The sequence below is a fragment of the Canis lupus genome, chromosome 4, assembly GCF_011100685.1.
Source record: "Canis lupus familiaris isolate Mischka breed German Shepherd chromosome 4, alternate assembly UU_Cfam_GSD_1.0, whole genome shotgun sequence".
In the NCBI taxonomy this organism is placed as follows: Eukaryota; Metazoa; Chordata; class Mammalia; order Carnivora; family Canidae; genus Canis; species Canis lupus.
The window spans coordinates 21,753,409-21,867,097 of record NC_049225.1 but is presented as its reverse complement, the minus strand read 5'-3'; the positions used below and the strand labels follow the sequence as shown (position 1 = coordinate 21,867,097).

General features: G+C 48.6%; 4 protein-coding genes and 1 long non-coding RNA gene across 15 annotated transcripts; 4 read left to right on the top strand and 1 right to left on the bottom strand.

Moving 5' to 3' along the window:
* Positions 1-436: 436 nt before the first annotated feature.
* SAR1A (secretion associated Ras related GTPase 1A) lies at positions 437-16,735 on the top strand. Of its 2 annotated transcripts, none has more exons than XM_038534199.1 (7): positions 437-549; positions 5,047-5,120; positions 5,239-5,358; positions 5,795-5,860; positions 8,876-8,979; positions 11,930-12,061; positions 14,318-16,735. In XM_038534199.1, the coding sequence occupies exons 2-7, from the start codon at positions 5,063-5,065 to the stop codon at positions 14,432-14,434; spliced, it is 597 nt and encodes a 198-aa protein (XP_038390127.1). In that variant the 5' UTR covers positions 437-549; positions 5,047-5,062; the 3' UTR covers positions 14,435-16,735. The 2 variants fall into 2 exon arrangements, with proteins under 2 accessions (XP_038390127.1, XP_038390128.1); XM_038534200.1 differs by lacking the exon at positions 437-549 and adding an exon at positions 1,174-1,359.
* Positions 16,736-19,700: 2,965 nt separating this feature from the next.
* TYSND1 (trypsin like peroxisomal matrix peptidase 1) lies at positions 19,701-29,436 on the top strand. The gene is made up of 5 exons (XM_038534198.1): positions 19,701-20,294; positions 20,331-20,917; positions 22,776-22,906; positions 23,953-24,138; positions 26,393-29,436. The coding sequence occupies exons 1-5, from the start codon at positions 19,716-19,718 to the stop codon at positions 26,608-26,610; spliced, it is 1,701 nt and encodes a 566-aa protein (XP_038390126.1). The 5' UTR covers positions 19,701-19,715; the 3' UTR covers positions 26,611-29,436.
* Positions 29,437-33,521: 4,085 nt separating this feature from the next.
* AIFM2 (apoptosis inducing factor mitochondria associated 2) lies at positions 33,522-50,977 on the top strand. Of its 10 annotated transcripts, none has more exons than XM_038534193.1 (10): positions 33,522-33,691; positions 40,952-41,142; positions 41,514-41,629; positions 42,915-43,034; positions 43,711-43,803; positions 45,812-45,920; positions 46,775-46,927; positions 48,158-48,358; positions 48,979-49,031; positions 50,140-50,398. In XM_038534193.1, the coding sequence occupies exons 2-10, from the start codon at positions 40,965-40,967 to the stop codon at positions 50,275-50,277; spliced, it is 1,161 nt and encodes a 386-aa protein (XP_038390121.1). In that variant the 5' UTR covers positions 33,522-33,691; positions 40,952-40,964; the 3' UTR covers positions 50,278-50,398. The 10 variants fall into 10 exon arrangements, 7 of the variants coding, with proteins under 7 accessions (XP_038390121.1, XP_038390120.1, XP_038390122.1 ...); XM_038534192.1 differs by having other exon boundaries at positions 40,949-41,142; XM_038534194.1 differs by lacking the exon at positions 33,522-33,691 and adding an exon at positions 33,720-33,860 and having other exon boundaries at positions 40,949-41,142.
* Positions 50,470-105,580, bottom strand: MACROH2A2 (macroH2A.2 histone). Its single transcript, XM_038534197.1, has 9 exons — positions 105,474-105,580; positions 79,581-79,811; positions 63,892-63,998; positions 62,430-62,627; positions 61,253-61,363; positions 59,693-59,792; positions 55,129-55,218; positions 53,021-53,195; positions 50,470-51,190 (listed from the first exon to the last, which is right to left on the bottom strand). The coding sequence occupies exons 2-9, from the start codon at positions 79,750-79,752 to the stop codon at positions 51,025-51,027; spliced, it is 1,119 nt and encodes a 372-aa protein (XP_038390125.1). The 5' UTR covers positions 79,753-79,811; positions 105,474-105,580; the 3' UTR covers positions 50,470-51,024.
* On the top strand, positions 79,312-99,897 carry LOC119873933. Its single transcript, XR_005357927.1, has 3 exons — positions 79,312-79,827; positions 93,191-93,406; positions 99,700-99,897. It is a non-coding gene; the product is annotated as an uncharacterized LOC119873933 (long non-coding RNA).
* Positions 105,581-113,689: the final 8,109 nt, after the last annotated feature.

The following is a 113,689-nucleotide window of genomic DNA, read 5'->3' as shown; positions in this document are numbered from 1 at the left end:
TAAGCGCTCAGAATATTAGCCGTTCCTCCCAAACAACAGGCTATCCCAGAGAACCGCGACGGAAAGGACGGGCTTTCTGGGACCCACCCAGGGTGGAGGGCTGTCGGGGAAACGCTTCTTTCCGAGAACCGACCAAGCCGCCGGTCGCCGGCCCCCCGCCCCCCCGCCCCGACTCCGTCCGACGGCAGCGGGACTCGAACCCGCGACCCCGAGCGAGCCCCCGCCCCCCCCGGCTCCCGCCCCGCCCCCGGGGCCGCGGCGCTGCCACGTCTCGCGCGTCCGGCTCTGCGTGCGGGAGGGGGCGTGGCCAAATGCGGGCCCGCCCCGGGATCGCCGTGCGGCCCCGGCGTGGCGGAGCGCCGTGACGCCACGAGGGGGCGGGGTCGAGACGCGCCCGGAAGTCCCCGGGGAGGGGCGTGTTGCGTATATCCGGCGAGTAGCTGGCGGTCCCGGGTGCTGCTGGGCTGTGTGCTGTGAGGGAGGGTCGACGCCGCCCGCCGCCCGCCGCCCGCCGCCCGCCGCCGCCGGAGGAGCAGCCCCGCCTCGGCCGTGAGCAGGGGGGCTGCTGCAGGGGAGGGAGCCGAGGGCCGGCGGGGCTGCCGCGGACGGCGGGGAGGGTCGGGGCGGAGGCCGGCGCGGGCGGAGTTGGGGGGGGAAGTGACACGCAGGCGGTTCTGCGGGGCCGCGGGGCCGGTTCTGGGCGGGGATGGGCCGCCCCGGCCGGGCCGCCGCGTTCCGATAGCGCCCGGGGTGCGGGCCGGTCGGCCTTACTCGGGGTCCCGCAGCCGCCGGGCGGGTGACCGTTGTGTGTCCCGTGCGCCCGGGTTTGCGGAGCGGTGGCCCGGCCCGGCCCGGCCCGGAGAGCCCCTAGCCTGGGCGGGCGTCCTGATGACTGTGCGTGGCCTGAGCCCGAGGGGGAATCGCGAGGCCCCGGAGGCTGTGCCTTGGCCGCGGCCCCGCGGGTCGCAGGAGGAGCTCGGGGGGTCGCTCCGGGGCGCGCCCGGCCTCCCCGCCTTCGGCCCTGAGTTCTCGTCCGCGAGGCCCGGGTCGAGCCGGTATTTCCTCCCCCCACCTTCCTCTTTTCTGCCCTCTCCGGTGCGTGGGAAAATTCCTCCGCGCGTTTGTAGAAGTCCGCGCTGGCCGGGGTCGTAGCCGAGGCCAGGAGCGCGCTTGCGAGGGTTGGCGCCCCGCGGCCCTCGGCGGGAGTCTCCCCCTTGCTCTCGTCCCTCCTCCGTCGGCCTAGGCCGGGACTGGGGGCTTGACCTTTACTAGCTACCCTGCAGCTCGGCACAGCTTCTTAGCCGAAAACCTGCTGTCCCTCCCGGGTCGGCCTGGAGCGGTGTTTCAGAGCCGTGACGAGTACGTGTAGGAAGTGGGAGCGTGTGCAGAAAGGAACGTACACACTGTTAGTGGCTGATGGTCGGTGTTGCCTGGTGCCCCTCTTTTTTTTTTTTTTTAAAGATTTTTATTTATTTATTCTTGAGAGACACACAGAGGCAGAGACACAGGCAGAGGGAGAAGCAGGCTCCTCGCAGGGAGCCCGACGCGGGACTCGATCTCGGGTCTCCAGGTCCACACCCTGGGCCCAAGGCCCGCGCCCAACCGCTGAGCCACCCGGGGATCCCCTCCTCTTCTTTATCTACTTCAGTCCTGAAAATTTGCGAATTTTAATTTGGGGTACATTGGCAGTGCTTCTGTGGTAGTTTAGAGTTCTTAAGTTTTAGAGTATGCTGATTTGCCATAAGATGCCATGAAGTGCCTTAAGGTGATAGAGTGGATCAAGGACAGGGAATAAATAGAGTGCTAATTATCAAAATACCATCCATGGGACACCTGGGTGGCTGCATGGAGCCTGCTTCCCCCTCTGCCTGTGTCTCTGCCTCTCTCTCTGTGTGTGTCTCTCATGAATAAATAAATACATCTTTAAGAAAAAAAAAGTGTAAAACTACTCACGAGGGGTACAAATCCTAAGGTCTCAAGGATGGAGGAGCCTCAAAGCCATTTCTCTGACTTTGAGGGGCAATACAACGCAACGCTTTGGGTCCAATAGTTTTTATGATTTTGTTAGCATCACCTGAAGAGTTTCTTCAAGCACTTTTCCATAGATCGTTTTGGAGGGAAGAAATATAGGACTTTTATTTATTTATTTTACATATTTTATTTATTTATTCATTCATGGGAGACACAGAGAGGCAGAGGGAGAAGCAGGCTCCCTGTGGGGAGCCCGATGTGGGACTCGATCCCAGGACCCCGGGATCACGACCTGGGCAGAAGGTAGATGCTCAACTGCTGAACCACCCAGGCGCCCCGAATTATAGGACTTTAAAGCAGAAGTGTCAAGGGAAGATAAATTGGAAAATCAGACCAGCTCAGTTCCCGTGAAAAATTCCTCAAAGGAGGGTTTTCCCGGGCAGCCCCGGGTGGCTCAGCAGTTTAGCGCCGCCTTCAGTCCAGGCCTTGATCCTGGAGACCCGGGATCAAGTCCCACATCGGGCTCCCTGCATGGAGCCTGCTTCTCCCTCTGCCTGTGTCTCTGCCTCTCCCTCTCTCTGTCTCTCTCATGAATAAATAAATAAAATCTTTTTTTTTTTTTTTTTAAAGGAGAGTTTTCCCATTGTCACCCTTGGAGAATTCATTGGGTTTGGAAGAATTCTAAAATGATGTGGTAAAACTTTACGGTATCGACCACAAACCAGTGTAGTACAAGTAAATATGTAACAATGGGTTTTAAAGGAGTGCCCGGAGTGGGAGTGATCTTAATCAGACAGAGGTCTCTGTAAAGATGAGCCACGTTTCTCCAAGTTGTAGACTGAGAAAAGTAGGGAAAGATGCCTGGTTTGGGAGAATTGTAGAGAAGAGGCACATTGTTCCTTTACTTACCTACAGTGGGAATTTAAAAGCAGGAGCTTTCTACGTGTATTTAAGTCATTAAACTTTTTAAAGTGCTAAGTTTCAAGACAAATTATCTAACATGCTAAATTGGTTTCTGCCAAAATATATCTTAATGTTACTGAAAAAAGCAAAAAAAAAAAACAAAAAAAAAAACCCCACGACCCCATAGTATCTTTTTATGAAAGCTTTTGCCTTAGACTCTCACCCAAACTCCCAAGCCTCATTTGGTCTTCTGTGATAAGAGCCGTAGAAAATAAGCATTAAACAGTCCCAAAAGCCAATAGGTCAGGCTTGATTTAAAAAAAAAAAAACAATCAAAACCCAGTAATTGGACAGAAAAAAAAAAATATATATATATATATATTTAGGTTTATTTCAGTGGTCTTTACCCTTAATGTGGGGTGCAAACTCCTGATCCCAAGATCAAGAGTCACAAGTTCCTCTGAGTCAGCCAAGAGCCCCCGAATTAACATATATTGTCCCTACTTTTCAACTTCTTTATCTAGCATTCTTTGAATGAAGAATATAGGTGGGTTTTTGTGGATAACCCTGTTAAAGTCACTACTAAGAGTAACAAAAGTAAATGTTTGTTTACCCCCTTTTTTTTTTTTAAGATTTTATTTATTCATGAGAGACACAGAGACAGGCAGAGACATGGGCAGAGGGAGAAGCAGGTTCCCCACAGAGAGCTATGCGGGACTCCATACCAGGACCACAGGACCACAGCCTGAACCAAAGGCAGACACTGAACCACTGCGCCACCCAGCCCCCCCCAAAAAAACAAAAGTTCATGAAAATTGTATTTGATAGCAGTTGATCGCATTTAGTGTAGCCTTGTGCTCACATGCTCTTGCTGATGGAGAGGAGTGAAAGTGGGGGATCTTTTTTTTCTGTGCCAAATGAGATATTTAGGTAAAAGTTCAGTGACCAGAAAATGCTGACCCTGAGAACTTTGACACCACCACTGGCTTTAGATGTTACCCTTTTCTTTCAGAGATCTTGCTTATCGCCAATATATGTATGTAGATCTTTTAGTAGCTTTGAGGCATCTCTTGTTTTGTCTAGGTTTATGGAAAACAGTAGGAAAAGTGGTCTTAATATTAGTACTAATTAAGGTGTGTACTTGGCTAGGAATCTACTTCTACGCCCTGAGCAAGTATTCTTATTTTAAGAGAATCCCTCTTTGTAAAATGGGTTAGATCTTGATTACTCACTTTATGAAAGGATTCTCTTATTTCTTCATGGTTCTCCAAAATAGCAGTATCATTTCTTTTTATAAGTTAAGACACAAATCTGCAAGAGGGATTAAATACTGTTTAAGAAAGAGCATTGGCAGGGTGCCTGGGTGGCACAGTCAATTAAGTGTCCCACTCTTGGTTCAATTCAGGGTCGTGAGCTCCAGGGTCTGTGCTCAGTGGGGCATATGCTTGAATTCTCTCTCAAATAAATAAATAGATCTTAAAAGAAATAGCAATCATTGGTAAGTGGAGCAGGGCAAATTATTGTCAGCCATTAGGATTTTGGTGACTTTTTTAGAGCTGTTTATAAGGAAAGGTTAATATACTTTTCATTCAGGTTAATGTGCTTTTTCACTCTTATTTTCTGGTGTATCAGTGTGACATTTTTTAAAAAAAGATTTTATTTATTTATTTGAGAGAGCACAGAGGGAGAGTAAGAAGGAGCAGACTCCCCGCTGAGCAGAGACACACACACACACCCCCCAGGACCCCAAGATCATGATTTGAGCTGAAGACAGATGCTTAACCGACTGAACCACCCTGGCACCTCCAGTGTGACATTTTTATCTAGATTATTGATGTGACTGATTTCTTAGAGGTGTTGCTAACTGGTTGACAGAGTATCCAGGGGATGTAGATGATCAGCTGCTTGGAGGAGTACACAGTAAAAGAGGAAAGTATAGCTTTAACTCCTATCCTTAGAGTATCATAGATTGAAAATTGTTAGAAAACCAGGAGTTTGTGCAGATCTGAGGACCCCAGAGACTTCCCTTCAGAGTACAAAATCCTTTATTTTCTTATGCTTGAAAATATGGGACAGTAAACATGCATCAGGGTTACAGAATAAGAGTTAACTTCTCCAGAACTGTATTAACATTCAGAAAGCTAATGTTTGCTGCTTTCATATTTTATACAGGTAGTAACCGTTAATAATGTCTTTCATCTTTGAGTGGATCTACAATGGCTTCAGCAGTGTGCTCCAGTTCCTAGGTAAAACCATTTCCTTGAAATATATCATAGGTTTCAAACTTTGTACATTTCAATAAAAATACAAGCAGCCTTTGGTAAGTAGAAAACAAAATTATGTTAAAATTTTTTTCTTTTTTAGGACTCTACAAGAAATCTGGAAAACTTGTATTTTTGGGTTTGGACAATGCGGGCAAAACCACTCTTCTACACATGCTCAAAGATGACCGATTGGGCCAACATGTTCCGACATTACATCCAAGTAAGTTTGAGAATACCAGGTGACCTTTTGATATTTGAAGGTCGATGTCATGGTTTGGGGATGAATCCTCAGTTGATGCAGTTCTTGTATTAACTGAAGTCCCAAAAGATAGCTCACTTGAAAAAATTCCCTGTAGGACACACTCAGGTCACATGCCCCTAAATCTAACCCTCTAGGACTCTGTCAGTATCTATTCTCACTAGTTCTGTAAGGGGACACATTTCCCATATCTACTTCCAAGAAGTAGCAGGCATATTGGAGAAAAAGAAACTTGACTTTTCAGAATAATTTAAGAATGTTTTCACCCTTGTATCCTTTTCTTTATAAGGTAAAAGCTTCATTAAGTTTTGCATTTATATTGGCTTACAGTATTGGGAGTTGGGTCTTTTTTGCTTGGAGGAATTTATTTCTTTTTTCTATTTTGACAATTTTTCAGCATCAGAAGAGCTGACAATTGCTGGAATGACTTTTACAACTTTTGATCTTGGTGGGCATGAGCAAGGTAAGAGGACAATTCAGTGGAAGAATGGTATTGACTTATGGTTCTTTTATACCCTCTTATTTTTTTTTAAAGTAGTGTGACATTTTTACCTTTTAAATTATTGAGATCTTAAAGTTGTTTTATTTACTTCTTGTTTTTAAGTACTTTCAAACTTGTCCAAAGTTGCATAAATACAGAGAACTCCACTCCTTTATCCCTTTTGCCCCAATTTATTAGTCTCCTTCTCTATGTAACACATACTAATATTTATGTTATCAAACCTAGGAAGTTTTATTTTTTATCTACTCTGTAGTATGTATTTCTCTTTTTGTTGATTGCCTCCATAATCTTCTTTATAGCATTTTTCTTTTGGAACAAGATCTAGTACAGTATCAAATTTAATCTTATCTCTTTTATATCATTTATTCAGTGGAGTATAAGTGGGTAGAATATTTTATTATTTGTACCTAATTCAAATATGTTAAAAGTTGCAAAAATAATACAGTGATATACATGTGACCACTCTGATCTGTTTTGTGTACTCTATCCACGTGGGGCAGTTGGTAGAAGATTACCTTCTATCTTATTGTTCTCATAGTACTTTCTGTCTTATGCAGGTCATCTCCATTTGGTTCTTAGACTCCTGTCGGGTATCTTGTGTGGGTTTTGGAGATATGTATAATGGGGCATCTTTTTCTTTATTTATTAAAAGATTTTATTTATTCATGAGAGACACAGAAAGAGGCAGAGGGAGAAGTAGACTCCATGCAGAGAGCCTCACGTGGGACTTGATCCTGGATCCCGGGATCAGGCCCTGAGCCGGAGGCAGACGGTCAACTGCTAAGCCACACAGCATCCCGGGGCACCTTTTTCTGATGGACACTTTACATTTGGCAAGATTCTAGGCTTAGGAGTAAAACATTTAAGATGTGGGAATATTGTGGAAAGTAGAAAATAGAAACTATTAAAAGGCTTTATTTATTCATGAGAGAGACAAAGGGAAAGGGAGAAGCAGTCTGTCTCCCTGTGGGGAGCCTGATGAGCCTGATGTGGGACTCAATCCCAGGACCCTGGGATCACCGCCTGAGCCAAAAGCAGATGCTCCACCACTGAGCCACCCAGATGCTCCCTATTATAGCTTTTTAAAATAGGTAAAAGAATAGAATATTGATAGCTTTTATTTTTTAGCTAAGTAACTTTATTTTATTTATTTTTTAAATATTTTATTTATTTATTTGTGTGAGAGAGAGAGAGAAGCAGAGACACACACAGGCAGAGGGAGAAGTAGGCTCCATGCAGGGAGCTCGATGTGGGACTCAATCCTGGGACTTCAGGATCATGCCCTGGGCTGAAGGCAGGTGCTAAACTGCTGATCCCCTAGCTAAGTAATTTTAACCAAAAATCTAAGGAGTGATCCAAATGATTTTATAGTCAGTGATTTCATTAACATATAATTACATTTGTTTTAGTCACGTAATATTTATATCCCATAAAATCATATGTAGTGTGGTCATAATCACATAAAATAACTACAGAAAAAAGATTGGCAGAATATATACAAAACCAGCAGTAGGTGTGTTTCAGTGGAGGATTTTAGATGGATGATCTTGCATCCTTTTTTCTATAATGAGCTTGTATTGTTTTCATTTGGGTAAGAATGGGTGTATGGTGGCTTTTCCGCTTCTTTCATAAGGATTTGTAACTGCTTACAAATTTAAATTCAGAGATAATACTATTATGAGAGTTGAACGGAGACCATCTGGAGAATGCAGGAATAGAGGTTTTTAGACCTCTGAAAGGAGACTTACGTGTTATTTGGTGTGATAAATTTAGCTTTCAGGTTTTGATAGATTATAAGGGAGAATGTGTTATATGTAGTTTTGTTTTGTTTGAGGAAAGTTTATTTCATAGAAATACTTTATTATAATAACTTAGTCACCATTTTACAGAAGTTGCTAAAATACTATATATTTGAAGATTGTCTTTTTAAAAAAAACTTTAAAAATCTAGCCTATTAAAGTAGGCCAGGATCAGGGTACCTGGCTGGCTCAGTCAGAAAAACATGGGACTCTTGGTATCAGGATTGTGAGTTCGAGTCCCATGTTGGGTACAGAGATAACTTAAAAAAAAAAACAAAAAACAAAATAAAACCCCATTGGTTCAGGGTCCATGTAACAAAGTGAGTACACACTCAGCATATAAATATGGAAGGTAAAAGTAGAAGTTCCCCCAGCCTCTCCTTCCCCATCCCACTTTTCAGAGGTAACCATTATTAATTGTTTGATGTAGAGATTCTTTGTTTATTCATCCATTGAAAGTGCCAGAAATGAATGGCTTAGAAATTATAATTAAAGCATCACTTCCCAAACCATTATCAGTTCATGTCATAAACAAACAAACAAAAATTTATAAGTCTTCCTGGGTTAAATATGGCAGACTGGGGTAATTGCCCGGGACTTCAACCAGCTGTGAAGCCCAATCCCCTGAAAATGGATGGAGCTAGTTAGTGTGTTGTACACAGACATACTGATTAGTTAGGATTTAACTTAGGATGGATGGTATATGGACAGGTCTTTTGCATCCTGATGAATTTAACTCAGGTTGCAAATGGCTTCAGGGTTGAGGTAAGTCATTCAATTGAGTAAAAGTGACTAGGTGTCCGTAGGGAGTGGTGGAAACTGCCAAATGGTAGAGTCCAGACCTCTTCTAAAGGGGTGGACACCATTCAGTTCCAGCTGATGAGTGATGTGTGGGTAGGTATGTGTAGGGTTGCCAGATGTTACAGTTTTTCCTAAAATCAGGCAGAAAACCTTGATGTTTTAATTTGAAAAAATCAGATTCAATTCATGGATCATCAGTGTATATACCCTTTGTTCTGATTTAATACTTATTAGGGCTTAGAGAATCCACATGGAGTTGAATCCTATTGAAACTGAGCCAAGGTATGCCCATTTTAGGGCAAAAAATAGATCTATTTTTCAAAATACTTTTTTTTTTTTTTTAAACTTTAATGCAACTACAAACTTTGTCTTTTAGCACGCCGGGTTTGGAAAAATTACCTCCCAGCAATTAATGGGATTGTCTTTCTGGTGGACTGTGCAGATCATCCTCGCCTCATGGAATCCAAAGTTGAGCTAAATGTATGATTATATTTTTTCCTTTTTTGGCCTCTATTTCTTTTAAGGAATACAGGTCAGTAGTGCTAGTACTTCAGCATTCCAGTTAACATTTGATGAAACTCCTAGTTACAGGAAGAAAGTGTTTTAAAATCTAAGACCCTGCTTTTCAGTGTCCTGAGCAAACTCAGCTTGAACTGGTGTAAGTTAACTTTGTTTGTATTTATCATAGGGTGACTGTCCAGTTTGTTCAGATACTCCCCAGTGTGCGCCTGTTGCCCTAGCATTATAATCGCCTTCTCCCTTCAGGGATCATGGATGGTCGCGAAGCATTGGCGGAGTGAAACCCTAAGAGAGATTAAGGGTTCTTTATGTGTTTGAATGTGGGTTCTCACTTGTGCCTGCCCACTCTCTCACTGAATGACTTCACAGACCTTCACTGTCTGTTCTCAGCCTTCAGTTTTGGTCATGGGCAGCATTTGATACTGTTGAATTTTCTCCTTTCTCAACATTGCTTCTTGGCTTCTCAGTTTCTCTGTAATGTTGCCTTTGTTAATCCTACCCTTTGTTGACCCATACTGGGTCACCCTGCACCTCTTATTTAATTTGTAACTGTCTCTCTACATTCTTGTTCCTGGCAATTTGAACCTGTTACACATTTATTTGTAAGTATGCTTCTTGAATCTATAGCTCTGGTCTATGTAGAGTGGCTTATAGGGCATTCCTTCCCTTATTTGACCTCTTGGCATTGGCATTCTCTTATTTCTTTGAACTCCCATTTGCATTCTTGGTTTTGGTGTGTTCTCTCTGGCTAATACGTCTCAGATTCTTTCACAATCACCCATTCTGCTTAACCCTTAAATCTTGGCGTCCCCCAGATTCTGTACTTTCTCCCAGACACTGGTCCTCCCACATGCCGATGACTCCCATATGGATTTCTCTTGTATGAACCTCTCTAGCTCTAGCCTCATACAGAATGTTACCTACTAGAAAACTCCACCTACCAATTCTGGTCTCCCAGAATGGAACTCTTCCCCATCGTCTACCTGGATATGTGGTCCAGAGCCTGTGAATGACTGTAGATTTTGCTACCACCCTGCCACATTTTATAATGCTAGAAGGAACGTTTTTAGATCTATCATTGGCTTATTTAATATTCTTCAATAGATATCATCTTTGGGCTAAAGTCTGGAAATCCTTTGCATAGCACATAACATCTTTCCTGATCTCTCCTCTGTTTATTTCTCCAGCTTTTTTTTCTCTTTATTGCTTACCTTGAACTACATTCCAAACATAAAGAACAACTTGTCCTCCTTTCAGTATGCACAAGTGGCTGTCCCTGCCTGACTTTCTCGTCTGACCCCCACCCACTTTCACTAGTAAATTTAAAAACGTCCTTTAAGAGATCCCAGAGTTCAGCCATGACCTCTTCTAGGAAGCTTTCCCTGACCTCTTGGTCTTACTCTCCACCTTATCAGAGTCTATGATCTTTACTGGTTTTCTTGTAGGTCTCTATCAGATCGTGAACTTAGGAGGGACCTAGTTTTGTTTGTGAAACCCTTGCACCTAGCAAAGCATCAGACATATAGTAGGTATCTGGTTACTATTCAGTCAATGAATGACATCTTTATTCTGATTTTGTCTAGCATTTCTGGGAACCTAAAATGGTCAAAAGTATATTTCCCTTTATCCCTTCAGTTCTACTTCTTTCCAAGCTTTTCCTGTCAATGGGCACTGGATTCCCAGGCTTAAAAATCTGTGCTGGCTCAGGTCCCTCTTCTCTGTCTTATCATCTAGACATCAGTCTCTTATCTTCTTTCTCCACAGTCCCTGCTGCACTATTCCTTGGACTCTGCTATCTTAGGTCAAGTCAGTGTCTCTTATCTAAGGACACATAGGTGCTTTGTATGAATTCATTGTGTTTCTTTACACACACATTCCTTTTTTTTTTTTTTTTTTTTAAGATCTTACTTATTTGAGAGAGAGGCAGAGGGAGAAGGAGAAGGAGGGAGCCTGATGTGGGCCTGGATCCCAGGACCCCGAGGTTGTGACCCGAGCTGAAGGCAGACACTTCATCAACTGAGCCACCAGGTGCCCCTTTACACACAGATTCTATCCAGTAATTTCTGGATTTGGAGTCTTTAGGATCTATTGCAGCTAGCTTCTTAGACTGGCACCATAATGTTGATCATGCTTCCCATTCTGTTTTATGATGTTTCAACATAAAGACAGGGAGTTGTCCATGTGGCTTTCTGAATTCTTTTCCTACTGTAAAGCCATTGCTTAAATTATCCCTTCTCCTTTCCCTCTATCCAAATCCTGTCCATCTTTGAGAGCTTAGTTTGTATTCTGCAACTTTGCTAACACGTTCCTTAAGCTCACCATTTTCCTTGCCATTTGATTTCCCCAAATGTCTTTCAGTATTTATATTCTGTCCCTATTCATTGTGACACTTAATCATCCACTTGTCTTACTTAGTTGACAGATGTAAAAACACGGAGTGAGGATTTCTTGAAGCCAGGGATATGTCTTGCCTTTCTTTTTGTATTCCTCTTAGTGCCTGAGATAATGATTTGCGTGCGTTGGGCACTCAGTGAATACTTGGGGACTTCGTGTAGCCATCTTGGAGATTCTGTAGCCAGAGCATTCAGTCTTCTAGGACTGCTCGGTGGATAGCCTGAGGATGCTCTGTGGCTGAGTGATTTATCTGTGAGTTAAGGTTGTAAATAGACACAGCCTTAAGTTGCGGTTTTGAGGCTGGTTATTTTTACCTATCGTCAAGGTAGTTTTTAGGGCTTACCTAATGTTAAGAATGTTTTATAATGTCAAGACTTTTAGTTCATCACTTAGGTAATAAAAATGATCAGATTTCACTTTACATTTGATACTTTATAGACAAGTGAAAGTCTGGGTTGTTTTCGTATCTGGTGGGCATTCGTAGATTCCTTACCTACTTCTGTTTTGTTGTCTTTAGGCTCTAATGACTGATGAGACAATATCCAATGTGCCAATCCTGATCTTGGGTAACAAGATAGACAGAACAGATGCAATCAGTGAAGAAAAACTCCGGGAGATATTTGGGCTTTATGGACAGACCACAGGAAAGGTAAGAGAAAAATCTTCAGGGCACATATTAAGGAAATATGAATTAATTGGTACATATGAATGGAAATATGAATTCATACAAATTTCACAGTTTTGGGGGGGGCATTCATGTTTTGCTATCTAGATTTTTTTTTTTTTTTTTTTTTAATTTATGATAGTCACACAGGGAGAGAGAGAGAGGCAGAGACACAGGCAGAGGGAGAAGCAGGCTCCATGCACCAGGAGCCCGACGTGGGACTCGATCCCGGGTCTCCAGGATCGCGCCCTGGGCCAAAGGCAGGCGCTAAACCGCTGCGCCACCCAGGGATCCTTGCTATCTAGATTTTACTTGTCTTTCAGAAATTTAACTGGGCCTAGGGTTTACCATAGGTGATTTATAGTCCCTCTGAAGGCAGGAGCCTGTTCTTTCACTGTTTTCCAATGAGGTTTTCTTCAGGTATATGAGGATGAAGAAATTGGTAGGAAAGGCATACTTATCGGGGATCCCTGGGTGGCGCAGCGGTTTGGCGCCTGCCTTTGGCCCAGGGCGCGATCCTGGAGACCCGGGATCGAATCCCATGTTGGGCTCCCTGTGCATGGAGCCTGCTTCTCCCTCTGCCTGTGTCTCTGCCTCTCTCTCTCTCTCTCTGTATGACTATCATAAATAAATAAAAAAATTAAAAAAAATAAAAAATAAATAAAAAAAAAAAGGAAAGGCATACTTATCAATTTAAGAATTTTTTACTCTTTCAAATCTAATTCAGAGAAATCTTTTTTTCTTTTTTTTTCTTTTTAATTTTTAAAAAATTTTTATTTATTTATGATAGTCACAGAGAGAGAGAGAGAGAGAGAGAGAGGAGAGACACAGGCAGAGGGAGAAGCAGGCTCCATGCACCAGGAGCCCGACGTGGGATTCGATCCCGGGTCTCCAGGATTGCGCCCTGGGCCAAAGGCAGGCGCCAAACCGCTGCGCCACCCAGGGATCCCTTTTTTCTTTTTTTTTAAAGATTTTATTCATGAGAGACAGAGAGAGGGGCAGAGACATAGGCAGAGGGAGAAGCAGGCTCCTCGCAGGAAGCCCAATTCGGGACTTGATCCCAGGACCCTGGGATCACGCCCTGAGCCGAAGGCAGACAGTCAACTGCTGAATCACCTAGGCGTCCCTGAATGCTTATGTTAATGAGAATGTCCTTTTTAAAAAGACTATTTCTTTATTTGAGAGAGAGAGCACGAGTGAGGGGAGTGAGGGGAGTGGCAGAGGCAGAGGCAGAGGGAGAAACACTCTCAACCAAGCAGGGAGTCCCAGGAGGGGTTTGATCCCAGGACCCTGAGATCGTTACCTGAGCCTAATGCAGATGCCTAACCGACTAAGCCACCTATGAGCCCCTCTTTTTTTGGTGTCGTGTCGTGTCGTGTCGTGTCGTGTCGTGTCGTGTCCTTTCCTTTCCTTTCCTTTCCTTTCCTTTCCTTTCCTTTCCTTTCCTTTCCTTTCCTTTCCTTTCCTTTCCTTTCCTTTCCTTTCCTTTCCTTTCCTTTCCTTTCCTTTCCTTTCCTTTCCTTTCCTTTCCTTTCCTTTCCTTTCCTTTCCTTTCCTTTCCTTTCCTTCTTTTTTTTTTTTTTTTTTAAGATTTTTTATTTACTCAGAGAATGAGAGGCAGAGACACAGGCAGAGGGAGAAGCAGGCCCCATGCAGAGAGCCCGATGCGGGACTCATCCAGGGTCTCCAGGATCACGCCCTAGGCTGCAGGCGGCGCTAAACCGCTGGGCCACCTGGGCCACCGGGGCTGCCCTGTTGTTGTTTTTTCAAAGATCTTTTTGTTTCTTAGAGAACATGCATGATGGTGGAAGGGGCAGAAGGAGAGAACCAAGCAGGCTCCCCACTGAGTGAGGAGCCCCATACGAAGCTTAATCTTATGACCCTGAAATCATGACTTGAGCTGAAACCAAGAGTCGGACGCTTAACTGAGCTACCCAGGCCCCCCAAGAATGTCCTTATTTCCAAAGAGTCTTAGACCTCTGCCCATTAAGGAGCATGCTGATTCTGTGGGTCTTTTTCCTGGTTAGCTGCCATAACTTGCCAGATGCTAGTGTGTTCAAAGAAAAGGCTCTTTACAAAGAGAGTTTGGGGAAGTCATCTTTATGGCCTGGACCACATTTCTATAGTGAATTCCTACTTCCATTTGCTTTTGAGGAATGAAGAAAGTGATTGGTGATCACTCTTTCAAGCTTTTCTGCCACAGAAATGCTAACAGGCCTTTCTTGGTTTTGCCTCCCTTAGGGGAACGTGACCCTGAAAGAGCTGAACGCGCGCCCCATGGAAGTGTTCATGTGCAGTGTGCTCAAGAGGCAAGGCTACGGCGAGGGCTTCCGCTGGCTTTCCCAGTATATTGACTGATGTTTGGACAGTGAAAATAAAAGAGTTTTCCTTCTCTGGACTGATCCTATTCACAGCTTCCTCATGAACTTTTCTAATAGAACAAGGAAAGCTCTTCAACCGTGTCTGGCGTTGAGAAGCCAAGAATCTCTGTCAGTCAGCTCTCTCATTGCCCAGTGGTGATACGTGCTCTTCTCCACACTGTTGGGAGGTGACGCTGCCCCACGTGCCGGCGCAGGTCAGCATCCCGGGTCTTGGAAGCTGGCAGGATTTGCTGAGTAAAGCTGTGTGCCAACATGGGGCACCTGAAAAGAAAAACACGTCTCACCACTGTGGTTGATTTCAAAAGAAAGTGATTCTATTTTTTAAAGAAAGTGTTGTTAATGTAATTGGTGTCCCTCCTAACTTTTTGAGTTAAAAATTTCCTTGGTCCAGAGTTTTCTATTCCTTTTTTTTTTTTTTTTTTTTTTTTTTGGATCTAGTGAATGGCATTTAGATACTTCATAATATTATGCACAGAAACACATCGGAGGCCAGAACTCCCGTGAAATGAACCTACTCCTGTTGCATTAGCAGGTCAGTGAGAGAAGTTCCCCTGTGTCTGGCTGCCCGGCAGTAGGTGGCCCCACTTTGTGCAGCGAGGAGCCAGGAAGGGCAGGGCCTGGCCTGGCACTTGTAGCAGGTTTCCACCACGGAAGCCAGGATCATTCCTCATTGTGGTATGTAGAGCAGATTGTTCACTGTGGAGGACTTCTTTAGAGAGGGGTTATTTTATTATTTTTACTTCTAAAGTTACAAATTTCAGCTAGTCTTTGCTTTTATACTGTTGGGAAACTTCGTTTCTCTCCATAGCACCTTTTTCATTTTCAGTTTCATAAATGACTCTTGCCTCATGAAAGAGAACATCTCCCATGTTGTCCTACACTGCAGGTGTGTGTCTGTTACTTTTGCACAGATTCTAGGGGAAAATTTTTTGAAGAGGTGAGTCCCACAGGACAGTTAACAGCCGACGGGCTTTTAATTCTATGAGTTGAGAACTTAAAAATCTGGTATTTGTAGCATTTGCTTGGATCCAGGAAAGATTTATTTAGTGGGCTTTATTATATGTGCTGCTGAAGTGAGCACTACTTAGTGGGCTTTAAAATTCTCACTTGCAGGATTTGGTCTCTTTATGGGACTGTTCATGGCTCTTTTTATCGGTTACCTTTTTTTTGGTATGGAATTGCCTTTCACCATTCCAGAAGTAAGCTGGGAAAACTCTAATCTAATCTAATAGCTTTGTGTAGTGCTATTCCTTTTGAGCCAGCACATCACTTGTCAGTAAGAGCTCAGTATAAAAAGCCTCAGCATGCCCAGTAGTGTGATGAGGATCATTTTTATAGCATTCGTTTTTCTTGGTGCCACGAGTAAAATTGGGTTTTCATGATTTTGACCAATATTAGATCCTTTCTTAAGATGAGTGGATATCTTCATTTTTCTTTAATGAGAGATTAAAAGTAGTTTCCTCAAAACAAAATTGTGATGATGATGCTTTATTTGCAAAGGATTGAACTAAATTCAGTGGATTCTTGTGTCTAATGTGAGGGTAAGGAAAGTGTGGATAACATACTCCAGAGGTGAGAGTATTGTTCTTTAATGGATTTCTCGTTGTTAGTCTTCAGTACTGACCTATTAGAAAAGCATATGTTCTCACTGCCAGGTACCAAATGCAGAGGCTCAGTAAAGGATAAATCTGGGAAGAGCATGCCTTTTCTTTATTAGCAGGCATAGCTGGATTAAAACAAAATTGTGGGTTTGGAAAGAGGTGAAAGCCTTAAATGAACAAATCTAGCTAATGGTGAATGAACTAGGTAGTTAACTTGCATACTTTTAATTCCTTTGGCTAAAGGTAACCCATACTTCGTTATCCAGAGACATGAGAAGTATGATTGCAGTGCTAGTTTTCTTGTTTTCGTTTTTTTCCCATTTGTCCCTAATCACTTTGTAGCAAGCTAGAAAACTGTGGATTCTACACAGCTCAGCTCTTTGTGAAAGTGGTTGACCACTGGAGAAAGAGGGGATTGAAAAGTCAGTTGGCATCCGTCTATTTCTTGCTCCACAGAAAACACTGTTCCTATAATAAGATCGCAAAAGAAGCCGCTGTGAGGAGCTTGACTCTTAACAGTAAGGATCAGAGCTTTGTACAGGAATTCCCATAAATTGAGACTTTTCATTCTGTTTTATCAGAGTGCATATATGTCCTATTTCAGGAAAAGTTAAAATGGTCATTTGCAAAAGAAAGTCAGTCTGTATCTAAGCATTTTAATAAAAAGTTAAAACAAACTTGCTATCTTGTTCCATTTATTTTTTTCATGTATTTGCATTGGTTTGTTCTGAGTTTGAACATCCGCTGACGTTTGTTGTGTGTGTGGTGGGGGTGGGGAAGCAAAAGTTATTTCCTACTTATGAGAAGTAAGAGGATAAGAAAGACTTTGCTACTAGGAGGAAAAAAAACCTAGGCCAATTCACACATTTTATTCAAAGTGATAAATTTAGTACCATTTGAGAAGCTTTGAACATGTGATGATCCCAGGATTGGGGGTATGCTTTTTTTTTTGGGGGGGGGGAGGGATATACTTTTTAACAAAATCTCATACTAACATACTAGCAAGGACTGGGTCCAGTTTAGCTATTTACCATTTTATACAGAATTGGAGAGATTCATCTGAATGCTACATTTGGTAAAGTAGGAGAAGGAATGAAGCGTGTGCTTGTGCATTTACTAGGCTTGTAGGAAGCCTTGTTTTTAGAAAACCCAAATGAGATTCTAAAACTAAGGTAATAGGACAAATAGAATGGGAAGCAAAATGCAACAGGTCCTTTTTGATCGAGTATTAAAAAGTGTTAGAGGCTGAAACTAATGTCCCTGTTACTAAGATGATGCCATGGGTTCTATGTTTATATGCATTGTCTGCGTCGTTTGAGTTAGAGTGGAACGTGAGAAGTACAGACTCAGGGAGCCCAGCACTCAGGGGGTCTCACCTCGGCTGTTGGCTGTGACTTGGAACTCTATACTCTGATGCTGTAAACAGAAAAACCTGACGCAAAACAGTTCAGGCTGGAGGCTTGAGCGTCATTAAGGGAGAATCCTGGGACTCTAGAGAGAAAGAAACTCTTAATTGCCAGGAAGTTGGGATAGTTTTTCCTGCGATCGAGGCATTGTCTGTGTCACAGAACCAAAAGAAGACAGATGGGAAGACTGCTAATTTCTGTCCCATCTCAAACTATGATGCGTTGTCATCTAACTCAAACAGCTTTGTGTCACTGGGGGCATTGCAAACATTACCCTGTGTCATGCTGGGGAATACCCTGAGCAGCATTCGTTTTATTCAGAAACTGAGGCAGCAAGGTTATGTGATTTAAGTACTGACTGAATAATTTTTGTTAATGCTGACAGAAAAATGTACCAAAATAATCTGGGCTGCTGCCTGTTTTTGTATGGCCTGTGAGGGAAAAGAAAGAATGCTGTCTTGTGACAAAACTCAAATTTCAGGGCAGCCCAGGTGGCTCAGCAGTTTAGCGCCGCCTTCAGCCCAGGGCCTGATCCTGGAGACCCAGGATAGAGTCCCACGTCGGGCTCCCTGCATGGGGCCTGCTTCTCCCTCTGCCTGTGTCTCTGCCTCTCTCTATCTGTGTCTCTCATGACTAAATAAGTAAATCTTAAAAAAAAATAAAAATAGGGCAGCCCGGGTGGCTCAGTGGTTTAGCCCCTGCCTTTGGCCCAGGGCCTGATCCTGGAAACCCAGGATCGAGTCCCACGTCGGGCTCCCTGCATGGAGCCTGCTTCTCCCTCTCCCAGTCTCTCTCTCTCTCTTTCATGAATAAATAAAATCTTTAAAAAAAATTCAAATTTCAGTGTCCATAAGGAAAGTTTTACAGGAACACAGCCACCCATTTATTTTTTTAAAAAAGCTCAGGATCTTGTGATCTTTTTTCCAAAATATTTTAATTAGTGCACAAGCAGGGAAGCAGCTGGCAGAGGGAGAGAATGAAACAGGCTCCCCGCTGAGCAAGGAGCTCAGGATCAGGACCTGAACCAAGGCAGATGCCTAACTGACTGAGCCACCTGGCCACCCGTTCCTTTAGCTTTTGCCTACTTCAAATAAACACTTGGTATTTGAGAGTTTATGGCCCGCAAAACCTGAAGTACTGACGCTCTGGCCCTTTACTGAAAAAGAGTTTGGCCCTTGATAAATCCCTAGGTGGTGGTTCTAAATCTTAGAGGAAATGGGCACGCTGCAAAAATACAGGGGTATGTAATTAAAATTTTTGACTTCAGTTCCTGTTCATCATAGTTTTATTTCCAGAGTTTATTTATCCATGAGAGACAAACTGCGGGGAGCCCGATAGGGGACTGGAGCCCGGGACCCTGGGGGTTACACCCTGAGCTGAAGGCAGACAGACGCTCAACCACTGAGCCACCCAGGCGCCCCTGTTCATCATAGTTTATTTTTATTTTTTTTAAAGATTTTATTTATTCATAGAAACAGAGAGAGAGAGAGAGAGAGACAGAGGGAGAAGCAGGCTCCATGCAGGGAGCCCGACGTGGGACTCGATCGCAGGTCTCCAGGATCAGGCCCTGGGCCAAAGGCAGGCGTCAAACCACTGCGCCACCAGGGCTGCCCCATCATAGTTTTTAAAGGGCAATTTTATTTTTGCGCAAACCCAGTTTTCACGAGTTGTGTCTTGGGCTTTGGCCTCAGAGGGCCCTAGGTGTGGCCCTGCGAGCCGCGTGCCACCTGGTGGAGGGCTGTAGGGTTTATTTACAAAATCTCAACTGAGGCGGCCAAGCGGCCCAGGATTTCCTTGCTCTTCTCATCCCAGGGGTCAGAGGCCGACGGCTCAGGGTCCCGCCCCGGTCTGGGCAAGTCCAGCCGCACCGTTTCTATTCCTCCCCCGCCGGGCGGCACCGCGCGCCGCTCGCTGTCCCTGAGCTCGTCGCCCTCCGCCCCCGCAGCGCCCGGGTGTGTCGAGCCCACGGGGGCGGGGCGGGGCGGGGCGGGGCGGGGGCGGGGCCAGCCCGGGCAGCCAATCAGGGCTCGGCCCCCGGCGCAGCCCTTGGGGCGGGCGAGTTGCGGCTTAGCCAATCGGGCCCGACGAGGAAGACCTGAGTCAGCGTTCGCGCCTGCGGCCGGCAGCTTCGGGGGGCGCTGCCCGGGGCCGGCGCTGCCCGGGGCCGGCGGGGCCCGGCGGGGCGCTCGCTCGCTGCTCGCTCGCTGCTCCCGCGTTCCCCCGGAGGCCCGTGCGCAGCGTCGCGGCGGACATGGCGCGGCAGTGGGGGCCCTCCCTGAGGGCGGCCGAGAAGGCCGGCTGCGTGGTGAGCGCCTCCCGGGCCGGGCAGCCCGCGGCGGGCTCGTGGAGCTGCAGCGGGGTGATCGTGAGCCGCGGCCCGGACCTGGTGCTGTGCCACGGGGGCATCCTCACCCCCTTCCTGCGGGCCGGCAGCGCGGCGCTCACGGCGGCCGGCGCCGCCTTCCTGCGCGGCGACAGTTGCGGCGACGACCTGCGCCTGCACGTGCAGTGGGGCCCGGCGGCCGCGAGCCCCGCGGGCGGCGCGGAGCGGGGCCGGGCCGGGCTGTGCACGCCCCAGTGCTCGGCCCCCGAGCCCGGCCCGCCGGCCCGCCCCCGCGGGCGCCCCCTGCAGCCGCCGAGGCCCGCCGAGCTGCTGCTGCTGCTGAGCTGCCCCGCCTTCCGGGCCCACTTCGCGCGCCTCTTCGGGGGCGAGGCGGCCGAGCAGTGGCGCTTCGCGAGCGCGGCGCCGGACGACCAGGTGTCGGAGGAGGAGGAGGAGGACCAGCTGAGGGCGCTGGGCTGGTTCGCGCTGCTGCGGGTGCGGCGGGGCGCGGCGGCGGCGGCGGCGGCCGAGCAGGAGCAGGAGCAGGAGCAGGAGCCGGCGGAGCGCGGGCCGGCCGTGGCCGTGGCGCCCCTCGGGGCCGTGCCCAAGGGCGCGCCGCTGCTGGCCTGCGGCTCCCCGTTCGGCGCCTTCTGCCCGGACATCTTCCTCAACACGCTCAGCCGCGGGGTGCTCAGCAACGCCGCGGGCCCGCTGCTGCTCACCGACGCGCGCTGCCTGCCGGGCACCGAGGGCGGCGGCGTGTTCGCGGCGCGGCCCGCGGGGGCGCTCGTGGCGCTGGTGGCCGCGCCGCTCTGCTGGAAGGCCCGCGAGTGGGTGGGCCTGACGCTGCTGTGCGCCGCCGCCCCCCTGCTCCGCGCCGCGCGGGCCGCGCTCGGCCGCCCGGGCCCCGGCGCCCCGGGCCTGGCCGCCCTCCTGCCGCCGGAGGTGGGCGCCCCGTGGGGCCTGCCCCTCCGGGCGCCCGGGCCCCCGTGGGCAGCCGCGGCCGTGCTGGTGGAGTGCGGCGCCGTCTGGGGCTCCGGAGTGGCCGTGGCGCCCCGCCTCGTGGTGACCTGCCGGCACGTGGCCCCCCGGGAGGCGGCCAGGGTCCTGGTGCGCGCCACGCCCCCCAAGTAAGGCCCGCGGGGTTGCCCCAACCTGCCCCCGCCCCAGGTCCCGACGGTCGCGGGCTGCTCTGCGGGTGGAGGGCGGATAGAGACCCGAGCGCCCCCGCCCTTCCCTGGCGCCCGGGCCTAGAGTTGGGGGCGAATGGGGCTTGGGCAAGACGCCCGGCAGCTCTGGGTTGGGGGACCGTGGGGGAGCCCCGGCATCCCCGACTCGGCATCTTGGAGGCACCCCCCCCTCCCCCGCCCCCGCAGCCTGCATTAGCTTCTGAATTCTGGCTGCTGGGTCTCCCAGCCCCGCACGCCCGCACCACTGGGCCCCTTGAAAGCCGACTCCCCGCCCCGCTTTCTCCCCTAGAAGCGGCAGTGAAGCCCCAGAGGCCCAGGGTGCTGCCTTCCTGGGCTCATGACGCGGGCCTCTTACTTGATTGCTCTCTTAGGTCTTAAACGGAACTTCCCATCGGGCTAAAGATGACAAGTGTGGGGCTCCACCTAATTAGAATGGGAGTGGGGCCCAGCACACTGGTGTATTTGAACAATCTTCGGGTGATCCTGGCAGCCAGGTTCTAGGTTGGGGCTTCCTCCTTTGTTCCCCCTCTGCAGGGAAGAGCACTCTTGGCGTCCTTGGCTTCCATTTGTTGGGCAGTAGGGACAGCGGCCGTGGCTTCCTGGCTCGGGTTTCTAGTACCTGTTGGGTTTCTGCTGTAGTCCCAGGTCCTCCACACAGGAGCAGAGCAGTGTAGCACCTTGGTGTTCATGCCTGAGGTTCTGTACCTGGCTCAGCCTAGCCCCGCAGCCCAGGCCTTTCCACATCCCTCTACTGAATTTCCAGTGTCAACCCAGCCCGGCCTTGACATAGGGTTTCCCTGCTGGTGTCCAACAGGGCAGGAAGACTGATAATGAAGAGTTCCCCGTACGTGAGATGCCCAATCCCCCGGCCCTGCCAACACACACGCTGGCTTCTAGGGAGCCCACTAGGTCTGCTGGAAGCCATGCCTGCAGAGTGCAGCGGGAAGCCCCTGTGTGATCCCAGGCCGGTCTGTAGGCTGCCTCCCCCTGGGATGACCTGTGAAGTCTTGGAACAGAGCCTGGCCCCCTGTAAGAGCCATAGAAGTGCTAGTGCTTATGTATGTAGTTAGGGACACAGGATCGAAATGGTGTGTCTGCCTCACCAGCTGGCAGGATTGTTTGCTGAGATGAGGCAATGAAGGAAAACATTGGGAATGTGTGCCCTGGCTTCTGCCGCTTAGTGTGTGACCTTGAGGAAGTTACTCAACCTCTCCGGCCCTCAAATATACCATTTAAAATGGTGATAACACCAGTGCCTAGTTCTCTTTTCTTTTCTTTTTCTTTTTTTTTTAAAGATTTTATTTATTTTTTCATGAGAGATACAGAGAGGCAGAAACAGGCAGAGGGAGAAGCAGGCTTCCTGAGGGGAACCCAATGCAGGACTCGACCTCAGGACCCCGGGATCACGACCTAAGCCAAAGGCAGATGCTCAACCACTGAGCCACCCAGGTGGCCCTCCAGTGCCTAGTTGTTAGGGCTTCATGAGAACTAAATACCAAAATGAAATGGTGTTCACAGAGCATCAACACCAGCCCTGGCCCATAGTGCTCACCGGGTGTTAGGAGTGTGGGAAGGCACAGGGAGCTTATGTAGAAGTCTGCTATAGTCGGCGAAGCATGTCTGGAAATGTACCACAGGGTGGCTGAGGCCCAGATGCCTGCCTGGTACGTGGCAGGGCTGGTGCCAGACCCGTTAACCCCCAGGTCTGTGACTTCTACTGTCACTCTCATTCCCTGGCATCCTCCCTGCACTAAAGGGTCAGAAAGCTAGCCCATCACTTTGTTTCCCTTGCCCCTAGGAGTGCTATGATCTGGGGACATGTGGTGTTTGCCACCCAGGAGACCTCTCCCTATGACATAGCGGTCGTGAGCCTGGAGGAGGACTTACAGGGGATCCCCCTGCCTGTGCCAACTGAGCACTTCCACGAAGGTAAAGGACAAAGTTGGTCCTCTGGTCTGGGGAAGACCTCAGGGAGTGAAGTCAGCGCTGGGCACTCTGACCCTCTAGATTGGGGGGCCAATGCCCTAGGCGGGTTCCCTGCCCACCCCCTGCTGGGGTAATGAGTCGGGACAGCGTGAAGCTGCAGTGAAGCATCCTGGTGCATCGGCTGGGATTGCTCTTGGAGGCTTCTCTGCTTGTGGCCAGCATGCTCCAGGGTGGGGGGCAGGGGAGGAGGCGCAGATGGAATCCCTAGCAAAGCCCTGCAGCAGTGTAACGTGGAGGGGCTGAGAAGGGGGGTTCCTCAGAACACTGCGGGCTGGCCAGGGTGGTGGTCCCCTGTTGAGGCTCCGATGGCACGGCATGCTGCCTTGGATACCTGAAGTGTCACCGTGCGGGTGCAGTGTGATGGACAGATGACACCTCTAAGTGGCCATCTCTTCTGCCACTTGCTAGCCCTGTGTCCTTGGACAGGCAACTCCATATTCTTTGCCTCAGTTTCCACATCTGTAAAATGGGGATATGCTCCCTGTTCCTGGGCATTGTGAGGAGAGAGTGAGACGTTGCCTATAAAGCACTTAGATGCATGCTCTGTGTGTTCAAAGCACTTGGGAAAGGAAGTTGGCAGGCAGTTGGTCGTCATCATCACCACTTTTTTTCACCAAGAGACTTCTTAATCCAAGGAGAGATGGGTGTTAATGTCACAAACATTTATTGAGCGCAGGGCTGGGTGCCAGGGACCCTGAAGAGTGACTCCCTCATCCAGCAGGGAAATGAGGGCTGGAGAACAGCCTGGGGCTGAGAACAAGGGGTGAGCAGGTGCTGGGAGCTCAGTGGACGTCCCAGCCTCTTCCCGAGAGGGACCTGGGGCAGACTCCCTCCCTGGAGGCAGGAGTATCTGAGCAGCAGCCTGAAGGGCAGAGAAGGTTTGGAACTTTGGAGAGGACAGGGAGCAGACTGGGGAGCGTGTGTGAGTTGTGTCAGACAGAGGCAACTCCCCACCTTCACCTTCTTCACCCTCCTTTCTTTCCGGGCAGGTGAAGCTGTCAGTGTGGTGGGCTTTGGCGTCTTTGGCCAGGCTTGCGGGCCCTCGGTGACCTCAGGCATCCTGTCAGCCGTGGTGCGGGTGGATGACACACCGGTGATGCTACAGACCACATGTGCTGTGCACGGCGGCTCCAGCGGGGGACCCCTCTTCTCCACCTGCACAGGAGACCTCCTGGGTAACCAGCTCCTTGGCCCTCACCCAGCCTTCCCCTTGCCAGAGTCTCAGTCCCATTTAATGAGTGCTGGGCACCCTGTCCTGGGAGCCACCCACGGCCTCGGGAGATGGCAGGCCTTATGGCCAAGAGGTAGTTAGCCAAGGTTTTCGGGCACTTGTGCTTGTGAGAGTGGAGAGGGACAGATGCTGAGCAGCAAGGTGGAAAGAGATCTGAGTCGGGTTCTTTCTCTGCCACTAAGCCACTGTACCACCTTAGGTAAGTCACCTGATCTCATTGGGTCTGTGAAACTAGGAGTTGGATTAGTCCAGGAGTCACAGGTCAAGTGAATAAATGAGGGAGTGAAAACAGCAGGGAGTAGAGGGTTAAGGGTGACTGGGGGGAGCACCACTCTGCTCCAGCACCCTGCTGCCTCATCCCATAGGACTCTGAGGCTAACATTGCCTGATTCTGTAGTTGTTCACTAGCAGCAATGGACTCATTTTTCCCCCCTCTAAATATGTGGTTGTTAAACCTTTTGATTTAAACATTATGGTAACTAATTCTGGTTAAAAACAAAACAAAACAGTCTGTACATTAAAAAAAAGCCAACCTTGAGTGCATGTGGTTACCTCCAGCTGTATGCCTGCACCAGGTCATGTGATGCTTCCCCTTCCCTTACTTCTGACCTAGTGAGAAACCTTGCCTTGCTCACGCTAGCTGGAATGGATTTCCTTAGTTCTTCAACTGTAGGACACAAAGTACATGCAGAATCTATACGTCACACCCCTGCATGAAATAGATCTACCATCTAGAGTACAGCGTTCAAGTGCACAGAGTTCTTTTTGCCTTTAGCCCTAACATGTCCTGGCAAAACACTGTTTTCCCTCATTTCTTAGGTCAACTCCTGTCTTCCGCTTCCCCTTTAGCACAGTTAATGATTCACTGGTGATACACTTAGAGCTAGTTGTCACAGTCTGCATTTATTCCCTCCATAGACTGGCGGACTTTTAGAAATACATACACAAAGAAGTGGAGGTAGTGATAATATCAATGTGTGTGTGTAGGCATGAGTTAGTGCATATCTATCTATCTATATCTATATCTAGCTTTGTCCGCTGAGAGCGTTAGAAGCAGTGACACCCCAGTTGCAGTGAGCACACCAAAAGCCCAGATCTTGGCTTCTCTGAATAAATATTAAGACAGAGACCAGTGGCAGCGCTTCCTTACAGAAGAATTCCAATTACTAAATGCAGAAGAAACTAGGGAAGTAGAAAACCGCTGTTAGGAGACCATAGAAGAAATTGCTGCACACAGGACCCACCAATGAATGGAAAGTAGAAATGAGATATTTGCATGATCCTAAATGATTTCGTACTTACAAGAGGGAAAACAGTAAGCCTACGTGAGAGAATCCTACAGATAGCACCTTCGCCAAGTGATCAAGATTAGCTGGCATCACAGGACATGCCACCTCCCGATAGGCCGCATTGAGAAGGGCACGGGGCGCTAGTCTCAATCGCACACTTACCACTAGATAACATCAGGGGACCTCACACTGAGGGACGTTCTACAGAACAACTGACCTGTGCTGTTCCAAGTGTCCAGGCCATGAGAGAGGGAAAGACTGGACTTGGCCCAGACTGGAGAGGACTTGGGGACATGATAGCAAGAGGCTTCTGGGACCCTGGATTGGATGGATCCTGGAACAGAAAAAGTGCTTATAGAATCTGACTGGTGACATCCACACACGTGACTGTATCTCAGTCAATAGTGTTGTTCCAAGGTTGCTTTCCTGGTTTTGATCAGTGTTTCACGGTGACAGGAGGAGGAGCTGAAGGGCATAGAAGGACTCTCCTATTTTGGCAATGCTGCTGTAAATCTGCCTAAAAAAGCACATCCCCATGCACACACTTGCACACACACATGCACTCCCACAAGGCGCAACTCCTCTATTTGTTCAGCCCGCACGTTCCTGTTGATGCCCCCTGGGTCAGGCACCAATCTGTAGGTGTGAGGCCCGTGCGTGTGGAGAGCCCACAGAGCAGACACTAGCTGGAGAGAAAGGTCACAAAGTAAGTGAGACATTGTGTGTTAGGTCCTGACAGTGTTGAGGGGAAAGTCGGTCTGGGAAGGGGCCCTGGGGCATGGGGGGCCCGAGGCCAGGAAGGAGGCTTCAAGCTCCCAGCAGTCCTAGGGCCCCCGGGCTGGAGATGGGGGTCCGACCGTCCTTTGGGCCACAGGCTCACACCCTGCTTCCTCTTTGACTCCTGCACAGGCATCGTGGCCAGCAACACCAGAGACAATAACACAGGGGCCACGTACCCCCACCTGAACTTCAGCGTTCCCGTCACCGTGCTGCAGCCGGCCCTGCAGCGGTACAGGCAGACAGGTGACCTGGGTGGCCTCCGGGAGCTGGATGGGGCCATGGAGCCAGTGAAGGTGGTGTGGCGGCTGCAGCGGCCCCTGACCAAGGCGCCCCGCAGCAAGCTCTGACGCCTGGCAGCCCTCTGGTCGGAAGAGCCACTGCCTTACGCCCCAGGCGCGCCGAGGGAGCAGCCCCGGGATCCCCGCACAGGGCACACCCCAGCTGGGCCGCTGCCCCATCACCACCTCTCGTTCAGCTCTGAAATCTGGTCCATGCTTTCCTTCGGCCCCATGGGTCTCCAGCCGGGCAGCCTGTTTGGGGGTGCTTTTTTGAGCCCTCACCTCCGTCTGGCCCCTGGCACTAGATTCAGCTGTACTGTTTGGCCTTCTGAGGGGCCCCGTGCAAGTGCACAGCCATCCTGGTCCTGACACGCGGGTGCTGGCTGGAGGGCCGGCCCAGCCCTGGTTTGCACCTGTTCACTGTCTGCTGATGGCCACTGGCCGCCGGAGCAGCGGCTTCACTGGGGCAGGGGCTTCCTCGGAAACCCTTGGCGGAGCGGCGCGCTCTGAAGACCAAAGACAAAGGGAGAGAACGGCTTTCTGTTCTGCTACATCTCTAGGTGGAGTCCCTGAAAGTTGTGGGTCTTCATAAGTTGGGTGTCGCTGACCTCCAGGGGCACTCTGACACAGTGCCTTTACTTTCCAGCCCATAAAATGGGCCTCAGGGATCTTGTGGGGTAGAATGTGTCTGGTTGGTGGTGGGGAATAAAGAGGGTGTTATCCAAGAACTCTACTTCTGTACGTCAGGTTCTGGTTTTTTTTTTTTTTTTTGTCTCAGAAGTTGAATTGGGAATGGGAAACCACCAGGCACAGAAACACACCTTTTCTGTCCTGCTTTCTTGGTGGTGTGTCCTCATGGGCTGCTCTCATTCCAGACTTGGCCTGGACTCTGGTCACAGTGCCAGACAGCACTAGGTGGGGCTTGCAGATCCCAGGGGGTGGTGGTCCTGACCTGGCAGCAGGGACTCGCAGAGTGTCGCAGGCTGTCTCCAGGCCTGTACTGGGTTGGGGAGTTCAGAGGTATGGATGAGGCCAAGGCTACCCCAAGGAGCTGAGACTAACCCTGCAAGTCAAGAACATGCACTGTGTACCCAGGGCCCTACCCATGTCGACCCTCAAGAAATGACTATGACGTCATTGGCAGGCCGAATGCCACTGGGGGGTGCCTGGGGTACTAATTCTAAGCCAAAAGAATCCGGGAGTACTTTGTTTCCAGCATCTGTCTGTTGAGCGCCAACTGGGCAACCAAGAACTGTGATGATTGTTCTCCCCTGTACAGCTCAGGAATGGTCCCAAGGGCCAAGCTAGCCTGAGAGAAACCCCACAGTAGATTAATGGATGTAGAGGGGGCGAAGGCTGAGGTCTGACTTAGTTGGCAGTGGAAGGGGAACATTTCTTCCAGTGGGTACCAAGGAGCTCGGTACTCTGGGGAGACCAGAGTGTCAGCCCTTTAGTGCGACGAGCAGGGCAGCTCTGTCCGCTTCGATGGAAGGCTGTGTCCTGGGGCCTTGGGAGGGGTTCAGGCAAGGCCTCATCAAGGTGTCTCAGGAGCTGAAGCCTGAAAAAGAAGTAGGGATTTACTGAACAGACTGGAAACAGGGAGGGTGTTCCAGGTGGAAAGCAGCAGGAGCTGGGACGAGAACGTGAGAAAGCTTGTGTGTTCTGGCAAGTGCCAGGTGGAGGGCAAGTGGGAAGGGGTAGGATTGAGCCTCGGGAGCCAGCTCCACTGGGGGGGGGGGCACGTGGGGGGAGAAGACAGCTGGAGCAGGACTGGTAGACGTGGAGAAGACCATGTGAGGGCACAGGAGCAGGGGCAACGCCGAGGTGGAGAGAGAGAGAGAGAGAGCGCCAGCACAAGTGTGGGGGGTGGGGGAGAGGCAGAGGGAGAAGCAGACCCCCCATTGAGCAGGGAGCCCAACATAGGGCTTGATCCCAGGAGCCTGAGATCATGACCTGAGCTGAAGGCCATTGCTTAACCAACTGAGCCACCCAGGCGCCCCGATTCCTGCTTCTTTTTAAAAAATTATTTTGGAACCATTTTAAACATGGAGAAAAGTGGATGAGTCTGATGTCCTTGACCCTCCTGAAGGTAACAGAGGATGCGCCTTAGCCTCGGTTTGTCCAAGCTTCCTCCTGATTTGATTCAGGATATGCTCTGGTGGTGATGTCACATTAGTGCTGTCATCTTCTTATGTGTCCACTGGGTGGCCCGTGATGTTTATTGGTCCTATTACAGGTGATAATGTTGATCATCTGAGTAAGGTGGCGCCTGCGAGGTTTCTCTGCTGTAAAGTTTTTTTTCCTCCTTTGTAATTAATAACTATTTTGTGTGGAATCACTATGAAACAATGTAAATACACGGTTCTGTATCCCACTTTCACCATGATGTTCACCACCTGTTTATGCCTCTTGGCTGAGTAGCTTTAATCATTGCAAAATGGTCATTTCTTTATTTTCATTATTTCTGCTACATGTATTAGTTGGCATTCTATTATAATAGCTTTCCCCTCAATCTGTTTAGTTGTATCTGTGTGGGCTCATGGATTCGTATTTTTTTCAGTGAATTATAATCTATTATTGTCATTTATTTTAAGGCCCAAACTATTGGCTGGTGAGAGCGCCTTCAAACTAGCTTCTGTGTTCCTTCTTTTTGGCATCTCCCCATCGTTCTCTGAGGCCTGCCTTCAAAACAAAATGTTCTGGGCTTGCCTTGTACTTTCCCTGGAACCAGACATTTCTCCAGGATTCTGTTTACTGGAGAATGGTGTTTAGAAGCCAACATCTAGGTATAAGGGGTGCTTATTGTTCCGAGCTGTTGCTGCTCCTGGACTCTCTCTCAGTAGATCCTACATGTATATTTATTTCTGTCTCTGAATATGATGAACCTGGAGTTACCACCAGTAGTGCCGACTTGTATTTAATGCCACGAGGTTCATTCGGGCTCTCCCCTCTTCCTATTTGTTCTCCCTCCTGTCAGTGAGAAACACGTTACATTATCCCTAGTTTATTTTCCTGTTTGCTCCATCCCCTGCATGTGGCCAACCTTCTGACCCCTTTGGCCTGCCTCTGTCACCATGCTCTGAGGCTATTCTCACACAGGCCACAATTACCACTCCCCCACAAGCCTGCCTATTGTGATTTTTTTTTTTCGAGGGAAGGAAGTCACCCTTGCTTCTTCACTGCTTCACACCAGAAGTGTTGCATATCCCTTCTGTTCACGTACCTTCAGGAGAACTTGGCTCCACCCAGAAGCAAGTGGCAGGGTGGGAAATGTCTCTAGCTAGACAGATGCTTCCCAGCAGGACCCTCACAGCTTAGAATGACTGTGGAAGAGCTGGCTGACCCTGCCAAGCTGGATCTCATTTTAGTGCCACTTTAGGAACAAAGATTCATTTCTGTAACCTAAATAAAAATAGGGCTAGTGTTCAGAACCTCCTGGACGGGTGTCAGAAACCTCCTTGACTCAGGGGGGCTCAAGGGCCACTAGGTATGCTCCAGGTGTATGCACATCCTCTCTGCTTTGTTCCCCCTCTTCTGGCCTTCTCTGCATGCAGGGTCTCTCCTTCCTTGTAAGCATGGTTTGCATTTGGCCATCCAGACCTTTCTGGCCCTCTGTCCATGCCCTTTAACCTCTAGCTCTCCTTATCACATGCCCTGTTTTCAAATTCCCTCAATAAATGCCCAAGAGAGCAGATGTCTGATTGGGCCCATCGTCTTCTTATGCCCTGCTATGACTGGGGCTGCGTCAGGGTGGGTTCTTTTGGCCTGGAAGAAGCCCCTCACAACCATCTGCATTGCGCATGAGGCTGGGTGCTTCCAGCTGACACTGGGGATGTGGGTGCAGTGAAGGGCCTGGGGCCAGTAGTGTTACAGGAGAGAAGCAGAGCAGGAGTCTGCCAGGGGGCCAAGGAGAGACAAGCAGAGGCATAGGAAGAGAACCAGGGAGACTGAGACCTAGCTTACCAGCATCCCTCTTCCCCCTGGGTATATGCTAGACTTCACGGTGGCCACTTTCAGGGTGGCTGTGCCCATGAGTTCCAGCTCATGAAATTAGAGCAGAAAGGAGGTGCACCACTTCCAGGCCTGGCTGTAACCACCTGTGTGCTCTCCCCACCTCCCCTTGATGGGAATGGAGGCGACCATTTGAGACTTTGAGACTTTGGAAGCCACTTGTTTTTATTTATTTTTTTTAAAAGATTTTTATTTATTCATGAGAGACAGAGAGGCAGAGACATAGGCAGAGGGAGAAGCAGGCTCCATGCAGAGAATCCAATATGGGACTTGATTCTGGAATCCTGGGATCACGCCCTGAGCCGAGGGCAGATGCTCAACCAAGGAGCCACCCAGGTGTCCCTAGATTTGGGTTTCTATTTGTCTCAGCAGTAGAACCTACCCTTGAGAAATAAAGTCTTTCCCTAGCTGGAAGCACCATAACCAAACCACATTGTGGGGAGAGAAGAAGAAACAGGGAGATTTCCTGTGTCCTCTGAAGCTTATAAATTTAGCTGGAAGTTCAAGTGGAAAAGGAAAGTATTTCTCAGGCTTGCCAGGGTTAAGGGTTTCCTCTTCCTCAAGTGGGGGTACTGGCTCTGTCTCTCCTGGCCCCTGAATGGACCCCAGTACCTTGGAGCTCCTCCCAGCCCTGGGACCCGGCAGGCAGCAAAGCCACCTGTTGTCTTTCAGGAGATGTGAACTCGTCATGGCTGAGAGCCAACAATGCTTCCTTCTCTTAGGTTCTGTGATGTCAAACAATCTGCCCACCATTCCTACTAATCATTAAAGTCCCATACAACTGCCAGCGTTTCGGCATCCAAACCATACCTTCCTACTATCTCTGGAACTTGCAAATTCAAAGACAAAAGTCTTTCGTTAGGTAGGGAGCCTTGATTTTCAGTTCCATGCCTCTGGGCCCTGCTGGGTGGGAAGAGAGGAGTGGTGTGGGGTAAATGGCCTAGGGAATTGAGTATGAGGTTTCTTTTTGGAATGATGAAATGTCCTGGAGTTAGATGGTGGTGATGGTGGAACAGTGTGACACCAACAACTTAGACACTTTAAAAGAGTAAATTTTATGGTATGTGAATTCTACCTTATTTTTAAAAAAATAATTCATTTCCACAAACATTACTAAACTCCTAGGGAACTGGGTACTGGGGTCGATGCCAGAGACCAGGGACCCATAGTCCAGCAAAGCAAGGTCTCTGCCCACAAAAGCGGGTCAGATGTACTTGTACCCTCCTTGGTGTCAGAGTTTAGCTTCAGCCCTACTTTTATCTAGGGGTGTCAGGAGAGAAAAGAGGAGATAAAAGCTCCTTGGAAGTTTGCAAAGCCCAGGACAAATGCAAGGCTTGGGGCGTCCAAGCTGTGGCTCTCTGATGGTCCCTCAAGGGCCAGCATTAGGACCAGCAGGGTCTTGAGCACTCTGTGTGGTTGCTTTTCTGTGGTCCCAGGGGCTGAGAGAAGGAGGTAGAGACTCCCCTACCTCTGACTGAATCCCCTTCTTAAGCCCAAATTCAGGGGGCAGGGTGTCAGCCAGCACCTAGGAGAAGAGCAAGGATTCCAAAGAAGTAGAAGGGGCCGCCTGGGCCGTATGGGATAATATGTGAGTAGGGCGCTCACAGGAGGACACCAGCTTCCCCCCATCTCAGGAATGTTCTGGGCACCAAGGTCTTCTAGTTGGAACTGATGACAATCCTCCCCATACCAGGGGTATACCAGGGGATACAGGGTCCTTGGCCACAGCTTTTGGTAAAAGTCCAGAACAGTTTACACTGCTAGTGTGAATATTCATGAAAACCGGGAAGACGAAGGGCGGTATTCAAAAGAGCATTGGGCTGGGAGCTCGGGAGTTGCCAACATACTATGTAGCCTTGGGCAGGCTAATCTGCCCACATAAAACACCTGTAAGAAATGTCTGCTGTGTGCCAGGCTTCAAGTTAAAACACTTCACAGAGATGATCTCATTGGATCTTTTCCACAATTCCTAGGGTGGGCGCTAATATTTGCGTTAAATAGACGAGGATGGCTCATCCATCACCAAATTGGCTACATCTTACCGCCGGGTGGGAGCTTGCGGCAGGGCGGCCTGTTTCCAGATCCCAGTCAAGCGCCTTTGTCTCCAGGACCCCCCTCCAACCCCCCCAATTTCAGGCAGCCCTGCCACTCCCCCATCCTTCCGCCACAGAAGGGAAGTCACATCTGTCACCCTCCCGCTTAAAACCTCGCAGGGGCGCAGGGCGTCCCAGTGCCCCGGGGTGACGCGGCCAGCCCCCAGGCCCGGAGGTCTGCGCGCCCGCCCGCGCTGCGCCCGCTGTCCCGGGCCGCCCCTGCGAGCCCCCGCTTTCAGCTCTGCGTCCTGCTACCGGGTCCTTGCACACCCAGGGCACAGCCGCCCCTGTCCTCCCCTGCCCGCCCCTTCTCATCCTGGGAGAGGCCGCGGCCCGCTTCCCTGCCCCCAGGCTTCCGTACTGCGGGGGGTTGGCCAGGCAGCACTTGTGCAGCGGAAGGGGAGCATCGCGCCGTTGGGCTCGCCGCCCGCCGGCGCCCGCAGGCCACGGGGCGGGCTGAGGGCGGCTGCCCGGCGCGGTCCGCCCGGTCGGGATTTCCAGGCGAGCCGCGGGAGGCAGGTGGCCGCGGGGACGCTCGGGGCGGTCGTCCCGCCGCCGTGCCGGGGCCGCCCTCTGGGGCCGGGGGCGGGGAAGTGCCGGGGGCGCCCTCTGGGGCGGGGGCGGGGCCGGGGCGGGGCGGGGGCGGGGGCGGGCCTGGGCGGGCCGGGGGCGGGGCCGGGGCCGGGCCGGGGCGGGGCCGGGGGCGGGCCCACGCCGAGCGAGCCCCGCCCACCCCCGCCGGGAGGAGCCCGGAGCGCGCGGCGACCGCGGAGCGGCCCGGGGGTGGCGCGCGGGGCGGGCTCTCGGGCCCCCCACACGCCCCGAGGGCTCGCGGGGCCGGGAGGACGCGGCGGTCGGCGTGGAGGTCGGTGCGCGGGCGCGGGGCCCGGCGCGGGAGGGCGGCCGTGCGGGGTCGCGGGGCGCACGCCTGCCCGCTCCCAGGTGCCCCAGGACACGGAAAGCGGGAAGTCCAGCCCCGGCCGGGGTAGGGCAAGCTCGCCCCTCCCTCCCCGTCCGCCCTCGAGGCTTCTGCGGAGTCTTCCCAGGTCAGGCGGGCGCTGCCCTCCCCGAGGCCCCGGGGTCACCGTCGGGGGGAAGGCAGCGTTCGGGGCGGGAGGAGAGGCTCGGTCGCCAAGGAGGGCAGTGGCCGAGGGCCTGCTCGGGTGCGCTAGGGGCCCGCTCCCCCCCGCGGCCCCAGGTTCCGCGGGGACAAAGGTCAGTGGTCCGGAACGTCTGGGGGACTGGGGAAGGCCGGGCCGTCCGAAATCCTCCCGGAGCTGCTTTTAGTGGGTGATGGTGGGCGCTTTCCCTCCCACAGCACCCGCTAAACACCGGCCTTTCCCTCCAGGAGGAGTCCCTGTGACGCTTGGATGCGCAGTCGGGGGTGGGGGGGAGGCCCTTGGAAGCCGGTGATCCCACAGGGGGACGGGCACAGGGCAGAGGGCCCGACCGCTGGGAAGGGGCTCTCAGGCGGCCCGCGGGCTCCTACCGTGTGCTCCAAGGCCAGTATGTACAGTAGGTAAATATGTAAAATATCGGGGAAGCCTGCCCAGGTTGGTGTATACAGGCGCAGGACCACCTAGGGCCCCAAGCTCTCGGACCCCCCTGCCCTCTCCCTTGTGCCTGGCCTTGTTCAGGGCCACTTCGGGTTAGGGGTGGAGCTGGGCTGAGCCGGTGTCCTCGTGGGCCAGCCTGGCCTCTGGTGGTGAAATGTGGAAATCGGGGTCCAGAGGCAGGCGCAGGCGGTGAGCAGATAGTTGGTCTGGGTGTTGGGGGAGCCACGGAGTGACTTGCTCCCAGGATGGTGTACAAGTTCCATGGCCTCGGTTTTCCCTGAGTGTATATGTGACACCTGGATGAGCCTTTCTGCCCAGAGCTACCCTCTCCTGGGGCAAGAAAGGACAACTCCCTCTTCAGAAAGCTGTCTTTTTTGGGTTATATTCAGTGTGCCTCCCCTGGGGGCCTGGCCACGGAATGCCAGCACTCAGCCTGCACCCCTCTTCCCTGACCTGTGAGGAAGGCTGCCTGCCCCTCCCCCCACCCAGGCTGGGAGAGAGGATGGTCAGGGTGAGTCCCACTCTAGTGGCCCCCTCATTCAGATGGTCACTTGGAAGCATGGCTCTGGAAATCCACTCTTGGTGTAACTGTGCTGACTCAAAAAACGAGTGTATGTTATTTGTAATCTCTCTGAAGTAATGCTGGGGCAATGTCCTTGCTTGGATCAGAGTTCACATGGTTCTTATGTCTTCAGAGGCACAACCTCTTAGCAGCTTTGGCATAAATAGAACTTCTTCACTTTTCAGGAGATTCATTCCTAACAGCCCCTTGTTTGTATTGTTAGAGAAGAATCCTCCTGGGGCCAGGCTGGTGTCCTTGGCAGAGAAAACAGGATTTACTGAGAAAATACAAGTGTGAACCAGATTGTGCGTGTATGTGTGTGTGTGTGTGTGTGTGTGTATTGGGGGCAGGAATGGGTGGGTGGTAAAGGTAAAATTCCATAGGATTTGTTGGACAATTAGGATTTGTTTTCTTGGACCTTCTTTTATGCGAACATTCCTGAGTCTAGGCTGATGTAGTTAAGATTCTCTGGGGTCACCCTCTCCCTTGGCTTGATGTTCAGTTCAAAATCAGATGGTGGGGCTGGAAGTTCCTGAAAAAATTAAATCAAAAGTTACCATGTGACCTAGCAATCTCATGCCTAGGTATATATACTCGAGAATTAGAGACAAAAGTCCACACAAAAACTTGTACACGAATGTTTCTAGCAACATTACTCTAACAGCCCAAAGGTAGGAACGACACAAATGTCCATCAGCTGACAGATGGATAAATAAAATGTGGTATTTCCATACAGTGGAACGTTAGCCATTAGAAGGAAAGAAGTACTGATATATCCTGCGGTTTGGATGAATCTTGAAAACGTTATGCTAAGTGAAGGAAGCCAGACACAAAAGGCAGGAAACAGGGGAATCTATAGAGACAGACACATGAATGGTTGCCAGGGGCTGGAGGGAGAAAGGCATGGGGAGTGACTGCTAATGGATAAGAGGTCATTTTGAGGAGTGATGAAAATATGTTCCAGGATTAGATTGTGGTGATGGTTGCACAACTTTATGAATGTACTAGAAACCACCAAATTGTATACTTTAAACTTGTATAACATATGAGTATTTCAACTTAAAAAAATAGATGGTAGGAAGCCTGCCCTGGTTTTCAACCTTTATTATTTCTATAAAAATGGCATACTCAGTTAGAAATGTTCAGGCAATACAAAAAAACAAAAACAAAAAAAAAACAAGCAAGCTCAAAGAAGAAAGTAAAAATATCACTTAGTGACCACTTTTGGTAGTTTGGTTTGGAGCGTGGTTCTGGTCAGAGTGTTGAGGATGGAACTTGGACAAATTATTGAACTGGTTTCCCAGATGGGGACAGAACCCCACGCCTGTTCAGTACAGAGGTGTGTGTGAAAGTACAATGGATGCTAGCAGATAGAATGGTGACTTGTCTGTGTGTATGGGGCTGGGTATCTATCTGATTGTACTCAGTGGGATTAGACTTTATATGCTGTTTCCGGGCTTTCTCATGGACTTTTTTTTTCTTTTTTTATAAAAATATTTATTTATTCATGAGAGACAGAGAGAGAGGCAGAGACATAGACAGAGGGAGAAGCAGACTCCTCGCTGGGAGTCCGAAGTGGGACTCGATCCCAGAATCCTGGGATTATGACCTGTGCCAAAAGCAGACGCTCAACCACGGAGCCACCCAGGTGCCCTCATGGACAACCTTTTTTTCCCTCCCTAGGACTTTATGTTTTTAGAGTAGTTTTAGGTTCACAGCAAAAGTAGAGGGGAAGGTACAGAGATTTCCCATATGCCTCCTGCCCTTGCGCCTTCCATTGCTTTTCCCATTATCAGCATCGCTTACCAGACTGGTACATTTGTTACAGTTGATAAGCCTACATGGACACAATCACCCAAAGACCATAGTTTGTGTATTTATTTATTTATAAAAATATTTTATTTATTTATTCATGAGAGACACAGAGAGAGAGAGGCAGAGACATAGGCAGAGGGAGAAGCAGGCCCCTGGTGGGGAGCCTGATACGGGATTTGATCCCAGGACCCCAGGATTACGCCTGGAGCTGAAGGCAGATGCTCAACCATTGAGCCACAAAGGCGTCCCAAAACCATAGTTTGTTTGTTTATTTATTTATTTAAAGATTTTTTTTTTTTAATTTTTATTTATTTATGATAGTCACACAGAGAGAGAGAGAGAGGCAGAGACACAGGCAGAGGGAGAAGCAGGCTCCATGCTGGGAGCCCGACGTGGGATTCGATCCCGGGTCTCCAGGATCACGCCCTGGGCCAAAGGCAGGCGCCAAACCGCTGCGCCACCCAGGGATCCCTGTTTATTTATTTATTTATTTATTAAATATTTTATTTATTTATCTATGAGAGACACAGAGATGCAGAGAGAGAGGCAGAGACACAGGCAGAGGGAGAAGCAGGCTCCATGCAGGGAGCCTGACGTGGGACTCGATCCCAGGTCTCCAGGATCACGCCCCGGGCCGAAGGCAGCACCAAACCGCTAGGCCACCGGGGCTGCCCAAGACCATAGTTTATATTAGGGTTCAATCTTGGTCTTGTACGTTCTATGGGTGTGGAGTAGTCATGGACAAAGTTTTCATGTAAAATATCATCCATTCTGGAAACACATGACTCCAGAACATTCCATTGTATGGGTGTTTAATAGAGTAGTCTGCCCTTTATGGAGGTTTCGATTGCTTGTGGCATCTCCCATCGATTGAGGCTGTTGGCATAGCACTACTGCTACGTTAGAGCATGGGACTCAATTGCACACATGCTTTTTGACCTCCTTAGGGTAGTTAGGAACACAGAGGTCTGTGGCTTAAGCCCACGGATTCGGTGTCCTGAGTAAGTCATGGCAGCAGGGTCTAGCTGTCCTTGGGGCCAGGCAAGAATTGGCACTGGAAGAGCCGAGGGAGGGTTGGGGTGTCCAAGAGTGTGGGGTAGGGGAGGCTGCTGAGCAGGAAGGGTGGAATGTCAGAGGGATGACACTCCCAAGAGTGTCAGAGGCTAGTAGGGGAGAGAGGCACAGATTCCTGGAGAGGCCTCCCGCAGTGTGAAAGCACTTCCCCTCCCCTGGCCTAGCTACGGCGGCCCCTCAGGCCCCACACCTTCCCCTGGGAGTGCAGAGAAGCGGTTTGCTTTCATGGAGGGTTAGCCCTTTGGGGAAGCCAGCTGATGATCCTTGGGGACTGAGGGAGCAGGGATTCAACTCCTTTGGCCAACCCACCATCTGCCAGGCCTATGCTGGGGTCGCGGGGCTTTCTTCCCTGGGATGGAGACCCTGGTGATTACAGCCTGGGGGTAGGCCTGAGTGATGCCGTGGCAGCATGACATGTGTCTGCTGGCCCTGTCACCTGCCCTCCTGGCCTCCCCACATTGTTTCCTGAACTCCCACCCCTTCCCTTCCTGCCACTGGACTTTGGGTCCTAAGCTTTGCTTTCGGTGGTGAAGGCCCACGGCCCCTTGATTTTCAAGGCTCCTCCTGAGCCGGCCTGGGTGGTCCCATGTGACCGGACCTGTGGTGGACCCCGTCTCCCCAGTGAGCTGTGTATCCTTTCTATGTGCCTGGGCCAGCCAAGTTGGAAGCAGTTCTCTGGTTCTCCCCAGACTCCTTGCTGGCTGCTAGCCTCAGGGGCAGGCTGGCGCGAGGGGCTGCGTGGAAGGGGACAGGTGAAATGCACCCCTTCCATAGCCCGCCTCATTGTCTGCCACATTCATGGGCTCTGCTGTGTTCCTGGGATCCTCTCCTGACCTCTGGCTGGGTCCCTGGGCCCTCTTGGGTCCTGGCCCCAGGAAGTATTCTCCTTCTGGCCCAATTGGCAGATTCAGTCTGTTGAACACTCAGGGGACAAGCTCTGGACCAGCTTTTTAAAGGCGTGGAGCAGTGAGAGCAGCACTGCCTCTGGGGACTTGTCTTGGTCAGAGCCCTGCTGAGGACTCAGTTTCCTCATCTGTAAAACAGGTGGAATGTACAAACCTCCATGCATTGAGGACTATTTGGCTAATGGGAAACAAAGTTAGATCCCTTCTAATCTGTGCTACCCCCACCATTCCCAGCTTCTCTCCCGCAGGGGAGAAATGAGGCAGTGCGCATCTGAGTACCAATGAGATCAGTGCCTGTGGGTCCATAAGCTGCCTCTATAACCATGGAAGGCTCTGGGGGCCATCCTGGGGGGGGGGTCACTATGTCCTGGAAATATGTGCCAGAACATCTCACAGTGTCCCCTCCCACTGCAGGGGGTAAACGGCGGCCCCAAGAGAGGGGAAGGGCTGTGCCCGAGGCCACACAGACGATGCAGACTGGAGTAGTGGCCTTCCCCTTCTGTACTGCTGCCTGGAAGGGCCTGGATGGCTTGAAACATGCTTCCCCAGTGAGCCCGGCAGCTTGCTTGTGTCCTTCAAGGTTGACCTGAGTGCAGTTTCTTACTTCCTTGACCTCCCCTTCTCCCCTCCCCGTGAACACCCCCTCCCTGAAGCCCACCAGAGCTGCCGCCTTCTCTGCCTACCCTGTGCAGGGTAAGCTTTGTTGCTTTCCTTAGCGTTGCCCTCCGGCAGCCTGGCTTACTCCTGCCTCTCCTTGGAGCCTGCATGGGCCAGGAGGATCGATTGCCTGCCGCCCTTGAGCCAGCATCTCCCGACAGGATGCTCTTGGGATCTCAGCTCCTCAGACAGCTGGCTGCCCACCCTAGTGAGCCCCAAGGCCTACAGCACTAGCGCCTTTCTCTGGGGCTATGCTGGGCTGGGGACAGGGCTCCTCGCCGCAGCCCCAGGCCGGCCCCTCGGCCCTCCGTGGAGGCAGACTCTGGGACGCACCAGTTGGGCCAGGCCCGTGGGAGGATGGGCCTGGGGGGCCGTCTCCCAGGCTGGCTCGGAGAGCCCAGGCAAACTGCTACTTTCCTTTTCCTTTGTGCTCAGCGGTTCAGTGTCTAGTGGGCCAGCCCGGCACTGCCCTCCGCCTCCGATGTCCTCCACCATCCGGTTCGGTGCCGAGCATTGGTTCTCAAATTTTAGCTCCTTAGGGATTCAGCCAAAGTTGGTTCTCGGTTTGCTGGGAACTGGTCACGCTGCCCCAGTCCATGTGTGAGCGTGAGCCTGGCGCACACTTGGCCTACAGGTCTGGCTTCTGCCCTCTGCAGGTGCTCTCACAGATGACCACTCCCCTGTCCTAGGCATCCAGCACCAAGCACCACCTCTGACCAGAGCCTGCATGATCAGTGCTTCTCCCTGACCCTGTGTCTTACCAGCAGACATTTCTTCCCATCCCGTCTCCTGGGGGATGTTGCTCAGCAGTCTTGGGCACATCCGCCATCCCAGGAATGCTCAGGGGAGTGACTTGCCCATCGCAGGCCCCCTTTCCCCACCCATGACCAACCATGATGGTATCACATCCTGTTTTGGAGATTGCTCTGCATAAACCTGCTAACTGATCTCCTTAGACCCGGGGCTCAGGGTGGTGGCCTGGGAGCTGCACAGAATCCGGCGTCTGCCCAGTGCAGCACGGAAGGAATTGTAGCTACTTCCTTTAACGTGGTCTGTGCTTGCCAGTTGCCCACTGCTGTGCACCTGCCCAGCTCCCCTCATCGACCTCCTCCACCCTGCCCTTTGAGTCTGCGAGGCCTGCCTTAAAAGGACAGAGACCGTATCTGTGTGTGTGTGTGTGTGTGTGTGTGTGTGTGTGTGTGATTATGGCGTCCATAGCACAGAGCACACCAAAAAGCGGGAAGCTGGTTACTGCATGTTGAGTGAACAAATTATATATGGAGTGAAAAAATGCACAACAACTTGTTTAATGTGTGCAAAAAGTAATATTGGAGGTGCACAGAATATCTCTGGTAATGGGGGCAGAATGCCTTGGAGAAGGGAACTGGGTGATTGGGGAATGGGATAGTTAGGGTACACCTTGTTCCTTTGCAATTTAGTTCCGATGTTACAGAATTGGAATTTCATTAATAGATAGTCACATAATTTAAAAAGATCCAAGTCATGGGGTACTTGGCTGGCTCAGGCAGTAGAGCACCTGACTCCTGACCTTGGGGTTGTGAGAGTTTGAGCCCCACTTTGGATGTAGAGTTTACAAAAGAATAAAAATAAATAATAAATAATAAATGAGAAAAGATCAAGTCTTGGCATCTGAGGCCTTTCTTGCTGCGGGCCCCCTGACCCTGCCAGCTCTTGAGCCCCCTGACCCTGATGCAGTCTCTCCTCCTACCCCAGCAGTGCCTGGTTCAAGATGGGGTCCCAGGTCTCTGTGGACATGGGAGCCGTGCGCGTGGTGATCGTGGGTGGCGGCTTCGGTGGGATCGCTGCTGCCAGCCAGCTGCAGACTCTGAACATCCCCTTCATGCTGGTGGACATGAAGGACTCCTTTCACCACAACGTGGCAGCCCTCCGGGCCTCCGTGGAAAGTGGTAATGGACTCTTTTCTGGGGCTTTCTTTGTGAGAGTGGTCTTGTCACCACTGTGGGGCCTGGGGGTGGTTTTCTCCACTTAGGGCAAGGCCTAAGTGCCACCTTTAGAGAAGTTCTGGAGAGCCTTAAGGCTACTGGCCTTATGCAGCTACCATCTCAAGGCCGTAGAAGTAGAAGTAAGAGCTGGGCTTCCCTGAGGACCTGGTGAGGCTCAGGCTGGTGCTCTCGGGGGAGGGGGGGCGGTAATTCCCAGAATACCATTGGCTCGGCTGTTTGGCCAAGGATACACCTCAGGAAAGGTTTCGAGTCATTCTGGCTTCCTGCGGAGAGCCCAGGTTTACTCTGTGATCTCCTCTGTGCCCATTCCCCAGGCTTTGCAAAAAAGACATTCATTTCCTACTCGGTGACCTTTAAGGAGAACTTCCGGCAGGGGCTAGTCGTAGAGATCGACGTGCAGAATCAGATGGTGCTGCTGGAGGATGGTGAGGTGAGCGTGGCGGGGGCTGAGCCGACCCTCAGCTGGCTTCGAGAGGCCCCCAGGAAGCCGCAGCTGCTGGTAGGAGGAGACCTGGGTGGTCTCAAGGGTGCAGACCCCTCTGTGGCCCCTACATGGTGCCGGCTGGATGGCACATTCCTCACACGCAGAGGCCTGGCCACAGCAGCCACGGGAGTGTGGTGGCAGCCTCTCCTGCGCCTTTCCTGTACGCCAGGCACTGTGTTAAGCTTACTTAATCTCATGTCATGCCCTCCATGACTCCGTGAGGGAGGTGGTATAGCCTTGCTTTATGGAGAGGCTCAGTGGCTTGTCCAAGATCCCACAGCTGGTAGGAGACTCAGCCAGGATTTGAACCCAGGCAGTTTCACCCCAGAGAGTCTATGCTCTGAAAGCTGGTGTCTCAGAACAGGCCCGGCCTGGCTGGCCTGTAGAGGCCCTCTTGGCTGTGTAGGTACACACATGATCCCACATCCCCTGGATTGGGAGGTCCCTGGGGCAGAGGCCTTCACTCATCTCTGCATTTCCCAGCCCCAAGTAGAGCCCGGAGCCCGGCACATACCCGCAGTGACGGGGGATCCATCCGTGAGCCACCATATGTCGTGCTGCCAGTCACCTCCAGCCTGGCCCTCCACTCTATTCAGAGTTAAGGGGCAATTGGAGAGAGGGGACACAATTGTTTTCCTCGGTGACTTTGTGAGAATCAGTCTTCCTTGAATTAATTTTAGGGCTGAGGAATCTCTTGGCTGGAAAGGTGACTGAGTCTCCTTGTCCTGTGGTTTAGGCCATGCTTCTCAGGGCCCTAGAAGGGACCGTGAGGGCATCTTGGGTCTCCACGGGGTTGGGGCAGAGAGAGAGACAGCCACACCGTGCCCCCTTCCACCAGAGCAGCTCTGATTTTGTCCACTTCATGCATTTGGGCTCCAAACAGAATTTCTCTCCCTCCCTTCCTTTCTTTGTGGGAGCAGAGGAAGTACCTAGGAGATTCCAGACCAACTCCACACTGGCAGCTGGAGTCTGCTTGTCTGCACAGTATCTCCTGTGCCCTGCTCGCTCACTCACCCGCCACCCATCCCTGTGTGTGTTGGCCCCAGCAGGAGCGTGATGCGCTCCCTCAGCTGTCTCCCGGGTTCCAGGGCCACCCCTTGGCCTGGTCAGTGGCGGGTTTGCTGCTTTCAGAGGAGGGCGGCCTCGGTGTGCTCCCTGCCCGGCGGGCCTGATCGCACCTCTTTTCCTTTGCGCAGGCCTGCCCTCACCTCTTTTCCTTTGCTCCTCCCAGGCCCTGCCCTTCTCCCATCTTATCCTGGCCACCGGCAGCACCGGGCTCTTCCCGGGCAAGTTTAACCAGGTTTCCAGCCGGGAGCTGGCTATCCAGGCCTACGAGGACATGGTGAAGCAGGTGAGCTGTCTGTTGGCAGGGCCCCAAGAGAGGAACCACTGGGGGGACATGGGAGGCACAGCCATGAAGATGGAGGGTTAGCGGGAAGAGACTCCCTGGCGAGGACCTTTGTCCCCATCATCAAAGTCTGGCTGGGAGCACCCCAGACCTCACGTAGTGACTGCTCTGTGTCCCTGACTTAGGTCTCTTGGAGTCTCGTGTGCACAAGGCTCTGTGTTTTAGAGAGCAGGCTTGAATCCATGATCTCAGGCGGTTTTCACCAAGGGGTGGCCAGGGTCTGGCCCCACTGAAAGATGGGGAGTAGAGCCCCTGAGAAGGATCCCCCAGCCAGTGCTACCACGGGACCATGGCCGGGTCCTGCCCTCTCTGCCAAGCTTCTGAGAAGCCTGGAGAACCTCTTGCACCATCATGAACAGATGTGAGTGCAGAGGTGAGGATCCTGGCCGTGAACCCAGACAGACCTGGGCCGGGGTCACCTAAGTGGCAGCTCTCAGGGCTAAGCGAGGCCCGAGTGAGAAGATGCAGGGAGATGCCCAGAATGACCCGGCCCCGAGGAAGCCCATCCGGACCCAGATTTGGGAAGGGTTCTTTTCTCCCCTTTGGCCAAGGAGCCGGCACCCTCGCTGAGCCCCGGGCACGCTGGGGCTAAGGGTGTTTCTGCTTCCTTCCACCCCAGGTCCAGCGCTCACAGTCGGTGGTGGTGGTGGGAGGCGGCTCTGCCGGCGTGGAGATGGCAGCGGAGGTTAAGACCGAATTCCCCGAGAAAGAGGTGGGCATGCGGCCTTGCCTTTGGGCTCCCAGAGCCCAGCGTCTCTGCGTCATCTAGGGAGCACGGGGATTGGCCCGGCTCTGCCATGGGGAGTCCCCGAATGTCCTCTGTTCTGCCGGTGGTTTTTCCCAGAGAGCCAGGCTGTGTCCGCATTCAGTGAGGGGTCCTGCGCTCCGGTCCCACCAGGGGCACTGAGCCTGGGAGAGCTGCCTTGCAGAAGGTGAGCTCTCCTGTCCCCGCGGTGTTCCCACCCCTTGAGATAGAAATGTAGGGTGGGGCACCCTGGTGGCTCAGTGGTTGAGTGTCTGCCTTCGGCTCAGGGCGTGATCCCAGGGTCCTGGGATCAAGTCCTCATTGGGCTCCCCACAGGGAGCCTGCTTCTCCCTCTGCCTGTGTCTCTTCCTCTCTCTCTGTGTGTCTCTCATGAAGAAATAAATAAAATCTTAAGGAAGGAAGGAAGGAAGGAAGGAAGGAAGGAAGGAAAGAAAGAAAGAAAGAAAGAAAGAAAGAAAGAAAGAAAGAAAGAAAGAAAGAAAGAAAGAAAGAAAGAAAGAAAGAAAAGGAAGGAAGGAAGGAAGGAAAGAAAGAAAGAATCGTAAGCTTGACTCCCTCTTTTTGCTGGCAGCTGGCCTGGTCAAAGACACCTGCAGTTGGTGTTTGGTCTGTGGGGAGCAGCAGCTGTTTGGTCGTCAGGAGATTGTCGCCCTTGCCCTGAGTGGCCACATGGGTGCCAACAGAGCAGGCCCCTCAATGCCCGTGCTGGGGAAGGACTGGCCAGCACCCATGGCAAGGTGACCCTGCTCCCTTTTAATGATGGAAGGAGGGAGAACCTGCCTGGAACTCTGGAGAGAAAGAGACCGTCCTCGCAGGATGTAGAGGCTCAGCTGAGGGCTGCGTGATGAGTGGGGATATGGGTCCTTGAGGTGAGAGCTTGCTTGCAGCTGATGCCAGACCAGCTCCCGAGAGCCCCGTGAACCCTGTGGTTCGTGCTTTTCTCCCAGAGAAAGGCAGGTCGGTTGTGAAAAGATCAGCATGGGCTAATTTAATTATATGGCTGTTCTCTGACAAATTATTGGAAATTATTATGCGTGATGGATATAAAAGTTTTTGAAGTTTGATTTATGGGGCAAAGACCAGTCTGAAGTAGGAAGTCACTCAGTATGACTTCCACATGTTTATGATTGGTGAACAGATCCCAGTAATGGTGTCCACCCTTTACGAAGGACTCAGTATGTGCTGAGTTATGTACTTTGTACATGTTTTCTTTCTTTTTTTTTTTTAAGATTTTATTGAGAGAGAGAGCATGCGTGCATAGGCGCGGGTGGTAGGGGGAGGGGCAGGGGCAGAGGGAGAAGAAGACTCCCCACTGAGCAGGGATCCCAAGGCGGGGCTCGATCCCAGGACCCCAGGATCACGACCTGAGCCAGTGGCAGACGCTCAACCACTGAGCCACCCAGGTGCCCCTGTACATGTTTTCTCAGTTCATCATCACAAATTTCCTGTGAGTGAGACGATCCCTTTTTGACGGACTCTTTGGGAAGTGTCCGAGTGAGTATCTGAGATGACACTTCAACTCAGGGAGTCTGACTGTAAAGCCCAAGCTTCGAACGTCATTCCAGGCTGCCCCCTGCTTCCCTGTGCTTGCCTGTCAGACAGCAAGTAGATGTGCCTGGAAGAGCCAGTTTTAGAACCAACTTTAATGTAAACGTCAGCCTGATTTACAGCTGGAGTGTCAATGGCTTATATAGAGACTACAATTATCCGTGCCCAAGGACGCTTGAAAAGAATTTCCACATGGCTCTGGGGTGGGGGTGTGGAGGGTGTGGAGCCCTGGTGCTTTCTGAAAGAGTCTCAGACTAGATGTGGGCTCCAGCCCAGCTGGCGTTACCTGGTTCCGGCATTGGGCGGATTACTTCTCTGGGACCTCGCTGACCTGGGGAGGAGCGAAGGGAGACAGACTCGTGTGTTTCTAAGCCTCTCTTTCTCTGCCCTGTGGTCATTTGTCCAGGTCACTCTCATCCACTCCCAAGTGGCCCTTGCTGACAAAGAGCTCCTGCCCTGTGTCCGGCAGGAAGCGAAGGAGATCCTGCTCCAGAAAGGCGTGCAGCTGCTGCTGAGTGCGTGCAGGTTCCCTTCCCGCCCTGCCCCTCTCCCTCCCAGAGGCTTCTCACTGTCCCAGCTGGAGGGCCCTCTGTGTCTTGGGGTTGAGCAGCTGAGCCCCACTTTCCAGCTTGACTGGTACTCACAGGATGCCCACGCCATGCAGGCAGCACTGTGCTGGCTGTTGCTTTGGACACAGTGGAGGTGGTGCCCCTTTGCTGAATGATTTAAAAAAATCACCTAAAGGGATTGTGGTAGACAGAGTGGGTACTTTTGTAGTCAGAGGGTAATGAGTGAGGAGTGTGACCTTTGTTGAGAGCAGGAGGAGAGAACACCTCCCAGCTTGTTTGAAGACTGAGGCCCTAACCCAGTGCCGTGACCACCACACTTCATGGGGCTCAGCCCCTGCGGTTTTCACAGGGAGGGGTGACATTTCTGCTCTCGACAGACCCTTCCCGGCTCTTGGTCTCCATGTACCTGGCTGTGCGGTACTGCGACCACCTTTACTTTGAGGCTGGGGGAAGAGTATCGTAGAGCGTAGAGTATTGGCCAGCGTCTGGACCTTTCTTGCTTTCACCTTGGTCAATGGTGTGCCTGGTTAGGACAGCGTGGCTGACATTGTGGGAGGTGTGGCTGATGTTGTCCTCAAATAGCTTTTCCCAGAACTTCTTGGGAAACTCAGCTTCACTTTCCCGCACTGCTTCTGGGAACTTTCCTCCCTTTGGATCCTCTGTGGTGGCCGGATGTCCACATCGTGCTTCTTGGGGCAGCAGGGTGGACTGGCAGGGGGCAGGGAGGAAGCAGGAGCAGAACGGTCACTTAGTGGGGCCCACACCCTGCTGGCCTCCGGCTCACGGATCTCACCTGACAGGTGAGCGGGTGAGCAACCTGGAGGACCTGCCTCTTAACGAGTATCGAGAGCGCATCCAAGTGCACACAGACAAAGGCACGGAGGTGGCCACCAACTTGGTGATCGTCTGCAACGGCATTAAAGTCAACAGCTCTGCCTACCACAGTGCATTTGGTAAGTGGCCCACTACCCAGGCCGCTTCCTCACCCTCCGGCCTCTGCAGGCTTGTGGGCCTCTCCCCCAGGAATCAGCATCGCCCTGCCTTCCTCCCCCCACTCCCAGCAGCTCAGGGCTCTTCTGAATGGTGACATCAAGCTTTAAATTCAGGTCTGGGTCCACTCTTGCAGTGCCTTCCTCCTTGTGGCCATGATTTAGCCCAGGGTGGCCCAGGTGACCAGTCTTTCAAAATCTGAGCCCGCCCCCTCGTGGTGAGAGCGGGGAACAGGTTTCAGAGCGAAGGAAGGATCCATTGGTTCACTTTCTTTGAACACGGAAGGGAGGAAATGCCTGGGGTCAGGCCCAGGAATTTCATTCCCAGGTGTGCTGTTCTCCCCAGACCCTGATCCAAACGTATGGCCACTGAGCTTGGAATGACCACTTGGGGAGGAGAGGAAATAATGTGGCCTCAAGTTCAATATGGAAGTCAGCTAAGTGGGGGCTGCAGGAGGTGGAGTCATGCTTCCCCCCACCGCCTAGCATGAGCTGGAGACTCTGTGACTCTTCCTCACTCCCCATGATTGGTGTGTCCCCAGGTCCCCGTCATTTACTCCGTAGCACCCTTCCTGGACATGGAGCTCCTTCCAGGACATGGAGCTCCTGTTTGGGTCCTGCCTGAAAGAACTGGCCAATCCTAGGAGGAGGAGGCTAGTCCAGGCCATGCGTGGGGCTGGGAGTGAGTGCTTGTAATGGACGGAGATCCCAGAATTTTATACCCACTTGTCTTAATGTTATATTTTTAAAAAATAATTCCTTTAAGTCCCTTAAAAAGAAAAGTTTATCATTTACTAGAGCCCTGCCTTATTTAAAAAATCTGATCCCCCCCCCCCCACAAAAAAAAATAAAATAAAAAATCTGATCCATGTTCAATGGGAAATTCAAGACTTGGCTAAGTTACAACCTAGTCATTGTTAAGTTAATCATTGTTGATGGAGGTAACTTACAGAGTCATACACATCGTATAGAGTGGCACATGCTGTCTTTCTGACCAGTTTCCGTCCCGGAACAGTAACCTTAACTTTGCAGTAAGAGTTCAGAGGTGGGGACTTCAGGCAGAAATAAATTAGGTGGGATGTTTGGCCCTTGAGGATATGCTTTTGGAAGATGGTTCAGCCAACACCAGAGGGTCATCTTCTCCATGTTCCAGTGGCCACTTAACAGGATTTCAGGGTTGACTTTGCCCGACAGATGGTCACCTGGCCAGCAATGGCGCTCTGAGAGTGAACGAGTACCTCCAGGTGGAGGGCTACAGTCACATCTATGCCATTGGCGACTGTGCGGACGTGAAGGAGCCCAAGATGGCCTATCACGCTGGCCTCCATGCCAGCGTCGCCGTGGCCAACATTGTCAACTCCAGGAAACAGAGGCCCCTCAAGGCCTATAAGCCAGGTAAGGAAGCCCCTTGTACTCCAGTTTTAAGAGAGCTGGGCTAGACATGGCGAAGCATTTGGGGGCTCTAAGATGAGTGGCTGCGAGAACAAGCTCTCAGAGCTGGTGATGGAAAATATCCCTCTGGAACTCTTTATTTTTATTTTATTTTTAATTTTTTAAAAATTTTTATTTATTCATGAGAGAGACACACACACAGAGAGGCAGAGACACAGGCAGAGGGAGAAGCAGGCTCCATGCAGGGAGCCCGATGTGGGACTCGATCCCGAGCCTCCAGGATCACGCCCTGGGCCGAAAGCAGGCACCAAACCGCTGAGCACCTGGGGATCCCCCTCTGGAACTCTTTAAAAATAAATCAGGGACTCACCCATCTTCCTAAAAGTCTTAAGCGTTTCCCTGTCCTCACACCGAAGGTCCCGGGTGAGTTTGTGCTCGGGGAATTGTAGGCCCACGAATGGGGAGCGGGAGTCTGGTTTGTGCGCATGTGTCTGCTCCACAGGTGCGCTGACGTTCCTCCTGGCCATGGGGAGAAATGACGGCGTGGGCCAGATCAGTGGCTTCTATGTGGGGCGGCTCATGGTGCGGCTGGCCAAGAGCCGAGACCTGTTTGTCTCCTCCAGCTGGAAGACCATGCGACAGTCTCCACCTTGAAGCGGAGCTGGGCGGGAGACAGGTACTGCCTCTAGTGCACTGAGATTGCTTGACAGGCAGGCCCCACCCCAGGAATGCCCAAGGGCAAACGTCCTCTTCCTGGACTGAGATGCCAGCCAGGGATGTACTGATCAGAAACACAACTTGCAGAAAACCAAAACTGGGAGAGGGAGAGAGCCATTGCACGATGACCCCCTCTAGAGGATTCTTTCTGGGTTTGGAGAGGTCTGCCTGCTGGGGAGGGAATAGCCCGCCTTCTCTCCCCCAGGGTCCTCATGCGTGTGCACGTGTGCGTGTGTGTGCACACGTGTCGGCATTCAGGAGAGCAGGAGAGGGCAGGGTCTCCTGGTGGCTGGTGTCCTGTCAGGGCAGGAGGGGGAGCCTGCATGGTGAGACCAGCTAAAGATGGGGAGCTGGGACAGAGATGACCTGCACCCCGAGCCTCTCCCATCACGTCATGGGCGGGGAAGCCCATGCATTCCGCAACACTCAGGTGTTAGTTGGAGCCTGATTTCAAACTGTTAGTCCCTCCAGTCTTTCATGTTCAGGACGCTTTCTGTATTTCCATTTCTAGGTCCTGATTAATACACCACAGGTTACATTTAAGAAGAAAGAGTTAGGTAAACTCCCCACCCAGTTAGCCCGTCCTAACAGACAGTGAGGTTTTACAAAGCTATCAGGTTAAGCCTGCAGCCTGGCCTACCAGCCGCTGGAGATGTTCAGGAGAGGCAGCTGAGCTAATGTGACCCTTGGGGGGGGGTTGCCATTGGGCTCCCATTGAGGGAGCAGAGTGGGCTCAGCAGGTGAAGCCCTGTGTGCTTCTAGGCTGACACTTCGTGCAGCAATGCCTGCCTCTGGCCGTGTGAAGGTACATAAGCGACTCCTCTATCTGGGAGAGCACCTCAATCGGAGGGAGTCTGTTTTGGAAGACAGCTTAAACCTCCCTAGTGGAAGTGGTTGGTGATTTCGTCTGAGTAAATGCAGGCCCTGCTCACCTTTGATGATGGCCCCTGGGTACGTGGCCAGAGTCCTGGGGACACCAGCCTCTCTGGGCTGCTGTCTGGGCTGTGGCCCAGGTTGATTCCATTTGTTCCCTGGGCCTATGTGAGACCTGTGCCTCTCCCCCATAGGATGGCTGCCCCACTGGAGGCCTCACCCAGGACTCCCTTCCTGTGGACCAAGGCCAACCAGGCTCCCCTTCTGGAAACAGGACCTGCTGCCACCCGAGAGGCGCAGGCCATTCCATGCTGTCTGACCTTGGGGCCTAGCAGGGTAGGAGGCTCAGCCCATTGTTCTGTTTGTAACGTTTTACAAGCGTCCATCCATGGGGACACAGTTCTCCAAACTGAGGAAAATGTTGCAATAAAAGACTATATTGTAAGAAAGACACTGGATCTTCTGTTTTTTTTTTTTTCTTTCATTTTCTTTTTCTTTAAAAAAAACAAAACAAAACAAAAGCCTGAAGTGAAATCTTTTTAGGGGTAGATACAGATGCCATGGGGTAGGGGTGGGGGCAGTAAAACAGGAAAGGAAAGCACCAGTGAGACACCTTTCTCGGTTTCTTCTCTCCGCCACTGAACACAGACAGCCAACAAAGCCCAAGTCACTTTTACGCCCTCTTCCCTCGCAAGAAGGAGAAACAAGGTATTAAGAATTTCGAAAGGATTTTTTGTGTGTGTGTGTAAAAGTCAATGCTATAAATCTAAAACGAAGTCTGTTTCTTTTTTTTTTTAAAAAGTTCTAAAACAACAGGAAGAAAACACATGGAAAGAAACCCCTTGTGGAGACCTGGGTAATTACAGACTGAGGCTCTTTTAAACGAGATTATAAAATGCAGAGGGCTCCTTCCGTGGGCAGGACCTGCGCCGGTGGCCTCCGTGACCCGCTGCCCTGCCAGCTGCCCTCGGCTCCCCTGCCGTCACCCTTCCTCTCTCCTTTTAAAAAATAAACCCCCACTCCTGTGACTTCGATCCTCCTCCGATTCCCGTCGGCAAGCGCGGCCGGGCAGGGGGTGGCTACTTGGCGTCGAGCTTGGCCATCTCCTGCACGTAGATGCCAATGCTCTCGCTGTCAAAGAGCAGGAAGTAGACATTCTTCAGTGAGGATGTGCTCGAATCGTCAAAGTGGGCCGAGATGGCTTTGAGGGTCACCTGGGCTGCCGTCTGTTTGGGGAAGCAGTTTCTGTGCCAGAGGAAAAAAAAAGAGCTGATGTCACTTTGGTTCCCAGGACCTGTGGGATCACTTTGCCCTCAGCCTGGGGTAGGGGTCAATGCGATGCCTACTTATCTTGGCACCACGCCTTTTGTTTCCAACTCATGGGGTCTCGCCGTGTGCAGGCTGGGCCATGTACCATCATCTCCTTTGACCCTAGTCAGAGGAACAGCCTGGGAGGGGGCGGGCAGGAGACGCTGGCCCCACTTTACAAGAGCCAAGCTGACTCAGCATGGCACAAAGCGTTCAGCCAAAGTCAGAGAGCTGGCCTGCGAGCAGTGCCTCATGCTTGGGTGAGTCGATGTCACCTGCCCCAAGTCGAGCCGGGCTTTAAAACCACTACCAACTCAGCATTTGAAATACCTGGTATTCAACAAAGCACAGCTAGGTTTTATTAGCTCCCTCAAAACCGCCGTGCATTGTCAGATTGCTTGTGAAAGGGCACACATATGTGCTCGAAAGTACATTTCTTAACTCTTCTGCACTCACTAGTTCCCTCTCACTAGCCTGTGTGGACATGCAGGTGTAACTCGAGTATGGGGGACTCTGGGCAGGGCCCCAAGCACCAAGCTGAGATGGAGCTGGCCTCCGGGCTGGGCCATGACATTAGCCTCCGGGGACACAGCCATCCTAGTCATTTGGGGGTCAGCCACGAAGCCCCCTCGGGCGGGTGCGGGATGAGCCTGCCTGACAGGGATTCTCACTCGGATGTAGCGCCCCAGCTCAGGATGTCACAACACGTGGGCCCGGCTACGCGAGGGCTTCAGCCCGCTGTGCCTCTGGGCCCGGCCGTGGAGACCCGGTGCTGCTTGCTCAGGTTGAGGTGGGGTTACGGCAGGAGGCCAGGCCTCACGATTTCTCCCTCAGCCTTCCTGTGACTCGACCGTAACAGAACGGCTCTAGTGTGTGACTCCCATCTACGTTACAGAGGAGCATCTCTTTTAAGATTTTATTTATTCATGAGAGACAGAGAGAGAGAGAGGCAGAGACACAGGCGGAGGGAGAAGCAGGCTCCATGCAGGGAGCCCGACGCGGGACTCGATCCCGGGTCTCCAGGATCACACCCTGGGCCGAAGGCAGCGCTAAACCACTGAGCCACCTGGGGATCCCCCAGAGGGGCATCTCTTAAGAGAGAGGGTGTTCAAAATTGAAGCAATAGCTTGCTTCGACGACGAGTGTGATGTGAGAAGATAGGCTACCTGTGAGGACAGGTAACCTCATTGCCTACCTGCTGCTGTTCCCGCACCCCGCTGGGGTCTGTGACCATTAGAACAGACACTTCTCCTGACTCCCAAAACAGACCTTTGGCAAGAACCTGTCGCTCCTCTGGGTGGTCTGTCGGGCTCAGCCTCCAGGCTCCCCTCCTCATCACCTGAGCCCCACACGAGCCCCCTGGGGATTCTGAGGCAGTAGTTCTGGGGTGCAGTCTGAGAGGCCAAGCTCTGACATCCTAACACAGAGAGGTCACCGCGGCTGGTCCACGGGCTACACTTCAAGGTGCAAGGCCTTTGAGCCTGGTATTTCCTTTTCTCTTGAGTAGGCTCCTCCACCAGCCTGGAGCCCAACGTGAGGCTTGAACTCATGACCGACCCTGAGATGGCGACCTGAGCTGGGATCAAGAGTCAGATGCTTAACTGGCTGGCAGCCTGGTCAACCTTGCTTGGCTGCGCCGGCAGCCCTGGGTCGCGTCTCCTGGAAGGGCCAGCCCGGCTGTGAATACGCAGGAGAGAAGCAGGCCCGAGGGAGCAGGCTGGGGGAGAGCCCCCCGCCTCCCCGGCCACCCAGAGAAGCGCATCTTACCTGCCGCTGGGGAATGGTGGGAATGCCACAGACTTGAGCTTTTTGTCCTCCGCCGCCGACAGGCAGTTTTTGATGGTCTCTTCCAGCTGTTCTTCACATTTGTCGGAGCCCCACTGAGGGATGTGACAGTGGATGACAAATTTGGCTGCAAGTCCGCTGGATTGGCTGACAGCGGCTGGGACAGGAGAGAAACACTGCGGGTTACTTCCTACACCTGTGCCTCCCGCCGGGGGTTACAGGCCGAACCTCGTGGAGGACCCCCAGATGCTGTGAATGGGGAAGCGGGGCACCATCCTGTGCTTCTGATGGGACCAGACGCCCGGCAAAGAGCAGGAACCCTGTCGGGATTGCTTTGGGCAGTGGGCACCGGCTTTGGACAGGTGCGTTCAAGGCTCATGTGGTGGCACGTGGCTGTCACCTGCTGACCACGGTTTCCAGTGAAGGGGACCCGTCAGAATCATCTCTGGCAGCTGAGGAATGGCCCTCCCCGGGTGTCCACGTCCAGATCCCTGGGACCCGGGAGCCTTACCTCACATAGCAAACGGGACTTGGCGGAGGTGTTTTAGTGAAGGATTGTGAGACGGGGAGATCACCCTGGGTGATCTGGGTGTGCCCTCAATGGAATCACCTGGGTCCTTCTGAGCGGGGCGAGAGGGGGGCGGGTAGGAAGGCTAAGGGTAGGAGAAGGCAATGTGAGCACGGAGCCAGGGAGCGGCACAGCCCAGAAGCTGGGAGGGAGGAAGGGAGGAGCCAGTCCTGCCAACTGTAGTGTTCGTAACACTGTGACTCGTTACAGCAGGGATAGGAAAAGGATAGGACAGCTTTCAACAGGTGGACACACGGCCCCGCAGCCCCCACCCGGGGGGCCCCCAGGGTCCTGGCTCGGTGGGTCTGGCGCAGAGCCTGTGTGCACGTGTGGGTGAGGGCCCTCCGTAGATGGCAAAGCGCTGCACTACTTGGTTGCACATCCCCAGGGTCAGGGACTGTCTTCTGGCCACCCCTCCCTACCCAAGGAGCCCCCGGTGGGAGCGGGGGTTCAGAATGGGCTGTGCAGTTTAGTTATGCCAGCCTTGTCTCCTTGTCCCAGTTCAGACTCCTATCTACTCCCCCAGGCCCACCCGAGCTCTTTGGTCTGAGCCCCTCGCTGTTCTCCGGTGAACCCTGCTCCCCCCAAGCCACCCTCGCAGAGCTGGGGTTCCGTGACCCTCAAGGAACCGGCTGTGGCAGGGGTCCTGGCCTCGCTCTGGGGGCCTGGGCAGTTCGGGAAGCCTGTGGCTACTAGGGACTGTGTTTTTTTTTTTTTTTTTTTTAAGATTTTATTTATTTATTCATGCGAGACACACACAGAGAGAGAGAGAGAGAGAGGCAGAGACACAGGCAGAGGGAGAAGCAGGCTCCATGCAGGGAGCCCGACATGGGTCTTGATCCCAGGTCTCTGGGATCACGCCCTGAACTGAAGGCAGCGCTAAACCGCTGAGCCACCCGGGCTGCCCTAGGGACTGTTTGTAACACAACTTTGTGCACCAATGTTCACAGCCGCTCGATTTGCAACAGCCAGACGTGCAGCAGTCGGGAAACAACCCAACTGATGAATGGATAAACAAAACAGAATATTATTCAACCACAAAAAAGGAACAAAGCACTGATGCATGCTCTGGTATGGGTGGACCTTGAGAAGATTATATGAAGTGAGGGAAGCCAGACAGCAAAGGTCACAGAGCCTATGATCCTGTTCACGTGCCATGTCCTGGACAGGCACATCTACGGAGGCGGAAGGAGGGCTGGGGGTCACCAGGGGCCGGGGAGGAGAGAGGGGTGTTTTCGGGAGACACCCAGAAGAGCTCTAGACTCGTGGTGGTGATGGTAGGACAACATGATGAGTGGAAGCTAACTCAGTTGCTTCATCTCTGGGTGACTTGATGCAAACTGACAACTATCCGGACACTTGGTCGTCCCCAGACTGTGTTGAGTGGTCTACACAGGCCTGCTCAAGCTAACTCATTGGCCGTGGTGTATCTTGCTTGGCACACTGATGGTGCGTGAAGCGCTGACGCTGGCGGGGACGGTGCCGAGGCTGTGCCGGGAACACGGCCCGCCGCCACACCTACCTTCAGCAACTTCCAAAGGGCCTTGGGATTTGCGAAGCTCCTTTACTGTTTCCAAGAACTCTTTGCCGCCCGCCTTTTCCAAGGCCTTCCCTGTGGAGGAGAACAGGAGAAGCCATTGCCGTGGTCCTTTCCAGAGTCACGAGTTACACTGCTTCACACAGTTTTCATAGGCCACAGACAAACCCACAGCCACACATGGGAAGTAGGAGTCACACTTTGCAATTGGAACCCTCGCTGCCCCTGGTCACTGCCCGCAGGGGTCTCTGTGCTTCTGTCCTGCAGGACTTGGATTCTAGCAAACTCCTTTCTTCCCCTAAATATTTTATTTATTTATTTGAGAGAGAGAGAGGGAGAGAGGAAAAGAGAGAGTGAGCACACACAGGGGAAGGGGCAGAGGGAGGAGAGAGAATCTCAAGCAGACTCCTTACTGAGCGCAGACCCTGACGTGGGGCTCGATCCCACAACCCTGAGATTATGACCAGAGTCGGACACTTAACAGACTGAGCCACTCAGGTGCCCCTGTAGCAAACTCTTTTAAAGGACCTTTCCAGGGAGTGATTTGGTCATAAGCAGTCTCAGGACATGAGTCCTAAAGGTGATTTTTTAAAAATGCAAGTACAGTTGACACACAGTGTTACATTAGTTTCAGGTGTACAACATAGTGATCGGACAACGCTATGCTGTGCTCTACACACTACGCTGTGCTCACCACCAGGGTAGCTACCATCTGTCACCATATGGCGCAGTTGTAATACCACTGCCTACGTCATTTCCTATGCTGTGTATTAAAGGTGAACTTAAAAAAAAATTGGGGCTCCAGTGTTCTCATCTCTGAGTTAAGTCCCCACAAGGGGTTGGTTAAATTCAGTGTCTGGGTGATTTGAAGGCAGTGACTGCTCACAGACCCTGCAACCTGCCTCTTGTCACCAGGTCCTGAGCCTGGTCCTAGGCCCGAGGTGACACACGACTCAGCAGGACCCTCTGGGTGGAGAGCTCTAAGGTCCTATGCCCAGCTCACCAACTATGTGTGGAAAGTCTTGGGGTCAGAGGACACACACAGGCCCAGGGCAGCGTGCGATGGTGTTCCTCCAACCCTGGCCTTGGTTTTCAATGGAAAAATGCAAATTTGAGAGGCTAAACTCTAAGGACCTTCCTGATGGGAGATCCCTTGAATCTCTGATGTCATGACAATTCTCTACTTGAGATTTCAGGGTTGTGCTTCTACAGAGGCCCAAGTGGAGTCCCCAGGGGATGGCGGGACTCCGTCTCTGGCCAACAGGGACCCCATGTCTGCGCACCGGGGGTCCTCATGCCTCTGAGCGACATACGGGCGTCTTATCTAGGCGTCTTGTCTATACTAGATAGCTGCTGCTCTCGGGTGCAGGATGAGGTCTCTCTCCCCAAGTGCTTTCATCTTCTAATGAATGTGGTGATCTGGCTACCTGGGACCAGTCTCAGCTCTCCTTCTTCATAGCTATTATGGTGGTGGTTATTATTCAGCTCAAGGGCTTCTCTGGGACCTGGGTAAGGAGCTTCTCCCTCCCCCCTGGGACACTGAAGTGTATTTGGAGAGCCACAGGACGTCCTGCAGGTGATTGTGGACCCCATCTATTAGCAGTCAGTCTTCCCTGGGGGTGGGAATGGGAGGGAATTTCTTCATGAATGTGCTTGGGTTCAGCGACATGATTTGGAAATGGTAATCTCGGGCCTTCAAGTCTCTTTTCTGGGGGCACCCAGGGGCTCAGTGGTTGAGCAGCTGCCTTCGGCTCAGGGTGTGATCCTGGGGTCCCGGGATCGAGTTCCGCATTGGTCTCCCTGCATGGAGCCTGCTTCTCCCTCTGCCTGTGTCTCTGCCTCTTTCTGTGTCTCTCATGAATAAATAAATAAAATCTTAAAAAAGAAAATCTTCTTTCTGGCCCTCAGGCTTCTGGCCAGTGCTGATATGCTGGGTCACAGAAGCCTGGAGAAGGCCAGGAGCCGCAGCCAGCAGCCCCATTCACGCGGAGAAGCAGGGGAAGCAGGTGTAAGGGGCCGGGTGGGAGCGTGTGGAAGGCAAGGTGCGCCCACACTCTTCCCTGAAGACTTCCAAGAATAAAGCAACCTGGAGTGTTGATGAAGGGACTTTGTCTCTGTGGAAGCATTCCAGTGAAGAAAGGAAGGAGGGCTAGAATTAGGGTATGGCCCCCACCTCACACCACCCCTAACAAACAGACAAACTCAGACAAGGAGTGTCAGTGAGAGACAACCGGGCATCATGTGCCTCCTAATGGGAGAACATTCCATCGCTGACCAGGGAGTCTTGCCAAAACTTTTTGAGCCTTGAATCTCATTAAGTCTCTCGATCCAACTACCAATTTATAAGAAAAACAGGAGAAACATGTTTAATGGAATCAGGAGAAGGCAATCAATGAAATCCAGACTTGGGAAACCCTACAGCTAAACGGCCCAGCTTCCTCAACAAAATAAATTGAGAGAGAGAGAGAGAGAGAGAGAAAGGAGGGAAAGATATGAAAGAGGAACCTCTGGGTTCTAAGAGACTTATCAACCAGTTGCAGGGTGTGGACTTCTTTGGATCCTGAATCAAATACATTTAAAAAAATTATATTTATGACATGACTGAAATTTGAATAGTGACCGGTATTTGATGACATGACTTATCCCAGTTGTGATAATGATATTGTGGTGATGCTGCCAAAAACTAGCCCTTATCATTCTGAAATATCCACAGATATGATGGCGTGAGGTCTGGAGGACTGTGGGCAGGGTGGCACCGAAGAGGACTCCGTCATGGGTTGATAAGCTTGCAACAGAACGTGTAGGGTTTCATCATGCTCCTCTGCTATTTCTTTTTTCTTTTCAAGATTTATTGTTTATTTATTCATGAAAGACACAGAGAGAGAGGCAGAGACACAGGTAGAGGGAGAAGCAGGCTCCCTGTGGGGAGCCTGATGCAGGACTCGATCCCAGACCCCAGGATCATGACCTGAGCCAAAGACAGACGCTCAACCACTGAGCCACCCAGGCGTCCCTCTTCTGCTATTTCTGTGCACGCTCGAACTCTTCTGTAGTAGCACACAATGCTTTCAAAAAGAATAAATCAGAGGGGTGCCTGGGTGGTGCAGTCTGTTAGGCATCTGCCTCTTGATTTTGGCTCAGGTTGTGATCACAGCGGGGCTGTGAAATCAAGGGCCACGTCGGGGCCTGTGCTCAGCACTAAGCCTCATCCGTGTGTTACCCTACTTAGTCTTCACAGCACCGCTAAGACACAGGTGCTATTGCTGTTCTCACAGGGGAGGGAACTGAGGTTCAGAGAGCTTAAGAAACCTGCCCCAAGTCACACAGCTCAGAGGTGATGTCTAAAATCCAGACACAGACCCATCCCGACTCCAGAAGCCCCACTGCTGGGATCTGAGCCTGAGTTTTTGCTCCAATACCTGTGTTCTTTCTACCTTATCACCACTTAAAAAAAAAATGAAAACACATCTTGATTGCTTTCCTGATGCAAGAGGCCTCTGATGCCACAGAGGAAACCGTGTGTGGGGGGGCCCCCCTGGTGTTGCCAGCCAAGGCTGAGCTACTAGCATCTCCCTTATCTCAGAAGCAAGCCCAGCATCCCAGGGACAAGGCCCTTTCTTTGCTCACTTTACTTTTGCGATGAGAGTTTAAGGCACTTCCGTCTTGTAAAAAAATGGATAGGATGGTGCCCCTCTAGTGTGCTATTGTGTCTAGTGCCCTCCATAGCTTATGCTCCCCAATACTTCCACCTAGCCCGGACCAGCTCCCTCCACCCCCGTGGGACAGGTGGCACCCCGCCCCCCCGTAAAGTGACTCAGTGCAGAGCCTTACAGACAACTTCACCCAGATGTCCATTTCCTTTTCACCAAAGGCGTTCTTAATTTTTAAGCTCAAAATAAACATGGAGGTTTACCCCGAAAATGTACAGTGACGGTTACAGCAGCACTACTCCTTCTGGCCCAACCTAGAAATTCTGTGAACGCCATCAGCGGTGGAAGGGTCAGCACACTGCCATATATTCCTACAGCGGGATACCACATGGCCAAGAAGAGGAACGGATGACAGTCGCCCCCAACGCTGGGGGTGGATTTTACAAAGTTAAGCAAAAGACACCTAAGAAAACGCACTGCATGATATCATTTATATAAAATTCCAGAGGACAGCCATCTGTGCTGGGAGGAGACAGGACAGGGGTTATGCTTGGAGGGATTGGGGACTGGGATGGGGCAGGAAGAGGGCATTCTGGGGCGCAGGTGAGGTTCTGCTTCGTGATCAAGGTGCCCGTTACACAGCTGTGTTCACTTAGAGGAAAAGTCATCAAGATGTGCACTAATGATCTGTTTTTATATAATCCTTCAATAAACATTTTGGAAATATATGCAGATTAAAAACGAAATCAGTTGTTTTCTAGTAATGCTGTTTGGTGACATACAGAGTGTGACATGGTCCCCCAAGCAGAGGATCTCTGGTTGACAATGACCAACTTCAGGAGAACTTGCCCAAACAGTGGGCCACTCTCTGGCACCCTACCTAAGTCTCAGGACCTTACCTATATCTTCCTTGAGGTCAATTTCGGCTGTGGTGGGGTGGACAATGCCCTCCACTCTCATGGAGCCAATATGGCTGATGTCACTCTGCGTCAGGGACAGCTGCGTCAGGGGGGAAAGATGGAGAGGGTTGGGAAAGAGCAAATCCAATTAAAAAGCTTCACATTTTACCTCACATCTGTTAATTCTCTCAATTATTGATAGCGAATGTCTACATAAAGGCCTGTGGTGTGGAGCGACCATCTCAAGTTTGCCTGTTGTTTGGGCTTCAGTGGGCTCTTCTGAACTCAGCGGATTTGATGTCCACCATGATGCCAGCAGCACGCAACCAACCAGCCTCTTCTTCCAGGAGCAAGAATGGGCCCTCCCCTCTTCTTCCCTTCTCTAGAGCTACGTTTCCATCTCCCAATCCGGGGGGGCCTCGGTGTGGGGTGACATACCGTCAGAGCGGCTCCTACTAGGGAAACCAGGCTGGCCCTCCACCCTCCCCTCAGCACCCTATATTCTTCCCAGAGCAGCACAGACCTCTGGTGGCAGGGACGTGTGGCCGATGGACCTCACTCAGGATAAGTGATGGGCTCCTGGATTCCGACCTACCTACGTTGGGCCACCTTGCATATTGGGGATCACATTCTTGGGGCTACACCTGTGAAATGCTGCCCTGCGTGCTCACAGCTGAGCGGAATGCAGGGCATTTTGCATCGTCTCCCCTGTGAGCTCGACAGTCACCTTCCCCTAGGTAAGGGAGAAAAAGCTAATTGTCATGCAACTGTGGCCAGCCCCTTGGGGAACATGCTTTTCGTCAGTGAAAAATTAGGAGCCGGCCCCATGCACACGCTTCTGTAACACGCTTCCCGATTGCTTCAGTAGAGGTGTATCCTATTACCAGGCTGCAAATGCTCAGCTACCAGAGATGCGATTCACTGACTGCTTCCCTGAATGTCTTACTTCAGCCCCATTTAACGTGGTAGATGAATTGTTCTGTAAACTTTATGCTAGCGGGAATGAATTATTTGCATGTCTGTCTGGCCTGCTGCAGGCTGTTCAGATGTAAAGCCCTGCTTGTTTTCTTTCTGCAGTCTAGAAAGGCAAGTAGACTGAGTTATTGTCAAATAATTCATTTCTAACACCGGAGATGTTCAGGAAACATATATTTCTATTTTTCTTTCTTTGATAAATCACATCGAAGAACCATGGCAGGCTGGCCTCCCAGGGCTGTTTGAGAAAGTTAGTTAAGGATGTTTTGGGTGGGCCCAGGAATGAGGGGGGTACGGGGTGACATCCTGGCAATGATGTCATTCTATCACCTGACCAGGAAGGTTCTCTATGCTTACCTTTGTCTGATCGATGTCAGACAAATAATTCTTGGCACTAAAGAGCTTGTTGATTCTCACAACGTAGACACTGTCATAGCTCTTTAGTCTAAACATGAATAATTCAAGACCCGGGCGAAAGTTGTATTAGGGGAGCAAGGGAAGAAGGAAGCATCATTGCTCGCAAACAGTGGGTTGTAAAAATGCAATAGTGTTTTTACCACAGCACATTACAATTGTCTTTATTACCTTCTGCCCTAGAACAAGGCTCTTAGAAGACAGAATGGTGAATCCATCCCCTGGCCCATCTTCAGAGGTGGAATTTGAAGTTCCTTCTTTATCGCTGTCCTTTGGTTTGGACTGTTGGTAGAAATCAGAAGGAGAGATGGGAAATAATCCAGAAAAAGCCCGAAGTGGCTTTATTAAGTTCTTCCTACGACTACCACCACCTTGGATGTGAAAGGAAGTGGTTAGGTGTTAAGTTCTGCTCTTCTCGATGGAGGGAAGCAAGGCACAGCAATACGAGGGAAATAAAGGGGTGCCACCCCAAATAAAGAGTGTTAAAGAGGCTCACAGGTACCTGTATTCCTCACTCAGACCTGGACACGGGTACGTTATTCTTGTTTTTCTTTTTCTTTTTTTTTTTTTTGCAAAGCCCACAGCTTACGATGGCAAGCAGCAGAACCAAGAGGGGTTATTCATAGCCTACCATTCGACCTCCCTTCTCCCCAGAATTTCCTTGGGACCCACAGGAAGTGGAGTGAACTCTTGTAAATCTTTTGTGTTATCATAGAGGTCTGTAGAAGGGGAATTTGACAACCTCCAAAGCAGCGCTGTCTGATAGAACTTTCTGTGATCATGGAAATGTCCTATGCCTCTTGAGCCCTTGAAATGTGGGTGATGTAACCAATGAACTTAATTGTTAATCTGATTTAGTTTTAATGAATTCAAATTAAAAAGCCACATGTGGCTAGTGGTTATCGTACTGGGCAGCATATGAAAGTACTCCTCTGCAAATGGCATCTCCGAGCTACAGCTACTTAGCACCTCGGGCTATCCACAACCCACTGGCTGAACCCAGTGACCATCTGTGGGAGACACACAGTCTGTGGGAGACAGAAATGTTTTTGTGTGCAATGTGGAGCTCTCAAGAGAAATGAAGAAGGGCTCCAGGCTATCATCTCTCACCTAAGATTTTGATGGGGGCAGTGGAAGCCTCTGGAAACATGAAGACCACTCGTGTTTTGGGTTTGGAAACCTCTAGTAGACTCTGCTGGGTGATTTAAGCTCGTCCCAGAGGTCCTTTGCCATTTTTTCCCAGTGCACAGAGTCCCCAGCCCATCAGCAATGCTGGTCACAACCTCATCTTCTGATCTTTCAACTTTCTGTTGTCTGAGTCCCTGGCACACAGGTGACCTGGGCTCACCTTTTTGGACGTCCGTGGTTTGGCAGCCTTAGATTTCTTGCCTCCCTTCTTGCCTGATGCCGCCTTCCTTCCCCTTTTCTCAGGGGGAGGGGAGAGGATAGCTTCTGACTTCCCTTTGGTCCCTCGCTTTTTGGCCAGCAGTTCAGGGTGAATTCTGGGCAGGACACCTCCACTGGCGATGGTCACTCCTTTAAGCAGCTAAAGAGAGAAACGCATGAGCTAAGGCAGCAAAGAGCTTGCTGGTTCTGGACTTACTACAGTTCAAAATGATGGCAAAACAAGTGTTAAGTCTGGTCTTTGCTTTCCCAAAGACACTGCATGATGGGTGGTTTAATTGGCTTTCCTGTTTCCCTGGTAGAGCGTGTCTCTGTAGGTATCCAGGCATCCCATGGCCTCATACAGAAAGCAAAACAAGAGAGGCACGATGAAGGGGTATAGAGGCTGAGGCCGGGGATGTTTCCAGGGCTGTGGAATTCCAGACATAACAGAGGATAAAGAGCTACACAAGTGGGGAGCACAGCTTGATGAAACTGGGTTCAAAGGTCAACACTAAGGCTAGCCCCAGTTAGCAACAGACTAGTGGTCTCCACACTCTTTTGATCACACATCCCATCAGTAAAATATGTTTGACCAATGCGGCTCTCCATTAATGTTCATTTTGTGAATAATCGACGTACTACTACATTAGTCTAGTCTGCACACCCCGAAGCAGTGTGGGTTCTCCAAGTATGGTCTGCATCCAAAGCTGGTCCATGGATAGTTAGTGACTGTCCAAGACAAGAGAAATACAGAAATTGCAAGGAAGAGTCCTTGCAAACTGACAGAGGTATTGTATTACCTATTGGATCAAATAGCAAAACATTTTGCTTTGGGATTGCATGTTTTGTTTTTTAAAATTTTTGTTTTTGTTTTTTAAAATTTGTCTAGCAATTAGTTTTTATTGTATCTTTAGAAATTTTAGTCCACGATGGACTGGAAATAAGAACTGAGTGTTGGCCACACACAATGTAAGAAGAAAAAAAAATAGAATAAAAATTCTTATACTACCTACCATCCATCTAGCATTTCCTGAAGGAGGCATTTGCACTTGGGAGTTAATTCTATAATATGAAGAAGATTCTTCTGCCCTCATCAAATAAATTGTCAGCAAAATTTGGGTGAAGAAACCGTGAATAACAGCTATGCACTGCAGCTTCCCTAGTCACACACAAAGCTCACTTTTAGAGAGGAAAAGAAGGTCTGGCAAGACCCAGGATATATAACGGGTCTATTCCAGAGGGAATTTTCTATCTGAATGACATAGCTATCAAATTTATTCTTCTCTTATATGATCTGATTTTTTTTTGTATTAATATGCTTGGGAACTGTAGCAGGAATGATTTATAGCCAACCGGGTCCACGTGTAATAGTGTATCTGGCAAAACCATTCTGTGGCTTGTCGCAATGCTTCAGGCAGACATACCTGATTGAGCTCCTCGTCATTGGCAACTGCCAGCAGGATGTGTCTTGGTGCTATCCGGGCCTTCTTGTTGTCCCTTGCGGCGTTCCCAGCCAGTTCTAGAATTTCCGCTGAAATCACAATAGGGAGTTAATAGGCAATCAGAGTGGAGTCTGAGCTTCCTAGAGCTTTTCTTTGGAAATGGCCTTTGAATTTGATCACATTTATTCGTTTGTAAGTTTTATGCCCGGGCCTGGAAAGAAATCCAGAAAGCTGAGAAAGAACTCAGGTTACAGATGAGTAAGATGTTTTAGCAAGACCTGTTCTATGATCCCGTGGCCAGCTTCTAGTGGCCTCTGACATTAATTCTCCCCAATCATCCTTAGTATTTGGACCTCTGAGTTTTTGGTTGAGCCCATCATCACAGGAGGGAAGAGTATTTCCCAATCTGCCTTGTTGATCACTGTGGTCACATGACTAAATTCTGACCAACAAGAGGCGGGTGGCATACTGTAGGGCACTTCTGGGAAGTGTCCATCAATGGCAGGCTGTGCCCTTCTTCCCTTTCTGCTGGCAGACCGAGGAGGACATGATGGCTGGAATTTGGCCAAGAGAAAGAACAACAAGATAGAAGGAACTGGAGTCTCTTATGACGGTGGAGGCGCACAGCTGGGCTGTCCTTACTCCTGGACTGTCGTCTATAAACTCCTTTGTATGAGAGAGAAGCAAACTCTCCTGTTTAAGCCACAGTCAGGAACAGTTAATTCTGACCAATACCGAACCCTAACAGGACCTGAGTCTCTTCCCGTCTCAGGAGAGCAAGGCTGTCTCTGAAAAGAATAGTGATGTAGGCAGAGTCTGTCTTTGGGGCCCATTGGGATGCCTTCCAGAATCTCCTTTTCCTCTTCCCTCAATGCCAAAGTGGATGGTACGAACTAAGTCATACTGTGGAGTGAGGAAATGTTTAACCTGGAAAGTGAATTCGGAACGGGGATACCTACAGGGCCTGGAAGGAAGGTATTTGGGGTTTGGAGGGTTTCCACCTATTCCTCAGGATCTGACTTTAATAAACATGTCATTTGGTAAATGTAAAAGGGCTGGTAAAGAGGAATGTCCCTAAAACGATTTTACATGTCATCATTTTTAGTCACAATTTAAAAAAATCTATAGAATTGGTTCATACCATCTGTCTGCTTTCCCCCTCCTCCTCTGTCTCTTTCTTTCGCCCCCGATTTCAGAGAGATGTTCTGCTAATCAAATTTGTCCGCCTTCAAAAGTATTAATGAGGCTTTAAAGGAAAATTCCTTCCCTTAGAAAGCTAGAGACAATGTGGCGATGTGTTGTCTCACTGACAATGTGGTGGCAAAATGCGTGTGTGTGTGTTGGGGGAATTTGCTGGTACAATGGCATAAATACTAAGCTCTAAAATTAACAGGCAGTTCTGTGTGAGTCTTTACAATCAACCTAATTTCAAATAAATAGCACATGAAATTGCCATCACTCATAAAAATCTATGGTAATAAAAAAAACTGCATTAAGTATGCCATATTAACTAAGCAAATGTGATTAACAAAAAATTAGAATAAAATACGCATTAGAGTTAAATATTTATATAGAATTTCCATAATGAAAAGTGCTAAATCACTGCAAATTCATTCTCACAACATCTTTTCCAGGTTATTAAGCAATGAATATCGTGTTTACCAACAATCCATTTATATGGTGGCCGTATTTTCAGAATCAAAGACTGGGGGATGGCGGTAGTTTGAGAAGTATGAGCACACTTGTTGGGAAAACGGGATGGAGTATTTGAAATTCATGCCCCATTAGATCATCTGGTTGGCTGCTCTCAGGCTGCTGCCCAACCCTTTCTTTCCCTTAGGAGAGGGTACTTGTCACAAAGAAATGTCATTATAAAGCTTTCACCAACAGACTGGCTTTTCCAACTCTAGGTTAAAAAGTATAGCTCCTCATTGTGCACAATAAAAAAGGAGTTGCTTTTTATTGATGTACATCTTGGGGTCCCCATACCAGGGAGGAAGGACTCCTCTCCCCTCTTTCGCTAGATTGGGTGTGTGTGTGGGGGTCAAGGAGCCTCCCACTCTTAAGCTTCTGAGCAATTGAACTTATTTTAGCATCTTGGACTACCACTTGCCTGCCTGTGTCTCCTGCCCTCAGAGGAAGATGCTAAGCATCCTGCCAACTTCCTCAAATGAGCTGTCGGCAGGAGAGGCAGGGCTAAGTGGGCAGCCCTACAGATTTGGGGCCTTCGGGAAGCCCCTGAGGTCGGGTTATTTTTAGCCTGTCAGAGACAGATGCACATTGGATTCACAGATGGACACTCCGCTGGAATCGAGGCAGGAGGGCCAGAGCCTTGGGGCAGTGACTCCGCAGGTGGCCTCACGCGAGGCAGGTAGGTGAGGCCCAGCCAGCACGCGCCCGGGCTCCTGGACTAGGCCTTCCGAAATCAGTTATAGGAGAGAAAAACCTCGATTCTGTGCCCTAGCGCAAAAGCAGAGGTAGCCTTGTGTTCTAGAAAGAGAAAAGCTTCTCAACACACAGCCGAAAATCTAGACGAAGGACTTCTCTGTTGGATATTTGGCCAGAACATTCCTCGGGACATGGACCTCACGGTTTAAATGTCTGAAATAGCATTCATTATTATTAATATTTCCAAATGTCATTATGACCCACATATGTGCACGAACTATAAACGTTCGTTACATTCTCGGGTGGTTTGATCTCGAGAACACAGGTATCCTCCTATTGGCAGTCGACAGGAAAAATGGGTTTCTACAGCACATTTTCATTTCGCTGAAAATTTTGTGAGAAGATTATAATTCTGTCAAGCGGTGGAGACATCCTTGGAAGTCTATAGACTTCTATATTCTCGGAAGTCACACTTCCAGCAATAGGAACCATCTGGAATACAGCTTAGACTCTGGTCGTTAAAAAAAAAAAAAAAAAAAAAAAAAGGATTTCTGTAGCCAAAACGGATGTTGGAAAGCTCAGCAGACACATACTCTTGGAAGCGTTGTGTCCTCTCATTTTGTCCACAATCTAAGCCAACATTGGCTGTCCCCCCTCCACAGGAGCCGGGAAGTAGCATAGTAACTGTAGGGTAGGGACAGAGGGCGTGGAGTGGCCACCCCTTCAAGACTGTCTCCTTCCTCAGCCCCTGCTTCCTCACCCACTTGCCCACGAGGTGATGAAATCCCCAGGGGTCTGGGGCACCCCCTCCCTGGTCTGCTCAGGCCATGCAGTCTCCCAGGGAAACCCCTTCCATTCATGGCTCTTGCTTCCCACTTGCCCATGCCACTCGATCTGCACCTCCAGTCCTGATGTGATGTCACCTGGACAACCTCACCTGGGGCGTTCAGCAGGTAAATAAAATTTACCACATCCCCAAATCCAAATAATTTCCTTGGGGGTGGCAGCTCTATCCACATATAGCTCCTCCCAGAGGCCTGGGAATCCTCCCTCCCTCCCCCTCCCTGGCCTCTTGAATCACACATCTTTGTCTCCCTTCTCCGCACCTACTACCATTCCCTGAGCTCAGGCTCTCTGCTCCTTGAGCCCAGAGAGTTGCAATGGCTGTTCAAATGGTTTCCCCATCCCCATTTTTGTCTTCCTCCAGATGCATGCCAACAAGGCCTCTGCTGGCCCATAGGTACCTTTGTATAGACTAGATGTCCCTTCTGCCAAACACTTTACTTCCCTGATTTCGTTAGAACAACACCGTTTACTGCCATCTGCCGGGAATGCTCGTAATAAAGATACAAATCTTAGGGGTCTATGATGTGAATGATACTCTCTTCAACAGGTGTCCTTGCACAGTGTACAACCTGCACAACCACACATGTGGCCTTGGCTGGCAAAATGCTCTTTTTAAAACACAAATGCAATAAATGAAAATCATTAGATAAAGAAATGCTTGTTGTTAAACGGATAGACCATATTGTCTGGAAATGATGTAAATGATGGGTTTCTATGTGACACAATGACTTAAGGTGCCCTGAGAGTCAAGCTTTTTTTTTTTTTTAATTTATGATAGTCACAGAGAGAGAGAGAGAGAGAGGCAGAGACATAGGCAGAGGGAGAAGCAGGCTCCATTCACCGGGAGCCCGATGTGGGATTTGATCCCAGGTCTCCAAAGGCAGGCGCCAAACCGCTGCGCCACCCAGGGATCCCGAGTCAAGCTTTTTTTAAAGACCTGTTTGTCCTGGCAGTTAGAAATATGTTACAGAACATTTTCTCACTACAAAAATGATTTAAATTATTCATTTTCGACATCTTACATTTATGCTTTATCTTTTGTTGGCAAAAACAAAAACTATTTTCCAGAATTGGGGGCTTACTCTTTCAGTCCCTCCTCTGTCACTTCTGTTGGAGATGTGAACTGGGTCAATGTTTACAGATCGACAACCTCAGGTATGAAGGTCCATCCTGGGAGGCCTGGGGATGTGTCAGGTGGAAGGGATGTTCTAGATGAGCAGTTCAACATGTGTCTGCCACCAGACTGTGCAACCTCCTCCTCTTTTCTTGCGACTAGAAACACTGCGTGGCTCTAACACCATGGTGATGTGTGAGCCTGGGCCCAGCCCGGCAGCCAGCCCAGGGAAATCGGGCCGACTGCTCTGTCTCACCCAGAGCAGCTGAATATTTGTGCAGTTTTCTTTTTTAGTTAAGTAGCCCCTATCCTTCGCTTACTGGCCACGCCTGTGGCCCAAGGTTCGCTTCCCAAGGCACGGAGGGGGAGCGTCCACATGAACCTCAGGGGAGAAGTGAGCTGGCCACAGGACATCCCCCGCCCAGCTCCCAGGACATCAGCGGGAGAATCCCAGGGCGCCTTTGGGGGTGAAGAGCACTGTCTGCTGTTGAGACCAGGGCAGGAGATGAGAGCTGAATGGTGAGACTTAAAAACTGTTTTATGAGGAGAGACAGCGAAGGTGATGCTGTATGTGTAGGAGGAGGGTGTCTGCCAGAGGCTGATGTGCCCACGGGGGGCGCTGTGGTATGTGCCTCTGGGAGCCAGAGCAGGGACCTACCCCCCTGGACCAGAGCCTCCAGCCAGTTCTGGAGGCCCCAGGGTCCCCACTTCCCCGATGGGGCCCCTTGTCTCCAGCATCTTCAGCCGCTCTCCCTCTGCCTGGGACGCTACACCCTTGTCGGTGCCAGGACACCTTTGGTAGTCTGGTGAGGTCTATGGACCTGTTTTCAGCATAAAGATTTTTTTTTTATTGCGATAAAGTATACATAACATGAAATTTGCCATTTCTAAGTGAATGACTCGGTGGCATCGATTACGTTCCCAGTATTGTGCAACCATCCCCACCATCCATCTCCAGCGCTTCCTCCTCTTAAATGGAAGCTCCATGCCCATTAAACTATCATGCCCAACCCACCCCCACACCCCGGCCCCTACAACTGTCTCTCCATGCTCTGTCTCTATAAATTTCACTACTCTGACACTGCATCAAAGTGGAATCATGCACATTTGTCTTATTACGTCTGGCTTTTTTCAATCCCACTTTGCAGAAAAGTCTTCCAAGGCTCAGCCGTGTGGAGCAGGTGTCAGAACTTCCTTCCTTTTTAGGGCTGAGTAACATTCTGTTGCACATTTTGTTGCACCACGTTTTGTTTACCAGTTCATCTGTTGGATACTTGGGTTGTTTCCATTTTTGGCTCCTTTGTATGTATAATGTTGCATGAATATTTGTATATAAATACCTGTTTAAGTCTCTGATTTCTATTATTTCGGGCATGTACCTAGGAGTGGAATTGCTGGGTCATATGATAATCATGTTTAACTTTTTTTAAGTTAAGCATTTTATTTTAATTCCAATATAGTTTTAGTATTAGTTTCAGGTGCACAATATAGTAATTCAACACTTCCGTATATCACCCAGTGTATGACAAGTGTACTCCTTAATCCCCATGTACCCCATATCTTTATCTATTCATCTATCGATAGATACTTGGGCTGTTTCCATAATTTGGCTATTGTGAATGATGCAATAAACTTAGGGGACATGTATCCCTTTGAATTTGTGTTTTTAAATTTTTTGGGGGTAAATACTCAGTACAATTGCTGGATTGTAGAATAGTTCTTTTTTATTTTTAAATTTTTTATTTTATTTTTATTTATTTATTTATTTTATTTTTATTTATTTATTCATGAGAGACACAGAGAGAGGGGCAGAGACATAGGCAGAGGGAGAGGCAGGCTCCCTGCAAGGAACCCGATGTGGGACTCGATCCCAGGATCCTGGGATCACACCCTAAGCCAAAGGCAGACTCTCAACCACTGAGCCGCCTAGGCGTCTTCAGTAGTTCTTTATTAATTTTTGAGGAATCTCCATACTGTTTTCCAGAATGGCTGGACCAGCTTGCATTCCCACCAACAGCACACAAGGGTTCTTTTTTCTCCACATCCTTGCCAACACCTGCTGTTTCTTGTGTTTTTGATTTCAGTCATCCTGACAGGTATGAGGTGATATCTCATCATAATTTTAATTTGCATTTCCCTGATGATGAGTGCTGTTGAGTATCTTTTCATGTGTTTATTGGCCATCTTGATGTCTTCTTTGGAGAAATTTCTGTTCGTGTCTTCTGCCCATTTTTAAATTGGACTATTGGTTTGTTGAGTGTTGAATTGTATAAGTTCTTTATATATGTTGGATACTAATTCTTTATGGGATATGTCATTTGCAAATATCTTCTCCCATTCAGTAGGTGGTCTTTCAGTTTTATCGATTGTTTCCTTTGCTGTGCAGAAGCTTTTCATTTTTAAATTTTATTTAAAAAGATTTATTTATTTTAGAAAGGGGGAGGGAGAGAGAGAGAGAGCGTGCGCAAGCGTGTGCACGTATGCATGGAATGGGGAAAGGAGAGAGGGAGAGAGGGAGAGAGAGAATCTCAAGCACATTCCTCAATGAGTGCAGAGCTGATGCTGGGCTCCCTCAGGGCCCAGATAGCATGACCTGAGCCGAAATCAGTAGTTGGACACTCAACCAACTGATCTACCCAGACATCCCAGAAGCATTGTATTTTGATATAGTCCCAATAGTTTAATTTTGCTTTTATTTCATCAGGAGACATATCTAGAAAAATGTTGCTATGACAAATTTTAGGTAAGTTATTGCCTGTGCTCTCTTCAAGAATGTTTATGGTTTCAAGTCCTACTTTTAGGTCTTTAATCCATTTTGAATTTATTTTTTGTGTATGGCATAAGAAAGTGGTCTAGGTTCATTCTTTTGCATGTTGTTGTCCAGTTTTCCCAACATCATTTGTTGTAGAGATTGTCTTTTTCCCATTGGATATTCTTTCCTGTTTTGTCGAAGATTGACCATATGATTCTGGGTTCATTTCTGGGTTTTCTATTCTGTTCCATTGATCTATGTGTCTATTTTTCTGCCAGTAACATGTGGTTTTGATTACTACAGTTTTGTAATATAACTTGAAGTCTGGAATTGTGATGCTCCCGTTTTGTTTTTCTTTTTCAAGATCGCTTTGGTTATTCGGGGTCTTCTGTGGTTCCATATAGATTTCAGGGTTATTTGTTCCAGGTTGGTGAAAAATGGTGTTGGTATTTTGATAGAGTTTGCAATAAATCTAGAGATTGCTTTGGGAAGTATAGGCATTTTAACAATATTTTTCTTCCAATCCATTTCTTTTTGTCATCTTCAATTTCCTTCATCAATGTTTTATACTTTTCAGAATACAGGCCTTTCACCTCCTTGGTTAAGTTTATTCAAAGGTACTTTATTATTGTTGGTGCAATTGAAAATGGGATTGTTTTCTTAATTTCTCTTTCTGCTGCTTCATTATTAGTGTCTAGAAATTCAACAGATTTTTGTACATTGATTTTGTATGCTGTGACCTTACTGAATTCTTGATCAGTTCTAGTAGTTTTTTTTTGTGGAGTCTTTAGGGTTTTCTATATAGAATGACATGTTATCTGCAAATAGTGCAAATAGTTTTACTTCTTCCTGACCAGTCTGGATGCCCTTCATTTCTTTTTGTTGACTGATTGCTGTATCTAGGACTTCTACTACTATGTTGAATAAAAATGGTGAGTGGACATCCTTGTCTTGTTCTTGACCATAGAGAAAACCTCTCAGCTTTTCCCCTACTGAGTATAATATTCCCTGTGTATTTTTCATAGAAGGCTCTTTGAGGTTTTTTTAATATCATGAATGGATGTTACATTTTAATCAAATGCTTCTTATGCATCTACTGAAATGGTCATATGGTTCTTATCCCTTCTCTGACTTATGCAATGTATCACGTTGATTGTTTTGTAAATATTGAACCACACTTGCATTCTGGGAATAATTCTACTTGGTCATAGGGAATGCTTTTTTTCATGTACTGTTGGATTGGTTTTCTAGTATTTTGTTGAGGAATTTCGCATCTATGGTTATCAGAGATATTGGCCTTTAGTTATCTTTTTTTTTTGTGTGGTGTCTTTATCTGGTTTTGGTATCGGGGTAATGCTGGCCTCATGGAATGAATTTGGAAGTTTTCTTTCCTCTTATATTTTCTGGAATAGTTTGAAAATAATAGGCATTAACTCCTTAAATGTTTGGTAGAATTTGCCTGAGAGGCAGTCTGGTCCTGGACTTTTGTTTGCTGGGAGTTTTTTGATCACTTCAGTTTTGATCAACTTCAATTTCTTTGCCGGCAATTGTTCTATTCAAACTTTCTATTTCTTCCTGCTTCAGTTTTGGAAGGTTAGAGGTTTCTAGGAATTTATCCTTTTATTCTAGGTTGTCCAATTTGTTGGCATGTAGTTTTTCATAATATTGTATTATATTCATAATAAAATAAAGTTTTATTTTTTTAAAGTTTTTATTTATTTATTCATGAGAAACACAGAAAGAGATGGAGAGAGGCAGAGACACAGGCAGACAGAGAAGCAGGCTCTATGCAGGGAGCCCGACGTAGGACTTAATCCCAGGTCTCCAGGATCACACCCTGGGCTGAAGGTGGCACTAAACCGCTGAGCCACCAGGACTGCTCGTTTTTTTTTTTTAAAGTTTTTATATCATTTATTTCTGCTCTAATTTTTATTATTTCCTTCCTTCTGCTTTGGTTTTGGTTTTGTTTGTTCTTCTTTTTCAAGTGCCTGTAGGTGTAAGGTTAGGCTGTTTATTTGAAATTTTTCTTATTTCCTGTGGTAGGCCTGTATTGCTATGAACTTCCCTCTCAGGACTGCTTTTGCTGCCTCCCAAAGGTTTTGGATGTTGTATTTTCATTTTCATTTGTTCCATGTTCTTGTTTATTTCTTCTTTGATTTCTTGGTTTACCTCTATGTTAAACTTTTTGAGGAACCACAAACTGTTTTCCACAGCAACTATATCAATTTACCTGCCTCCCAGCAATGCACCAGGTTTTCAATTCTCTACATCGTCACCAACAATTGTAGTTCTTTTATAGCTATCTTAATGAGTGCCAGGATAAAGTTTTAAATGCATAATATAAAATACATAGGATGACAAAGAAAACCAATTCACTGGAATGTAATTTTCAAAGTATTAAAAAATCTGGAATATAGTAGTCTGTGTGCTGCTTTATGAACACATTAAATAACAAGATCTAGTGGTAGATCTAATAACTACTGTGATTTTGAAGTAATGATCAGCCTAATGATATTTCTATGTATCTTTAACAAGGGGACTATAATAAAAAAAACACCAGTGATTTCAATTGGCTTGAAAGTCCCAGGTGTAGGGGATCCCTGGGTGGTTCAGTGGTTTAGCGCCTGCCTTTGGCCCAGGGTGCAATCCTGGAGTCCCGGGATGGAGTCCCACGTTGGGCTCCCGGCATGGAGCCTGCTTCTCCCTCTGCCTGTGTCTCTGCCTCTCTCTCTCTCTCTCTGTCTATCATAAATAGATAGATAAATCTATAAAAAAAAGAAAGTCCCAGGTGTTGTTGACACACAACTGTGGTTTGTAGCCCACATCCATAGAGGAAGCAAATGGTAAAGTTTAGGTCTGGTCAGGGAAGTTGAAGATTGAATGTGAGGACCCCAGGGCTCAAGCCTCTTCTATGTCACACCCTCTCCCACCTGCCACACCACCAGCTGCCAACCTCTCTTTTGCCTTCTTCTGAGCCAAACTCCCTAAGAGAGTCCCCACGCCCTTTGCCTCCTGTTCACATCTCCAGCTCCTCAACCCACTGCAGTTTGGCTTTGAGCACCCACACTGTCCTCCTCAGGGTCACCATGACCTTGAGGTAGCTAGATTTGTAGTTCTTGTCTGGTTTTATTGGCATCATTGGTGACAGTCACCTTTCCTTTGTTTCCCAGACACTGACTCTCCATGAGCCTCTCCTCATTAACCTCTGTTGCCCTCCTCAGCCTGCCTTGCCACACATTCCCCCTGCTTGGCCCAGAAACATGTGCATGCAGGTGCTGTTTGGACTGGTCCTGGGCTCCCCAGTCTTGTTGCCACACTCTCTCTGGGTACCTCACTCGCTCACTTGGCCTTTACAGCAGTCTGCCCACAATGCCCCCCATCTGTATCTCCAGCCCACAGCTCCCCTCTGGCTCTAGGCACGCCTAGTAGGGCTTCACTAAAAAACAATTCCCTTAGGGATGAGTTGCTAACATGTGTCCCAAGTGGTGCCAAGCACCTTTCATTCATTGTCTTATGTAATTCTCATCTTGACGCTATGAGGGTAAAGCAATATACCTTACAGTCCTCAGCTGATAAGCGGCAGAGCCAGAATTTGTCCTCCAGGGCACCTCTCAGAGACCTAAACCCTATGGGCTCCCCACTGAGCCCTTCACCCTGCGCCCTATTTCCACCCCATAGTTTCCTGCTTCAGCTACAGGCACCATTCTCATGCGTCTTCTACTTTCCTCTTCTTGGTCAGACTCCTTAGGTAAATTCTTCAATCCTCTTAGAGTGGAGTCCTCATCTCCACTCCTCAACATGGCAGCTTGGCTTGAAAGAAAGTGGCCAGCCCAAGGCTGAAAGGTTCATGCTTTCCTTGATGCCCTTCCTCCCATCCAACCCATCATTGGGAGGAGCTGACTCTCGTCCTCCAGATATTTCCCCAATTTGCTCATTTCTTCTCATCATCCCCTCTGCACACCGCTGAACTGGCCACTATTGATCCTCAAAAGTGACACAAAAACAGCCCCCAGTGGTTTCCTGGACTCTGATCTTGCTTCTTGCTAACTGTTCACCTAAAGCCCAAGTGGTATCCCCCAGAGGCCAACTCCTCCCTTCTATGCTTCTCCCTAGCATGTGTGTGTGTGTGTACCTGTGTGTGCATATCATATACATTTTCATCATGGCCCTCAAAGACCTGCCTGTCCACTCTCCATCTCATCTCTCACCCCCTCCCATTCCCCAGCTCTGCTCCAGGTTCTAGAAGGGGCCCACACACTTCCTCTAAACTCTGGGTCTTCACCCTCATTCCTACCCCACCTGAATATCTCCCCCAGCTCAATCTTCCATCAGAATCGACCTAATTCCAGGGATGCCTGGGTGGCTCAGTGGTTGAACCTGCTGCCTTTGGCTCAGGTTGTGACCCTGGAATCCCGTGATTGCGTCTCACATCAGGCTCCCCGCAGGGAGTCTGCTTCTCCTTCTGTCTATGTCTCTGTGTCTCTCTTTGTGTCTCTAATGAATAAAGAAAATCTTAAAAAAAAAAAAAAAGAATCTACCTATTTCCTCCAACTAAATCCCCACTCTGGCTGCCATCAAAATCACTTGGGAGAGCTTTAAAAAATCCTGATGCCCAGAACATTTCCCCAGAATCTCTGGAGGTGAGCCTCGTCATCAGGATTTTAAATCAATCAACTTAAGAAAAACCCAGGGTTGCGAACCTGGTTATGTCCTAACAACTCTTACTTGACAGGAGGCAGCCCCCAGCACCCCGCCTGTACACACGTTTCCCAAAGCTCCTGTAACTTCCCTGCCTGGCATGTATGCCCGCTTATTGTGTTATGCTTCATGTTCCTCCGCTCTGCTGGTATGCAAGCCCCGCAGATGGAGGCAGGACCAGGTCTGTCTGCTTTCCTCCGCATCTTCAAGGCTTAATCCCAAGAAGAAACTCAGTCCAGATTTGTGTCATGAATGTTGAAGGTCATTTCAAGGGTGACTGGAGGCTCTCATGCTTTGAACCTCTTTTCCTAAACAAAATCAATTGATGACCTCTACCCCACCCCAAAGTAACAACTCCCCCTCTTTTACTTACTCAACAATGGCCTGCAATTCTACTACTAATAATGATTCATTCCTTTGGCTTAAAACTTCTCTCAATGCAAGTACAGCCCGAAAACATAACATTTTAACAGAGTTAGTCATTATACTTTGCCTTGAATGATTGCATCAGCTCTTAATAGTAGGAGAGCAGAAGAATGACAATTTATTGAGTGTATCCTATGCACTAGGCATTTTACATATGTGAGCTCATGAACGGAGTTCAATGAGTTAGTTCTGGAAACACCAGAAACTCAGGGAGGTTCAGGAATTAGCCCAAGGTAACAGAGCTGGTAAACTGATAGACAGGAACGGAGGGGAAGGACACAGAGAAGACATGCCTGGGCTTCAGAGGACCAACTTCACTTCTTCCCCCTGGCGCAGGACTCTGCTGGGTGCTGGGACTGGTCCGGGGGGATGCAGTGTTATTGGCAACGGCATCCTTCCAGGTGCTCATCCTCTCTTCTAGCTCACGTCCAGCACGTCGGCAAATCCTGTTGGATTTGCCTTCAAAATATATCGGTACTCTGACCACTTCTCGGTACCTTCACTGCCCACTCACTGGACCTCTGTAAGAAACTTCTTGCTGCTTACCCTGCTTCTGCCCTGGTGCCCTCTCCCCACAAGGGTAGATCACATCCACATCCGCTCAAAACCTTCTAGAACTCCTACTGCAAGCTCTCATCCCCCACCTGCCCATCCTCCTCAGGCCTCATTTACGGCCCAAGCCACTTCCTCAGCCCAGCCTTCCATCCCATTGCTGCTCCTCTTAACACCCTGCACCTGTCTTCCCCCTGCCTGGAGCGCCAGCCCGCAGACGTGCATGCCCACTCCCTGCCTCCCCCTCCATGGGGCCTCCGACCAGCACCGTTCACAACCTCCCTTACCTCCCCATTCCTTGAACACTCTCTCTCTCTCCTGGCTTTATTTGTCCCCTAGCACTTGTCACAGGCTTAGAATCATATGTGCTTCACTTACTTGCTTGGTGCTTCTCCTCCCCATAATGCACCTGCTCGAGGGCGGGGATTCCTATCTTGTTCTGTGCTGTAGCCTCAGCATGGAGAACACCGGGCATATAGTAAGTTTTCAATAAAAGTTTATTGAGTAAATGGAGGATTATGAATAATCAATTTGAAAAATAGGGTGCCACTCTACTTTGGGAGATACTATGTATCTTTAAAGATGTGCTGGCTCAAAGTCCAGAGTGTGACATTCGGGCTTTACTATGCATTGCTGGGGTCTGGTGGCTCTAATCTGAGATAAATTAAAACTCCTACCAGTGGTTCAATTCTAATACTAAGGAATAGTCTAAGGACTTGCTGTGTACACAAACATGTAGATGTTTACATGTATTTGTTAAATGAATGAACAGGAAAACATCAGCTTTCATTGGAACGATAGACTGAGATGCCAGTGATTCAAAAGGCCAAAGTCTGTTCTATTATGCACAAACTTTAGACCTTCACCGAGCAGCAGCAAAGGATGTACTACTTAATTATTGTTTGATTATACCAATATTATTAGAGGGTGATGTAATGTAGCAAAAGTACATGGCTTAGGATTGAAGTACCCCAGGGAACCCCCACTCTCTGCTTGGAGGCTGTGGGATCTCTGGTTACTTGGTGCCTTCCAGTCTCACTGGGTGATATGGACCTAACAGGTAGTTTGAAAGCTTCATTCGCCTTTCCCTCTCTGAGCCAGCAGATTTTTCCATCAGATTCCCAGGTCCCTCTCCAGACCCAGTAAATCAGACCACAGTGGGGGATGCAGCCAGGATCCTGCATTTTCAACAGGCATTCCCCAAGCCTGTAGGCTGCTGCTGCATGACTGGCTCCAGTCTTGCTCCTCTGAGTCCTCCCTGGACTAGCATCAGCAACAGCTGGCAGCACGTTAGGAAGGTTGTGTCTCAGTCTCCACCGCAGGCCTTGTCGACAAGATCCCTGGGAATGGTTGGCACTTTGAAAACACTGCTCTCTCCCACCTGATTGGACCAACTTTCAGAGCCCTCCAGCCCTTCTCTCCAACTTCCTAAAGGGGGCCCGTGAAAAACTTTTAGTTCAGGGACAAGCCTTTCATTTCACAATAAGGGAAAGGCTTAAGATGCCACGGTCTACCCCGAGGGAGCCCCAGGGGAGCCCCAGGAGAGAAGGCTTCCACAAGGTAGATCAAGGCAAACGTTTCATGGCTAACATTGCTTGGTGAAGAAGCAGGACCAAGAGAACAGAATGGGACTGAGCATCTAAGAGGAGGAAGAGATTGCTCTTAAGGGAGAAGGAGCAGGGGAAGGGGCCTGGGGACAGAAATGGGGTTCAGCCTCGTTGCATCTGTAGGTTTTCATGCTGTGGCAGCAGAGGGCAAGGCTTCTGGGGGAGACAGCTTGGGGAGGTTTGCTTTACCCAGAAGACTGCTTAGGGGATTTAAACCTGGTGCCTGGGGGATTTGTTAACCTTGAGCAGAGTCAGAGACATTGTTGCTTGTGGCTAACATGACTCCTCAAGGAACTAATCACACTTACTTATACATATTTTTATATATTTTATTTATAAATATTTTGCATATATATATATATTTAAAGCATCCTTGAAATCTGAAGTATGGTTCCTATTTAACCGTGACATGGGAGAACAAGAGTAAGAAAGCTAAACAGGGGGGCGCCTGGGTGGCTCAGTCGGTTAAGTGTCCAACTCTTGGTTTTTGGCTCAAGTCATGATCTCAGGGTCGTGGGATAGAGTCCCGCAATGGCTCTGCGCTCAGCTCGGAGTCTGCCTGCAGATTCTCTCTCCCTCTCCCTCTCCTTCTCCCCCTCCCCCAGCCTGTGCTCTCTCTTTTCCCCTTTGTTTAGAGAAATAAATAAATAAAATCTTAAAAAAAAAACTAAACAGAGAATTATTTAAATATATAAATTTCACACATAGCAAAAATCTCATCTTTTAGTCATGTTAACAACCAACATGGGAAATTACTTCCTGTGTACCCGTTGTACATAAAGGAGGGCACAACTGGGACATTATGGGCTTCATGGAACCAACTGGAGCTGGTTCTGATGGGGGTCAACACTATTCACGGACGATGAGCTCTAGTTCCAATACGCCGGGAGACCTGACGCAAAGTGAAGACCCCCCCAGGTACAATATGAATAGCACCCTGCCCCCCGCTCCATCCCCAATCTTCCCTGGAGTTTCTCTTCTGCAAGAACCCAGACTTTTACACACTCTGTTTACCTAAAGCAAGACACACACCTTTTTCTCGGCTGGTCTAGAAAAGCCACTTGATGGCGCATTCTCTTCTTTTCATGTTGGTCTCCTGTCATTATGCCCCTCTCCCTCCCCTAAAGCCTGCAAAATGAATCTCAGCCAAGCAGGCATTGATCCCAAAGGTCACTCTGGTCTTAAGCAGAAACCCTGTTAGCACCCCCCAGTAGCCTTGAACTCCCACCACGGGAAGGGATCCCCTCTGTCCGGGGTGGCTGGGGAGCAGGGAGGGGTGACACATTACCTGCCAGGTACTCGATGACTGCTGCCATGTAGACGGGAGCACCCACGCTGATCCGGTACTTGAATGTCCCTTTCTTCAGGTACCGCATCAGCCTCCCCACGGGGAAGATGACGCCGGCCCTGGCTGAACGGGACAGCTTGGACATTTTCTTCTTCCCGCTCCGGCCCGACATCTTGCCTCAGTTTCCCTCTCAGCTTGCTGACACGGAGGCCTCCCGGCACTAACACAATGCTGAAAAGGAAAGACGGTAGGGTGAGGAAGGGTGGTTGGCGAACATTTTGGGGACGGTCATGTGGCACTAGGGCACCGCGTGACACATCTGGTTGTCCCGAGAGGCAGCTGAGACCTGGCTGCCATCGCAGGCCACTGCAGGCTGGGCGCTGGGCATGGGGACTCCGCAGTGCATCAACAACCTCCCCACCCCCCCACGGACATCTCCCCCGTCCCATCAAGCCCGCCCAACCTCAATGGGAGAGGCCAAAGAAACTTCATTAGAGAAAGGGGTCATGGGGCTATCGTCTGCAGGACAGCGGCCCCAAAGGTGCCCAGAACCCCTGCATGTGTCACCTTATATGGCAAAAGAGACTTTGAAGATATGGTGAAGTCAAGGATCCTGAGATGGGGAGATTATTCTGGAATATTTGGGCAGGCCCAGTGTAATTGCAAAGGTTCTTTTAGGAGGGGGCAGGAGATGAGAAAGTAGTAAGAAGTGCAAGGAGGGAAGCAACGGATTCTCCCCTCAGAGCCTCCAGAAGGAATCAGCCCTGTCAACACCTTCACTGAAGCCCAGAGAACCTGATTTTCACCCTTTCCGCTCCAGAACTGCCAGGGAATAAAATCCTATTACTTTAACCCCTATACTAGGGCTAATTTATTATAGCAGCAGCAAGAGAACAGATATGATTGATTACTCTTCGCCCTAATTTGCTCCTGCCTGTCTGAATCCAGAGTACTTAGTTATATAGCAATGCCTGTCCTGGTCGGCTCTGATGGACGGACGACTCAGAGCTGATGTGTGTTTCCAAATTCTCCAACAATAGAGCATTCGTAAAAACAGAAATACGTCAGAAGATGCAGTTGATTAAATATTCTACTGCAGAGTAACGAAACCTAGCAAACTAAAAGTTACAAAGCGGCCCAAGCTTCTGCTCCTTGGAATGAGAAGTCCAGGCCGACTGAAGGGAGAAACTTTAGAATCAGTCTCAAGAAGTGACTTCAGTACCATGCACCATGAGACACGCCTATAATTCATGGTTATTTCAGGAAACGATCTTCTGTATGAAGATAAGATCATTATATACTTCCGAAAAGCTAATTCAGAGAATTTTAATAGAGCTTTATCCATTTGTTGAGGGTATATTGTGCCCAAAAGATGGGATATAATACATAAAAGCAAGTTAGATAGGACACACGGGCATGACCAAAGGAAAAAAAAAAGAAACAAAATTTCTAGGAAATGTATTAATGAATCAAAGTTCTCTGCTCCAAGGGCAATGCCATTCTTGAGGGCCGTTTCATCTGGGAATGCAAAATAAGAAAGGCAAAAACACACTTGAGATTGGTTCTGTTTGCGGAGGCTGCCTGTCTCGCATGCTGGCCAGGCCGGTGGACCAATAGCCAAGGTGGTCATGAAAAGGCCCAAGAAAGTGGGTAAAAAAAATATGATGAAAGGAAGTGCTACACGGATACACGGCTGATGGGAAAGACACGAAGCTGGGATTTATTTAATCTGGATGGAAGAACGAACATAGAGTTCAGTTTCCTCAAGTAGTTGATTACCCCGTTACGACTGAGGAGTTTTATATAAACAGTATGGAATTGGCAACCAACCCCATTCTTGACATCCTCCTATCTCCGAGGTGAATAATGTGAGTTTGAGGCGTTTTATTACATACTTCACATACATTATTTTTTACATGCTCATACGTACTTACTATACTCCTATTTTATGAGTCGTTTTGCCACCAAAATGTGTAGGTATTCATCAAAGTTAAGTACAAGCAAAGAGGAGCAAATGGCCTTACAATATTATCTCTTTTGCAGTAAGGCGCAGGGATCAAACACTATCACCCTTTTTAGAACTTGCACATTTTCTGTGCCTCTGCTGTGCCAGGCTGCTACCTCTCACGAAGCCACTCGGATGTCTTCCCTTGGAGGAAGCAAGCAACAGCAATATTAGCATTTTAGCTATCAATTTACATTAAGGAAACTGAGGTCACGCATCTGTCAATGTCCGCAGTACCTGCTATTGGTCATCGCTGACCCAAGGCATAGGGAACTCATAAAGCAATGTGAATGGGTCCTGTCCCCAGAGAGAGCTAAATGACAGATTTGCTAGCTGCTGGTAGTGTTTGAATGGAGGGGGCTCCTGATACAGTGGGAAGCCTCCAGGATGGGGAGCAAAAAACCTGGGTGAGGTCCTGCTTCTACATAACTAGCTAGGGGAGCTCTGTGTTCATTGGTGTGGACCTCATCTGTAAAATAAGGCAGTGACTCATTGATCCCAAAGGTCACTCTGGTCTTAAACACTCCAATGTTTGTGAAATGCACTTTCAAATGGTTCTGGAAAAGCTTTCGTACCTTTAGGAAATGAATTTTGTAGAGTTAAGAGCCTGTACAGGTTCATAAAGATGTATGAGTATTGGTGACTCTGCTAAGCCAATTATGTGCTTTCTGTAGTTATGGGTAAATTGGGGGAGGGAGAAGATTAGTAGGTCTGGTTGCCAAGGAAACCACCTGAAAAGTCCATCACAGAGTGGACTTGCCCTGTGGATACTGTGCACACTAGATGGTCACGATCTCTCATACCAACAGAGAGAATGACGCACAAAACACAAATACACAAGGGCAGGACATACTCATCCCTCCCTACTCCACCATATTTTTCTCAAATGAAAATAGCCAGAAAATGACTAAGTATGCGGGATAAAACCTCCTAGGGACTCCTCCAGTGTCAGCCAAGAGGAGTAACAAATTTCCCTAAATATTGAGAATTAGTGGCAGTAGAAGGAAAACAGGTGATGTTAGGGGACTGACGCCTAAAACTCTCATGAAGGGAGGACAGCCAAGGAAAGAAAACCAGGGTTAGATCATGTAGGGATCACTCTACACATAGCGTTTTGTAACCACACTTTCTTTAGCTTCCAGATTTTCCTCCAGATTAAGACCTTAGATCTGGGGATGTGGCTCTGTCTGAAGTCTCAATGGGAGATTGTGCCTGGGGAACCCATCTTTGCAGACACCATGCTGAGCTTCAGCACCTGGGCACCCCAAACTCCTGGGCCCCTGATGTTGGGGGGACCTGTACATTGTAGGAATCAGACCACATCTGGAAATCCCTAAAGATTCAGAAAGGATGCAGATGGAGCGGACATGTCACACCTCCTGGACCCTACAAATGGAAGGAAGTGCTTGGCATCCACTGACCACTCCAGAGAAGACCCTGTGTTTACCCATGACCCCTGCCCCCAGCCTGCACTGAACTCCACCTGGAGTGGTGAGACATCATAACTCCTAAGGTCCTTCGTTCCCAGGCTACCCCTTCCCCTGACTCTATCTAGTCTTGGGAGGTCAGAAGTTTAAAAACGTGAACAGGTTTTTACCTACTTGCCACAAATCTCCAAATCTCTGTGGAGGGCTGCTCATCTAAAGAGAAAAGAACTATTGCAATGTGAAATTTGTTTCCATCAGACTAATACTTAAATGTTTACATTTATTTACCTTCTGCTCTAAAACATTTTTTTCTCTAATTAGGCAAAGCTAAGGACTACAGTACATTGTTTGTTTACAAGTTTGAAGACAAGAATATGGCTGGATGAAACTCTTCCAGTGGTTATAGGCACCATGTGGGGGCCCCCCTGGAGCCTGCACATGGTCAAGCTCAGCTGGCCCAACCCCTCCAGGCCCATCCTGGGGTATCATGGGGTCCTTAGGAGGAATTGGGAACCAGACCAGATAACCTAGATCTGTAATATATCTATCCTTTCATATTGGAGAGACCAGGAAAAACTGAGATATAAAGTCTCATAGTTACTTGCAAAGTGAACGGGAGAGTTTTCAGCATGCTAACGGTGGGGACTCAGGGAAGAAGGGGGGAGAATGCAGAGCTGCTCATTCCCTTCTCCCTCCAAAAGCACAGTTGGAAGAACAAAACTGGTTTCGCGTGTGCTGGGCAGAGGGCACACTTGGACTCTGTAGATTTAGGATTTAAAGCCCATAAGGACACTGATGGGCTAGATTTTACAGATACCACAAGGGTAAACATCAAATTGTAGCACTGACTCAGACATGGGCAATAAACTCACACCAGCCTATTCAAATCACTGCTGTATTTCATTGATTTTATGATGCTTTTTTTTACACTTTATTATCTCTGGAAATCAGTATGCATCTTCCAACTATGACATCATTGATTCCATGAAAGATAGTGTTTATGAAGCATTTATTGTTGAACGAGAAACTACATTCGTTGTGGAATATACATGGCCCTTGTCCTCAAATATTTTCCAATGAAGTCGTAAGACAGACCGTGCTAAAGTTTCAAATAGATGCTGGAGACATGGTTCCTAAACTGTGCACCAAGGTACCCTGGGACAGACAAGTCAGCAGATGTTTGAGCTTCCAAGGGAAATGAAGTGATACTCGACCTGTTGGACTCTACAACTATAGGGTCAAAGTGTTCCTACCAGTGGTTCATGGTGGGTCGTACTATCTGCTTTCTCATGGTGTTGCATCTTAGAAAGCTGAGTTTTTGGTGGCTCCTGTGATTAAAGCAAGGGCCAGGGAGAAATCAATGTGGAACAGAAAATGACAGTGGCAGTGTCCAACCGGATTCTAAGGTTCGAGAAGTTGTGCAATGCCCAACAGGTGCACACACCCTATTTGTAATTCATTATGGCTATCTGTGAATGGTTTACAAATATTCTTTTTTCTTCTTATTCATGAATCAGTTTTTTTTTCCAAATAGCTTTTAATAGCAAGGACATACATACTTATTAAGTGTTTGGACCTCACCACTTAATAAATGGAATTGATAGGCATTTCTTCTGGCCTAGGCGCTTGGAGGAAAAAATGGCTGAGACAGGAAATTTCTCTGTGAACTGAAAAAGTCTGAGAACTTCTCTTAGGGCCCATCACCCACAGGCTGAAACCTAGAAATATGACTTGCTCAAGGTCACCCTGAATCAAGGCAAACAAAAAAGTTAAAGAAGCTATTTAAAATTTTGAGTTTAGGGGTGCCTGGCTGGTTCAGTCAGTAGAGCATGTGACTCTTGATGTCAGGGTTGTGAGTTTGAGCCTCATGTTGAGTGTGGAGATCACTTAAAAATAAAATGTAAAACAAAATTTTGAGTTTATCTTTAAATCTAAGTACTATTTGCACATAGTAGTATAAAGCAAAAAGGTAAAGAAATGCATAAAATGAAAAGCAATAGTCTCCCACCCCACTCTTTCTACCCCCAATCTTGCTTCCAGAGGCCATTCGGGAACAGTTTTTAATTTTAGTTCTGGTGGTCACCTCCAAAGCTCTAGTGTTTATACATTGACTTTGCAATTTATATCCACTTTTTAGACAGTCTGTCAATGCCGAAGAAGGACAAGAACTTAAGTCCTCTTTCTTCTCCCTATTCTAGTTGTTGAACAGCATACTTCCGTTTTTATTTCCTCTGCTGATTACCTTGGGAACTTTGTTTATTTTTCTTTTTTTTCTTTTTTTTTTTTTTTTTTTTTTTTTTTTTTTTTTTTTTTTTATTTTTATTGGTGTTCAATTTACTAACATACAGAATAACACCCAGTGCCCGTCACCCATTCACTCCCACCCCCCGCCCTCCTCCCCTTCTACCACCCCTAGTTCATTTCCCAGAGTTAGCAGTCTTTACGTTCTGTCTCCCTTTCTGATATTTCCCACACATTTCTTCTCCCTTCCCTTATTTTCCCTTTCACTATTATTTATATTCCCCAAATGAATGAGAACATATAATGTTTGTCCTTCTCCGACTGACTTACTTCACTCAGCATAATACCCTCCAGTTCCATCCACGTTGAAGCAAATGGTGGGTATTTGTCATTTCTAATAGCTGAGTAATATTCCATTGTATACATAAACCACATCTTCTTTATCCATTCATCTTTCGTTGGACACCGAGGCTCCTTCCACAGTTTGGCTATAGTGGCCATTGCTGCTAGAAACATCGGGGTGCAGGTGTCCCGGCGTTTCATTGCATTTGTATCTTTGGGGTAAATCCCCAACAGTGCAATTGCTGGGTCGTAGGGCAGGTATATTTTTAACTGTTTGAGGAACCTCCACACAGTTTTCCAGAGTGGCTGCACCAGTTCACATTCCCACCAACAGTGTAAGAGGGTTCCCTTTTCTCCGCATCCTCTCCAACATTTGTTGTTTCCTGCCTTGTTAATTTTCCCCATTCTCACTGGTGTGAGGTGGTATCTCATTGTAGTTTTGATTTGTATTTCCCTGATGGCAAGTGATGCAGAGCATTTTCTCATATGCATGTTGGCCATGTCTATGTCTTCCTCTGTGAGATTTCTGTTCATGTCTTTTGCCCATTTCATGATTGGATTGTTTGTTTCTTTGGTGTTGAGTTTAAGAAGTTCTTTATAGATCTTGGAAACTAGCCCTTTATCTGATATGTCATTTGCAAATATCTTCTCCCATTCTGTAGGTTGTCTTTGAGTTTTGTTGACTGTATCCTTTGCTGTGCAAAAGCTTCTTATCTTGATGAAGTCCCAATAGTTCATTTTTGCTTTTGTTTCTTTTGCCTTTGTGGATGTATCTTGCAAGAAGTTACTATGGCCGAGTTCAAAAAGGGTGTTGCCTGTGTTCTTCTCTAGGATTTTGATGGAATCTTGTCTCACATTTAGATCTTTCATCCATTTTGAGTTTAGCTTTGTGTATGGTGAAAGAGAGTGGTCTAGTTTCATTCTTCTGCATGTGGATGTCCAATTTTCCCAGCACCATTTATTGAAGAGACTGTCTTTCTTCCAATGGATAGTCTTTCCTCCTTTATCGAATATTAGTTGCCCATAAAGTTCAGGGTCCACTTCTGGATTCTCTATTCTGTTCCACTGATCTATGTGTCTGTTTTTGTGCCAGTACCACACTGTCTTGATGACCACAGCTTTGTAGTACAACCTGAAATCTGGCATTGTGATGCCCCCAGATATGGTTTTCTTTTTTAAAATTCCCCTGGCTATTCGGGGTCTTTTCTGATTCCACACAAATCTTAAAATAATTTGTTCTAACTCTCTGAAGAAAGTCCATGGTATTTTGATAGGGATTGCATTAAACGTGTATATTGCCCTGGGTAACATTGACATTTTCACAATATTAATTCTGCCAATCCATGAGCATGGAATATTTTTCCATCTCTTTGTGTCTTCCTCAATTTCTTTCAGAAGTGTTCTATAGTTTTGAGGGTATAGATCCTTTACATCTTTGGTGAGGTTTATTCCTAGGTATCTTATGCTTTTGGGTGCAATTGTAAATGGGATTGACTCCTTAATTTCTCTTTCTTCAGTCTCATTGTTAGTGTATAGAAATGCCACTGACTTCTGGGCATTGATTTTGTATCCTGCCACGCTACCGAATTGCTGTATGAGTTCTAGCAATCTTGGGGTGGAGACTTTTGGGTTTTCTATGTAGAGTATCATGTCATCGGCGAAGAGGGAGAGTTTGACTTCTTCTTTGCCAATTTGAATGCCTTTAATGTCTTTTTGTTGTCTGATTGCTGAGGCTAGGACTTCCAGTACTATGTTGAATAGCAGTGGTGAGAGTGGACATCCCTGTCTTGTTCCTGATCTTAGGGGAAAGGCTCCCAGTGCTTCCCCATTGAGAATGATATTTGCTGTAGGCTTTTCATAGATGGCTTTTAAGATGTCGAGGAATGTTCCCTCTATCCCTACACTCTGAAGAGTTTTGATCAGGAATGGATGCTGTATTTTGTCAAATGCTTTCTCTGCATCCAATGAGAGGATCATATGGTTCTTGGTTTTTCTCTTGCTGATATGATGAATCACATTGATTGTTTTACGGGTGTTGAACCAGCCTTGTGTCCCAGGGATAAATCCTACTTGGTCATGGTGAATAATTTTCTTAATGTATTGTTGGATCCTATTGGCCAGTATCTTGTTGAGAATTTTTGCATCCATGTTCATCAGGGATATTGGTCTGTAATTCTCCTTTTTGGCGGGGTCTTTGTCTGGCTTTGGAATTAAGGTGATGCTGGCTTCATAGAACGAATTTGGAAGTACTCCATCTCTTTCTATCTTTCCAAACAGCTTTAGGAGAATAGGTATGATTTCTTCTTTAAACGTTTGATAAAATTCTCCTGGGAAGCCATCTGGCCCTGGACTCTTGTGTCTTGGGAGGTTTTTGATGACTGCTTCAATTTCCTCCCTGGTTATTGGCCTGTTCAGGTTTTCTATTTCTTCCTGTTCCAGTTTTGGTAGTTTGTGGCTTTCCAGGAATGCGTCCATTTCTTCTAGATTGCCTAATTTATTGGCGTATAGCTGTTCATAATATGTTTTTAAAATCGTTTGTATTTCCTTGGTGTTGGTAGTGATCTCTCCTTTCTCATTCATGATTTTATTAATTTGAGTCTTCTCTCTCTTCTTTTTAATAAGGCTGGCTAATGGTTTATCTATCTTATTAATTCTTTCAAAGAACCAACTCCTGGTTCTGTTGATCTGTTCCACAGTTCTTCTGGTCTCGATTTCGTTGAGTTCTGCTCGAATCTTTATTAACTCCCTTCTTCTCTTGGGTGTAGGATCTATTTGCTGTTTTTTCTCTAGCTCCTTTATGTGTAAGGTTAGCTTTTGTATTTGAGTTCTTTCCAGTTTTTGAATGGATGCTTGTATTGCAATGTATTTCCCCCTTAGGACTGCTTTTGCTGCATCCCAAAGATTTTGAACGGTTGTATCTTCATTCTCATTAGTTTCCATGAATCTTTTTAATTCTTCCTTAATTTCCTGGTTAACCCTTTTATCTTTTAGCAGGATGGTCCTTAACCTCCATGTGTTTGAGGTCCTTCCAAACTTCTTGTTGTGATTTAGTTCTAATTTCAAGGCATTATGGTCCGAGAATATGCAGGGGACAATCCCAATCTTTTGGTATCGGTTCAGACCCGATTTGTGACCCAATATGTGGTCTATTCTGGAGAAAGTTCCATGTGCGCTTGAGAAGAATGTGTATTCAGTTGAGTTTGGATGTAAAGTTCTGTAGATATCTGTGAAATCCATCTGGTCCAGTGTATCATTTAAAGCTCTCGTTTCTTTGGAGATGTTTTGCTTAGAAGACCTATCGAGTATAGAAAGAGCTAGATTGAAGTCACCAAGTATAAGTGTATTATTATCTAAGTATTTCTTCACTTTGGTTAATAATTGATTTATATATTTGGCAGCTCCCACATTCGGAGCATATATATTGAGGATTGTTAAGTCTTCTTGTTGAATAGATCCTTTAAGTATGATATAGTGTCCCTCTTCATCTCTCACTACAGTCTTTGGGGTAAATTTTAGTTTATCTGATATAAGGATGGCTACCCCTGCTTTCTTTTGAGGACCATTCGAATGGTAAATGGTTCTCCAACCTTTTATTTTCAGGCTGTAGGTGTCCTTCTGTCTAAAATGAGTCTCTTGTAGACAGCAAATAGATGGGTCCTGCTTTTTTATCCAGTCTGAAACCCTGCGCCTTTTGATGGGGTCATTAAGCCCGTTCACATTCAGAGTTACTATTGAGAGATATGAGTTTAGTGTCATCATGATATCTATTCAGTCTTTGTTTTTGTGGACTGTTCCACTGAACTTCTTCTTAAAGGGGAATTTTAAGAGGCCCCCTTAAAATTTCTTGCAGAGCTGGTTTGGAGGTCACATATTCTTTTAGTTGCTGCCTGTCTTGGAAGCTCTTTATCTCTCCTTCCATTTTGAATGAGAGCCTTGCTGGATAAAGTATTCTTGGTTGCATGTTCTTCTCATTTAGGACCCTGAATATATCCTGCCAGCCCTTTCTGGCCTGCCAGGTCTCTGTGGAGAGGTCTGCTGTTACCCTAATACTCCTCCCCATAAAAGTCAGGGATTTCTTGTCTCTTGCTGCTTTAAGGATCTTCTCTTTATCTTTGGAATTTGCAAGCTTCACAATTAAATGTCGAGGTGTTGAACGGTTTTTATTGATTTTAGGGGGGGATCTCTCTATTTCCTGGATCTGAATGCCTGTTTCCCTTCCCAGATTAGGAAAGTTTTCAGCTAGAATTTGTTCAAATACATATTCTGGCCCTCTGTCCCTTTCGGCGCCCTCGGGAACCCCAATTAAACGTAGGTTTTTCTTCCTCAGGCTGTCGTTTATTTCCCTTAATCTATCTTCATGGTCTTTTAATTGTTTGTCTCTTTTTTCCTCAGTTTCCCTCTTTGCTATCAACTTGTCTTCTAGGTCACTCACTCGTTCTTCCACCTCGTTAACCCTCGTCGTCAGGACTTCTAGTTTGGATTGCATCTCATTCAATTGATTTTTAATTTCTGCCTGATTAGCTCTAAATTCTGCAGTCATGAAGTCTCTTGAGTCCTTTATACTTTTTTCTAGAGCCACCAGTAGCTGTATAATAGTGCTTCTGAATTGGCTTTCTGACATTGAATTGTAATCCAGATTTTGTAACTCTGTGGGAGAGAGGACTGTTTCTGATTCTTTCTTTTGAGGTGAGGTTTTCCTTCTAGTCATTTTGCTCAGTGCAGAGTGGCCAAAAGCAAGTTGTATTGGGAAAAAGAGAAAAAGAGAGGAGAGAAAGAAGGAAAGAAAAGAGAAAGAGAAAAAAAAAGGGAAGAAAAAGAAAAAAACAAAAACGAAAAAAAAAAAAAAGAAGAAGAAAAAGAGAAAGAAAAAGAAAGGAGAAAAAAAGGGGGTGGGGGAAGGAAACAAATCAAAAAGCAAAACAAAACAAAAACAAAAACAAAAACAAACAAACAAAAAAAGAACCACCGGGGAGTATCTTCTGATTCTGTGTACTTTAAGTCCCTTGGCTTCTCCTGGAAGTTGTCCGTCTAGCTGGTCTTCTGGGGGAGGGGCCTGTTGTGCTGATTTTCAGGTGTTAGCAGTTGGGGGAGCTGCTGTGCCCCTGCCTGGTGCAGGGCTCGGTGGGGGTTGTTTACCCCGTGAGGCCGCAGGAGGAACAGCCCCAGTGGCGGGGCAGCTCTGGAAACCTGGAGTCAGCTCCGGCAGGAACTCCGTCTGCAGGGCCTGGAGGCTCCGGGGCGGGGCCGCTGATGTGCTCAGCTGGGGCAGGAGCGTCCTCGCTGTCCTGGGCCCTCCCGGCCTCTGCCTGTCCCGGGGCAGGCGGGATCCTGGGCTGTCCCGGCGCCCTGTGCTCCGGAGCCTGAGCTGGTGGATTCGCGCTCCCGGGCCGCGCAGCCCCCTCCACGGAGCCGCCGCCCGAGCCCCTCCGAGCTGCTCCTGGAACCGCGCAGCCCCCTCCGCACGGAGCCTCTTCCTCTGCCCGAGCCCCTCCGAGCTGCTCCCGGGGCCGCGCAGCCCCCTCCGCGGAGCCGCCGCCCGAGCCCCTTCAGCTGCTCCGGGTCCCGCCGGGTCCCGCCGTGCGCGCTGCAGCCCTTAGGGAGCTCGACGCACTCTCCTGGGTGCGCAGTTGCTGTTACTGTCCCCGGGAGCCCGAGGGCATCCCCGCCCTCCTGGGTCCTGCTCCAGCTCCCTGCGAGCCCCTTTCCGCCCGGGAAGGTCGGTGCAGCTCCTGCTCCTCCGGGACGGGGCTCTCCTGTCCTGGGGACACTCGCCCCGGCCTCAGCCCGGCTCCTCGCGGGGCCCCTCCCCCTTGGAGGCCTTTGTTTCTTTATTTCTTTTTCCCCGTCTTCCTACCTTGATAGAAGCGCGAACTCTTCTCACTGTTGCATTCCAGCTGGTCTCTCTTTAAATCTCAGGCCGAATTCATAGATTTTCAGGATAATTTGAAGGTTTTCTAGGTAGTTTGGTGGAGACAGGTGATTTGGAGACCCTACTCTTCCGCCATCTTGCTCCTCCCCCCAACTTTGTTTATTTTTCAAAGATTTTATTTATTTGAGAGAGAGAGAGAGAGCATGAGTGGGACGGGGGAGGGGGAGATAGAGCAGAGGGAGAGGGACAAGTAGATTCCATGCTGAGCACAGAGCCCCCACAACTCCAGGCTTGACTTGGGACTCCATCCCATGACCCTGAGCTTAAATCGAGAGTTGGACCCTCAACCAACTGAGTCACCCAGGCACCTCTACCTCAGGAACTTTAAATACAACACTTCAATCTCTGACTCCCCAACCTACAGGTGTTCCTCCTTGAACCACTGTTACATAGGAGGAGGCTATGTGCCCTGATTCTTCCCTGGCCCTCGTTCCCTACCTCCCCTCCCGCTTCCTACCTCTGTCCTCCAGCCACCATCATCCCCACTCACAGCCTTTATATTTGGGTCTGTAATCACAGTGAAATCCTCATTTTGGCTCTAGGTTGATTTTGAACATGAAATGCTCATAAGCAGCATTTATATGATTAAAACTTTGTAAAGACTTTCCTTTCACAATCAAGTGGGTGCTGGGCTCACGTTTGCTTTTCTGTGGTCCAGCACCGGGCATCTTGTGTCTCAGTATCAACAAGCGGATTCTTTGTTCTGAAAACATGTTGTTCAAAATCATTCCACATTTTACTTGGCTTCACATTTATTTATTTATTTAAAGATTTTATTTATTTTTTCATGAGAGACACACAGAGAGAGGCAGAGACACAGGCAGAGAGAGAAGCAGGCTCCCTGTGGGGAGCCTGATGTGGGACTCGACCCCAGGACCCCAGGATCACGGCCTGAGCCGAAGGCAGATACTCAACCACTGAGCCACCCAGGTGTCCCTGGCTTCACATTTAGATTGTGTCTTACACAGCTTCCCCCACCCCCAAGTTACTAATTTGGGATTAAGTGCAGTAGTTGGGCTCTATGAAGCAGCTGGGAACACTAGACTAGTGCATGGTGAACAGGGCTCCTAGGGGAAGCAGGGTTAGGTGGCTGCAAGGCTCTGCTTACAAATTTTTCTTTTCTTTTTTTTTTCTTTTCTTTCTTTCTTTTCTTTCTTTTCTTTCCTTCCTTCTTCCTTCCTTCCTTCCTTCCTTCCTTCCTTCCTTCCTTCCTTCCTTCCTTCCTTTCTTTTCTTTCTTTCTTTCTTTCTTTCTTTTTCTTTCTTTCTTTCTTTCTTTCTTTCTTTCTTTCTTTCTTTCTTTCTTTCTTTCTTTCTTTCTTTCTTTCTTTCTTTCTTCTATTTATTCATGAGAGACACAGAGAAAGGCAGAGACATAGGCAGAGGGAGAAGCAGGCTCCCCCCAGGGAGTCTCATGCAAGACTTGGTCCCAGGACCCCGGGACCTGTGCAAATTGAAGGCAGACGCTCAACCACTGAGCCACCCAGGGGTACCCAGTCATGACTTTTTCATCAACAAATCAATATATAACCTTGTTTTACATGCGTTTGTGTTTAAAGATATCTTATATGATGTGTATTGCTGAGTCACTAACATTGAATTCATGGGAACTAGTGACTGTAACTTAAGCTTGAAGGAACCTCATCTAACACATATATTTTCTCCAGAAGGCACGTGTATTAGCAGCATTCTTGTGCTTGGGAACACTACACAACACAGCACTTCAGGACGGTGCCTCGGGGCCATTTTGAATAGTGGAATCACCAATGGAAAGCACAAAAGTGTGAAAACCATGGCGCTAAACAGGCCAAGGAAAGGGCATGAATTTAGAGCATGAGAGATTAAAGAGGAAGGCCAGCCCTCGGTAGAATTCAGCTGGGAAGGTGAGTGATGAGGCTAAATTTTTTTACTGCCCGGTGCATGTCTTTGAAAGACTGGAAATCCATTGATTTGGGGGTGACATATAAATTTTAGCAAGCAGGCAAACTCGCTAATATGGAATCCGTGAATAATGAGGATCCATTGTGTTTTCCTTCTTGTTGACAAGAGAAAAGTGTGGCTTTGCCATATGCTAAAAAACACCCTGCTTTTCAGTCATTGTTCTTTGCAGGGGCCACTTTCTTCCCAGAGACTTTTATCCAGAAGTCTCCTGACCTCCTGCTCCTGTTGGGAATGGTTGTCTCACCCAGCGGTCATCCTGGGACTGTCTTCCTGGCTTGTGCCTCACCCAACATCTTCCTCTTTCTTGGCCTGCTGCTATGGTTTCTTGTAACTCTTCAGAGACAATTCAGAGAAGTACACTTTGTTCTCTTACATAAATGGAGTTGTCTTTACGGAATGATCTTTGGAGGATCACTTGGTAATCAACGATTCAATCAATCAAATAATTTTTAGTATCAGAATCCTTTTGCTTCAACATTTTGATCCATTGTTGTTTTTTGTCCACTGTTACAGAGAAATTTGGTGCTCCCAACCCCCATACTTTCTTTTAACTTATTTTAAATTTATTTTTCATTTTTCAAAACCCCTCCATACTTTTAGATTGTCTCTTAATGTTCTAAAATTTCACAAGGACATGTTTAGATGTGGGTCCTCCCCAGTTCCACTCACCCTGCTCAGCTCTTGGAGATAAGCCCGTTCAATCTATCATAAGACTTGTGTCTTTAATAACTCCAGGGATTTTCTGGTATGGATTTGATTATTTCCTTCCATTTCTTTAACCCCCCCTTTTTTTTTTTTAAAGATTTTATTTATTTATTCATGAGAGACAGAGAGAGAGAGAGAGAGAGAGAGAGGCAGAGACACAGGCAGAGGGAGAAGCAGGCTCCATGCAGGGAGCCCCACATGGGACTCAGATCCTGGGACCCCAGGATCAGGCCCTGGGCTGAAGGCGGCACTAAACCGCTGAGTGCCCCTGAGCTGCCCTATTTCGCTCCATTTCTTTATTCCTCCCACTTGTCCCTTCTCTTACTGGGATGCCTATAAACCAGGGATTGGATCTCCTGGATGGGTCCTCTTTTTCCTTCTGTTTTTTTCAGTCCCGTAACATCTAATTTTGGCCAACAAATTATTAATCTTCAAGAGCTCTTTCTTGTTCTCTGACTCTTCTTTTTTCTCATGAGCAGCTTCTTTTATGAACGTACCATGTCTTCAAGTCTCTCTGAAACTGCTTGGGGTGTGTTGACATTATTGTCTGTTCTCTAAGTTATATTATCCAGTCAGTCATCCTATGTTTTTATTTTCATCTTTTTCTTTCATGTCAGCTTTCCTTCAATGTCTGGTGAGCTTTGGTCATGCTTTCATGTTTAAGAACGAAAGACAAGCCTGATTATTATAGGCAGATAGAAAAGTTTTCCTCAGCTATTATTTGGCATGTTTCCTGCTTTTGGGACCTCTGGGTACATGCATAAGGCCTGCCAAGAAGCAGGGATCACCTGGGTGCCCAGTCAGGGACTGAGAACCCAAAAAGCCAGAATGAGAACCCATTACTTTGTGGAATCTCAGGCATCCTAGAAATTCTAGACCTGCCCTGTAGTTGTTCAATTTCCCTCTTTTTAAAAAAGATAAGACTAGATTTCTTTTTAAAAATAAATTATTTATTTGAGGGGTGGGCAGGAGAAGGAGAGAATCTTAAGCAGACTCCACGCTCAGTGCAGAGCCCAACGTGGGGCTTGGTCTCCGGACCCTGACATCATGACCTGAGCCAAAATCAAGTCAGACATTTAACCAATTGAGGTACCCCAGTACCCCATGCAGTTGTTCAATTTCTTTAGAGAGGAAATCTCAGATTGTTACTTGGGGGATAAATGCTGGATTGCCAGAAACTCTACTGGGAGGTGGGGAGGGAGAAGGACTAATTCACCCAGCCGTTCTGGAAACAGACTCTCAACAACTCCCCATCTCTCACCCTGCCTTGACTCTTACTCATGGCCTCCCCGGCAATATTGTCTGCACGGTAAGACTGCCCTTGCAGTCTTCCAGAAATTTGTTGAAATCTCCCACCTGCTGAAGACCCACACTAACCCCTGCCCCTTTGTTGTTCAGTGTTTATTTTCTTTGAAATTCTTTACCATTACTTTTGTGGGCTCCAAGAGAGGGAAAGCACATGTGCTCCGTCCATCATGTAGAAGTGGAAACGGAAAGTGTCATTTCAATTTAACATCTTAACAAACATCATTTGGGATTTAGCCTAGAAATGAGTATGCTGGTAAGGAGAAAGAGCTCAACTGTTTTATAATTGAGTAATAATGTCATATTGAAAAATTTAGATCACTTTCATCACCAGGTGAGTCATTGGTCTTGAGATAATTGGAGAATATAAAATTTCCTATCAAGAGATTATTTAAGACCCATTAATATAACAGAATCAAATTCAGTGTGTCTGTATTTGCCCGGTTGTAGCAAATGTATATGGGATTCCTATAAACAATATTTGTAATTATACTATAGTCCCAGAAGGGAAGAGAAGAAAGAAAAGAAAAATTCCAAGCATTTGCCCTGATTGAATAAATTCTTTTGGTGGGAAATAGCAAACTTTGCTTACCACCCTGACTGCCTGTCTTCATGAAAAGACAAAATAGTCTGGTTTCTTTGGACAAAATTTTCTTTTAAATAAATTCTTTCTCAAGCATAAAGAGCTGATCAAGAGTAACTCATTTTTTTATGCCTCAAACAACTTCTTGAAATTTTTATTATATGTAAACTGATGAGTTTGATGACAAACTCTAGCCAATCAGCAAGATGGTCCATTCGAAGCTGCCAGCAATCCTGACTTAAATGACCATTTTTAAGTGGCATTATAAAAGAGAGAGCAGCCATTTGAGATGGGGAACAGTAATTGTGGGCCGAGTGTTACAGGTGAGGTTTGGTTGGGCTGATGAACCACCTTATTTTATTTTATTTTATTTTATTTTATTTTATTTTTTAATTTTTTTTATTTATTTGTGATAGTCACAGAGAGAGAGAGAGAATGAGGCAGAGACACAGGCAGAGGGAGAAGCAGGCTCCATGCACCGGGAGCCCGATGTGGGATTCGATCCCGGGTCTCCAGGATCGCGCCCTGGGCCAAAGGCAGGCGCCAAACCGCTGCGCCACCCAGGGATCCCAAACCACCTTATTTTAAAGTAGTCTTTTGAGCTGTTGCAAGACACCTTATTTTAAAGTAGTCTTTTGAGCTGTTGCAAGACACCTTATTTTAAAGTAGTCTTTTGAGCTGTTCTCTTCAGAAGTATACAAATCAGGGCCTGTGGGGAGGGAGGGAGTAGGGGAGCAGAAAACGCTCATGGGGAGGGCTTTGGTCCCATGCCTGCTAGCAGGGTGCTCCTGGTAGGTGGAGAAATCTGAGGCAGAGCAGGGCTCCAGCCTCTTCCTTAGTGAGGAGGGACCCTGGGGGTGGCAGGGGAGGGGGGCCTGATGCCTGAAAGTCAACAAGGCTGGAGCTTTGCTCTGTCCCTGTGCTAGCAAAAGCCTCGGCCCCTAGAAGATTCTCCCTAAATTTCTGTTGAATAAATGAGCAAGAGAGTGAATTCCCATAAAAAAGTATATGAATCAAAATGCTTTCATATATATATATTACTTTAAAACTGGAAATCAGAGGTCTTTTTTTTTTAAAATCAGAGGTCTTGTAGCTTTTTGATGATGGCAATGAATTTTTTAAAACTTTAAGTACTGTCTTAAAATTGCTGATATGTATTCATTTTTAGTCCCTGTGATATTTCTCTAATCTGTAGTAATGCGCTTCAGAATATCTCATATTGTAAATATTTTTTTAAAAAAAAGAAGTAGACATGGCAACGAAGCATCTTCACACTGTCAGCTCAAAATTCTCCTTTGGGAGAATAAAATGAGATGAAATAAAACTAGGTAGGACATTAGGGAATTCAATACAAATGTATTAACTATATGTAGAAATATATTTTAAAGGCATTAAACAAAAAACCTCACACCTAATAGAATTCTAATATATTTTGGTGTTACCCTACGTACTGTATTTTTTTTCGTACTGTATTAAAATAATAATAAAATTATTTTGTAGCTGTAAAAACCATTCTCAGTAATACTAGCTAAATCACTTGCTCTATTACATTTCCATTTATGAAGTCCAAGGGCAAATCATTATTGCACAAGTAATCCTTTCCAAACCGTTTTCTTCCAAGGCCACCTCTAAGTGAATGAGAATAGTCAATAATTTTATCGTCATATATGTTAGAGCACATTAACAATTTATAATGTAAAGAGCTATATCAAATGCAATTTCATCAAAATGACACACGGATCAAATTAACTAAATTAACCAACCATGAACGTTAGAACCAAGCATTAACCCAATTTATTTAAATTATACTATTGGGTTACAAATCACTCCCTTTTTAAAAAGTCTTTCAAGTCATGTCCTGGAATAATCCAGGAGGAAGCTCAACTACTGCCAGTGCATTCTTTATAATCTGGAGTCAGAGCCTGTGCCTATCTCCTTCTAGAGGGGACGGGGAGAGGAGAGCAGAGCAAAAGCTGGGAGCAGATGTGGCCTAGATTTAGGGCGTACGCTGCCACAGTGGTACTCAGAGACTTTTAGCAGGTTTTGTTTCTTTTGTTAAATGTAGGCTCAAGGGCAGCCCGGGTGGCGCAGCGGTTTAACACCGTCTTTAGCCCAGGGCCTGATCCTGGAGACCTGGGATCAAGTCCCATGTCAGGCTCCTTGCATGGAAACTGCCCCTCTCTCTGTGTGTCTCTCATGAATAAATAAATGAAATCTTAAAAAAAAAAAAAAAAATGTAGGCTCGAATTTCTTTTTAAAAAGAAGACAAAAGGACAAGTTGTTGATATCTATTTAGTTTCTTCTTTATGAGCCTATATGTGGCCACCTCCGGAACCAGTTGAATGAGAAATGAATGTAAGTGAGTGAATAACAGTAATTTTCACTCTCATTGGATCTTAGTCATGCACCCCAGAAGAAAATGTCTTCCTGAATCTATTCATTCATGGAAAACAAAATAAAAACCAAACCCTTCACTGGGTCCAGACTGGTCTCTGGTCTTTTTGCTCTTGAGAATTGACAAACAGGAACAGTGGGCAAGCTATCCTGTTTCTTCAAAAGCTACTAGCTGCAAATTAGCAGTGATTTTATTGTTATCAACAGGGGCCTCCTGCTTCTCTGGGCAGGGGACCGACTTTGTCTGAGGCCAGATGAGTTTCTCAGGTGAGGGGTGAGGAGACACGGGAGTTTGCTTTGGGGCTGAAAGTGAGTGTACCAGCATCAGACGGCTATAGGCCTTGGTGCTGCCTGTCCCACCAGGGGCTTCCAGAGACACCATGGCTGCTGGGCCTCTGAGTACATAGGTAGGGCTGGTTGCGGGCTCTCAAGGCAGAGGCAGTTGTCCCAAGACCCCTCTTCCTCCATCCCTCTGTCTCCCCTCCTGTTTTCCTTACTGTCAGTGGGTGTACTATGGGCATAAGTGGTGGTGGCAGGGCTGTGGCTCTAGTTGCAGTGTTCTATCCTGTGACAGGCAGTGTCCTTCCCTGGTTATGGCTGTGGGGACCGGGCCTTGGTGGTCTGTATCTGCTATACCTGGTAAGGGCAACCACGAGGCCCATGGTGCCTTTCCACCTATGGGTGCAAGCTGCTAGACCTCGGATGAGAGGTACAGTGGGCCAAAGTGGTGTGTGTGTGTGTGTGTGTGTGTGTGTGTGTGTGTGTGTGTGGTGTGAGGGGGTAGGGGCTCATCTTGTACTCACCACCTGTGGCCCTTAGTCAAACCTGTCGATTATTCAACACCTCCCCCGCCAATCCTTCCAACTTTGCTCAAGCCAACAAAAGCAACCTTTCAGGAGCTCCAACATATAAAACAGATGGAAGGAAGGGGAGCAGTCCTGGTTGGAATCGGGAGGTGCTTGAGAACCTTGATGCCTGGGTCCCTACCTTTCCTGCTTTGGGCCTCTGAGAACTGACAGCTATTGCACCTGCTGACCCGTGAGGGCCTTTCCGACCTGACAGTTGCTTCTATTCAATGAAGATGCTCAAAAGGTCACTCTTGACCCCTCTCTGTTACATCCACAGTCATGGAACAACCCTGTAGAATGAAGTCCAGGTGATCTTCCCTTTGAAGTGACTATCTTGTCATCCATGATAATCATAGAAAAGAAAAACTAGACTTGAAAATTCTACTTTGCTTTGTTCCAGGACTGCCTCTTCTCCACCTCAAGAAAATACTCTACAGTGTTCACTGAAGAGCCACGGGGGTGAAATCCAGTTTCGTGGCAAGGGGGCAACACTGGAGTTGGTTAGTATGGCACGGAAATTCTGGAAGACCGATCGATTTGCAAATTTAGGGTATTGGTGGGGGACCCTGTGAATTATCGTTTGATCTAAAAGTTTATGTTGTATATTATAAAAGCTATTGGAATTTACTTTTTCATATTCTACTGCTGCTATTTAATTTTAATGGCGTTATTGAACAGTGAAGGCAACGCAAAATACAAGTTGCATAATATATGCTGTTATTAATGCCAGACCAGTAAACACAAGGGCCTGGGGTTTCCAGGATCAGCTTGATTTCACTTTGCTATGTTTTTGTCCAGTTGTTATGGAAACACCCTAAATTTAGGCATCCAAACTATATCATCAGGACTGCCTCTTTTATCCAGAAACAACCCCCAAATCTCTGATCACATCATGTACTGCAATTTTGGGTTAAGTAGTATGGTTGCCGTAGTTAATCCTGGCGTCCTGGAATGAGCTGGAGCCAATGTCCCTGCGCTGAGGCTGGTGGTCCGAAGCGTATTTCCACACACGCTTCTGTCAAAGCATGAGAATTCTGACTTGAATTACTTACTCCATTCCAAGTCCAAATTGGCAACGCCAGTCAAATAAATCGGGCAAAGTATGATGGATGGTGGGATGGATAAATGAACAGTAAGGGCTTCAGAGAAACCACCAAATTTATCTTATTTAATACTTTGTGACAAGACAGTTTAAAGTACAGTGTTGTGTGGCTCAATCGGATAATCTTTATCTTGCATCTGACAGAGGCAGGTAAAGCGGTGATGCAAAGACAAGGTTTTAAAAATCAGAATCTGCATAATGAACATAATCTGAGAATCACTGGGCTGCCAGTCTTGTTCTCACCCCATGGAGGGGAGGATGTGGGCTGTGGAGTAAGGCTGCCTGGCCTGGAGTCCCAAGTCTACCTCCAGCTGTGGGCATGTCCTCGACCTCGCTTTTCTCTTCTGTAGGATGGGTCTAATAAGAGTACCTACCTGTAGCGCTGTTGTAAGAATGAAAGGAGTTAATGCCTACAAAGTGTCCGGAAAAGCGCCTGGCAGGCAGTAAGGGATTTAATAAATATTAGCTACTGTGTCTTAATTCCACAGAAGACATGGTTTTAGAGAATGAGTTTCACGGAGCTCAGGTTGGCATTTTCCCCTCTCGCTCAAAAGCAATGATTACGACATCATAGCGCTTGGTGTTCTGTGAACACCACCAGGCTTGAGCTCAGCAACCTCCTTCCAGAAGCTGGGGTAAAGGTGTGATAATTAAAACTCCGAGCTACCTAATGTAGTGAGAACTTCATGACAGTCAGTACTTTTGTTTTTCCAAGGCGGGGCACTTCGGGGTCCCTTGTGGTCTAATCCCGTATCTCCCAAATTCCATCTGTCTGGGAATTCACAATCATCAGAAGGTTAGAATCAGGGTTTTACAGAATCATGATCCAAGACCGAAAGGGACTTGAGTGATCAGCCAACTGTAGTGCCCTGATTTTAGTCACCACAGGAGGTGTGACGGGGAGGGGCAGTGGTCAGTAAACCGCTTATCCATGACCAGGAGGTTTATGTGAGACCAGACCTACCGCCAGCCTCCTCACCCCCCCCGCCCCCCACTTCTGGAACCCTGGTCTGGAACCCTGATCTTTTCTGCACTTTGCTATAGTGTTATGTACACATCTGACCTTCAATAAATAGTCCTCGGGTAAGTGAAAAAGGCAGCCAGCCTTAAATATTGTTCTCATTCTCTCTCTCTCTCTCTCTCTCTCTCTCATTCATTCATTCATTCTCTCTCTTTCTTTCTTAGGCTCCATGCCCAATGTGGGGTTTGATCTCACCACCCTGAGATCAAGAGTTGCATGATCTACCGACTGAACCAGCCAGGTGCCCCTTCAATATTTGTTTCAATAGCATTTGGGGGGTTCCTTTTGTGATTTTTTTTTTTGGAAGGGGGAAATGGGTTATCCTCTCAAACACTCATCTTTCCCTCCAACTTAATTCCCAATATACATCCCAGTGTGCATCCAGGAGAAAAAAAAACCCTCCCTTCTGAAGTTTTCACTACCTTCCTTTTTAAAATATCACCTTCCAGTATCATTGTAAGAAGTCATATCCTCTATTGGTTCATTTTTTTTCTCTTCTAAATCTAATATAAGATATTCATAGAATCAGAGCGATTACACAAATCATAAATTGTCAGTTCAGTTCCCTCCTCAGCCTGAACTGGGCAGGGCAGTTTGGCCTCAGCCTCGCAAGGGAATTTACGTGATGATGATGTGATGATGAAGAGATGAGGATGTGATGACGCTGAAGAAAGAGGAGGAGGAGCTCTTTCTTCTTCTTTTTCTTTCTGCTCCAGTCCTCCTGCATTCTCTGTGAAGCCTACTCCAGCCCTTCCTCCAGACTAAAATTCCGTTCTCCCTTTAAAAATTGTTGTAGCATTTTATTGTGGCTGTTATTACACATTATCAATCACTTGTAACTTCTTAATTGTATTTAGTTATGCAAGTAATATAGAAATTAACTCAAATTGTAAAATTTCAAATGTTGTAACAATGGTTACAGATGGGTGTGAATAATTGTATGACTAAACTCTTCCTTGACAATTCCTCCAGTTCTTGTCTCTTTGTGTCTTTACATCCTTCCTGTCTGTTTATGTACGCGTTTTTGCTTACAGATATGCATAATATTATTTTGTTTTTACATAAATAGTACCATACAATATGTATTGTTCTGCAATTACTTTTTTCTTTTTTTTATTTTTAAAGATTTTATTTATTTATTCGTGAGAGACAGAGAGAGAGAGAAGCAGAGACACAGGCAGAGGGAGAAGCAGGCTCCATGCAGGGAGCCCGTTGTGGGACTCGATCCCGGGGTCTCCAGGATCAGGCCCCTTGGCGGAAGGCGGCACTAAACCGCTGCGCCACCCAGGCTGCCCCTGCAATTACTTTTTTCATTAATAATATGTCTTGGTGACTTTTCTCTCTTAGTATATATGGACTTATTCATTCTTTTTAACTGTTGCCTAGTTATCCAGGAGACCAAATTTTATTTAGCCATTCCCTATGCCTGCCATTAAGTGGCTTTCAGTTTCAAAATTACCAAAAACCCTGCAATGGGAGAGAATTACATAATCTGTGCACACGTGTGCCTGCTTCTCTAGGATACATACCAAGAAGTGGAATGGCTGGGTCACAGAATGTGCACATCACTAATTTTAACACTGTCAAACTGCCCTCCAAGTTGGCTGTACTACTAATTTACACACCTGTTAGCAGTGTAAGAAAGAACCCAGTTTCCCACTTCGCTTGCCAAGATTAATCACTTTTTACCTTCCTTACCTGCATATACATTTTATCGCCTAGGCTTGGGATGTAAGCTCTCTGAGAGCAGGCTCCGTGACTTCCCATATGTGCATTTCGTCCCCCAATCAGAGGTGTTTAATAATTGGTTCTCAGTAAATGCTTCTAGAGTGATCTCCAACCACAAGTTCTCTGCTCATGTCTGTGCAAAGGAAAGCATTTACCCACAGTGCATCTTTGAGGTTATTTCTTAAGAATGAAAAACAGTTTTTAAAAAGTCGGTTGGATTTTTGTACACCCTTCCCCCTGGACAAGTTACAGATATCTTTCTTTTAAAGTTGCCTGCCTAAAACAGGATTCCCTCCTGCTCTGCTGGCAGGAGGCAGTGAAAACAGACCTGGCTGTCTCAGACAATAGCTAGCAGGGTGTCCCACCCACTGGGAAAAGCCTCAGAATCCCTGGGAACTAGACAGAAGATGGGATGGGGAGGGAGTAAGGTCAGACTCTTTGGAACATTCTGGATCCTAGGAGGGAAATTCTTTTACAGAGTTTTGAAATAGAGGAAACCATTAATAATGTCCAAAGCACAGCAATAAATGGATCCAGGTGAGGAAGACCTGTGACAGGCTAGCAGAAACGGCAGGAGAACTGGAGATAGATCTCTATCTCTATTTATATACAATTTGGATACAGGAAAGGGAAGTTTTAAAGGTGTGAACTACTACTGGATGCAAGATAAACTTTTCCTCCGGGCAGAGCCTATATTTATTTATATGATAATCTTGGGTTAGCGAGGTTCTACAAATGCATGAGCGTGGTTCCAAATCTTGCCGTTCGGAATGCTCATTTGAAAAAAAAAAAAAAGGAGTTTTCCAAAGGGGTAGGAGATAACTTTCAGTTACATATGAGCGAATCGAGAATTCGTGTCGCCAAGTGAGAAACAGCACACACCGCGGCGCATTTCGCCCTGGATTTCGCCCTGGATAAGCGTTGCTGCCGGTCGCCTCCGAACCGCTTAAACAGCGCCCGCGCGGCGCAGGGAGGGTGCGCGGGTCTCGGACACGGGAGAGGCGGGGAGGCCGCGCCGGGGCGGGCCTGGGGGCTTGGCATGGACCCCCTCCGCGGCGGGGCGGGAACGCGGGGACCCCCATTCCCGTCGGGGTGCAGCGCCGCAGACACACCGGGACCCGCGCTTTGGCTTCTTCTGGCCCCTCCGCGCCTCGCCCGCGTGGGGCCGCTGCCACCGGAGCCCTGCAGGGACCGGGCCGGGCCAAGCCCGCGGTGGTGGCCGCTGCAGGAGGGGGCGCCCCGGGGCCCTCCGGGGCTCGTGCCCTTTGGCCATTGTTGGGAGGAACAAAGAGGGCAGGTGCGGAGGGCGCCCCCGCGCGGCGAGGCGGGGAAGGGCACCGCGGGGCGCGAGGCCGGGGCGCGGCCGGCGCGGGGCTGGGGCCGGGGCTGGGGCCGGGGCCGGGGCCGGGGCTGGGGGAGCGGCCGCGCCGGGGGGCAGGGCCGGTGCCGCCCGCCGCGCCCGCGCGCCCCGCTCGCCGTCCCGCGCCCGCCGCCGCCCCTTGACTTGTATCCCCCTCCCCCCCCCGTTTTTTTTAAATTATCCTTCTTATTCTAGATCTTTTTCCCGCGCAAAGCGGGCAGCCGGGGCTGCGCGAGCGAGCGGCGGAGGGGCCGCCATTTCCCGGGGAAAGCGCAGCGCGCGGCGGCCCCGGGCGCCCCGGAAAGGGAACCGGAGGGGAGTGCCCGGCCCCGAGCCCTCCTCCGCGCCGGCCCGGAGCTCACGGGGCTCGCGGGGCTCCCCCGCCTCGCCCCCGCCGCGACGCCCCCGGCCTGACCTTCCGCGGCGCCCCCCGCCCGCGCCCCCGCCCGCGCCCCCGCCCGCGCCCCGCGCCCCCGCCCCGCGCCCCGCGCCCCTTCCATTGTCAGCCCGGAGCGGCCCGGCGCCCGGCCCCGCAGCCCCGGAGGCCCCCCGCCGCCCGGAGCGGCCCCCCGGCGGCCCGGCGCCTCCCTCCTCCGCTCGGGCGCCCCGGGCCGGCCTCGCCGCGGCCCCGCACCCCGCCGCCCCCTCCGGCTCCCCGGGCCGCCCCCGCTCCTCGCCGGCCGCGCCAGTTACCGCTGCCCCCTCCCCCCGCCGCCCGCCGCCCGCCGCCCCCGCCGCCCCCGCCGCCCCGGCCTTTCTTTCGCGGGGAAGCAAGTTGGGCAGCTTCATGCATTCATTCCCTTCGCTCCCTCCGCGGGGAGGCTCGGCCGCCGGGGCGCGCGGCGGGGCCGGGGGCGGGACGGCCGGGGGGTCGCCGCGGCCCCCGCGCTGCCCCCGCGGCGCGTTTCGTCTGCGGACCCCGGAGCCCCCCGAACAACGATGCGGTCGCCGTGGCGGGCTCACCTGGTGCTGCGCCGCCTGCTCGGGCGCCCGGAGCCCTCGGCGCGCCGCTCCCCGGGCGCAGGTCGGGCCGCGCGCGCCGCCGCCGCCGCCGCCGCCGCCGCCGCCGCCGGGCAGGACTCTTCGCCTTTCTTTGGGCTCTACCGGTGCTTGTCAATGGCGGCAAGCGGCAGTCCTCGGGCCGCGGATAGTAGCGGGGGGGGGAGGCGGAGGGAGAAGGGATTGCTCCTTCTCCACATAACCACCTCTAGGAGGAGTCGCTCAGCCTCATCCCCCGCCAGCCCAGGCTCCGCGACGGGTCCGGGGCTCTCGCTGGGGCTTGATGAGCTATTGTCCTTCAGCCGCGCAAAGGAGGGAAGCGCGCGGCCTCCGCGTCGCGGGCGGACCTGCAGGCTGCGCCGCGGGGCCGGGCTGGGAGGAGGCCTCCCCCGGGGCCGGGGCCGGGGCCGGGGCCGGGGCCGGGACACACGCCCCACGGTCACCATCCCGAGGCTCCCGACAGCAGCAGCCACCTCGGGTGCAAGGGGACGGCGTGGGCGCCCCGGGCAGCGCGGGGAGCGCCTTAGCAGGTGAAAGCCCAGCCGGCCCCCTTCCATGGGCTCGTGTCCTCAAACCATCCCAGATACTGTACATGAACGCGCGTGTCGATCACTGGGGCTGTTGCACAAGAGTGGCCACGGCCACGACAACTGAGAATGTGCATCCCTGCCTGTTGGGGTGGTGTTTTTTTTTTTTTTTTTTTTTTTTTTTAAATAAATCAAGACCCATTTAGATTCCAGCATCGCATAATATTTGGAGCAGCAGTTGTACGTTTCGTGGGGGAGACTGTGTGCGTAGGCATCCTGTTTAATTCGGTTGCTTTACGGTGTGTTAATTTGCAACATCCAAGCAGGTAGTAAGAGGAGCACGAGGCTATTGTCTTAAGCACCAAATGTTATCAGTTTCCAGGAAATGTGTTTTTATAGGGATGTGGTGGACGGTTATCAGGCGTGATCATACGGATTAGTAGTTGTTCTACTGGAAGCCAGTGCTATCCTTTGTACCTGGAGATGTTGTGTGTGTGTGGGGGGGTGTTCATGGCTGGGGGTGAGTCAAAGGAATGTGTTTATTGTAGGGAGAGATGTTCACTTGCTGTGGACCATCCATGCTCCTTCTGATTTCTCCCTGATGAGTCAGAGGATTGTGAAGAGGCAAAATTTGGACCTCTTCAAAAAAGAGAAACCCACAGGAAAACACAGTTCTCCAGCATGGGTCAAGTGGGTGCTTTTCAAAGCCTTTTCCGCTTGGTAATATTGTGTACATATACCCCTATAAACTTGTAAGTGTTTAGGCAGTGAGGAATATTGGGGTGGCTGAGAGCCTCCAATTGCCTGAGTGAGAAAGAACCCAAACGGCCAACTGCCTTCTGGATTTGCGCTAGTCAATCCGGGCTGCTGATGGAATTAGTGGGTAGCGCTTTAGAACATATGCATTTAAAACAAGTGTTTTGCTGAGAAATCTGTTGACTTCCCACAAGATTGTGCATGTATCCTAAAGGTATAAACACATCTCCGTTTGTTTAGATCTCATATGGTTCCTCAAGCTCTCCTGGACGCAATGGTCTCAGTGTATTGGGACTTCATTTCCTCTTCTTCCTACATTTTTACCCTCTCTGTGTTATGACCTCACTGTTCTTTGTCTTTGAAGGTACTCTCCAGGTCAGAAACCTAGTCAGGATAAAGTCCTCTTTGCCCAAGACATATATTTAAAGGGTTTCAAATGATCCCGTGGGGCATCTCAAATGGTTTCGATTTTCCCGTTCTAGAGGAAGTGCCTATCTCCCTCCTTATATAGATTTCTGGTGTCCATTCTTGATCAGAAATAACCTTCAGGCCAACATTCAAAAGGGTTCAGGAGCCTTCTGGGAGTGCTTGAAAAATACTCCTACCCTGTGACCCACTCAGCCAGGCTGACTGAGATATAGTTGAATAATTCATCAATATATATTAGATTCACATTCTCCCTGTAACTTTGCAATAAAAATGGTACACGTGGTCATTTTTATGTGCATTTTATGTAACTCATTTCATCCTAGCATTTTGTTATGTGCTATCCTGAGAAAGGCTGGTCTAAGAATTTACTGGTCAGCATTCTCCCATTTCCTACTGGTTGTTTTCTTCCATTAGATGATGTAGTCACAATTCAGAGTCAAGGAGGGTGTGTGTGTGTGTGTCAGCTTCATAAGGCCCTTGTTCCTTGAATAGAAGGGATCATGGGGCACTTGGGTGGCTCAGTAGTTGAGCGTCTGCCTTTGGCTCAGGTCATGATCCCAGGGTCCTGGGATCGAGTCCTGCATCAGGCTCCCTTTAGGGAGCCTGCTTCTTCCTCTGCTTATGTCTCTGCCTCTCTTTCTGTGTCTCTCGTGAGTAAAGAAATAAAGCCTTTAAAAAAAAAAAAAAAAGGATCACAGTGTTCTATTATAGGAAGGAATTTGATATTCAGGTGGGTCGGGTGACTTGTCATGGCCACATGGGTGAAACTCCAGGGTACTTCCGGATACCCAGCCTAAAGCAGTTTTCCTCAATTCCAAACTTCAGAGGATATATAGGGAACAAATCAGCAACCTAATATGCAGATCTAGTTAAATTGTATATATTTATTATTGGACATTTGACACATGAAAATTTACCCCGGATAATATTGTGTAGTTAAAATACATTTAAAATAGTCAACATAATAATAAATTCATCAGTAATCGTGAGTTCTGCAGTGGCTTCCTGCCCAGGGAATCTGAGACAAGGGGAATAATAGATAGTAATAATGAGAGTTTACACTTACTGAATTTTTCCAGAGTGTCCCATATTTTTACCCTTACTGACTCACTTAGTCCTCACAACAACTCTTTCGGTTGGGCATTATTTGCTTCTCTGTATGAGTGGAGAAACTGAGTCAGAGCGTGGATTCGAAACTTGCCTGCAGTTATGGAGTTAGGAAGTGGCCATTTCATGTTCTTAATTCCCATGCTAATCTGGTGGTAGGGGTGTGTGCATTCACTTTAAGCAAAGAACTTTTGTGATTGGTCACAGGATGGAAAGTCCCTTGACCATTCCCAATACACATTCTCAAGGAGTCAGCGAAAAGCCTAATTATAGGAGTTTCGGTTGATCACCGCTGCCCTGAAAACATTTTCCTAACCTTTGACCTGTATGTGTGGATAACATTATGAATAAATGCATTGATTGTGAATTAACTCCATCAGCGATAAGGATGTCTAGCAAACATTTTATTGAGATGCAGGGTGAACTGCTTCTCCATGTAGGGATAGGCATGTAGCATGATTTAGAGGTGAAAGAAAAAAAGAGAACCAGCCACGCAACTAGATTCACATTCTATGGAGTCTACTAGTCATTTGTTCACAAAATCATCTATTTTAAAATAGCTTCATCGATTTTGGCCCCTCAAATGGTTTTATTTTCTCATAATCCCAATTTATGATGTTATGATGTGTGAATCGAGTGGGTGTTTTTTTTTACATGATTTTTTTTTTAAGATTTTATTTACTTATTTATTCATGAGAGACACAGAGAGAGAGGCAGAAACACAGGCAGAGGGAGAAGCAGGCTCCATGCATGGAGCCTGATGTGGGACTCGATCCCGAGACTCCAGGATCACGCGCTGGGCCAAAGGCAGGCGCCACACCACTGAGCCACTCAGGTGTCCCTACGTGATTTGTTCTAATCTAGTTCATTACACCTATTATAATTTGTGATCATTTTACCCTTCTGAGATCTTGGTATGCGATTACCCTGTTAATGTCCTGACCCTCGCCTCCTCCAGAAGGACTGTATCGTGTGTGTGTATATATTTATATCTGGTCTACGTGAGTGCATGTGTATTATGTGTATGAGATTTATATATCCAGATTAATTTCATTTGAGAATTTCTGATCTCCTTTGAAGTAACTTGAGATTCCCTGAGAGTGTCATAAAAACAGATGGAAATCATTGGTTTAAGCTCTTCTTTGAATGTAAGTTAGCCAATTCTAGATGCTGTATTAATTCTGTCAAGGCACCAACTGGCATAACTCGAAATAGCAACTCAGAGGCCTGAGGTTATGAGTGCAGACAAAGCATCAGGCTAAAAAGTTCCCCACCATTCTAGGAAACAAACACAGCTTTTAAATGTACCTTATAGCCTGAAAAATACCAGGCAACCTGACTTAACATTTTTTATTAGCTAGAAATATGCAAAATTTTCCCTGGTGTTGTATTTTGAAAAGTGAACATTTGATTAACACTTAATTAAACATTTGATTTCCTTAATCAAAACTGGTGGCTTTAGGATCTTACTCACTTATGAAAGGGAATGAGGTCTTTAAAGAAACACATAGGCACTTATTATGCCAACAAAGCCTGAATAGCTCTGGTTAAAATGAACATCTTCATCTAACAAAAGAAACATCTTAATAGTCCAGGTTTTTAAAAACAACAACAGAATATATCTTTTTTGATACTAAACCCTGACCATTTGGTTCTGGGAAAGGGGGATGTACATGAGTGAGTATGTGTGTATGTGTAGATGAATATCTATATTCATCTGTATATACATCTATATATAGATTTATAAACATTTAGGGTGTATGTTCCATGTGGATATGTTATGAGATAGGTCAAGACTGATACTGCAGTAGGCTCAGAATTAAGGGCAATTTGGAATTTATTTATTTATTTATTCATTCATTCATTCACGACACAGAGAGAGAGGCAGAGAACAGGCAGAGGGAGAAGCAGGCTCCATGCAGGGAGCCCGACGTGGGACTCGATCCCGGGGTCTCCAGAATCAGCTAAACCACTGTGCCACCCAGGCTGCCCTGATTTGGATTTTATTTTATTTATTTATTTTTTTTGATTTTTATTTATTTATGATAGTCACACACACAGAAAGAGAGGGAGAGAGAGAGAGAGAGAGAGAGGCAGAGACATAGGCAGAGGGAGAAGCAGGCTCCATGCACTGGGAGCCCAACGTGGGATTTGATCCCGGGTCTCCAGGATCGCGCCCTGGGCCAAAGGCAGGCGCCAAACCGCTGCGCCACCCAGGAATCCCTGATTTGGATTTTAAAGGAATCTACCAAATGTTTAGCATTTAACCGATCTGATGATGAACTACGCTGTAAAAAATTAAATGTTGCAGATTTTTAAGATAAATACATCATCAGCCCCAATTATGCAAAGTTGTGGTTAGGAAGATAAGGCGGGAAGGTGTCATTATTAATGGAAACAGAACCCGGAGCTAAGGGGAGTGTGCCAGTTGGTGTCTTGCTCTGTTCAGTGCCAGAGCTCTCTGGGAGATCATCCCGTTACCTCCAGGCAGAGCTCTTTGCCACAATTGTGATAGGAAATGGCAGCATGCATCTACAGGGATTGGACCTTAGCATCTGTGTTGGGAGATCTGTGCAATGTGGCCTCACACCCAAACAAAATTGCTCTTTACAATTTAGACCCATTCTAGAGAATGGGGGCACAGATTTTCCAAATCCACAAAAGCAGAACACCATAGTAAAACTATAATTTATTTATACAAATGGTGTGTTTTTACAAAGGCCATCTGTCAGTTGACTCCCTGATCTAAAACAAATCTGTTTGTTCCCCCAAAGAAATAACATGTCTGTTGAAAAAGGATTTATGGACGACAGGCTGCCCAATCCACCAGCCATTGGTATAATAGTAACTATTTATGATATATTTACTTCTACAGGAGTGCTGTGAGTGGAAACTATTACTTGTAAAGTATGGTAATTAATTTTCATTACCTCGAAGCCAAGAAATGGAGCCCAGTTGCATTTATTAAGATTACTGCATGAAAAACATGTTTCTTCTGGAAAAAAAAAATCCAAATAAAAGCATTCAGAGAGCTTTGTCCACGTGGTAGCTCACTGCTCTCTGAAGGGTGGTGGTAGGAACGTGGGCTTGCACTCAGGTATTGGATTCGTTTTTGGAGGACAGGGGACAAATCATTATTGAATGACCCTGGGCACTTGGTCTCTAGGCGCCACTGATGACCCTTACTGGAAATTAGATCTTACTAGTAATACTAAAAGGAACAACGACTCTAGGCTGGGAGAGAGAGAAATGGAAGAGGAGGGAAGGCCCTCATCCCCATCCCCTATACACAAAGGAGACGCTCTAGTGAATATGTATTAATATTTATTTCCGAACAGAATCTAATATTTTTTAATATGCACTCTCTGCAAGAAACTGGGCCAGGTCACATGAGAGGTACAGAGAGGCATCGTCTCTTCTCAGGAAGCTTGCCATCATCCATACCGAGGGCATGGCAGCAGGTACAGAAATCACCTTGAAATGATCAATGCAAAATTGTTAACAAGGGTTAGGAGTTACCTTGTCTTGGAACACCTTTCTTAAATTGACACCAGTTCCTACACGTTGGTTTTCCAAAGGATTCTTAAAATGAGGTAAGCCAGGTTTCCCCTCCCCCTCAATATTTTATTTTAATTAATTAATTAATTAATTGGTTTTCAAGCATCTTTAAAATGGGTAATACTTGAATAAAATTAAGAGTATATAGGTCGACAGTCCATAGGGACTGTTCCCCTATAGCCCCCAGGCAGCCAGCTGCCTTCTCCAAGGTACCCACAGTTCTGTTTCTTTGGCGTCCTTCCAAGCATGTACTTTTCTCCCTGTCTGTGGACAGAGGTCTTCTGTCTTCCCTGGACTCTGGAAGAGTCTGAGTATTCAGTCCTTCAGGGGACAGACACTAAGCATATGCCCTGCTCTCTGCCAAGTTCTCGGGCAGAGTGGACGCCGAGGCTCAGAGGCAAGACACTGGTGAAGGTATAGATCCGGATCTCCTGCCGGTGCTGCAGAGTGAAAGACCGTCACCTCCAGATCCAGGGAAGTCCTCACATGGCATAAGTCACAGCTCAGGGACCCAGCTGGCACCGAAATGTGTTTTGTCTCTCAAGCTGACAGTCCCGAATCCCACCTCTAAAGATAAGAGGACCCTCCTGTTATTTCTTGATGGGTCCTTGGAGATGCCCTGATGCTACTCAGCTTTATTTCCCACAAACATCTGCCAGTAATGGAGCTAGAGATCAAGTGGGCACTCCTTGGACCCCCATTAGATAGATAGGTCTCTCAGGATGGTTAGACTGAGTATCTTTGCCCCCAGGCTCCACACTGCAGTGGGCATCAGAAGTGATGAGGTGGTTTTTGGTTGGGATCACCTTCAAGGGCATTTCTACTTGGGACCTCTGCAGCTGGGGTCCACAGGCAGGGTCGCCTTCACTTAGGGCTGCTGCTTTCTGGTTGGGCTGCCAGCCTTATCGGGAGCTCAGGCCTTGGGGGAATCTAAGGGTAGTGGCTAGGGCATGGCACTGCCCCGGGAATGCATGGGCAGGAGCTCCAAGGCTCTCTAGGACTGTGGGATAGTGGGCTGGGGGCAGTTCATGGCTCCCTACAGCCATTTAACTGTGGCATCCTCAGCTCTGGTTTTCAGCAACCCTCTTGCCTGCCCCTCTCCTACAATTTTTTTTTTTAGATTTTATTCATTCATGAGAGACACAAAGAGAGGCAGAGACATACAGAGGGAGAAGCAAGTTCCTTGCAGGCAGCCTGATGCGGAACTCGATCCCAGGACCCTGGGATCACTACCTGAGCCAAAGGCAGATGCTCAACCACTGAACCACCCAGGTGCCCCTCTCTCCTACTCTTTATAGAGGAAATCCTGCATCCACTCCTGGGCCTCAGCACCATTCCCAGCCACACCTTATTATTCATTCCGTTTCATTTGGGTTGGGAAAGAGAACCCAAGGTGAGAGGGGAGGGAGTCCACGCTAAAGGAGGCTCAGTCACTCCCACCTTTGCTCTTCAGAGAGGTTTCTGCCTCAATGCCTTTCTTTCCTCCTCCCTCCATCCCTTTCTTCCTTCCCTCGACTCTTAGTTTGGGTTCTTGGCTACTTCTAGGTCTGCTGGAAGCAGTTAGGGCTCTTGGAAGAAATTAGGGGTTCTGGTGTGTTTTGTGTGAATGTGCATTTCTGTTGAGAAGATCCATCTAATGTTGTTGGTAGGTTCCCAAAGGGATTCCTGCCACAAAAGTTAGCTAATGCTGACTCAGTCTCCCCACCTTGTCCCAGGCTCCTGTTCTCACCAGCTGAGCTCTGGTTCCGTGGTGATGAGAAAACTTCATTCCTCCCTTTATAGCAGAGACAGACAAACTTTTTC

What these genes read in the sequence shown, in the direction of transcription:
- SAR1A (XM_038534199.1), top strand. Translation starts at nt 5,063, where the DNA reads ATGTCTTTCATCTTTGAGTGGATCTACAATGGCTTCAGCAGTGTGCTC. An exon ending in TCTTGGTGGGCATGAGCAAG is followed by an intron (nt 5,861 to 8,875) that starts GTAAGAGGACAA and finishes TTTGTCTTTTAG; the next exon opens with CACGCCGGGTTTGGAAAAAT. An exon ending in AATCCAAAGTTGAGCTAAAT is followed by an intron (nt 8,980 to 11,929) that starts GTATGATTATAT and finishes TGTTGTCTTTAG; the next exon opens with GCTCTAATGACTGATGAGAC.
- TYSND1 (XM_038534198.1), top strand. Translation starts at nt 19,716, where the DNA reads ATGGCGCGGCAGTGGGGGCCCTCCCTGAGGGCGGCCGAGAAGGCCGGC. An exon ending in TGCTGCGGGTGCGGCGGGGC is followed by an intron (nt 20,295 to 20,330) that starts GCGGCGGCGGCG and finishes CAGGAGCAGGAG; the next exon opens with CAGGAGCAGGAGCCGGCGGA. An exon ending in AACTGAGCACTTCCACGAAG is followed by an intron (nt 22,907 to 23,952) that starts GTAAAGGACAAA and finishes CTTTCCGGGCAG; the next exon opens with GTGAAGCTGTCAGTGTGGTG.
- AIFM2 (XM_038534193.1), top strand. Translation starts at nt 40,965, where the DNA reads ATGGGGTCCCAGGTCTCTGTGGACATGGGAGCCGTGCGCGTGGTGATC. An exon ending in CCGAATTCCCCGAGAAAGAG is followed by an intron (nt 43,804 to 45,811) that starts GTGGGCATGCGG and finishes TCATTTGTCCAG; the next exon opens with GTCACTCTCATCCACTCCCA. An exon ending in AGGCGTGCAGCTGCTGCTGA is followed by an intron (nt 45,921 to 46,774) that starts GTGCGTGCAGGT and finishes CTCACCTGACAG; the next exon opens with GTGAGCGGGTGAGCAACCTG.
- MACROH2A2 (XM_038534197.1), bottom strand. Translation starts at nt 79,752, where the DNA reads ATGTCGGGCCGGAGCGGGAAGAAGAAAATGTCCAAGCTGTCCCGTTCA. An exon ending in AACCACGGACGTCCAAAAAG is followed by an intron (nt 61,364 to 62,429) that starts GTGAGCCCAGGT and finishes TTCTACCAACAG; the next exon opens with TCCAAACCAAAGGACAGCGA. An exon ending in TGACCTCAAGGAAGATATAG is followed by an intron (nt 55,219 to 59,692) that starts GTAAGGTCCTGA and finishes TCTCCTCCACAG; the next exon opens with GGAAGGCCTTGGAAAAGGCG.